This window comes from Macaca mulatta, chromosome 1, assembly GCF_049350105.2.
Source record: "Macaca mulatta isolate MMU2019108-1 chromosome 1, T2T-MMU8v2.0, whole genome shotgun sequence".
In the NCBI taxonomy this organism is placed as follows: domain Eukaryota; kingdom Metazoa; phylum Chordata; class Mammalia; order Primates; family Cercopithecidae; genus Macaca; species Macaca mulatta.
This window is the reverse complement of record NC_133406.1, coordinates 14,053,644-14,197,822: the sequence shown is the minus strand read 5'-3', so window position 1 is coordinate 14,197,822 and position 144,179 is coordinate 14,053,644. Positions and strand designations below refer to the sequence as shown.

At 46.9% G+C, this 144,179-nt stretch overlaps 1 protein-coding gene and 4 long non-coding RNA genes across 9 annotated transcripts; 3 read left to right on the top strand and 2 right to left on the bottom strand.

Moving 5' to 3' along the window:
• Positions 1 to 6,984: 6,984 nt before the first annotated feature.
• LOC144340228 (uncharacterized) lies at positions 6,985 to 33,712 on the top strand. Its single transcript, XR_013416034.1, has 3 exons — positions 6,985 to 7,096; positions 29,974 to 30,119; positions 31,101 to 33,712. It is a non-coding gene; the product is annotated as an uncharacterized LOC144340228 (long non-coding RNA).
• Positions 33,713 to 67,581: 33,869 nt separating this feature from the next.
• Positions 67,582 to 92,521, bottom strand: LOC106995129 (uncharacterized). Of its 5 annotated transcripts, none has more exons than XM_077998539.1 (4): positions 91,649 to 92,512; positions 89,209 to 89,248; positions 87,734 to 87,809; positions 67,582 to 86,718 (listed from the first exon to the last, which is right to left on the bottom strand). In XM_077998539.1, exons 1-4 carry the CDS (start codon positions 91,800 to 91,802, stop codon positions 86,677 to 86,679), a joined length of 312 nt encoding a protein of 103 aa, XP_077854665.1. In that variant the 5' UTR covers positions 91,803 to 92,512; the 3' UTR covers positions 67,582 to 86,676. The 5 variants fall into 5 exon arrangements, 2 of the variants coding, with proteins under 2 accessions (XP_077854665.1, XP_077854662.1); XM_077998536.1 differs by having other exon boundaries at positions 67,582 to 85,494; positions 91,649 to 92,509; XR_013416023.1 differs by lacking the exon at positions 89,209 to 89,248 and having other exon boundaries at positions 91,649 to 92,513.
• LOC144340227 (uncharacterized) lies at positions 83,654 to 87,710 on the top strand. The gene is made up of 3 exons (XR_013416033.1): positions 83,654 to 83,790; positions 85,202 to 85,331; positions 87,590 to 87,710. It is a non-coding gene; the product is annotated as an uncharacterized LOC144340227 (long non-coding RNA).
• Positions 92,522 to 102,859: 10,338 nt separating the features above from the next.
• On the top strand, positions 102,860 to 130,343 carry LOC144340225 (uncharacterized). Its single transcript, XR_013416020.1, has 3 exons — positions 102,860 to 105,305; positions 123,063 to 125,770; positions 127,097 to 130,343. It is a non-coding gene; the product is annotated as an uncharacterized LOC144340225 (long non-coding RNA).
• On the bottom strand, positions 118,496 to 128,736 carry LOC144340226 (uncharacterized). Its single transcript, XR_013416021.1, has 3 exons — positions 128,599 to 128,736; positions 122,999 to 126,380; positions 118,496 to 118,971 (listed from the first exon to the last, which is right to left on the bottom strand). It is a non-coding gene; the product is annotated as an uncharacterized LOC144340226 (long non-coding RNA).
• Positions 130,344 to 144,179: the final 13,836 nt, after the last annotated feature.

Here is a 144,179-nt window from a genome sequence, read left to right as displayed (position 1 = left end):
GAGATTGGGAAGGGTTGGGGGAAGGGTTGGGGGAAGGGGAGGCTAGGGAGAGATTGTTAAAGAATACAAAAACCACAGCTAGAGAGGAGGAGTGAGTTCCTGTGTTCTATCCCACTGCAGGATGACTGTAGGCCACAGTAATATGTTCTATAGGCTCCAGTGGCTAAAACGATGAATCAAATATTCCCAATACAAAGAAATGGTAACTGTTTGAGATGAGGGATATGCTTATTACCCTAATCTGATCACTGTACATTATATAAGTCAAAACATCACTAGGTACCCCATGAATATGTACAATGATTATATGTCACTTAAATAATAAAATTTAAAAATGTAACTTGCCACAGTAAGTCACGACTGCAGCCCAGATTCAAACCCAGACAGTCTGGTCTGAGAACTCGGTCTTAGGCACCACCTCTCATGTGTGAAATGTTATCATGGTGCAGAGGGAAGAACAGGCTTTAGGGTCAGAATTCTAGTGTTGCTCCTTATTCTGTGACACTGAGAAGACTGAACCTCTCAGAAGATTGGTTCCCTCACATGTAAAATCTGGGCTAATTATGGATCTATTTGGGAGGATCCATGAGAATTGAGCACAAGAGTGGGTAGAAGCGTCTACAACTGTCTGACATGCAGCAGGTACTGGGCAGCCTTAATTTCCTCATTTCCTCTAATTAAGAAAGTCTTCAAAGAGAAGTTCCTGGTGCTGTGGTGGTCGCTTTAGTGTCAAATGCTCCAGTGTTAAGGGGTTTTATTTATTTATTTATTTATGTATTTATTTATTATTGAGACAGGGTCTCACTCTGTCACCCAGGCTGGAGTACAGTGGCACGATCTCCGCTCACTGCAACCTCTGTCTCCCAGGTTCAGGTGATTCTTCCGCCTCAGCCTCTTGAGTAGCTGGGATTACAGGTACACGCCACCATGCCTGGTGAATTTTTTTGTATTTTAGTAGAGACAGGGAGTCACCACGTTGACCAGGCTCGTCTTGAACTCCTGACCTCAGGTGATCCACCTGCCTCAGTCTCCCAAAGTGCTGGGATTATAGGCATGAGCCACCATGCCCGGCCCAGTGTCAAGGGGTTTTAACAGAGCTCATGGAATTGCTCTAGAAGAAATACTTCTAATCTTCTTTCTTTTTAAAAAATTTTTTCCAACATGCAGAAGAGAAGAAAAATCTTGTTCTTTAAGACTGTGGTTGAATTTAACTATATTTACTAATAACTATATACATATAACTATATATGTAATAAGAAATAACTATATATAAATTAAGCTATAATGATTTTTGTATGATATATTAACTACCAAATAAGCCCATTTGGTCAATAGTGTGGTATTTCTACCATGTCAGTAAGCCAACATCAAACAACATATATTTGCATCAGGAGAGAAACTGTCCTGTTCTCTGAGACAGGGTTTCTTGTTCTTGGTCCCCAGCACCCAGGTGACCATGGGATGCCGTGAAGGCGCCCCAGGTGTTTCTGCCCATCTGGGCCTAAACTGCTGAATGCAGCAACCCCATCTACCCTGAACCCTCCAGGCCGGCCCAGCACCTTCTGTGACTGACACAAATGAGGGTTTTGGTGGATGTTACACAGCATGGCGTAAGGTCAGGGTGATGAACTGCTGCCGAGAGAGTCTATGGCCTTCATTCTAATTCTTCTTCCTCCCCTTGGAAAAGTCAGTTAACCTCCCTGAGGCCTATTTTTTATTAAAAATTATTCGTGAGGTGTGAATTACATTATATGTGTTTCTGAAAGCACAGAGTAAATGCAGTCTGCCTTCCCACATGCTATTCCTTCTCCTTGGAATGTATCTGCAATGTTCTTTCCGCTTCCACTTCCCCTCCTTCTAGCAAACTTCTATGCATACCTTTAAGACTCAACTTAGGCCGGGCACGGTGGCTCAAGCCTATAATCCCAGCACTTTGGGAGGCTGAGACGGGCAGATCACGAGGTCAGGAGATCGAGACCATCCTGGCTAACCCAGTGAAACTCCGTCTCTATTAAAAAAACACAAAAAACTAGCCGGGTGAGGTGGCGGGGGCCTGTAGTCCCAGCTACTCGGGAGGCTGAGGCAGGAGAATGGCGTGAACCCAGGAGGCGGAGCTTGCAGTGAGCTGAGATCCAGCCACTGCACTCCAGTCTGGGCGACAGAGCGAGACTCCGTCTCAAAATAAAATAAAATAAAATAAAATAAAATAAAATAAAAAAGACTCAACTTAGAAGCTGCCTCCTCCAGGAAGCCTTCCTGTACCCCAGGAGTCTGAGATGGGTCTGTCTCTCACAGCATTCAGGCTTGCTCCTCTTATGCCACTCTTGGTCTGTCTCTGTCATCAGACAGTGAACTTCTTGCTAGCAAGGTGGGTCTTGGCCTTTTTTTTTTTTTTCAGACGGAGTCTCGCACTGTCATCCAGGCTACGGTGCAGTGGCGAGATCTTGCCTCACTGCACCCTCTGCCTCCTGGGTTCAAGCGATTCTCCTGCCTCAGCCTCCCAAGCAGCTGGCATTACAGGCACCCCCTACCATGCCTAGCTAATTTTTTTTGTATTTTTAGTAGAGACGGGTTTTCACAATGTTGGCCAGGCTGGTCTCGAACTCCTGACCTCATGATTTGCCCACCTCAGCCTCCCAAATGCTGGGATTAGCGGCATGAGCCACCATGCCTGGGTCTTGGCCATTTTTAAACCCCCGGAACCTAGGGCCTGGCACAGATCCTTGAGACAGATTCTCAAAAAGAGCTTGCTGAACAAATGAATCATAAAGCTGAATTCCATAATCCAAGCCACATTTTCTCATTTACTCGCAATATGGCATACATATTATGCCTCCAGAAATAAACAAGGTCAGAAGTTGTGAGATGAAAGTTGGGTAAGAAAGCAGGGCAGGGGCAAGAGCTTCCACCACCCTGACACCTCAGGCCCCAGCTCCATCAACCCCACAGAATGACACAGCAACCACAGAAGGGGACAGTGGCCTCCTGCCCCTTGCCAAGCTGTAAAACGTAATGGCAAGAAACCGTGTCCTAATTTCCCTCCTCAGACCATGCCAGCTTGTGGAATTTAACCACGAGAATATTGATAAGTCCCGGAACAAGGTTGGAGGACAAAGTCGATGTCTGTCATCAGCCAGGTTCCGCATGCCTGAATTGCAGAGTCATGATGGGTCTTAAGGGTCATCTAGTCTACCCTCTGCTCTGTGTACAAACCTCTCCGAGCCAACGGTCACTCCCAGTCATGGGGTGTTTCAAAATCTCCAGACAAAGTTGTCAGTGGAGTGGCAAAGACAAAACTCACTCCATGATCCCTCCAATGCAGGGATGTTTCCGAGACTCAGTGGAACACGTCAGCTACACCATGCATTGCCTTGGGAACCACGAAGAACACAGAGATGAGACGTCGTGCCTGCCTCCAAGGCTCAAGCTTCAGACGTGGCAGAAAGGCCGTTTCCATAGCGGGCATAACTGAGGGCACCTGGAGTCAGGGCCACAAGCTGGATATACATGGTGGATGGAGACAGAAGCCATGTGGGGACATTCTGCAGAACAATGGACGCCCTGCCTTCAGAAAGTCAACCAAATCCGATGGTAGACTTGATTCCAAAAATTAGTTGTCAGAGGGGAAATTTCAATATGGACTGGGTATTGAATGAAAGATAGCAAGAAAGTGTTGGCAAGTTTTAGGCCTGATGACCGTAACATCATTACGTCTAAAAATGCCCCTATTTTAGAGATGCAAAATCTAGTATATAGAAATAAAGTGACGTGAAGCATTAAAGCAACTCAGAAAGAAATAAGTAGAGGCAGAGATCCATGAAGCAACGGTGGTAAGGTCTTGATAGCCATGGATTCCGGGGGACACATGGTTCGGGTGCATCGTGCACTCTCTCTCCTTTGGGAATGTTTGAAATGTTCGTAATTTAGAAAAGTTGAGAATGAAAGGAAGGTGGCCCAGGGAGGAAGAAGCACTTTCAGCTGGGCCTTAGATCGAGAGTAGGAGCTCACAGATGGAAACAGACAGGAACGTCACTTGCAGGGGACCCAGCTCATCAGAGGCCCCGGGCGGGAGGGGTTGGCTGTGGCCCAGTAGCTCGGGTTGCCCCTGTGTGGGTCAGAGTTCCAAACAGAGGGCCCATGGCTCCCGAGGGCCACCTGTATTGACCTGTTTCTCCAGGATGTGGTAAGTACTGCGGATCAACAAGCAAGGCAAAGGACTCCCCAAACACCACTTCCGGCAGCAGGCCGCGGGGAGGCCGCCAGACGATTTTCCAGAACAACCTGTTCGTTCTTACTGCACCGGCCCTGGCCTCGAGGACAGTGGCACACTCACTTCGTCACTTGCATAACTGGTGGATCCAGGCTCCCAAGACCAGCGCCCTTCATGGGCTCCATCGTTTCCCTGTGCGGGGGGTCCATAGTCTTCTTGGGAATATACTTCCTGTTGCCCCTACCTCTGGATTCTCCCCATCTCCAGAGGGAGCAGATCAGAGGAGGCAACACAGCAGTGGTGGATGAGGTCACCTGCCCAGGGGGGCATCCGCCTGCCACTCCCCCTGGCCCACCCTGCCCCCAGTCTGGATCCTTCCTCCCCTGGCACTGTCTCTGGAAGGAAGCGGGCTTCTGCAGGGCCTAATCTGCTGCTGCTGCTCTCTCACACAGACCTCCACCACCGCCCACCTCCCCAGAGGCCATGCAGGCCTCTGCTGGGGTGCTCTGGGGTTTCAGGGCCTGCCATAATGTCCTACCATCTCATCTCTGGGCCCGATTTGCCTCGGGCTTATCCAGTTTCTCTAAGATGATGGAAAAAGTGAGCCCTGGTCATATCTGCAGAGCAGCCTTGGCGTTGACCTCTTGGGGCAATTGCCTTGGACAGCCTGAGAGTCATTCAGAAATTGCCTATGGTTCACTCGGGTGAGGTGGGTGGTTCCTCTCTTGCAAGCTTATCTTCACTTTGCAGCCCTGGTAAGTAACTGCTGAGCGTTGCAAAATCAGAGAGAAAATATTTACAATGAAAGTTGATCCAGAAAGACTTAGACTAGGGTCAGTGTACCTTCAGTTTAGCCTGACCTCTTCCAGATGAAGTGACTTTGGACAAGGTTTGTAATCTCTCGATGCCTTAGGGAGAGACAGAGACACATGGTACAAAGAGCAGGAGCTTCAGAGTCAGAGAAATGAATTTGAATCCTCCCTCCCCACTCACTAACCTGGGAGTTTAGGCAACAGGGATCATCTCAGATTATATTTCCTATCTCAGAGTATTTTGAAAATTAAATGAGATAAACTCGAGATGGTCTGCAAGGTGTAGGCACATGCCACCTCCTCCTCCTCCCACATCAATACAAAGTTCCTCATCTTTTCTTTTTTTTTTTTTTTTCTTTTATGAGATGGAGTCTCACTCTGTCATCTAGGCTGGAGTGCAGTGGTGCGATCGCAGCTCACTGCAACCTCCGCCTCCCAGGTTCAAGCGATTCTCCTGCCTCAACCTCCCAAGTAGCTGGGGTTATAGGCACCACCGTGCCCTGTATGGTGGGATTACAGGCCGCCACCATGGCCAGTTAATTTTGTGTTTTTAGTAGAGATGGGGTTTTCCCATATTGGCCTCAGGTGATCCTCCTGCCTCAGCCTCCCAAAGTGCTGGGATTATAGGCATGAGCCACCATGCCTGGCCCCTCATCTTTTTGATAAGGAAGTTGGAGGGGATGACCAGCAAGGCCACTTTTGACTCGAACCCAATGCAGTCAAATGAAACCACAGGAGCAGTAAGTTATTCTCTTTCCTGTGTCCAGCCCCAGGCCCCGTCTCAGCCGGTATTCTAAAACCATCAGGACTCCAAGAGGTCCAGGCGAAGTCTGAGCCCCACATCCACTCAGCCCCCAGTACCACTGCTCTATCCTCCGCGGGCTTCTCTCTTCCATGGCCCAGTGGGGCTCTTCCTTCCTAACTTTCTGCACTTTCTTGAGGGTTGCCAATTAGGTAGGAATGAATTCTAAGATATTCAGACCTTAGTCACTGTTCTGGTGGGTAGCAGAATGGATAGAATCTTCCTTGAGCCAGACACTGGAAATGAATTCACTCCTTGAAGGTTGATGGCTTTGGACACATCTGCTCTTCAATGTCCTTGCCTCTCAAAGGATAGTGTGGCCCAGTCACCCTGGGATGGTTAGGTGGGATTTTCTGCTGGAATTGTGCATCTTGGGAAAGTGTTTTGAAAAGCCTGAAACTCTGGAAAGATGGGAGTAGGATGGAGACCCCAGTTTGGGTCTCTAAGCCAGGTCTGCAGGATAGGCCCCTCCAACTGAGTAGGTGCCTGCTGTCCTTTTCCCGGCACCCCCACTGGCCAACTCCTCCTCAGCCAGATGTTGAGGCTCTTTCCATCTGTGTGCTAAACTCTCATGGAGGGGTGTGGCCGCTTTCCAGGGGAAACCACCGGGTGGTAAGTCCTTTATCACCCTCTCGTGACCTCTAGGTAGGTGGTCAGATGTTGCCTTACCCAGTTTATTCCAGTTAACCAGAGTAATTATTAATAGTGCCTCTTTTCATTCTCAAACAAGTGTCCCAGCTGGCACAAGAAAACACAGGGTCACGGCACCTCTAGGCCAAGTGACACCTCTACAGACCCCGCGTCTGGGCAAGCTGGGCCACCTCTGCACGGAGGTCGTTTCAGCGTGGGTCAGCCCCTTTGGACATCATGTAACGTGGGCATTATCCTCTATGTTACTGTTATAAAAGGGAATGTGCCTTCAAGGTAACAGAAGAAAGATCAGAGGGCGCCGGCCTTCCTCCATGAGGATGCAGCCCCATTTGCAGACTGAACACCTTCTTTTGTCTGCTTCTCTCCCGTTTTGTTCTTCAGCCTAAGGTTTAGCTCTGCCAACATCAGCATGAGGAGGCGCCACAGCACCCTGCACCCAGAGCTGTCCTGGCAGTGGCTCCCAAGGCCATGGAGCAGCCCCCGGCTGAGGAGAGGCACGTGACAGCCAAGGACATTCTGCGCTCAACAGACCGAAGCTCCTTATCCCAGGCTGATTGTTCTCGGCTGTGATCGCACCGCGGCAAGAGAAACTTGAACGAAGGCTTAGGATGACACAGATAGGTGAGCTGCTGATGTTTTCACGTTTCTTTTCCCTCTTCAGCCATTCCGTGGTTTTTTTTATGGGTTGGAGAGGGAACACATTGCCTGCCAGAGTACTGCATCTGTGCAAAGTTTTATAATAATGCTACTCCCACGACGGTGTGTCTTAGAGGCACATCAAGGACAGGAGCCCTTGTCCCATTTTACGGATGAGGAAACCAAAGATGGAAAGAAATTCTGCTCTTCAGCCGGGCATGGTGGCTCATGCCTGTAATCCCAGCACTTTGGGAGGCCAAGGCAGGCAGATCACTTAAGGTCAGGAGTTCAAGACCAGCCTGGTCTCGAACCTGTCTCTACTAAAAATAAAACCCTGTCTCTACTAAAAATACAAAAATTAGCTGGGTGTGTTGGCGTCTTCCTGTAATCCCAGCTACTCGGGAGGCTGAGGCAGGAGAATTGCTTGAATCTGGGAGGCGGAGTTTTCAGTGAACTGAGATCGCACCACTGCACTCCAGCCTGCGTGACAGAGCGAGATTCTGTCTCAAAAAAAAAAAAAGGAATTCTGCTCCTTAACTTGACCTAATGAATTAGGCTTCCTTCTAGAAATAATTAAGGCTTTGATCAAATTGTATCCGAAACAGAATGTGAAATAGGACATGTTCTCACTCAGAAGTGGGAGCTAAACGCTGGGTAGAGAGGGTCATTCAGAGTGGATAATGAAACTTCAAAACGTGGAAGGCAGGGCAGTGAGGGCTGAAAAACCTCCTGTTGGGTACAATGTTCACTCTTCAGGTACGGGCACACCAAACGCCTAGACTCCCCCACTTCCTAATATGTTCATGTAACCAAACTGCACCTGTACCCCCTAAATCTATAAAAATACACAATTTTTAAAATATTCTTCACAGGCACGCACACTCACACAAACTCTGCTGCTCCCCCGGGGCCCTTACCTGGCTTCCCTCATGATGCTTTCCTATCTCCCAGCTATGAATACACCACACTCAAACATGTCTCTTGGTTTCACTTCATTGGCCAAAGAAATGGTTACCCAGAAACAACCAGTGAGGGGAGAGGCAACACATTTGCTCAGTCCAGGACAAAGGTGGCCCACAAAAACAAATTTTTTTGTTGTTTTCTTGCCTTTTAATGCATCCAACAGAGTGCTATTGAGGGAGGCCTGGGCCTGTCCCATACTCTCCGGGTCTACAAAGACTTCTCAGTGTCCCCCAGGACTGGGGGTTGCTCACACAAGAATACAAAAGCTTCTCAGCCTGATGCGGTGGCTCACACCTGTAATCTCAGCACTTTGGAAGGCCAAGGCAGATGGGTCACTTGCGGTCACAAGTTCAAGACCAGCCTGGCCAACATGGTAAAACCTGGTCTCTACTAAAAATACAAAAAATCATCCAGGTGTGGTGGCACATGCCTGTACTCCCAGCTACTAGGGAGGCTAAGGCAGGAGAATCACCTGAACCTGGGAGGTAGAGGTTGCAGTGACCCGAGATTGGGCCACTGCACTCTAGCCTGGGAGACAAAGAGAGACTCTGTCTCAAAAAAAAAAAAAAAATCTCATTTTAGATCTTGCCAAAGTCACAGATTAATGTGAGGCCCCCTCATTACCAACCACTGGTTCAGCTGTGGGAAAGCCACTCCAGCTCTTTTGTGGGAGAATCAAGGTCAGACCCCAGGGCGGCCCTCTCTTCTAACTACCATGGTCTTCCTGACTTCCATTCAGAGTCAATCCTTCCTCTGTTTCTCATAGACTTTTATTATTGTTATTATTTTTAATGAAGATATACCTAGAGTCATATATCATTTTATTACTGTTGCGAATATTATTAGTAGTAGTACTTATTGGGTGCTAGTTTGTATTGAGTGCTTTTCATTCATCATCACACGTGATCTTCTTAACAAACCTAGAGTGTAGGTAACATTAATACTATACTATTGCCACCATCACACCGATGAGGAAACTGTGACTCAGAAGGTTAAATAAAGTTCCCGAAGTCACACAGCTACTAAATGACGGAGCCACAGTTTCAACTCAGGGTTGACTGACTCCACCAAAGATCATCTATTGCAATGCTTCCCGTATGGAACACTATGCCAAGAGATGCTAATAATTGCTATCTGACCTAAAATGGGTGGATAGGGAAGTTCTGGATCAAATAAGTTTAAGAAATACTACATTACTCAGTGGTCCCCAAACTTTTTGGTTTCAGGAACTCTTTGCACCCTTAAAAATTATCAAGAGTAGGCCAGATGCAGTGACTCATGCCTGCAGTAGTCCCAGCACCCTGGGAGGTCAAGGCAGGAGGATTGCTTGAGTCCAGGAGTTTGAGACCAGCCTGGGAAATTTAGTGAGACCCTATCTCTACAAAAAATTTACAAATTAGCTGGGTGTCATGGTATGCACCTATAGTCCCAGCTACTCAGGAGGCTGAGGCAGGAGGATCATTTGAGTCTAGGAAGTCAAGACTGCAATGAGCCACGATTATGCCACTGCATTTCAGCCTGGGCAGCAGAGCAAGACCCTGTCTCAAAAAAAAAAAAAAATCAAAATCTTCAGAGCTTTTGTTTATGTGGGTTATGCCTATCAATATTTACTATCATCAAAATTAAACTGGGAATTTTTTAAAATATGCAATTGTTCATTCAAAAATAACAATAATAAATTTGCTCCCTGCTAACACCGTATTTTTGTGAAAAATTATTCTATTTCCCAAAACAAAAATAACCAGTGAAAAGAGTGGCATTGTCCCACATTTTGGTCCAACTCCTCAACATTCAGCTTAAGAGCTGGATTTTCACTTCTGCTTCTGAATTCAACCTGTTGCACTATCATGTAGGTTCTAGAAAATTCTGGTGTGTGCTTGTGACAGAGTAAGGGTAAAATGATGCCTTTGTCTTGTTCTGAAGGTAGTCTCGACTTCACTGACCCTCCTGAAAGGGTCTCAAGGACCCTTAAAACTTCTGGCCCACACACTGGAAACCACCATTCTACTTTGAATTCTCTCTCTCTTTTTTTTTTTTTTTTTTTTTTTTTGAGACGGAGTCTCACTCTGTCGCCCACGCTGGAGTGCAGTGGTGCGATCTCAGCTCACTGAAACCTCCGCCTCCCAGGTTCAAGCAATTCTGCTGCCTCAGCCTCCTGAGTAGCTGGGATTACAGGCCCCCGCCACCACACCCGGCTAATTTTTGTATTTTTAGTAGGGATGGAGCTACCCTGCATTCTTTTAGAAACCCACAGTGCATATCAGTGAGGCGCAGACTCTGCGAAGTCCTGCAGGAAGGGATCATCTTTAAGGTCTAACTGAATGTTTCCCAGACTTACTGAGTGGAACATGTTTGTTAATCGACGTACCCCATGACATCATGTGGAACGGCCTTCCCGTGCTAACCGTATGAAAGTCTCACTAATCTGCCTGCCTCCCGCCCTCAGGCAGGGTAATCCTAGAGCCACTCAGGAAACACATTTTGCGTTTCACTACACTAAATCTTGCCTTGTCAAGCCGTCAACCTTCAGTGTTTCTTCCAGGGAAGCCGCACGGCTCAGTGGAAAGACCACAGATTTAAGACTTGAAATCTGCATCCACCACTTAACTAATTGTGTGACATCAGGAAAGCCAGTGAAATGCCCTTAGTCCTTCTCATCTGTAAAATGAGAGTAACACCTAATAGTGAAAGTTCCATAATCACTTTTTGTTTCATGAGTCTAGACAGAGACCTGATCGCTACAATGTAACCAAACCACGCTTCATGCATTTCAAATCACTGGGTCTCTCTTGGCTCCTATCGTTCTTGATCATGTTTTGTCACAATTTTGTTCATTTGCTTCATGTTGTTCTTTTGTCTGAGATGCACTCCCCATCCTTCTGCCTGGAAAACTTCTACGCATCCTTCAAAACCCTGAACAAAGTCCAACTCCTTTAGGAAGCCTTTTCTGACACTCCTGTCGCATTTCTTAGCCTTCAGCCCTCAGCACAGACCTCCTCAAACCTCAGAGGCAGTGCCTTCCTCGTAGTCACTTCACTGTCTTTCCCCAAGTCTCTCTCTCCCCACCCCAGGCCCTGAGCCCCTCAGAGTCACTCTGCCTCCTTCTGCTCCATGCATGCACAAGATAAACCTCAAACAGCACTCATTCAGTAGAGGTTATCTTCCTGCGAGGCTAAGCCCACCAAGAAATCCTTTAGCCTTTCCTTGTGTGCTAATCGTTCTGCATCCTCCCTCCCCATCCGCCCTGCTCCTTGCAGGTGCAGGCAGGTCTTGGTCTGACAGAGGCTCAGAGGCTGACCGTGCAGCTCCTCTCAGCTCTGCCCATCTGAATGCTGTCCTCAGGCCTCTCTGGCCTACAGTCTCAAACTAGGAACAGAGGTGCATGGAAGGCAGGGGTCTGATGAGATGACAGCCAGGGGACATCAATCACCAGGGCCTAGCGGCGGTGGCATCCTGGGTGCTCTTCCTCAGGAACTGCCGCCTGACTCTCAGTTCTGCCCAACATTTACCAAGGGCCTGTCTGGGACAACCCCCACCAATGGGTGCCTGTCCCACCCACATCTCACCACTAGCAAAACCCAGGGCTGAGGGCTGTGCAAGGGTCAGATTATCTAGAGGACTTACTGCTGCCCTTCAGGGCAGCCATGAAGCTGGACTTACAAATTCTCTTGTAGAGAAGGCTTTGTGGTCCTGGCTCTCTCCATGGGCTTTGCACAGTTGTTCCTATTAAGTTTTTTCCACAGCAGGCTGTGGACATCACAGGGAGGCAGCCATGTTTGCTGGGAGCTCAAGGGTCATTGTGCCTGGGGTCCAGGTGCTGAGCAGAACAGTGAGGAAAGACAGAACATACAGGAGGGCACCAGATGTGCTTTGATCATGTGGGGAAGAACATCACGAGGTTAAAATAACTTTTCTTACTCCCTATGTCATCTTTGTAGGTTCTAATGCAACTTTAGGATCTGTTTGCCTTTAAGTTCCTTACTGGACAAAGTCAAAGGGACAGGAGTAATTTGGAGTTCTTATATGCTTTCTGACCAGGTACATATGATTGATTATTAAGTATTTCAGAGAGAAGTGCAAAAGGACAAAACCCTCAAGGGTTGCCCCAGTTAAATGTGAACAGAATCAAGTCATAGCTTCCACCCCATACAATGTTAAGGCATTCCTCCATCCAGCATTTACTGAGCACCTAGTATGTGCTCTGTACTAGGTTCTGAGAGCATGGTGGTGAGGAGGACCTACATGGCTCCCATCCTCCATAGGAGGAGAGAGACAGAAACCAGATAACCACACACACACACACACACGCACGCACGCACACACGCACATCACACATCACACATATATTAACAAGGGAATTAGTGCTTTAAAGTTCAGGAATTATAAACACAAAGAAATGTGGTTCTAGACATGGTTCATGGAAGGCTGGAGGGCTGTGGACTTTTCTCCAGAGGAGTAATATTTCAACTGCATCAAGCAAGATGAGATGGTGGCAGGTGAAGGGGACCCAGAACAGGTGGGAGGAGAAGCCCTCTAGGCAAAGGGAACAGGTGCTAAGGTCCCAAGAAAGGGTGGCATTCTGAGTTATATTTTAGGAAGTCACTTGGGCAGGAGGGGCAAGGGTAGAATCAGAGAGACCCATCAGGAGGGCACAGGTGCTGGTGGCCTGAATGAAGGGACTGGCGGAGAAACTGCTGTGTTCTGGAGAATGCTGGATATGTCGCTCCAGGGCCCCAAAGGGAAGACCTCATACTCACCTCCACTTGGCACGTGCAGAGGAGAGGGGAGCCTCTGGTGCCATACTCAGAGAGGCAGATGCTGACAAAAGAAATCAAAGAAAAATGCCTCTCTGGGCGCATGGACCGCCGAGTCCTGCCGCACCTGGGCTTTGTCCGAGGCTGAGGGAGCGGGCTGACCTGGGTAGGAGGAGCAGGAGCAGAACAAGCCAGGGTCTTCCCCTCCTTCCATACAGCCAGCCATGGTCCTGAGGCAGCCAGGGACCAGCACTTACACAGACCCTGCCTGGAGGTTCTGGTTTCCCCAGTCCCAGAAGCCAATGTCATTCATGCCTTTGCTGACCTGTGGCCTCCCCACGACCCTGTCCTAGTGCCCCAAGGCACTAGCCTCCAGCTTCCCAGGCCACATGTCCCAGGCTCCTTCATGCCTCACTGCAGTCTGTACCTGGCCTCCAGGGGCACCCATGCCTGCAGAGACTGCCCAAGTGGTGGATTATCAGCCTGTTCTTCCGTCCTGCACCCTCAGCGTTGCAACAGAGGAGAGCTCTTCCCCACCCTTGGCTGCAGGGTTGGTTGCATAATTTGCATTGGGCACAGGTATGTGGTTAGAGGGCCAGTGTGTTCGCTGCAAGCATAGGCCTGACAAGCCTTGCATGTTTCCACTGCTCTTTTGTGTCTCTGCCATCATCAAAAGAAGAGTCTCCTGCCTGGGACCCAGGGTGAACAACCATGGAGTAAAATCAGCCCCGCCAACCCTGCAGACCTACAGCCTGAACGTGCAGATCCACAAAACGAATGTCTACGACTGCTCCTGAGATTTTTATAGTTGTTCATTGCTGACATACCTCTCTCCTTGCCTGCCATGTCTTTAAGATGGTGAGATGTCCGAGGGTCAGGACCACACTTATTTTTCATCTTGTTTCCCAAGAGCCTAGCACAGAGCAGTTATTTAATGAACATCTCTCAAATGTAGAAAGGAATGCACAGGTGCACAACTAAACTATCCAAGTAACCGGATCAGCCTTCTGGGGATCCCCTGGCCCAAGGGTGATCATGGGACAGACTGAAGACTACCCAGCAGGCCTCACGAGGACAGACACACAGGCCCAGGGTTGGGCCAGCCCTCAAAATAGGCAAGTGAGCCAGGCAACACCCCTGGGATTGTATTTCACTATCCCTCGACTGAGCTGGTGTCCTCAGCTTGCCTTTCATGTTTCAGAGACCAACAGCCCCTCTTACAGGCAATCCCTGACAACCAGCCGGTTTTCTGTGCCCCAAACTGCTCACGCCCTCTGTGGCCGGGGCTCTGGGGGAGGAGCTCCAGATGCGCGTGCCGGTCTGGTGGGGTGGCAGCTATTCCAAGAGGGTCGCATAGGTCAAAAGCAAAAGGAGACCAGAAAACCAGGCCACACTCTGCCAAGAAACAGAGGGAGGCTGGATGTCCCAGGCCACCCAGACTCGGTATCCTCAGGGAGAGCAGAGAGGGTGTCAGCACTGCCCAGGAGGCTGACAGCTCCCCAGCTACGGTCCCCCATGGCCCAGGGGTCTGTGGTGCAGAACATGGAACCCCTGAAAGGAGCAGGCTAAGTGGGACATAGGTGGGAAGGTGGAGCCTGCAGATGGCCGGCCATCCTCACCAGCTTCCTGGCACAGGGGACCCAAGGCCATACATCCAAGGAGGGCAGGGAGCCCTCGGCTAAGGTCAGCAGCCAGCCCCAGCTCAGGGTGAGTGGGCACCGACTGGGTAAGGGACAGCAGGGGCTCCTTTTTCCTTCCTGTGGCTTCTTGGATGTCCTTTTACAAAGAGAAGTACATCAGGATCTCAACGGCCCTGCGTGTCCCTGGTCCCAGGCAGCCTGGGGGTCCCCAGGGAGCCACAGGGGTTTTCTCTCCTGAGTTGCCTGGTGCCCTGGGCCTCTGCGGGGAGAGCACCGTGTTCTGAAATTCAAGTGGACCTTGGCAATGAGGCAATCTTGACTGTGAGATAGCCCCACTATTTTTGGAAACTAGATTAAAGGGAAGGCTTATAAATTACTTCTCTATCCACTGAAGGGCAACTCCAGATCTTTTAAAGAAGGTTGCGAAATAAACCTTGACAGTTTCCTCCTGGTCTGGGACTCATATCTTTTTTAAGCAAATGAACAGCACCTTGTCTAAATCAGGATCCATAAAGACGCAGTTGGCTGGTCTTAGGAATCAGTCAGGTGGTTTTGTGCAATACGCTTGCCCAGTCACGCTGGGACCCAGCGTGCCCCAAACACTGTCTTCTTAGCAGACATAGAAAGCTGTTGCACTCAGCTGACGACCTCACACAGACCCAACTGAGAAACACATACACGATCGCACACTGGAAATAGAAACGGTCCCTTTGCATTCAGTCTTGCCATAAAGGTAACATTTACCCGTAGCCCTCGCCCCTCTGCAGAAATGCATTTAGCTGTCAGCATCCATGGGCATCCAGTTCTATCCATTCACCAGAACCTTGAGGTTATGCTGAACTCAGAAAAATATTTTCCTTTTTGTTTTGGTTGAGTTTTGAGGCTGAGGTTCAGAAGCAGGGAACCAAATGACATAACGAAAGAGTGAGATCCAAGCTCTTATTCCCCAGGAGCCCTTGGTCCACATGGCAGATGTTCCAGGGATTAAGTCATCCACAGAAGAGTTATGAGAAAGGATACCACCCACTTTAAAAGCAGTACAATCCCACGGGGGCAAGCGTGGTAAGTGGAAATGAAGAGAGGGTTGACATTTCGATTTAAAGCTCCAGTAACTTGCAGGTAGTGTTTCAAGGGTGTCTGGTGCACAGGAAACAAAGAGACGACTGAGGATGGAGATTAACCCCTTAGCCTCCACCACTCTTTTGGCCTTGACCTTCTTGGTTACAAAGAATGGCAGAAGGCACTACCAAAAAAGTGGGAGAGCGGTGTTTCCATGTCCTGTGGCCAAAGGCTGGGCCCCGTAACAAATAACTTACATGCAAGAACATCTCGCATGATGTATCTGTTCTTAATGTCTTCCATATAATGAAACAAATATGCATTGAGCATTTAATCTGATCAAAAATAAATATTGAGTTCCCACATGAGGCTTAGTCCAGGTCATCACAGGCTTATGAGTGCGACAAGGTACACCCAGATAAACTAAGTGCAGAGTAATCACAGGCAGCAGACTGGAAAAGCAAAGGGAAATTGGAGACAAATTGTCCAGGGGGTCTGGCACAGGTGGCTCAGCCTCTTGCCCTGAGTTTGTTCATTTCTCAATTAAGAAATCAAAATTGGGGTGGGCATGGCGACTCATGCCTGTAATCCCCGTACTTTGGGAAGCCGAGGTGGGAAGATCACTTGAAGCCAGAATTCAGGACCAGCCTGGGCAACGTTGCAAGACCTCGCCTGTACAAAAAATAAAAATTACCCAGGTGTGGCAGCATGCACCTAGAGTCCCAGCTACTCAGGAGGCTGAGCTGGGAGGAACACTTGAGCCCAGGAGTTCAAGGTTGCAGTGAGCCATGATTGCCCTACTGTACTCTAGCTTAGGCAACAGAGGAAGACCTTGGCTTTAGAAAAAACAGAAATCTAAGTCACATCTAGCCATGGAATCCCATGGTTCTAAATACCCCAAGTTGGCTGGTAGTAATAAAAGCTTACGTGCACAGGTTGTGATGCCCCTGGCACACTCGTGCCTCCTGGGAGGCCGGAGAGGCGGTGCTGAAGAGGGTCAGCTTCAGGTCAGAGTCTTGGGAGGATTTCCTAGAAGGGATCAGTGGGTTTAAGACAGCAAAGAAGGAGGAAAGCATATGATATGGTTTGGCTGTGTCCCCACCCAAATCTTGAATTGTAGCTCCCGTAATTCCCAAGTGTTGTGAGAGGAACCCAGTGGGAGGTAATTGAATCATGAGGGCAGGTCTTTCCCACGCTGTTCTCATAATAGTGAATAAGTCTCATGAGATCTGATGGTTTTATAAAGGGGAATTTCCCTGCACAAGCTCCCTCTTGTCTGCCGCCATGTAAGATGTGCCTTTCTCCTCCTTTGCCTTCCACCATGATTGTGAGGCCTTCCCAGCCATGTGGAACTTTGAGTCCATTGAACATCTTTTTCTTTATAAATTACCCAATCTCAGGTATGTCTTCATTAGCAGTATGAGAACAGAATACAGCATACGAGTCGCAAAGCACTCCTGGGTGGCACAGGGGTGAGAAGAAGGGGATATGCTGGGGAGAAAAGAACTGAAGGAGGAGAGGGAAGATACCTAAGAAGAGGAACTACAAGAACCCTCTGAAAGTCCTGGGCTCTGACCAAACCAGGCAACACAAACCAGAATAAGTCACTACCTAGCCGACACTTAAGCAAACCCAAGTTTACCCAACTCTGCCGAAGATGAATTGGAACAATGCCTTTTCCATGGGCCTTATTTCATTTGATGCTCATAACAATGTGGCAAGGTGAAGCAGGGATTATTCACCCATCTTACAGATGGGCAGCTCTGACCCATGGCAGCCAGGGGCTGGCCCACAGTTGGCAGCTGATGGCAACATGGCCCTTATACCACCTGCTTCCCGCCACATGACCCCAGAGCCCCATTTTGAACTGAATCCAAAAATATAGATTTCTCTGAGTCTTCGTATTTTCTGAAACTACTGAACCAAGACATCAAAATACTCTCCAAACAAAACTGTCCTTTCATCCATTTCTGAGACCTTCTATAGAGAAGACCACCAGATAGCCCTTTGCCTGTGGGTAGTGGCAAGCACCCGAGGTCAGCTGGAAAAAAAAAAATCAATCCAAGGAGGTCAGCTCTCCACCAGTCTAGAATTCCCGCTGTTTAAATGTCTTTTTTCTAACCCAGGGTATAAAATAAATTAGGACTGCCGGAATGTTAAACTTCAAGGTGGAATTTAATATATATATATATATACACACACCTACAGCTGAAACTTTTTGCTTGAGAACTACATACACACGGTGGATGTATCGATGAACCGGCACAGGGAAGACTCAGAATCATGCTGTAGATCAAAAGGGACATTGAAGAGCATCTCATCCAAATGACCCCTGCATTTTGGGAAGGAGAAAGCCGAGGCTCAGGAAAGTCAAATGACTCCTCCAAGGTCACAGAGAAGCCAGCCAGTGAATCTGTCACTGGCCTATTCCAAACTCCAGACAACGCCTTCCCCTTGTGAGGGGTGAGAAGAGTCGACTCTTTTGGCTCTGTGGCACTTCCTCTGAGGATAACAGGCGTACACATTCATCAGGAGAGTCACTGCTCCCGTCAGCATCCTGAATAGTGAAATGCCTCGGGCTGTGGCACAGCACAAGGGCTGCTGGCATATTCACACTGTCGGGCAGGACAAGCGAGGACTGGAGGGATGAGGTGGGAAGAGGGCAGAGGAGAGGTGGCCCATGCAGGAGGCTCCCCATGAAAAGATCGAAGATGGGTGCGAGCAAAGGCACACCGGCCAGAGGAGGCTTAGTATGATCAGAGCTATTCCATTGGAATACACAGAACTGGCTGAGCACAAATGCAGGACTGCTGTATGATTCCATTCCTGCAGCTTTCAAGAATAGGTAAAACCAATGCAAGGTGATCAACGTCAGAAAACTGTCAGCCTTAGGGTGGGGAGGGTGCTATTACTGGGAAAGCATAGAGAGACTTTCCTTTTTTTTTTTTAATGGAGTCTCGCTCTGTCACCTAGGCTGGAGTGCAATGGCGTGATCTCGGCTCACTGCAACCTCTGCCTCCCAGCTTCAAGTGATTCTCCTGCCTCAGCCTCCTGAGTAGCTGGGATTACAGACACCTGCCACCACGCCCGGCCAATTTTTGTATTTTTAGTAGAGACGGGGTTTCACCATGTTGGTCAGGCTGGTCTTGAACTCTTGACCTCATGATCCACCCTCCCGGTCTCCCAAAGACTGGCCTCAGGCTGGTCTTGAACTCCTGACCTCATGATCCACCCACCTCGATCATGTGATGTGATTACAGGCGTAAGCCACCACACCCGGCCTGCATGGAGAGACTTTCTGGGGTGATGGAAATGTTCTCTACCTGGATCTGGGAAATGATTGCACAGGTGGATGCAAATGTGAAAGGTTATTGAACCGTACATTTCAGATCTGCACATTTCATTGCATGAGTTGTGCCTCAAAAAAATCTGGTGGGAAAAAAATCAAGAATGGATCAAACAGGCTATGTGTGGAGGTAATGACTCCTCTGCTCCTAGAAACATTCAGACCTAGGCTCTGTGACTGTTCAGCGCTGCCACAATTTGAGCATCAGGGGATGGGGCTGCAGGCTGCACTGCTTTCAAGGGACCTCAGTAGTCCTGGGAGTCCGAGGGCTGGCAAGGAAGCCACATCCTCATACAGCTCCTGCTGACATCTGCCCAGGCTGGTTCTCTCCCTGTGGTTTCCTGGGGGCTGTAAGCGCTGCCCCTGTCCTGTATAGAGGGCTTCTTCCGTGCCATCCTCCAATCACACACACCATGGAGCCAGGCAGTGCCTCCAGACCTACTCCTATATCTTGCCCAGTCTCTTGCCTGACCCTTCCCTAGACCCGCGATGTGTCCCAGGCCTCCTCTCAGTGTTGTAGACCTTCCCTTGCTCTGTGGCCGTCCTTTGCCCAGGAGAGGGATGGTGGTTCCCAGTTCTGGACCCCATAACCCAGGCCAGCCCAGGCTTGCCCAAACTCAGTGCTTGGCAACCCCCTTCCCTTACACATCCTTGGAGTGTAAGGGAAAGCTCAGTCAAGCTTCAACTAAAGCTCAGTCCCTGTGTTTGAAGGCCTTGTGTGTCTGAAATGAGCCCTGAGCTGAGCTGGCCTGACACCTTCCCACAGGAGTCCCTATGTGTGTCCTGACAGGAGCTCACACACCCAGTCCCATATCTGCAGGACAGAATTCTCTCGACAGCCTAAGACCCCTCATGTAGACATGCTTACTTAAACATGGCATTATATGCCACTCACCCGTATCATTTCTGCATCAGAACCAGTTGGTTCAATGTCCTTGTCCCAAAACAGAAAGCTATAAACTCCTTCGCTCAATCTGATGACATAAGTAAACATGAATTCAAAGAGTTTAGCTCCAAGGTTGCTCAGTGTGAGGAATTGACTGTGACTAAGGATTTATCCATCATGAAGCTGAAGTGGAAGGACTCTCAAAGAACAAACATGGCAACAGCAATAAATCAGGAATTACAGAAATAACAGCAGACACATAAGTGCTTCCAGGAGGCTGCCTCCAAGAACTGGGTGAGACTAGACCCCAGGACTCCCGTCCTGAGCACCTCCCAGCAGGCATGCCCATGTCAATCTGCTCTGTCAGTCCTCACCTGAAGAGGGAGACTTCAATTCCCACTCATCAAATGGGAAGACTGAGGTCACACAGGCTAGTGTTTGGCTGATCTGGGGTGCCAGAGAAAAAAATCAATCGAGCCTGCCCAAAAAGGTTTCAGGATGCTGCTGGAGAAACAACCAAGAACAGCTAACAGTGCGCTTAACACTTCCTGAATGGCTATTTTGACTAGGCAGTTTTCTATGGCCCTTTGTAAGTATCATCCCACACTATGTGTATTAATACATTCAATGCTCACAGCAAACTTCTCAGGATAATACTATTGTTGTCTGGCATTTTAAAAATCCAAAAAATCAGGCCCCCAAGAAGTTATGCAAGCACAGGGTCATATAGCTGATGAAAAAAAATGCTATTTTTTTTTTTTTTTTTTACTTATTTGTTGTGTATTGCCAGTGTCTACCATTAGAATGAGGGCAAAGGTTGATAGCTGTTTCTTCAGTGCCTAGATGAGTGTATAGCACATCATAGATGTTCAATAAATATCTATTGAATAAATGTCTGACTGGGCCAGGACTTGAACCCAGTAGACTGGTTCAGAGCTAAGCTCATAAACAGTCAAAGAACAGTGCAAAGTCAAATACTGATCCGGGAAAATAATGCAAGCATTGTCACAAGGTATTGAGAATAACTTTCAGTTAGGTACAAGGAAGACCAAGAGGGCTGTGATACCAGGGTGAGTTGGTAAGGAAGATCTGAAATCTTCTTATCTAGAACTTGTTAAACTAATCAAAATCAAAGTGACCTCTTCGTATCCTTCCCTACATAGAGGACACAAAAAAACCCTGTCAGGGAAGAGCAAAAGGGGTCAAAGTAGTAGCCGGCCAGAGTTCCTACAGGGCGAGATGAGCCCTAGTTTTCTAAGAGCCCCACGGCAGCTGGCTTACTCCCTTGCTCTGGCTCCTGCTCCCTGGGCTGCTGACTTAAACCCTCTCAGGTGTGAAGGGGCATCCCATGGCCACCCCTAAGCTGTGCATCAGTTCCTCTGCCTGGATCCCTTAAAGAAACTCATCCCTTTGGCTGCAACCCCACCCCAGAGCTGGGAAATTCCAGGTGAGAAGCCTTGAGCTCTCCGGCTCCAAGATCCAGAAGGAGGGCGGGGCACGGTGGCTCACGCCTGTAATCCCAGCACTTTGGGAGGCCGAGGCAGGCGGATCACGAGGTCAGGAGATCGAGACCATCCTGGCTAACACGGTGAAACCCCGTATCTACTAAAAATACAAAAAATAAGCCGGGCGAGGTGGCGGGCGCCTGTAGTCCCAGCTACTCTGGAGGCCGAGGCAGGAGAATGGCGTAAACCTGGGAGGCGGAGCTTGCAGTGAGCCGAGATCACACCACTGCACTCCAGGCTAGGCGACAGAGCAAGACTCCGTCTCAAAAAAAAAAAAAAAAAGAGAGATCTAAAAGGAGAAGCTTGGGCAGGACTTCCCTTCCCTCATCTGCAAGGCCCAGGAGATGCCTGAAACCAGCCTCCCTGCAGTGAGGTTGCAGTGAGCAGACACATCTCCTGGTCTTTTGCCAAAAAGTGGATTCTGACTCAGTCCATATGAGACGGGCCTGAAATTGGACATTTATCACAAACTTCCAGGGGATGCCCCTGCTGCTGGTTCCTGGGCCACACTTTGAGAAAACAGACTGTAAATAATCCCACTTTTATTTGCTTGTTTTCCGCCAAAACTTATTCTTCAACTAATCTTAAGAAAGGACATTGTTATAAATCTGTACAAAGACTGCATACCCACAAGGGTGCTTATTAGGGTGTCCACCCTTTCATTTAAGGGCCTCCTGTGTGCCAGGAACAGGGATTAAAGTGGACAACTGTCCTCATCCTCATGGAATCCACAGTCTACACAGGAGACAGTTAAAGGAGCAAGCTCAATGCAAGATGGGCAGTGTGGAGGCCAGGTGCCCTGGGGACTGACGGAAGACTTCCTGGAGGAAGTGATATTTGAGCTGGACGACTGGAAAGAGTGCGTTGTGGGATCCCTGGCCCAGGACTCTCCAGCTGTTCCTACCAATGCCCGCCAGCCCTTCTCCGTCAGGCTTCCTGACTATTTTTGTCGTTTGTCATGGCCCACTTGGAAATAATATTTGTAGGAGATAAATGGGGGAGACAGCTCACAGCCAGAGGTCTAAGCAGATCACTACCCCAACACACACTGCTAAACCACTGGGGCACCCAATTGGGAGCCTCCACCCCAAGCCCACTCAGACATGCCTGCCCTAAGGAGCATACTGCAAGGGCCCCCACAGTACGTGTGGAAAGAGCTTGATGATTTTCAAATCACTTTCACATCGGTTTCTCACTGGAGTCTCACAACCAGGGCAGGTGTTACTGACCCCGTGTTATTGGTTAGTGGGGGGAAAAAAAATGAGCTGTGAAATGACTCAGCAGGGCCCACGGTGAGTCAGCACCAGGGCTAGGTGGGCAGGTCTACAGAGGGATGTTCAGGTCTCAAAACAGGCTAAGCTGCATTGCCACAAATTTTTAAAAGAAGAAAAATGATGATGTGGAGGTACCACCCTTCCTGGGGGTTGGGGCGGGGAGACACTGTCTGTTTCTCTTAAATGCTCTAGATTCCTCCCACCTTCACATTTCAATGGTTGTCCATTGAAATCTATACGTTGGCTGCTACTGCCCCTAAGATTCTGAGAACACCTGGCGAATCTCCTCCATGATGAAAAGCTTGCTTTTCCTCAATACAGCAAAAGCCCTGTAAATGGAGCAGTCCACAGTTCGGGAAGATTCGGTGACATAACTTAGAAATAGTTGACTCTAAGCAAGTGGAAGCAATTGCCGATTCAGGATACACACCAGACTTTTCCACAGCTGCGTCAACAATAGCTATAGGAAAGAAATCAAGACAGTACAGGAGGCTTTGGCCACAGATCCCAGGTACCTAAATTAGCCAAGCTTTGGAAGGAAGCCACTTCAAATGTTCATGTTCAAACAATGCTGCAATATTTCTTTGTTTCCACTGAGGTTTCCACTGAAGAACAGCTGTCAACAACTCAGGAAGACGGTGGTTTGGTCCAAGTCTTTCTTCTTTGTAAATGTTCTTTTATAAACATTATATTGCTCTTTTCAGCAAGGGGAATATAAAGGCATGTACAATTATTCCAGAGGGGCCACATATGTCTACATGTGTTCATGGCTTTATTTAGTGTCTGCATCTGAGAGGTGAAACAAAAGTCCTATATATTTTTAAAAAGTGTTCTGAAATATATTGTTGAAGGAGGAGGTCATGAAAACGCTTTCTCCTATCTGCTAGAAGGGTCCTCTGGTCTTAACAAAAGTTTCAGTAGAAGAAATGCTGGTCAGCACGGGCTGTAGGAAGTAGGGAAGGGAAGTTGGCGTTTAGTGGGTTAGCTTTCAGTTTGGGAAAATGAGAATATTCTGGAGATGGATGGTGGTGATGGCTGCAGAATAACATGGATGTACTCAATGTTCCAGAACTATACACTTAAAAATGGTGAAAATGGGCTGGGAGTAGTGGCTCATACCTATAATCCTAGCACTTTGGAAGGCCCAGGCGGGCAGATCACGAGGTCAGGAGATGGAGACCATCCTGGCTAACACGGTGAAATCCTGTCTCTACTAAAAATATAAAAAACTAGCCGGGCGTGGTGGCGGGCGCCTGTAGTCCCAGCTACTCGGGAGGCTGAGGCAGGAGAATGGCGTGAACCCGGGAGGTGGAGCTTGCAGTGAGCCGAGATCACGCTACTGCACTCCAGCCTGGGCGACAGAGCAAGATTCTGTTTCAAAAAAGAAAAGAAAGAAAGAAAGAAAAAAGAAAGAAAACGGTCAATTTAATGCTATGTATTTTTCACCATAATAAAGAACATGCTCAAAACAAGTTTTGACAAAATTTTTAAAAACTATCATCATGCTGAAAAGAATCTAGGAGATTTTAAAAGTTTATTATACTATTCTGCTTCACGTTTACCAGTAGCCCATGTGGGCTGGGCATGGTGGCTCATGCCTGTAATCCCAACAGTTTGGTAGGCTAAGATGGGAGGATCACTTGAGCCCAGAAATTTGAGACCAGCCTGGGCAACATCGTGAGACCTCATCTCTACAAAAAAAATGGTAAGAAAATTAGCCAAGCACAGGGGCCCATGCCTGCAGTCTTAGCTACTTGGAGGCTGAGGCAGGAGGATCAAGGCTGCAGTGAGCTATGATTGCGCCACTGCACTTCAACCTGGGAGAGAGTATGAGATCCTGTCTCTAAGAGGAAAAAACAAAGAAAAGGAATAGCCCATGTGACTTCCCCTAATCACAAACTCTGCATTCAGAGTACCTGATCTGCTATGCACACTCAGGAATCATGGACATCCGGGACTCCCATGCCCGTCCCCAGCCAGGCCTGCGTCTCAGCCATGCCCTGCAGCAGCAGTGCTCTGCGCCCTGGACTGCCCACAGGGGCTGTAGGCATGTTCTCACCTGGCCCTCTCATCTGGACAGCTACATCTATCACAAAGGGTTCAAGTGACCGAGCCTATGAGATCGCAGGAAAAAGTCAAGAACCTGTTCTTCTAACTCTTTGCTCAGCTAGCCAAAGCTTTTGATGTTGTCAGTCAACCGATTCCAGGCAAACGTTTCCTAGGTTACAACGTGCAGCCCAGCTCACCAGCATCTTGAGACAGCTCCACGGTTGGCTGTCAGGCTGGACAGTGGCTCAAGGGCACAGTTGCGGGGTACATTGTCTCTCACCTGCTGTCCAGAAGGAGTCCCCTGTGGGACTCACCAGAAGATACACCTTGTGATGAATGTTGAAACAAGAAACCCAAACATTGCTGGAAGGACCTCTGCTTTCTAGTTCTGAAATCGTTTTTAATCTTTCCTCCAGCAAAACAGTTCCGTCAAAGTTATTTTTTTCCATGGATAGTATGTGTTGTCTTCCCAATGCCTTGCCCAGAGGCAAACCCCAAAACAAGAATACTTATAGCTTATGGATTGCCTACCAAGGGCCAGAGGCCCCACTATAGCATCTCTTGTAATTTTCCTAAGAGCGCTGCAGGAGTTTTTATCCCACTTGAGGGATAAGGGGAATGAGGCTCAGAGATGTCAAGTAACTTTCCCCAGCTCACACAGCCAGGGAGTGGCAGAATCAGACTCAACCCCAGATCTGCCTCCCTCCAAAACCACGCTACCTTTGAAAAGAAACACAAAACTTTGAGAGCACCACACAACTCACATCGATCCTGAGTTCAGCTGTGATGTCCGGATATTTGCAGAACTCTGGGTCAGTGACTGGAACGATCTGTTTTCAGAACAGAGGCCGCCCCAGATGCTGAACACCTCGCAGCCCCCTGTGGAATGGCTACCACCTAGGAAGCCCTCAGGAATGATGTCTAGTCACAGAATTCAACGCTGAATGCTATTTGTATTAGTTGCCTGGATGTAGCCCATTCAATAATTCAGCATCAGAATAACAAACCACATGAAAGAGATCAGCATGTGCTGTGGAAGGCTGCGTGACAGAGCACGGCAACACCATGGTGACAGGTTTTCCCCTAAAATTAGAGTCCCCAAATGTGCTAATAACGCTGTCTGGGCGTCAGGCAAAGAACTGGCCAGTCGGCAGCATCCGTTTACAGAATACATTCCCACAACGTACCTGGAAAATAGTATTCATATCTATCACCGAGGATCCGGCCAGCACTTCCGTGGGAAACGAAACGAGGGTGAGAGAAAGTATGTCTGACGGGGTGGAGGAGAACAGATTGGCACAGGGTCTGCACACACCCCAGTGAGTGGGGAAGGGCAGTCCTTCCAGAGGGCAGGTGAAAAGCAATACCTAGAACATTGATCGAGGCCCTTGTCTGTTCCAGGAGGATGGGGCTCAAGGGGTCCTGGACCCCTTTCTCTCGAATTCGGGCAAACCAGTGCTCCCCAACCCCAGCTGACAAGTATCGGCTCTGACCTCGTTGCCTTGTTTGTAAGCCCTCCCCCAGCATCTGCAGGGGCGAGGGTGCATAATCAGGCAAAAGAAAAGACCTTGGAACATGTGGTTCTGAAAAATGTTTCTAGTTAATTCAGAGGTTCTCCAACTTCATCATGCATCGGAACCCCCTGGCAGGCTTGTGAAAACACACAGCGTCTCTGATTCAGTAGGTATTGGGTGGAGAATTTGCTTCTCGAAGTTCCCAGGTGATGCTGATGATGCTGGCCCAAGGACCACACTTTGAGAACCACCGGTCTAATTATTTAATGTAAGTGATCTAAGGGCATGAGAACATTGCTCTGAATAACAAGGATATTATTGTCGAATGCCTCCCATGTGCCAGACACTTTACTGCCTTGGCTATTTACTACCCCCTTGCCAAGTGGGAATTACTATCTCTGCTTCACAGACTAGAACACTAGGGCTCAGGAGCTGACTGACCTGCCTAACATTGCACAGCTCATGATCGAAGGAGCAGAGATTTTAACTGAGGTCAGGATGACTAGGAGCTTCCTTCTTTCCACCTCCTTTCCCATCTCATCTGGTGACCCTGGGACAGGGGAAGGATTCACGAAAACCCTGTGTTCTGACAATGCCAAGTGCCATGCAAGCTGACTGAAAACCCAGCTCACGGACAGGCTGGCCACCCTTGGGGGTATGATGTTCATAGGCACTTCAGGTCCCTAAGCACCGACAGAGGCCACAGACTCTGAGCTGGCCTGGCAGAGAATCAGGTAACAGGTGGACTCTTGAGTTACACCTATCCTCAACGAGCAACAGTGCCTTCCATTTGAATGGCATTACAGCTGACAGTCCTCACCTCCCAGTGTGGGGAGGAAAGTCGAGTCTGTGATAGACAAGGAATGCACTTCAGAGGCGAAGTATTGTGTTGCCTGTGGGCCCTGCCAACTCGAAGGAGAGGAAGGAAAAGCAACCACTACTCACTCAGTACCTACTGTGAGCCAGATTACTCCTCATACCAACCATCTGTTTTAGGAATCGGGAAGCTGTGATCAGAGAGGTTAAGTAACTTGCCCCAGGAGGCAGAGCAAGCAAGAAGCTGGGAGATGGGATTTGAACTCAGGTCTCCCGGAAGACTGCATCTGTGCCCACCCTCTGACAGGCCTAACAAAATCTCGGATTCAGAGCAGATCCTTAAAGCCTTCCAGTCCAGCTCCCTGGTTAGACTCACGAAACGGCCACGATGTGTCTGCCCAGTGACAACCAGCACAAACAGGAAGGTCCACCCCTCTCTGCCGTATCACCTGCTGAAATTCCCCTTCTGCCTTAACATTCCCTCTGAACAGGAAAGAACATTTTCAACACCCCAACACCTTCCCAATAAGGAGTTTAGCAAAGGCAGGGCTGCTCCCCAAACCACGTGATTTTGAGGTTGATTTTACCAAGACACAGTCACGAACCTCTCGTCCTTTCTCACCAGCTCCACTTGCTATGGCAGGAGCAGCTGCCTTCAGCCTGGCGGGAGGGCTTTCCGAGACACCTGTACCACAGGTAACCTGAGCTGGAACCTCAGTTCTACATAACTCGTACCTGGGGAGTTTGTGCCTCCCAGAGCCACAAAACACAGATTCAGGCAGAGCCACAGTGTAAACAGTCACGCCTGCACCCCAGAGCCCAGCATGACTGCAGGATGACCACCTACCTCACCTGGGAAAGCAGGCACCAGCCCTGCACAGACACCGCCTGGCCTCCAGGTCGGCCTCTGTGTTGCACTGTCTCAGCCACATCTTTTCACAGACAGACCTCTGAAGTCCTCCCTCCCCCGTCCATGCCCAGAAAAGCCCCTGAGGGTAAATTGGGTTCACATTGGGCTTAGCCTGAGGGCCTCAAACAGTTCCCAGAGGAAAAATTCAGCCAGGTAGCAGAATCCTGAATCTTTTTCTACTTTGGGGTGCAGAGAAATCCTCCTCTTACATTCCAAAGCCGTCCATCAGCCCAGGACACATGGCATTGTCCTGGACACATGGCAGCCCAGGACACATGGCATTGTCACAGCAATGACCTTCTGATCTAAATTTCTGCCAGCCTAAACATCCCGGAACCAGCGCACAATGGAGAAGCCGCTGTCGTTCACTGAGGCTGCTATCTCCTACCATTTAGTGTTGCCTCTTGCCTTGTTTGATAACAAGATGTTGTATGTCTCAATGTAAATACAATCAGAGGCAGCATATGGCTCGCAAAGCACCATTTACAACTATTAGCGTGCACCAGCTTTCTGCTCAGCTACGCTCCACGCTGCCATGGCGCAGAATCATGGGGGTCCGCCTTCTCCTTGGCCTCAATCTGTCTGCCGAGGCTCCCTCTGATGCTAATGAGAAGGAAGCATGTGGGTCCCGGGGAGACCGAGTCCCAGCATGCGGTTCTCAACAAAGTCAAGCAATTGTCCAAAGTGAAATATTGAATTGAAATGAACCTGCTGTTTCTGCAAGAAGATGTTTTTGGGCTAAGGCAGTTTCAAAATGCAATCCAACCAAAACATCTGTGAAACCAGAGAAACGGGGATCCTTGAGAACAGCCTCATTACAGCACAATTTAAACACATTCTGAATGTGTTTTTAGACATACCGAATTTCACCGGGCTCAAAGCTCAACTTGTGGAGGCGACTGATGAATCGTGGGTGTCGTTACAGTCATGGGTTTTCCTTGTGAGAGCCTTCCAACATTTTCAAAATGTGCGATTTTGCCAGGGTGATCTGGGCCAGCCCTCATCTTGCCACACTGGTCATAGAAATCTTACCGGTGACTCTTCTGTTACACGGACACCATGAAAATGCTGCATGGCCATATCAACTCACGCATTGGCTTTTTGAACATTTTTGTTTGTATGCTCATTCTGTATGGGAATGCCGATCTCATTCTGGGTCTCATTTTCAGACCCTCAGGGACAAGAAACTCAAACCCCTTCCCCATATATTTTGCCCTATGTCTTTGGGGAAGGGGAAAAATACTACTGGGGCAGCCACAGTCAGCCAGAAGAGAATCAGGGGTCCAGGTGAAGTTAGCAGGTTGAGGGGAACTGATGGAGCGCAGGGAGTGGGGGAAGACACAGCAAATAAGAAGTGAGGTCAGGAACACGGCGGGAGCAAAGACAAGGTCAGACACGGCTCGGACCCAATCAGGACAGAGCCCACAGAGTGCAATCCGGCCTGAGACAGTGCCTGGGCAGAGGCTTCCCAGAGAGATGACTACAGCTGTTCAGGCCTGCACATACTATAACCTTATGCCAACTTCAAAAGGTTACTCTTAGTCTGGGCCAACTGACCACACAACCTTCACTCCAACTCTGCACCACTTCAGGAACCAACTGGAACAGAAGTGACCCAAGGAGCCGCCCATGCCTCTTAAAAGCACCCTTCTGTCTAGGAAGGATGCCTCACCCAAAACCCCTGGAGCAAGGATAAGTCGCTACCACGAGGTAAAAAGAGACAGCCTCGAGTGGGAACCCTGAGTGGGAATTCTTCACCAGGGTCTTGCTCTGTATGAGGAGTCAGCACTATCAGGAGATGCAGGCAAAAGGGACTCCTCCCCTGAGATGGTTTAGACAGTGCCACAGTCACGAATGCAAAAAAAAAAAGTAATTTCATTAATGCTCACAGAGGTCCCTCAGTCGCTTGGAATCCAGCGCTCATAATCCCAAACATCCAGTCTTGTAACTAACCAGGAAAACCCTTCTCTGTGGCTTCCCCATATTTTTTGCCTTGTGTCTTTGTGGGGAGGGGTAAGGAAAGCCGCTCCCTCCAGGTGCCATGAAGGTCTGTGGACTGCGCTGTGGCTGCTGATGTCAGAGAGGACAGTGTTTTGGAGTGGGAGATGATTTGAGTTGCTAACTAATGTAAGTCCTTTTCCCTCAGATGCCGTGAATGAACAGATTCTTGCATAACGAATGATCGAATGATCGTTTCCTAGTGGCGCGGTTCACCCATTTCCCCGCCTCCCTTCCTGCTCAGATTCCTGTTCCTGGAGATACTGAAGAAGTAACATGGTATTTGCAACAATGGTGCGTGGTAGCTGAGGAATATCGTGCAACGTTTGACAATTAACGTAGATACTGTTATTCTTAAGCCATGCACCTACGCATGATGTAAAACGGAGCTTCTTTAGGTTGGCAACTGGATGGAAATTGAAAGCTAGAAATGTGAAGTATGACTTACAAAAGTATTTAATAAGATTATATTTCATTTATAGAAAATCAAATTTAAGATTCAGTTCGATTTAAAGAATTTTTATTTACCATTTTGACACTTATTAATTATAATTTGTAATTTTGCCTTTGACTTTTCATGTTAATGTTACAAGAAAAAAATAACTTCTTTGAAAATAGATGAGAAAATGCCTCTTTGATGTTTTCACATGTATTTTCTCATTTTTGATGAAAATATATTCAAATTTTGCATACTTTAAATACATTTGCATTTTTGAAATCCTTTAGCTCATTGCTATCAATAGAACAAAATTATGTAAAAATGTTCATTGTAATGACAGAATCTGTGATCACGATGAAATTAAGGCAAAAAAATTAAGGAAGTAAATACATGATCATTATAAATTATGAGTCTTTATTTTGTTAGTCATTCAAACAAAACAAAAGAATATTTAAACATGTATGGCAATAATTGATTCAGTCTTTTTTTATATCTGCTAACTTTGGATCATGTAAAAACTATAGCTTTACCTATTTTTCAATTTTGTCTTTATGCCTATATTTTTTAAAGTATGAGAACAAACTGTATTTTTTCTAACTCTTTGTAAGCTTGATTGATATTTCTGAATATTTGGGCAAACAAGGGACTTTCTTTGCCCTCCTGCCCCGGGCTCTGCTTATGTTGGAGGCAGGCCCTTCGGTATGAAGAGGATGAGACCACACACATTTACAAACATGGAGGGCAGGCAGTATCCATTTTCCTTTAAATAACCACCTTTAGATGACTTCAAAACACCTTCAGCTTTTGTTTACAGAAATTTCTTTTGGCCTTTGTAGGAACTTTTCTCACAAGTCTCGTGTACACATAGCTCAGTGCCTGACACATGAGCCATTCAATCAGCATTTGTTGACCGGCTACACCTGACAAGCCACCCCGGGTGCTGTAGCTTCCGCTCTTCCATTCATGACACATGGGAAGAGAATATGAAACCTCAACAGATTGTGGCTGAAGTCTAGATGGTTTCATCAACAGCTGTACATCCCCCAAAAGGAGTGACTGAATTGGATTTCACTCACGGGTCACAATTTGACACAACGGTAAACTGTCGCCATCACCCTCAAACACGGGGAGTGATCGCTCCAGAAACAGGGGCCTGAAAAATCTTATTATTATATCTCTTAGATGGCATGCATCACAAGGCACCAAAGCCCCTCCTTCCTTTGTTTCTGGGAGAAAAAGGACCGCAATGGGAACTGAGCTGCTGCATCTGTGAGCACTTCACAGCAAGAGAAAGTGAAGAGGTGTGTGGGGTAGCAGAAGCAATATGACAACCCAGGCTGGGGAACAACAGCTGAGCTTCATGTCACAAGGGGATGCATTTTCAGCCAGCCACACACACACACCAGGATGCCAGGTTGCAAAACACTCAAATTCATCTGGAAGCAATAGCACCACCAAAGATCATTTTCACCAAGTAATGAGACAGGTCAGACCACCTTTTTCTTATCTGCACATAACAGATTCATTTCTCCCAAACAGTAGGTATAGTATTGTCTTTGCCCCTCGGGGTAGTTCTTCTCAACCTTTTACACAAAATGGCACAGGTATAAAATAATATTTCTGTGGCACGCAGGGGTAAATGGGAGGCTGCTGCTCAAAGCAGGCGATTGGCCCAGGACTCCTGGCTGCTGCTGGCCCCAAGGAGGTGGGTCACAGAATTTTGGCATAGCTGAAATGCGTTTGGCACAGGCCTCATTCCAACCGTGGGGAAGCCTTGCTACAAGACAATGCCTTTCCTAATACAGTTCCAGAAAGTAGAGGGGAGAGGTCCTTTATAATCCCGGATGCCCCACTCACCGAGGGAAGGGGATGAAGAAAGACCTGCCATACATTGTGTGAAGTGGCTCTGCCTTCAATGTCATGGCCAAAGCACAGCCCTGCCCACTTGAAGAAATAGGATCTACCTTAGGAAGATGAGAGAGGTCCTTGGAGGCTTTACTGCTGATTTTCTCTTCTCGTACCTGCTTTCCCACCAGGGAAGAGCTCCCTGCCTTACTTCGGGACCTTGAGTTCCCTGGTGGGCTCCTCAAATTCTCCCCTCACCCAAACAGAGAGGTCCCCCAGCAGTGATGCTCCCTGCTCCTTTGGCAGAGCTTCCAGCCGCCTAAGATGCTGCCTCAACAGCACTTACGTGTTTAGTCTTTCATCTCTAAGGATTTTTTCCGGGCATGGGGGCACATGCCTGTAGTCCCAGCTATTCTGGAGGTTGAAGCAAGAAGGTCGCTTGAGCCCGGGAGTTCTGGGCTGCCGTGTGCTGTGCTGATCAGGTGTCCACACTGAGTTCGGCATCATTAAGGTGACCTCCTGGGAGCCAGGGACCACCAGTTTGCCTAAGGTGGGTGAACAGGCCCTGCCCAGGTCAGAAATGGAGCAGGTCAAAACTCCCACGTCCATCAATAAGGGGATCGTGCCTGTGAATAGTCACTGTACTCCAGGTGGGCAACATAGCGAGGCCCCATGTCTAAAAAACAGAATAAAATATTTTCCAAGGAATCACAGTATCAGTAAGTAGGAAGCTCCTTGCTGCTGTTGGAAACGGGATTGAGTATGACATTGGTAGGATTAATAAGGTGGGTGCTCCTGAAATCACTCAAAGCCTTCTAGCGTGAACCCAAAGGTGACTGATTTGCAAACGTTGATTAAATTGTTCCTCCAAGCAAATCTGGTGAGGGTAAAATTAAAAGAATGTCTGAAAAGCATTTTTAAAATTTTGATTAAAAGTCCGTGGCACACAGCGTATCGGACACCCAGAGCAGAACATTTAACAACCCCTGCATGCCACAAAATTATTCACATAAAGATCACATAATAATCAGTAATGGCCATTACTTTCTTGATGTTTTCTTTATCTTTAAAATCAACAACTAAAAATTTGGAAAGAAAAATAAATGCCAGTGTTGAAAATACTATTCAGACACAGAAAAATATTTTATGTATGAACTAAAATTTGTACTCACCAAACAAAAATATTACACCTTGCAATTCACACTCTGCTTCACTGTGTTAAATTTTTAACATAAACAAAATCTTCAAGCAGTGATATAAACTGACAGAATTGAAGTAGTTCAGGATTATGTTTCTGTCTTCACAATTACAAGCTATCACTCTTCCTTCTGAATCCACAGAAATTTTTATCTGTCTTTTGAAAAATATTCTGTTCATGTACAAAGCGTATGTGTGTATGTATGTCTACACACATATACATGCACACACATCACCCTTTAAAATATTGTTAAATGTTCGGCAGGTTGCTTACTTCATTTAACACTATATCTTGGAGATTGTACCATAGGTACTCTATCATACTGTGTATCAGTTTGTATAAATCTACCTTATTTTTGTTGGCAGTTGAATCGTATTCTATTAAATTGACATGCCATTTTATAAACGAATGTTTTGTGCCCAGGGACTGAAGATATAAACTACACCCACAGTCAGAATGAATGCCGCCAGTTCATTATAAATCCACTCCCAAAATGAAACGTAGTTCTGAATACACGTGTTGGGGGAACCAACCCGCATACCTGAATGTTCTCCAAATTACTTTCCGTGACTTTCCGCAGAGAATACAATTCCTTATTAAAGAAGACATTTAGAAACTGCTAAGACACCTACCTATTTTATTACAACTCAACAGTAACTGTGTCAATTGTTCAGAACTTAGAGCATAATTTTTTGCACAAGATGACTTTTGTCACAGATATTACCTAACACTGCCTGTGCTTGGTGATAATAAAAAGTAGACTCAATATTTGGTTAATTTTACTCTTGTTTTAAAATTCTCTGCAGAAAATGCATCCCGTTATTGCGGGCTCCGGGGAAGACCACTCCCCCGGCTCTGGCTTAGTGCATCCCTGCTAAATATTGTATCACTGGAATGCATTCTCCTTGTTGTCTAAAACACAAGCTCTAACTCTGCCTTCAATCAGCTCCCTGTTTTGAAGTGAGGTAACCAAACGGTGAAGAGCTTTTTTCTGTAACAAATCCTAATCTTTTTCTCTACTCTAGCACCAGCCAATTGGCATAAAGGTTATAGACTATGGAAGGCAAAAGAGAAAATCATGTCAATAACTTTCTTTTTTTTTTTTTAATGGAGTCTCACTCTGTTGCCCAAGCTGGAGTACAGTGGCGTGATCTCAGCTCACTGCAACCTCTGCCTCCAGGTTCAAGCGACTCTCCTGCCTCAGCCTCCTGAGTAGCTGGGACTACAGGCCTGTGCCACCATGCCTAGCTAAATTTGTTTTGTATTTTTAGTAGAGACAGGGTTTCACCATGTTAGCCAAGATGGTCTCAATCTCCTGACCTCGTGATCCACCCGCCTCAGCCTCCCAAAGTGCTAGGACTACAGGCCTGAGCCACCGCGCCTGACCAGTAACTTCCAAGCTCTTACCCCCAGTGTCCAGCACGGGGACAGTGGCTGCATGCCCCTTACCAGGCCAAGAGCTTTGTGTTAATCATTTCATTTAATCCTGTGAACCCTGGGAAGGAGATGGAAAAGTATTAGCATGCCCAATTTTCAGGTGAGAAAATGAAGGTTCAGAGAGATGAAGTGAATTACCCACAGCCTCACGGCTAGCGAGGGACAGAATCCTGACTTATACCCAGCCCACTTAGCTCTGAACCGGTAGCCCAGACCACTCAGGAAAGTAGGTGAAGCATTCAATCCCTAACATTCTAGAATGAATACGGTGATAAGTTTCTTAGATGTTCTCCCTTCCTTGAAAGATAAGAGCAGAAAAATGGTACTAAGACCCTGGCAAGAAAGGTGGTTTTTGCTTTTCTCTTCATGCCGCCCAGCATGAAGAATGAATGCAGAAAGAGGAAGAGGACCATGACAAGGACCACTTTACGGCAGTCACTCAAGGGTGAGCATTTCGCCTGCATGCTTCTCACAAACATTGTCTAGCACCTTGTGTGCACCAAGTGCCACTCCAGGTCCCACAGCAGAAACCTTCTCCTCCTATTCTGCATCCTTCTCTTCTGTATGGGACCAGTCAAGGAAAATGTCACTATAAGGAAATATTGTCACTCTAAGGAAAACATGTCACCCAGCCTGTGTCTTAAAGAACCAGCTTTCTGTGTGGAAAAATGTCTGGTTGATTCTACAAGCTGGGAAGACAAGAAGGAACTTCATCCAACCACATGCTTCCTCCCTGAGAATTCATTTTCCAGCAAGGATACACTTGGCCTTGGGGTTGGCCAGCCTGGCGGCCTGGGTGTGGGTCCTGACTTAACCTTTATATTTCTTCAGCTGTTTTCTCCCAGAATCACAGCCACCTCCAGAAAGGCTGGCCGCTTCCTAAGTGCAGAACCATACGTTTCCAAAGTCCTCTGGTGGGATCAGGCACTCACATTTCCTAGACCAGCACTGTGACCACTGTTTCCATTGCTCCCTGGACACTCATCTATTCCAGTGTTTGAAACTTTGAGCTTTGGAACATCAGACCTGTTTCTCTTCCTAAAGAAAAAGTTACATAGGAAAAAATGACACCATTGCCCTGATAAATACAGGAAAAAAACACACACACACATCTTGAGTCTGAGAAGGTAGGAAGAAACAGAGCTAAGATTCAAACCGAGCTTTTCCAGCTCCACAACTCCTGTTTTTTCTACCTGTTTCTTTTCCTGCATATCATCTTCTTGATCAATTTCTCTACTACTGATAAACCCATGTCACAGGCTTCAATGGCACTGTCCCAGCTGATGTGAAAATCTGTTAGTCTGGTATTTCATGGCCTTCCTTTAAAAAAAAAAAAAAAGACAGGGAGAGCCGGTCTTGACTGAGACCTCGGTAGATGCCAGACGCTGTACTGGGTGCTTTCTACACCTTGTCTCCTTTAATTTTCCTGATAGCCTCAAGAGGTCAGGACTATTATTTGGTTCTGTTTGGGGGGTTGCTAGAATTCGGAAATTGCCTTTGCTTTTCTCTGGGTGCCAAAATGCTGAACCGCCGAATAGGACTCTAGTAATGTTAGTATCTGGAGCTAATGAGTAACTTTATCACAGAATGCCTGAGCAGCTGGAATAAATGCTAGGAGGAGACACAGGTCCCAGCCCAGGAAAAACTCTTGTGGTTGGCAAATAATGCAGGATCTTTATGGTGGGAGATTTAATTTCCCTGTATGCATTTTTCTTACTTTAAAAAAAAACAAAAACAAAAACAAAAAACTTTCAACACTGAATACCCCATCACAGCAGCACAGTATGCACGTTGTGCCAACATCTGGCAATACTTAGTGGTATTACAAACAAATAGTTAAGGAGTTCACCCAGATAATCACATACAAATTTGACTCTAACTCAGATTCATAGTAGTGCATATCAAGAATGAACGAGCATTAAGTGCTTGACTGCATTCTTCTCCTCTAGAGCTGAAACGGACAGCGTTAGTTAAGCTTCCTGAGCCTGAAACAGGCTTGGAGGTCCTGGCTCTGTTTCCTGCTGGCAGACTCAATGGAACCCAGCAGAAATGAGGCCACAGGAGCCCAGGCTAGGCAGGGCCTTGGATGAGACAAGGTGTGACCCAGACAGACTGGAGGAACCTCGGTCTAGGGTATGAGAGCAAATGTGGGTCAATGGGCAGGGGATAGAGGGGAAGCAACAGGTCAGAACCGATGGACAGCACCAAGTACTAGGGCTCAGGGCCAGTCCATCAGCAATAGCTCAGTGGCTGAATCATCAGAAGCACAGCAAGCCACAGTCAGGACACAGGCCGGGAACATGATGCTAAGGTTAAGGCCCTTCCTGGCAGGTGCTTATGGAGTGAGGCTGTTAAACCCACCGAATGCAGACCCAAGTGGGGCTGGATATGTATACACAGTCCCCTGCCACTTGCCACTACCTGCTGGGCCTTCCTCACTGTGGCTGTTACGTGTCTCCTCCCAGCACCCTCCGAGGCTGCCTTCTCCTCTATTTCTAAAGCCAGTCTGTGTGTACGGACCCCTTGCCTCCAGAGGCTCCAGTTTCATTTCAAGAATCATTTGTTCTCTGTTCCAGTTCACCCCAATGCACCTCGCCTGCCATTACTATTGTGAACAGAGCTCTCAGAGCCTTTCAGGGACTCCTGTTGCCATCATCAAACTGTTGGCCAAAGAACACAAAGGCAAACGAAGTACGAAGCCCCCTCCTCTTCCAGCCCTCTCGGCCCCCCACCCCACCCTAACTTGACAGTTGCTCTCTAGTGTCACAGAGACCTCTGTTTGCAGAAAGAATGCTAGGAGGACATCCTGGGCTACTGGATATATACCCATGCAGTCCCTTAACTACAAAACTAACCTCCTGTTCTTCCACAAACCTCCTTATAGGTTTATTCCAGACTTAGCAATTAACACTACTGTCCACTCAAAGCTAGAAACCCAAGAGCTACCCGAGACTCCTCCTCCCTCGCTTCTCCCCATATCCAGACAAATACCAAGTCCAGTGATTTTTTTTAAATTCTAAAAACTTCTCACAGTTGTGCCCTCCTGTCTGCCTGGGCTCCACCATGTCTCACATACCTATGACAGAAGCCTCTAAGTTGGACTTCTGGCCTCTAAGTGCTTTCAGGACAATCTTCCTAAAATATGAATTTTATGGTTAGCTTCCCTTCCTTGGAAGCCTTCGTTGATCTCCTATGGGAGATGGATGGCGTTTGCTCTTCATCAGAAATCCAAGGCCCTGGGAGGTATCAGTCCTTTATGTCCTCCAGCCTCCTCTTTATCCCTGGTTCAGATCAGAGGGATTTAACCAGGACTGTGAATAGGCTGCAAAGTCCATCAGTATCTACCAAGATCATGCGGGCATATGTGTGCCACAAACGGAGAGACTCCCAGTAGCTTTCAAACGGCTCTCAAGAGTCCATGGCCCAAACACAAGGTAAGAATCCTTCATGTGGCGTTTCTTCATCTGCTAGGCCCTGCTGTCAGAGGTTTTCAAACATTTCACCATGAGCCACAGTAAGAACTAGATTATCCTGGTTTTGTTTTTGTTTTTGTTTTTGTTTTTTGGAGACAGGGTCTCACTCTGTCACCCAAGCTGGAGTACAGTGATGCAATCATAGTTCACTGCAGCTTCAAACCCCTGGGCTCAGGAGATCCTTTCACCTCAGCCTCCCGAACAGCTAGGGCTACAGGCAGCCATCACCATGCCCAGCTAATTTTTTAATTTTTGGTAGAGATGGGGTCTTGTTATGTAATCCAAGCTGGTCTTGAACTCCTGGCCTCAAGCAATCCTCTTGCCTCAACCTCCCAAAATGTTGGGATTACAGGTGTGAACCGCCACACTTGGCCAGAAACAGATTATCTTTACATGTTAAGACAGAACCAAATTTTCACAAAAGAGTTGTTATTCTTACTACATTGATTGACTCTGACCTTTACTATTCTAGTTATTTTTTTAATGCTGACCGTGACCCATTAAACTGATTTTACAACCCACCCACTAATGATTTCGAACCTGCAGTTTTCAGCGGAGGTCTTGATATTGTATTGTCTTTATGATTCTCAGTTATTTTGTGTGCTCTTGATTATTTCTGGCCTCACAACTGGATTATAAGTTGCAACTGGATTGTAAGTTCCTTAAGGGCAGGGACCATGATTTATACATTTTCGATATTGCTTGCAGCACATAGTAGCCACATTAGAAATATTTTGATTCACTGAAACAAGAAAACATCTGGAAGAAAATGTGGGAAAGCCCTGAAACAAAGGCTTCTTGGGGCAGAACTTGCCAGCTATTTCATGCATGGAGATGTAAAGATAATTATTTGATGAATGAGAAATCACTGGTTTGCACCTGGGGATGCAACAGGGTAGAGTCTGTGTGGTGGTGGCTCAGTGCAACCACAGCTTACATGAATCTAGTTCCTAGGACAGGATATAGATGGGCCAGTGTAGTAGGAAATACCTTGGTCTATGAATAGCTCAGCAAAAGCAAAGGATGGACTGTTTCATGTATGTTTTAGCTACAGGAGAAAAAACAAATTATTATAGAAATAAAGATGCCACTTTAAGAGCAAGATCCAGAAATACCATTTGTCCCAGTAATCCCATTGCTGGGTATATACCCAAGGGAATAGAAATAATTCTGTTACAAAGATGCATGCACATGTATGTTCATTGCAGCACTATTCACAGTAGCAACGACACGGAATCAACTCAAATGCCCATCGATAATAGACCGGATAAAGAAAATGTGGTACATACACACCATGGAGTATTATGCAGCCATAAAAAAGAATGAGAGCATATTCTTTACAGGGACATGGATGAAGCTGGAAGCCATTAACCTCAGCAAACCAATGCAGGGACAGAAAAACCAAACACCACATGTTCTCACTCATAAGTGAGAGCTGAACAATGGGATCACGTGGACATGGGGAGGGAAACAGCACACACTGGGGCCTGTCGGGGGGTAGGGTGGTGTGGAGGGAAGTATTGGAAAGGATGTCTAATGCATGCTGAGCTGAATACCTAGGTGACAAGTTGACGGGTGCAGCAAACCACCATGGCACATGTTTACCTATGTAACAAACCTGCACTTCCTGCACATGTATCTTGGAAACTAAAATTCTAAAAAAGAAAAAACAAACAAACAGATTCTGCTTTGTAGATGACACCACAAGGTAAGGAAGTAACTTTTTTTATTATTAAACCTATCAATCAGTCTATAAGAATTTGTTGCTCTCTGCTGTTGGTGCTGTACTGGGCAGAGGATTTGGGGACTGTGTGCCTCGTCCTCTCCAGAGCATAAGAAACCAGTAGACATGAAAACAGTAGCAGATCCAAATGATGACGGGTTAAACTGGTGGTGTGAACTCAAAGGGAAACGTTCAGGAAAGGAGACCTCACACTCTACAGTGAATTCTTTATTCCAACTCCAAGCTAAAGTGCTAATATTATCTTGGCATAAACAATACCACAGGAAACCAGGGGCTGGGTCAGCTAGAGGGCCTTTGTCAAGCACTGTGGCTGCTTCTAAGTGTAGAGAGGCTGCCCCAGGCTGGCTGTGTGTGGAAGGTAGTGGCGATACTGTGTGGGATGTTGCTCTGCCCTCCATGCATCACATCACAGCCCTCAAAGCCCCCACCTTTGAGGGGGAGCACCTTCCCTTTCCTGCACAAATGCCCACTGACAGTGTGAATGGGCTGGGCTGCTCCTCCTCTTGACTGTCCCACCCCAACCCCCCAATCCCATCACACACAGACCAGAAGGCAAGTTCCATCCACACCCTCATTCTCCTCATCTCCGAAGTGAGAAAACAATTTCTGCCTTTGGTGGTTGTTGTCAGAGGATGAATTGAGACCTGTGTATTCAGGACCTAGAGCACAGTATGCACGAAATTTATGGACGTTGCTAATGCTTTATATTTTATTCCCTTCATTGATGGACTTATATAACATTCCTGTGTTTGCCTCTCTGACTTGCCAAAGAACATAATGGCTCAGAGGGAAGGAGATACAGCTAAATAAATAAATAAATAAATAAATAAATAAGCAAGCCCTTCTATGGTTTGAGCGTTTGTCCCCTGCAAAACTCATGTTGAAATGGAAGCGCAGTGTGGCAGTACTGAGAAGTGAGGCCTTTAAGTGGTGAATGGGTCATGAAGGCTCTGCCCTCATGAATGAATTGATCTACTCATGGATTAATGGCTTAGTGGGTTATTGGGTTATTACGGGAGTAGAACTGGCAGCTTTTTAAGAAGAGGAAGAGAGACCTGAGCTCGCAAGTTCAGCCTCTTACTGTGTGATGCCCTGCATACCTCATCCTCTGCAGAGAGTCCCCAACAGCAAGAAGGCCCTCACCAGATGCGGCCCCTCGGCCTGGGACTTCCCAGCCTCCATAACTATAAGAAACAAATTCCTTTTTTTAAAAAAAGGAATGTATTACCCAATTTCAGGTATTCTGATATAGGCAACAGAAAATGGACTAAGACAAGCCCCAACCCTTCCAGTGCCCAGCACAATGGCACACAGTTGTGCATGCCAGCTCCCAGGCAACAGTGGCAGTGACAGGAATAAAAATAGCCCAGGCCCCCAGGATGTGAGTAAACAGCAGCATTTCATTTTTCAAGTGGAATTTGGCTGAGGCAACGGCACATTGCACCTCCTTTACCAAACAGCATTCGCCTCTCCCACACCTCACCTCACCCAACCCCTCACTGACCACTTGGAATTTAGGGTGATTCACCTGGACCCCAAAGCTGTTACCCCCCCGCAGAGGGCAGCAAAGGGACAAGTCACAGAGAGGATCCTTTGTTCACATCCCCCTGGACGTGCTCTTCAGAGGCAAACTCACTCTCTACGTTCTCGAGTCCAAAAGTATGAGAAAAGGAGGAAATGTTCGGCTGGGCATTTCTTAATCAGGCAAAATAAACTCGGCTACAAGTAGCTTCGAATCTGCCCTCTGGGAGCAGTTCTCTGCCTTTGACACACTCCCTGGAGACCCATGCTTTGGAAAGGAGATTTAAGATTCCCACCCTCCAGTAAACGCTCTCCTCAATTGCAATGCAGCAAAAATAGCCACATACAGGCCATGATAAACCCATGGCCCTGCCATATAAACACAGGCTTCTCTCTCTTCTCACCATGGCCTTTGAATCATAATAAACTTCCCCTGGGTTTTGGGTAGTCGTGTTTTTGTTGCATTTTGTTCTGTCTCCAATGCGTTTAAGTGCCAACCACTCCCTCCTTGTCCACATTTGCATTATGGACAACCTCGTGCCTTTCGATACAAATGATCCAATGGCAACACACGGCTACCAACCTGTCCCATTTCTAGGAAAAGCTGAAGTTGACCATCCCCAGCGCCTTGGTGTGAGAACACAGGGCGGGGGGCTTCCGATCTCCTGCCCATTCTGCATATGAAAGAGTGAGAAGGAAACCACAGGGCCTTCTCCAAAACACAGCGGGGCGCTGTCTGCGGGTGACCCGCCAAAGCCGTTCTGTTGTTCCTCCATGGCAGCAGCATCTCTCCCTGGGCATATGGCCTCCCAGAATAAACACCACCTTCTCAGCCTCCTTTGCCGCCACATGTGGCCATGTAGTAAGGGCTAGGGAGCGGCAAGTAAGCTGAAGTGTCCTGTGGCTGCACTTGGCATTTCTTCTTTGTCCCCTTTTCCTTCCTGCTGCCTGAAATGGTGTCACCATCTCCGACCGCGAGGATGAGGAATGGCTTTGCAGACAGGTACTTTAACAAGGACAGAGCTGTGGATCTAGAGAATCTGGGCCCCTGATGTCTTAGTGGACCACTTCCCTCTGGACTTGGTTTATGTGAAAGAAACTCCCATCTTGTTTAAGCCATACTTACATTGGCCCTTTTGTACGCTGGAATTGAGGACACTCCCCACCTCCCCCACTTTGCCTCCTGTAGGGGTTTCCAGGCCAGACTGTCCCCAAGTAGGGATCGGCCTATGGAGTTGAGGGCCCCCAACCCCCCTTACCTTGCCTCCTTACAACAATTCTATCCCAAAACAAAGTCGCCACTGAAGATGGTTAGATTTGGGCAGGTCTAATCCACTAGATCCCGTCTACAAAGACATTCCTCATCGTGAGAACCAAAAAGTACCAGTCATTGCCCAAACAGCCTAAGGATGGTGTTCAGAACAGCAGAGCCAGGGGGCCATCCTTTCATTTCTCAATTATTTTATGAGTGGAGACTCTGCACCAGGCACTGGACTAGATCCTGGAGCTACAGCTGTAAGCAGGACAGATGGGGCCCTGGCCTCCCGGGGAAAGCTCACAATCCCAGAGAACCAGCAGGTGCAATAAGATGAAGGATGCATGGTCAGGGCAGCGTGAAGTACCGTGTATGGCTGGGGCTCTGCCTGGTCAGGGAGCATGTCCTTTGACATGTGAGCTGAGACTTGAAGGGAACTTACAAGGATGTCCACTCATCCTGCATTTATCAGACTCATTGTCACTGGAGGACAAATGGCTAGGGCCGGTTGAGGGAGAAATATGTACAAGAGCTGGGAGGCAGAGGTGGAGGGGCTCACGGGAGGGGCTTGCTAAGGCTTACACACTGCCACTGTCCACTGGGTCACCATGCCATCAACCACAGCCAGCCTGGCATCACCTCTGGCTTCCACGCATCCTCGTCTTCAGCTTCAGGTGCACCTGCACCTGGTTCAAAACAAGTGCTGGATCAGCTGCGGGTACAGCTCCATGGTGGAGGGCACCAACGTGGTGGGGACAGAGAAGGCCACTGTGTCCCCGTAGGCTCCACTTTCCCTCTTCTCTCCTCCACGCAACTCGCTGTGCTGACTTGCAGAGACCGCAGGCCAAACACCTGGATCAAAGGCAACAGCTCTCCACAGGTGTCTTCACATGCTCCCCTGGGTGTTCCCAAGCGAACCCTTGCCTCTGATCCCCACACAGAGACCTCCCAGATTTGACTTCCCAGCTCCTCCCACGATGGGGCAAGCCTGCATCCCTCTAATCAATCTCTCATTCCTTTAGCTTCATAACCCTTCTGCTTTTCTCTGTCAGAGTCTAACTGATCCAAATATCAATGCCGCGACATTTCAAGAAAGCCTATAGAGTTGCTCCAGATTACAGGACATGTAAATATAATGAATAACATTGGGACATTTGGTGAAATGTGAATCTGGACTTTATGTTAGATAACAATATTGGATGTGGTAAACATATTGTGGTTATGTAAGAGAAAGTCCTTATTCCTAGGGGTTGCTAAAGTATTTAAAGGTGAAGAGCCATAATGTCTACATCTTAATCTCCAATTATTCAGCAAAAAATTGGAATAATATCTATACCTAGAGAGACAGAAAGCAAAATGTTCATTTATAAATTCACAGGAAAGATACACAGGTGGGCCTTTTACTATGCTTGCAACTTTTCCAAGGTGTGAATTTTTTTCCAAAATAAAAAAGCAAAGAAAACAAGGGAAAGATTAAAAAGCGTAAGGAGAATACGAGGCAGACAGAGGCAGGCTGGGAGGAGGTGCTGAAGGAAGAACTTGGAACTCCTGAGTCACCGAGACTGATCACTCTAGGGGTACAGTCAAGCCCGGACACCCCTAAAGGCTGGGGGAAAGAGCCACACGGTGTCCTCTGGCTCTGCGCCTCAGCCTCCCCACATGTCAACAGCCACCTTCCTAACTTTGTTTGCCCTGCTATTTATAGAGCGATCACTTTTCTACATAAAGCCCTGAAATAGAAGTGTTGAAAGAGCAGCTGGTGCCTCACGGGAACCTAATAAAACGTCTGTTTCCAAACAGGCCTGCTTCTCTCCGTCATAAATATTCTGTAGCTCTTGCACTCTCCTTCTGTAATAGCAGGCGCATTTGCATAAAAACAGGATTCGGTTTATTAAGAATGTATCCCTTCCCTGCTGCTTACTGCCTGCCAGAAGATTCCCAGGGTCACACATGACATGACCCGGGGTGGGATCACACCTGACTTTAGCCCACAGGTGAGCGGTACCCCACAAAAAGACAGAGTGGCCAGGCCGGGCGCGGTGGCTCGCACTTATAATTCCAGCCAGTTTGGGAGGCCAAGACGGGTGGATCACCTGAGGTCAGGAGTTCGAGACCAGCCTGGTCAACCTGGTGAAACCCCATCTCTACTAAAGATACAAAAATGAGCTGGGCATAGTGGTGGCGAGCGCCTGTAATCTCAACTATTCAGGAGGCTGTCAGGAGAATCACTTGAAGCTGGGAGGTGGGGGTTGCAGTGAGCCGAGAAGCACCACTGCATCCCAGCCTGAGCAACAGAATGAGACTCTGTCTCAAAAAAAAGACAGTGAAGGCTTAAAGAAGGGTGTGGATGTCCTTGGGCTTCTATTCCTCTATTACAGCAAAACACACACACACACATACACACAAAAGTTGACACACATACACACACGCCAAGCGAATTCACTGGCCAGGTCCCTAGGGGGACGTTTGGTGGAGCCCTGGGAGGGCAGCCATCACCAGATGGAGAGGCAGACGCCTGAGATGGCCTTTAGGGTCCTCTTGTCCCCTGAGACTTCCTGTCTTTTTTTGGCTTTCAGATTTGTCATTGGATGATGTATTAGTGTTCTAAGACCGTGCTGTTGTTTGAATGCACATATCCTCCAAAACTCATGTTGAAACCGAATCCCCAATATGACGGTATTGAGAGGTGGGGCCTTTAAGAGGTGACTGGGTCATGAGAGCACTGCCCTCATAAATGGATTAATCCATTTGTGGATTAATGGGTTCATGGGTTATCGTGGAAGGGGAACCGGTGGCTTTATGACAAGTGGAAGAGAGACCTGAGTTAGCCCTCTCGGCCCCTCACTGTGTGAAGCCCTGCTCTGCCGTGGGACGCTGCAGAGAAGGCGCTCACCAGATGTGCCCCATTGACTGTGGACCCCCCAGCCTTCTGAACTGTAAAAAATAAATCCTTTACTTTACAAATTACCCAGTTTCAGGTAATTCTATATAAGCAACAGAAAACGGAATAAGACAGGCTGCTGTAACAACTCTATCCCAAGCCGGGTGGCTTAAACAACAGGAATTTCTTTCTCGGAGTCTGGAAGCTGGGGGACCCAAGATCAAGGTGCCAGCTGATTGGGCCCCTGGTGAGGGCGCCCCTGGCCTGCAGCCAATCGCCTTCTCCCCGTGTCCTCACGTGGTGGAGAGAGAGAGGAGCGTGGAAGGGCACCAACTCTATCGGATCGGGGCTCACCCTAACGACCTCACTTAACCTCAGCCACCTCCATAAAGCTGCAATCTCCAAACACAGTCACATGGAGGGCTGGAGCCTCAACATATGAACTGGGGTTGCTGCCCGGACACAGTCAGTCAGTCAGTCCGTACAAATGACAGCACTGCTGTCACTGAGGGCCCCAAAGCCCTCCTTCCGGTCAGAACTGAAGAATGCGCCCTCCTCTCAGCTGCCCTGGGCCCTGTGACCATCATTCTTGCCAAATGAAGTCCTTGATGCCACCAATTGCAGTGGGTAAAGGGCCTGCCTCCCGCTGAGGGGGCCAAGGGGCTCCAGAGGAAGGTAAGATGGAAAATGCCCAGGTTGCTGCCTGCAGAGCAGGTGAGGACCTGTGGGTGATGAGCACACCTCTCCTAGAGACAGACCGTGGGAGAACCACCCGGTGACGCCCTGGAGGACCGGCACTCAAGGGTTCTGCAGGGCCTGCCCTGAGCGCTGCGCCTCTCCCGTGCGAATGCCATTAAGCTTTTTTGTTCATTGTTGCATGCCTAACAATTGGGAATGTTTTACTTGGAAGCGGTGTGTGATTCCCATCATGCTGTACTTCCTTTGTACCGAACAAGTGTTATTTAATGGGGCAGTTTTGATTGTTTTGGAGATAGGCGTCTATTTGGGAAGAGGCGGGGTTTGTGTGAGTTTGATTGTATTGGCCAGCTTCCTCTATTTTTTCTGGGAAATCCTTCTTCCCGTGTGTGTAGATGGCAAGTGTTACAGAACCGCATAACCACGCAGCCTGTGAGACCCTTGCCCTGGACGGCTTTGAGGCGTCCGACCCGGCCTGCAGTTCCAGAGTCCTGGAGGAGGCCACAGAGGGTGGGGGCAGAGGTTAAGTTCGTGGCGCCTGGGAAAGTCACACTCCGGTAAAGCCATCAGTGCGAGCTCGCCTGTCCCCTTCACAGGCTGGAGACGGGTGTATCCAGTTCCAAATGCAATTCCAGAGGCCTCTTGCTTTCTTCTGGGTCAGGCAGGCTTGGGGCCCCTTCCTTCCGGTCCCTGGGCCCCCTCCCCCACACTGGGAGGCCTTTCCTCTCTCAACCAATGTCAGCTTTCAATTAAAGAATGACCATTGTTCCTTCTGGGGGAAAAGAGGCCCCGTCCCCTCCATCCTATCTCATATCCTCTTCCTGGTTTCTAAGACCCTCTACCTTGGGGCCAAGGCTTTTGCACCCACCTGAGACTCTGCGTTTCCTGCTCCTGCCCCCCCTTACTCTCGCCCCCCAGCTTCTGGCCTTTCCCTTGCAGGCCTTTCTGGCCACCAAGGCCCCCCACCATCCACCCCTGGTGCCCTCCATCTTGCACGGCCCTGGCCTCTGATTTACCTAGGCAGCTCTGCCTCCTCTTTCCTCACCTTCATGCTCCATTGTTCTTGGGCACATTTACCCAGGACCTAGCCTGAGAGACACACAGCGAGAGACACACAGCGAATTCCCCGACCAGAGTCCTTCGTCCTTCCGGGCAGGCATCACTCAGGACGCAGACTGCAGAGAGCTTGCGACCACCGGGGAGGGAGGTGACTCTCCCCATGTCTTAATGCCCACGTAAGCTCCAGGCAGTGTCCAGCCTCACAGATGCATGTGGCCACCGAGCTGCATGCTAGCTGCCCCTCCCTGGAGGAGCCATTTCTTTGGGCTGCTAGGGCCAGGCCTGGGTCCTGCCCTCCCGCTGAGGCCCAGGAGCAGTGCTGGCTGGCTTAGAAGCCCAAAGCCAGAACATCCTTCCTATCTTTTGCAGCCAAAAGCTATTTTCTGTTTACCTCTGGAAGTTCAGTTCCTTCTGAATACTGAAAAAATTCTACTGGGATCATTGCCCTACACAGAAAAGCAGACAGAGTTGGAAGTTTAACTCAAGAACCTAGAACCCCCCAAATTCTAGGTAACCTGAGGGCACATCCCTCACTCCTCGTGCCTCTCTCTTTCTCTGTGGTCTTGCTGTGAAGGAGTGGTGTAGAAATGTAGAAGAAGAAAGCTCTGGGCATAGACACACTCCTGTTCTGCCTGTCTTATCCCCACTGCTATGGCCAGGAAGAGAGAGAGAAACATGCTTCGAGGATTTTGCAATTTCATCCTCCTGGGTTTATAAAACGCCTTTTTTTTTTTTTTTTTGAGACCGAGTTTCTCTCCTGTTGCCCTGGCTGGAGTATAATGGCATGATCTCGGCTCTCTGCAACCTCTGCCTCCTGGGTTCAAGTGATTCTCCTGCCTCAGCTCCCCGAGTAGCTAGGATTACAGGAGCCTGCCACCACACTCAGCTACTTTTGTATTCTTAGTAGAAACAGGGTTTTACTGTGTTGGTCAGGCTGGTCTCGAACTCCTGACCTCAAGTGATCCACCCACCTTGGCCTCCCAAAGTGCTGGGATTACAGGCGTGAGCCACCACTCCTGGCCTAAAATGTCTTAAACCCACATTTGACCCAATTTCACAGAACAATTAGTAGTTTTTCTGATACACAGGCATACTTCTTGGAGGAGGGGGTTGTTCCCTGCTTCGTGTCCCCAGAGACTAAAGCTGCCACCACTCTCTGGGCCTGACCAGGCTGGGCTCACCACCCCCCACCCAGCTGTTCTGCTTTCTGCTGGACCCCCCTCCAGCTGGCACCACTGGATCTTCTAGCACCCCACGGCACTTTCCTGCTCAGCCCTCATCACTGCCACTTGCTACTGCCACAGCCACGCCTCCTCCCAGCCCCTCCCATTCATGCCGAGCTCACACAGAGCCTCAGTTTCCTCCAGCTTCCCAAAAGGGACAGCCGGTCCAGGCGCAGTGGTCCATGCCTGTAATCCCAGCACTATGGGTGGCAGAAGTGGGAGATTGTTTGAGCCCAGGACTTTGAAACCTGCCAGGGCAACATATAAGACTTAGTCCCTATTAAAAAATAATAATAATAAAATAATCAAAATAAAAGAGGCAGCCGGTGTGGGTCAGGCTACCTCCTTCTGTCCTGGGGCCTTGTGCAGAAATAGCCCCCTTCAGCTGAGTGGCTTGATGGGTGATACTCACTTCTGAATTCTTTGGGGGTCTCTTTACAGATTGGAACCTCGGTAGGTGACGGCATCTCCTCAGGACAGAGCAACACTGGGCAGGTTAGGGAAGCAAGGCAGTGGCCACACGGGCCATCCAAGGCTGTCTTTCATCTTTTTTACCTTCAGAGACTAGATCAGTTTGTATCCAGGGGCCACGGGTCCCTTCCAGCACTAGGGAGGACACTCATAAGGGTATCAGCACACGCACAGCCCGGGACCCTGCACCTGTGCTCACCCAGGAGTCAGCCGCCTGTATGTCTTTGCCTTCTTTGTTCCAGTTCCTGGGAAAGAAAGTGGGTCCATGAAACCTGCGCTCCATCCAGGTCCCAGGGCCTGCTGAGACAACACAGGTTGGGGCTTACACCAGAACCTGTCTTGTAGTGAGTCTGCACCAAAAATTAAATGCCCACCACAGTTTTTATCTGGTTTCAGGTGAAAGAAGAGCATGTACCTCTCTGGGTTGTCGTGAGGATTAAATGAGATGAGGCATTGAACATGCTTAGAGCGTGACATGGTGCAAGGCACACAGTGAGTGACTATGAGGAAGCATTTAACTAGAATCACGGTTGCACATCCTCAAGGCTGCTGACGATACACACAGATTTCAGGGCTCAAAGCGATAATTCATGTAAAGCCTTCGTTGTTATCATTACTAGGCTGTGACTAGCCACCAGGCTATGAGAGGTGACCCCGAGTGGTTCCGCGGGACCTCAGCCTCTGAACGAATGTCATCATCCTGCTGAGTTCCTAAATCCACCGTTATTAAGTTAGGACATTCTTTTCATGGGCAAATTCCAAAGTAGAATTGTCAGGCGTTGCATAATTAGTGAGATTTACTGGCAAGAATTATTTGTCTTTTGAGTGTTGACCCTTGGGTCTCTGGAAGACTTAAGAGCTGAAAGTTCAACTCTTCCTCCAGATTCAGGTCCCCAGGATCCCCCACCTGCCCAACCTGTTTCTGCCCTCCTTCCCTTCCACCCAAGGAAGCATGTGAATGTGGTGCCCAGAGTTCCCGGGGCACCTGGCCAAGGCCACTGTTGACACCCACATACCCAAAGAGAGTGCACGCGTCTCTGGAGTTCTTTCCTCTCAAAGCCCAGAGCCGTGACTGTCCCCTGCAGACACAGGATTTCAGGTCAACTCAAGCCAGAGGTCAGTCAAGTCCCAGGCCAGAAAATGCATTGGCTGGAATGTTCCTTAGAAACAAATGAGTTTCTCTGTGATGCAAGGGTTAGACGGAAGCAGGCAGGTCAGCGTGCCATGTGTCAGAAGATTTCATTTAGATTGACAGATGTGAATAAATGGCCTGGAGATGATGCTCACTGGGAATTTGGGAAAGCCAGCAGGACAGACATAAACTTCTACCAAGGACAGGGTGCAAAGGCCCACGGGTAGCTCCTGAGGGGAGGTGGCAGGTGAGATGGGGAAGGGAGACCTCCCCATCCAGGGAAAGGCTCTCTCAGTACTTACCTGTTTTAGCTATTGGTCTTTTCAGTGAAATTTATTTAAACACACAAAGGCTGCCCCTGCATCATGTTTTTCCAAAATTGTCTGGTCCAGTTCCTTTCCCTCAGCTTTGTATTGTCAATTTAGCTTAGTTTTCTCCTCCCTTAATGAGGACTTACCAACTTTTTTTGCTTGCAAATGTCTATAACCAATTACATAGACTTTTATGAGAAAGCTTTATCAAAACAGTAGACACGTGTTACTGTCTTGCTCCTATAAGCAGAAAACCACCCAGGACCGTGCATTTGCAGAATGGTTTTCAAACTTAATCTATGGCTTAAAGGCTGAGACAATTATCAAAGGCTGTTAAGTTCACTCCTTAGTTTAAAAAAGCAGAACTAAAGTGGAGACACCCCTGTGTGTCCAGAGCTGCACCCTCCCCAAGGCAGGGCAAGGCACTCAGGGGTTCCTCCATCCCTGTAGGGCTGATGACCCAAAACACACACTTTGGTTCAACATCAGGAAAATGACAGCCCTATTCCTTTATTGCTTAAGGAACAAAGAGGCGTGTACAGAGGCCCACTGCTAACCCAGACCAGGAACCATTGCTGGAAGGAAGAAACACCTGGAATGTACGGACGAGGACTTCTGTTTTCCTTCTGTCCATGGGTTCCCCAATCCAGGGGCTCGCCTCCTGCAGGAGGCCCTCCTCAGCCAAGTCGATTAATTTCTGTGCCAGCAACGTGCAGACAACCTCAGAAAAGGGCCTGTGCTCTCCTTCCACGGTGCTGCCTGCACTTTCCTTCCAGTAGGAACTTTCCCATCATGCCCATGCTGTTGAGGTGATGGTGCTGTGCTTTCCCTCCAGTAGGAGGCTTCCCATCATGGCCCATGGTTGTTGGAGGTGATGATGCTGCCCGTGCTTTCCTTCCAGTAGGAACTTTTCCATCATGTCCCGTGGTTGTTGGAGGTGATGATGCTGCCTGCGCTTTCCTTTGAGTAGGAACTTTCCCATCATGGCCCATGGCTGTTGGAAGTGGTGATGCTGCCCAGAGGTTTCTCTCGCCACCCGCCCTTTCCCTGAGAGGGTGCCTCCATCCTGCAACTCCAACCACCTGCTGCTTTTGACAGCCAATATCTTCTGCACGAATGTCTCCTGTGAGCACCAAATCCAAAATGCCCAGCATCCTGCTGGACAATAGATTTTTCAAACTCAACATGCCCCAACTCAACGCCTCATCTTCCCCCTACTTCCTTCCCAAATGTATGGTTCTTATTTTCCTTTTCTCCCCAACCCCCTGCACATATTCAACTTACCTTCTTCTTTGCTTCAAAATGTCTACTACCCATTATGTAGATTCCAAGTCCTCTAGATTCAACCTTAGTAAGGTCTTTGCTCCCACCCACTCCTCCATATCCCCACAGCAACAGCACCATTTCCTGACCTCAGCACCTCTCATCTGGCCTTGCACTGCTCTCCAACCGTTCCTGCAGGCTTGCCTTTCTCCGTCCATCCTCAGCAAACCACCAGGGCATCCGTCTAAGGCAGGAAGCTCTGATCACCTTATTTTCCAGCTGAAACCCCTCAGTGGCTCTCCCTGACTGGCCTCCCTCTCATCCTGCCTCCTGCTGGCCCAGGCCCACCTCATTCCTTATATCCAGCTACACCAATGCCTGACTTTTTCCAAACACACTGCATGGTCTTGCACAGAGTGTCTCTGCCCGCCCTCCCCACCAGCAACTATTTTCTGTCTCTCATGTTTCCACTAAGCAGCACCACCCCCATGACCACGTTTCCCCAGCATAGCACAATGCACCCCTGGTGCACGCTGCTCCCTGGGCAAGAATTTTTTTCTCCTTGCCTGCTCAGCTACTGGACTGTAAGCTCCTTGCAGACAGATGTTAGGTCTTGATTCTCTTCCTCACATCCCTAGTGCCTAGCATAGTACCTGGTACACAGAGAGTACATAATGAATATTTAGGGAAAGAGGCAAGAGAAGGGAGAAGAGGAGAAAAGAAAGAGAGAAAGAAAAAAGAGAAAAGAGAAGAACGGAGAAAGAGAAGGAAAGGAGTCAAAAGACCAACAGAATTGGGTTATACACTGCCCACATACCTGGGGAGTTAAGACGTGTGTGCACATTGTGTGTGTGTGTGTGTGTGTGTGTGTACACGCACACACGATGCTACGGTCCTTTAAACAATTTAGCATAACTCCAAGTACAGCTTAAGTTGCAAATTGTAAATACACCTAGAGAGCCACAGCATTCTCCCTGGAAGACATTCACGGAGTATTACTCAGCACATGTCACCAAAGGCCCACCATGGGTCAGGCCTCGTGCTAGGCACTAGGAAGACAAAAAACAGATGACAATTTGTTTTTATCATTGAGAAGCTCAGAGGAAAAATCTGGGCAGCAAACAAATGGTCCAAATCTGGCCGGCAGCTGTTTTTGTAAATAAAGTTTTATTACAACACAGCCACGCCATTTACTATCGGGCCCTTTGCAGAAGACGTCTGCTGGCCTTGCCCTAGATAGTAGAGGCCTCCAGGCCCTTGGCCTTGTCCACTGCCAACAGCACAGTGCCTAGCCCCTTGCTAAGTGCTCAGCAAACCCATCCTCAAGGCTCCAGAAACTCTCTGGAGTCGGGCTCACTGGTAGAGAAGAATTACTCCTCCTTATCTAATATGAAAATAAGAGTGCATTTTCCTCCAAGCAAAGGCATGCCACTAGAAGAGGCAGCATGATATCCAGCAGCTGTTGGTGACCTCTCTACAGACATGACAGACTCATCTCCGGGACCAGCCCTTTATACAGAGACTTCCATCCAGCATCCTCACGACATCTGGCCCGGGCTGTACAAATCCAGAGACCTAGAAACAGAAACTGTGATTCCTCTTGAGAAGTGAGGCTGCTATGTGGCTGGCGTCCACACCACACTGCCAGCTTCAGGCTCTATTGCCTTATCTTAAATTACAAACTCTACCAGAAGAAAATGTCAGCCTTCCGCTGCGGTTCGGAAGGCTTTGTGTGTGTTAACAATTGTCTTGGAACCTGCACTCAAGACGACCTCAAGCATGCTTTGTTCTTCTGCTCATGTCGTGGCCATCAGGGTGAAGAGAGATGAGAACAGAGGCTTGGACAAGACAGCCCTGGCTGACCAGTCAAGTGTAGAAGACACATACACACATTGCCTTTTTTTCTTTTCTTCTTCAACTTTTATTTTAGAGTCAGGGAGTACCTGTGCAGGTTTGTTACAAAGGCATATAGCATGATTCTGAGCTTTGGTGTACGATTGGCACCCAGGTAATGAGCATAGCACCCAACAGGTAGTTTTTCAGCCCTTGCCCCTGCTCCCCTCTCCTTGGTCTAGTAGTCCCCAGTGACTATTGTTCCCATCTTTATTCATAATAGCAAAAACACAGAATCAACCCAGGGTCCCATCAATGGTGGATTGGATAAAGATGTGGCTTATATACACCATGGAGTACTATGCAGCCATAAAAAAGAATGAAATCAGGTATTTTGCAGCAACGTGGATGTGGCTGGAGGCCATTGTCCTAAGCGAATTAATGCAGGAACAGAAAACCAAATACATCATGTTCTCACTTATCAGTGGGAGCTAACCACATACCTTTCGGAAAGCACCAGAACACTGGTTTGTTCCTGCTTTGTCTTGGCACCAACCCACTTGACCCCTGACTCATCCTTCTCTGCAACACTCCTGTTTGCTTTTCTCTAACATGGAGAAGGTAATTCTCAGGGGAAGAACTAAGCCCAAACATCCTCTAAGACAGTAAAGCGTTAACAGCTTAGAAAGAGCTGCAGACTATTAAAATGTGAGCTGCATTAGTCAGCTGAACCGAGAATTCTCATCCTGGCCCTTGCTCTTGGAGGGAATGCATGCCTTAGTGCTTACTCAGCTCTTAAGCAGGCTTTGTTGTTTTGTGTGTGTTTGTTTCCCGTGACTGTGTTTAACTTTTTTTAAACTGTGGTTTAAGAAAAAAAAAAAAAGTTGATCAGTAAGTCAAAGTGTCAGAACTGTCTGGGTCAAAGCAGGCACTCATAGGGAAGCAGGAAGGCCAGTCTGTAGGTTTAGGGGAAGGGAGGGGAGGAAACCAAATTTTCATTCCACACCAAGCCTGCAAAATCATACAGACAGGAGAGCCCAGACAAAGCTAAATGTCATTTTCTTTATCCTAATTTATTGATTTCTGCTGGCTGTCGGCAGCGCTCAGGGGAGGAAGTGTGCTGAGTCCATAGCTAATGCTTTTCGTTGATCTCACAATTAGTGGGCCCGGGAGCTTGGGGAAGGGGGTGCCATGGAGTGCAGGGAAATGGTGACGAGATGCAAAAGAATCATGGTGGCCAGAGCAAAAAAATCTGTGCTCACATTTCTCTCTCTGCAGTGTTTCCGAAAACGCCTCTTCGTTTACTTGAAAGAGACCTCATGCCAAAAAACGCGTGGCATCATCTCCCACCTGCTCAGTCATGCCTTGAATCTCAAGCCCAGAAACGCAACTGCTGCCGGTGGGGGGTACACCCGAAAAATCATCATCCCGAGAACACCTGTTAAAAGTTCACAATAGCAGAAATCCCCGGTGCTGCATGGAGAATCTTCACTCAGGTGTGTCACCCCCTAGATGGTAGAAAGGTCCAGGGGCAGGTGTCCAGTGGGGCCAGGGAGACACGCAGGTTCGAGGTTGTTCTACAAGCCCGAGAAAAATATCTGGGCCTCAGAATGTCAAGAGAGCTAGTTCTTCAGAGTTCTATTTTCCATTCTGCTACTTTGAGAGGGATGTGGGCTTTCACTATGCTCATTATTTTCATGAAAACTCATTACAAAACTGAAACCAACATCACAGAACAATGAGGAATCACCAGCCCATTGCACAAGTTCAGAGAGGCACATATGGCCACTGCAATGCTTCCTTTCCAAAGCTCTTTGGTTCTTGGGTGGAGTGGCCTCCGCCACGGGCTTTCCCAGGTCACATCTGCTCCGCACTTTTTTCCAGGTGCCTCTGTCCCCCGAGGCCTCACCCCCGGCCCGGGTGGGCCCCTGGACAGGCATGCGGCACTGACCCCGCTGCAGTCTCCAGGTTCTCAAAGCCAGCTGCCTACTGGATATTGCACCCCTAAAGTCCCACCAATGTGTCCTCAACAGGATCTCCTCACAGCCCCCCTTTCTGGTGAAGGCTGATCAGCTTCCAGCCATACAGATGTGAAGCCTCGCTGTCTCCAAGGAACCCTGGAGTCCTGTTGATTCCCCTTCTGAATATCTCCTCATTCTGACCTCCTCTTCCTCACACCCACTGCCCTCCACCCGGCCCAGCCTCAGCCCAGAAGGGCCTCCTCTCCAGACTCTGTCCAGGTATCTGCTGCCTCGCCTCTACCCTGCCCTCCGCCTGGCCTCTACCCTGCCCTCCGCCTGGCCTCTACCCTGCCCTCTGCCTCGCCTCTACCCTGCCCTCTGCCTCGCCTCTACCCTGCCCTCTTCCTCACCTCTACCCTGCCCTCCGCCTCCCCCTGGAAGGCTGCTCTCCTTCTCCGGGGTCCTTCACTGCCCACTGAACCACCTCTCAGTCTGGCCTTCAAGGACCCAAATCCACCAACCCACTCTTCTCTTATTCTCCAACACCAAGCCTCAACACCATCACACTGTCCCCTGCCACTGCATGAACGTCCATCCCTCATACCTGTGTCCCCGCCATCATCTTATTTAAAATGCCTCTCCCTCTGATCTGCCCATTCAACACCTCGTCGAAGCCAAATTCCAGTCCCTCCCTCCCTGTGGCAACCTTGCCTGACTCTGCAGCAACTGCAACCCCGTCCTTGTCCTTGCCTGTGTGTCCACCATGTTGCTTCATTATAGTGGGATGTCAGTCGGCATTAAAAGCTGCTGTCTCCTCTACTTCCTTGTACCCATTATCAAAGACCCCCGTGGGCTCATTCGCAAATTCAGAAAAACGTTCCCCTTCCTCAGAACACTACCGCTCAGATGATTGTCACATTTACTGAGTCTGTTCACATTTATGAACACATTTATGAAGCCTGAGATGAATGGTGGCCCTAGGATGGCTGGTGACAAGCCTGCCTGAGCCCAGCCCCCACGGTTCGGGGGGCAGGATCACTTTCTACCCACTGTGCACACCAACTTCAGGTTCTTCATTTCCCGGCTTTCAAGTAGGCTTTGTCTATCTCTAGCAGAAACAATAAATAGTCTGAAAACCAAAGCACTTTTGATTTGCAAAAGCCAGGCTGCACTGAGAAAAGATTTCCCTTAGAATTCTGAAGGATGACTTCACACATCAAGAACGAAGCTACGGCTTGGGAGTGCAGGTTTACGCCATGACTATGGGGAGCAGAAATGGACAGAAAATGTGGGTTGGTGTCAGAGAATAGCTATTTATCTACCGTAAGAAAATGATGGATTACCAATAGGCAGGAAGAAGGGAATCCACAGAGAATATAGCTTAGATGCTTGGGACGAAGCTGAGAGTATTTCCCCCAGCTCTCCCCCTCCACACTGTGCCCCTCCCTCAGTGAAAATGCCAGCAGCGGGGGCAACCAGAAGTTTCAGAAACCCCAGGTGGGCTTGGGAGGAACTAATTAGCTTGGGAGAGTTAATATCTCAAAACAGTAGTTATCATCTGATGGATTTTCCCTTCATGGGGATACATCTCCTCACCGACACTGTAATCAGCTCCCGGGGCAGGCCCGTGGCACAGGTGTGCACACACCTGGCAGCCTTGGCTCTATTCTCTGCCCACCAGAGTCCAGCAGCCAGCACATAATCCCCTTGTTACTACACTGCTCCACTCCTAATAAGGGCAGGGCAGCGTCCCAGAGACTGAGGGGTTACAGAGACTGCTGACCCTGTCCTGAAGAAGGGGCAGTTGGCTCCTTCACTCTTTGGTAGGCAAAGCGGGATAAAAGTGGCTGCTGAAATGCATGGCGGTGTGGAGGGCTGAGCAGTTATTCGGAACTAGGGGATCAGGGATGGCTTCATGGAAGAGGTGGACCTTGGCTTGAGCCTGGAAGGGTGAAGAGCGTGTGCTATTATTTCTTCATCGTCCACCTTCTTCAGACCAAGGAGAAAAGGGGATTTGGCCCCGTCAGAGGAGGTCACTGCCTGCTCTCTGCAGGGACAGCTGGGCCTGGCATCTACCCGCCAGGTTGGGCCCCCAACTCTACTTTGGTTAACTCTCTAACCCTGAGACTCCCGCCTTCACCTCTTGAACCCATTTTGTTCCTCTGTAAAATAGGAAGAGTCACGTTGCCTCCCTTGCCGGTTTGCTGTGAGAATTAAGTGAAAGAGCAGTTACATTTCATCCGTGCTGACTTCCTTTCTGTTATGGACTGAATGTTTATGCTCCTTACAGCCCGACCAAAATTCCTATGTTGAAAAAAACTCAACTCCCAAGGCAACGAATGGCATTAGGAGGTGGGGCCCTTGGGAGGTGATTGGGTCCTGAGGTTGGAGCCCCTGTGAGTGGGATTAGTGCCCTTATCAAAGGGACCCCAGAGAAGAGTCTCACTCTCTTCCCACCATGCGGGGACACAGCTAGAATGTGCCATCTGCAGTCCGGAAGAGGCCCTCACCGGAACTCAACCATGCTGGCACCCAGATCTCAGACCCCCAGTCTCCAGAACCGTGAGGAAGAACTGTGTGTTGTTTATAAGCCACCAGGCTCTGGTACTTTGTTACAACAGCTCAAGCTAAGACATTTTCCCTCCTTCTTTACTGGGGATGATGGGAGGTAAAAAAAACTTAGAGGAAGTCAGCTGGGCGCGGTGGCTCAGACCTGTAATCCCAGCACTTTGGGAGACCGAGGCGGGTGGATCACGAGGTCAGGAGATGGAGACCATCCTGGCTAACACGGTGAAACCCCATCTCTACTAAAAATACAAAAAAATTAGCTGGGCATGGTGGCAGGCACCGTAGTCCCAGCTACTCGGGAGGCTGAGGCAGGAGAATGGCGTGAACCCGGGAGGCGGAGCTTGCAGTGAGCCGAGATCGCGCCACTGCACTCCAGCCTGGGTGACAGAGCCAGACTCAGTCAAAAAAAAAAAGCTTATAGGAATTCAGTCTTTGACAGACTTTGCATTCTAGGGTGCTGGGTCAGGAGGTCCCTGCAGCCCCTCAGGTCCCCAGTAGGTGACTCCTGACCAGTGTCTTGCCAGGCTGGCTGATGGCTCATATGCCCACAGAGCCTGACCCACCCACTCGGGTTTGGGGTAGGGCTGCCACACCTCTCCTGGCTGTCCTGGCCGGGCTGGTATCTGGGTCAGTGCCCACCTGGCTCCCCGATGCACAGCTCGAGGTAGAAGCAAGGACCAGTAGTCTGGATGCCAGCCCTGAAACCTCCCAGCTCACATCCTCCTTGTCCATGGGGTTGGGGCCAACAGAGCAGCTGCCTTGGCCTGGAAGCAATATGTTCACAGACACACCTACAACGTCCCTTTAAGTTTGATGAACGAAAGTTCTGCTGACTGGGTTTCCTTTCAGGCTGGGAGCTGTCCGGTGTTACCTGTCCTCTGTTACAATGTTTCCAATGGCCGGAGCTGGGATTCAGCATCCTGTCCCACTTGTGCCTGTTTGGGATGACTTCACATCAGTAGGGGACAAGGCTATGAGATGAAAGGACCCCTTGCTGAGTCCCTCAGCTGGGCTTCTACTGAACATTCCTGCCAAAGGGGAGCAAGGGGAAACTTCCTCCACAGAGACTGTCAGTCCTCCCTAACAGCACTATAGCCTTTTCAAGGTTGCTAACAGCTGGCTACCATTCCAACAAACCGGAAAGGAATATTACAGGAAAGGAAAGGAGAAGTGGTGTGATTGCAATTGTTGGTTTAGGTGCCTGTCTTTCTAGGAGTCTGTTTGCAATTGGAGGGAAGGAGATCTGTCTTCCTCTCTATCATATCCCCAACACCCACACACCTAGGGAAAAGAGTTGGGGCCCCCTCACATGTCGAGTGCCTACCAGCCTGCATGACAGCTCTGTGGAGCTATGCCCTTGTGTGAAGAAAAAGTCACCTCTTTCCTAGTGGAGGCAACCCTCAGAGCACATCCAACAGAGGAGCACAATCTGTATTTCAGCACCCATGCACCTTCCACTCCCCCCACACACTCCACACTCCTGGCTAAGCCAAGCACCTTTGTGCAGTGCACAACCTGCACATCTGTTCATGGCATCCCTGAATGTAGAATGTGTTCAAAACATGTAGTTAGGTTGAATTCATCAATAGGGAGAGGCTGCAAATGCCAAGTATGCAGCCTGGTCCAAGTGGGATTTTGCTGATTTGACTTTATACAAGGAATCGGGCTTTTTGGAAAAAAGCAGTTTCAGACTAAATAGTGTGACCACTGTCATTTGGAAAGGTTCTTGGTCTGCTCATGGACAGAGCCCTAGGGGAATAAACCTGTTCTGCATCCTAGAGATCCTGAGACTCCTGCCTACCTTTGTCCAGGAACTGCTACAACAGCCCTGCTCCCATCAGCATTATGGTAGAAAATAGCAGAAACATGGCTAGAGCACTCCAGCTGCCCTGTCCCCTCCCCAGTCTACACCAGGGCTCCCAGCATAGGAGCCAGCACCCAACTCAGCACAGCAGGAGAGCTGAAACCCACAGCGCCCAGCATGTGATGCCCAAGCTCTGCTTCTCCGTGAGGGAGACAATTCGCCTGAGAAATATTAACCCCACCTACTTTACAACAGAATGAAGATTTAAGTACTGCATAGGTCCAAGGCACAGGGCCATTATTCTAGATCTCCATCCCTCTCCCTCCAGGGCTCGCATGCTAGAAACCCAAAAGGTACACTGCCAGCGACACCATATACTGTCTGTCCTGTATCGGGCCTAGTCCACCGACCTGGCTGCAGCTAGCTCCTCCCATGCTGCCCCGGGTGTGTCTTCATTATTGGGGGAGAATCGTTCCAAGTCAAGGGTAGACATGGAGCTGTAGTCTCTAAATATGGGAGCCTAGAGGAATAGAGGGACTCACCTTTAGATCCATGAGAATGCAAGGACAACAGCAGGTCTAGCTTCATTCTTCAGCATTCACCTAACATTCGATTTAATTCAACAGATATTTATCATGTGCTTAGGACGTGTCAGGCACTGTTCCTGGGCATTGGGGTATGGGAATGAACACGCTCTGAATATCTGCCTCTGCAGAGCTTCTAATGTAGTCACATTTCTCTTTCATGGGCATTGATCCCCCAGAGCACGCCACGTCAGCAGGCTCTCACTTGCTATGCCACTCACATTCTGCCTGATCTTCACTGTGCAAAACAGAGAGTCCAGTCTGGGAGTGACAGCGCCCAATGAGAGAGGCACTGCCACCAGCACAGGACTCATCCCACGAGGCACGTTGATTTTCCTTTCATCTTTCTACACATTTCCCCTCACTCAATTTTCTTTTCTCTTTCCACACTGTTTCCTCTTTGTCTTTCTTCCATCCTCTTTTCTTTCCTGCTCGCCCTTGGGTTCATGGCTCAGTACTGTTATTGGAACTGCTGACCCAGCAAAGCACATCCACCTCTGCGATGTTTTCCAAGAGCAGGGGATTAGAGGGATGGCCTTCTGCTGGGGCCAGTGGCTGGGGAAGACCCTGTTGGCCATGGATGGGAACTGATCCTGGGCTTACACCACAGCTCCAAAGGAAAGGGGCCGGGGATGTGTCTATGCAGGCCTGACTGACCAGGCAACAAAGTGACACGTGCGCCGACTGGCCCAGAGGAACTCTGATAAGAGGAGATGCCAGAGCTGAAGCTCCTCCCTAATGCTTTCTCCAGGCTCTGTGTGACAACGACTGCCCCTGAGGCTCCCTCCACCTCTCATCCACTGTCAGCAGCTCAGGGCCCCAGAGGCTACCATACCCACAGGGGACACTCCTCCAAGATCCTGGGGATGAGGATGAAAATGTCAGCCTCCCCACCCACAGCCAGTGAGGGTCAACATCAAATCAGAACTCTAACCCTGCAGTAGCAGTCATTGGGAGCAATTTTCTAGAAATGTGCTGCTGACCACATTAGCATATCCCAAACTAAATGTAAATGCACATACCCTGAGTTACAGTCTTGGGAACTGAAATCTGTTTTGAGCTATAGAAAATGAAAAAGTGATGTGTGCAAGGAATCTATGCAAAGGAGCCTCAAAGAGGAAGAATGAGTCAGGCTTGCCCCACATAACCAGAGACCACGGCCAGTACCGAGGTCCCTCAGCCGGTGACACTCCAAAATCTCTCAAAAGTGATCCAGAAGCCAGGTATGGTGGTACACACTATAAGCCCAGCTACTCAGGAGGCTGGGGTGGGAATTGGAGGCCATAGTGTACCATGGTCACACCTGTGAATAACCTCTTCACTCCAGCCTGGGCAACATACCGAGACCCCATCTCTAACAAAAACAACAAAGTGACCCAAGGCTTTTAATCACTAAAAAAACTAAGAGTATTTTGTGTCCATTTCTCTCCTTTTTTTTTTTTTTTTTTTAAAGGCTGGAGTGCAGTGGTGTGATCACAGCTCACTGCGGTCTCAACCTCCCAGGCTCTCAAGCAATCCTTCCACTCAGTCTCCTTAGTAGCTAGGACTACAGGCACGGGCCACCACACATAGTTAATTTTTTTTTATTTTTTTATTTTTATTTTTGAGACTGAATCTCTCTCTGTTGCCCAGGCTGGAGTACAGTGGCATGATCTCGGTTCACTGCGACCTCCATCTCCTGGGTTCAAGCAATTCGCCTGCCTCAGCCTCCTGAGTAGCTGGGACTACAGGCGCCTGACACCACGCCTGGCTAATTTTTTGTATTTTTAGTAGAGACGGGGTTTCACCGTGTTAGCCAGGATGGTCTCGATCTCCTGACCTCATGTTCCACCTGCCTCGGCCTCCCAAAGTGCTGGGATTACAGGCGTGAGCCGCTTCACCCAGCCAATTTTTTTATTTTTATATTTTGTAGAGATGGAGTCTCACTATGTTGCCCAGGCTGATCTTGAACTCCTGGGCTCAAGCAATCGCCCTACCCCAGTCTCCCAAAGTGCTGAGATCTCAGGCATGAGCCACCATGCCCAACCCTATTTCTATTTTTTAACTCAAACAAAATTATTATTTAAAGTATCCGCCTCTGAAACAGAACTGTTTAAGAATGTCCCCGTTGTGTGACTGTTTGCAGAAACGAGTGAGCATACTGGTGACTCAGCCACTCACTCCCTGTGACCCTCAGTGGATCTGACCTTATACAGTCTTTCATTGAGTTAGTCTTTGTCATATATTGCTTATTTTACATCCACGGTGGAGCACCGGCTGAAGACAAGAAGGATAAGAACCCTGATGATGAAATACAGGAACTTCACAACAAGCATAAAATGAGCTGCACACTGTGCCTTATGCCTGTAATTTCAGCACTTTGAAAGGCTGAAGTGGGAGGATCACTTGAGGCCAGGAGTTCGAGACCAGCCTAGGCAACATATTGAGACCCCATTGCTACAAAAAATTAAAAATAAACTAGCCAGACTGGGCAGCAGAGTGAGACCCTGTTTCTAAAAAAATAAAAACAAAAAACAAAATGGTAATCATTCAGCACATTTATCTGAAGATTATTTTCACCAGACCCAGAGTTTTGGTACTTCAAAAATGTAAGTTGAAAGAAAAAAAATGTATATATTGGTGATTCTATCTAATTTGGCTTTTTATTTATGGGTGAAAAAAATCCATATACTATAATGTATTATTTGAAAAGAACAGCTGAAATCTCCTGTTGGATTATGTTCATTAGAAATAAAATGTCAGATGGCTCACACCTGTAATCCCAACACTTTGGGAGGCTGAAGTGCGCGGATCATGAGGTCAGGAGTTGATCGAAACCCCATCTCAACCAACATTACAAAAATTAGCCCAGCATGAGGGCGCATGCCTGTAACCCCAGCTACTCGGGAGGCTGAGGCAGGAGAATTGCTTGAACCCAGGAAGGGGAGTTCAAGTGATTTCTTGAAGTGAGCTAGGATTGCACCACTGCACTCCAGCCTGGGTGACAGAGTGAGACTTGGTCTCAAAAAAAAGAAATAAAATGTCAGAAATTATAAAAATAGACATATTTAAGTCTCAAATATAAGCATTCCAAATGTCAGGAAAATAAAAACAGTTGCTGATTTTCATGTGTTATAACATATATATGTTACATGTTTTTATATGCTATAACATTATAAAATATGTATATTTGGTTAAAAAAATCAAACTTTTTTGCTTTTTTTTACTTTATTTTTACTTTTTGCCTTTTTTACTTTATCTCTATGAATCACACTTTTCTTACATATCTCAAATCCACTTAGTGACATGTGTCACTTAAGAGGGAAAAAAGACAAATATCGTGAATATTTTAAAGACTGTCCAAAAATACACTTTCAATACATGAATTAAGAATACACCATTCTAGGCCAGGCACAGTGGCTTATGCCTGTAATCCCAGCACTTTGAGAGGCCGAGGTGGGAGAATTGCTTGAGCCCAGGAATTCAAGACCAGTCTGAGCAATGTAGTGAGACCCTGTCTCTACAAAAAATTTAAAAATTAGCCGGGCATGGTGGCACGTGTGTATAGTCCCAGCTACTCAGGAGGCTGAAGTGGGAGGATCGCTTGAGCCCGGGAGTTTGAGGCTGCAGTAAGCCGTGATTGCACCACTGCACTCCAGCCTGGGCAACAGAGTAAGGCCCTGTCTCAAAAGAAACCTTTTTTTTTTTTTTTTTTTTTTGGTAGATCAGACGGGGTCTTGCTATATTGCTCAGGCTGCCTCAAAAAAAAAAAAAAAAAAACTCTATAAAATGTTCTACTTAAAATCACTTCTTTATCATATATCACTCAAAAGGGAAAAGCATGTTTCCATTTACAGAAAGGTTTAAAAAATTATACATGAGTCAAAATATGGGAGAAAACCAACTCTCATTGGGATATGTTGGATCTAATTTCAATTTATGAGGTTTTTTTTTTTGAGAAGTTGTATTCATAAGGATTCATATTACTTGATTTTCATTATTTTTAAAGGGTTTCCACAGGAAAAAAAGTAATTACTTATTTTTCCTAAAAAAATAAGACTCACTCTAATTGCAATTACCGTATGCACCCACCGGACCCTCATATACATCTAAGTTACATCTGAGGGGTTTAGGGTTCTTATTTTTTCTGTATCTTGAAACATTTTTGCTATTTCATCATTACTCATGAATTATTTCAAACTATACTTTTAGAAAAAGAATGGCAGAATGACCTAGATTAGAAGAATGATGCGATCGTGAGATTAATCGTTATACTGCCATCATTGTCAGTTTCCCTATGGCCTTGGCAGAAGTATGGCATCACCTTCGAGACGGTATAAAGAGGACTAGAGACACCATCTCTATAGCCTGCTTTTTGCTTGCATTGAATGCAGTTGAAAATTCAGAATTTTTTACTGTCAGTCTATAATGGCAAAGAGAAAAAATATGTAGGAAGACGTTTCACAACCGTTAGATGAATTTGAAGGAGAAAGCAAAGAGATAGCTGGTGTCTAGATACTAATGACGATGATGAAATTGACCATGTAAATGAGATCTCAGACTGTACATCTACAGATGACAATATCATCAACACATTTCTCAGACTCAAAATTTGATGGATAAATGATATATTTCCACAGACCTAAAGGGAATACGGTGTTCTCATCCAGTTAGCCATTCCACCAGAAGGACTTTATTACATAATATTCTGTCAACAGGACCTGGACTATGTCATTTGCTAAAAAGATGCCTGGCAGTGTTTTTTCAACTTTTATGATGTTTGTACACTGAGATTTACTTGAGTTTTTTGTTTGTCTAATTGTTTGCTTGCTTGCTTTTATGTTTGTGTGTTGGAGACAGAGTCTCGCTCTGTCACCCAGGCTGGAGTGCAGTGGTGCAATCATGGCTCACTGAGGCCTCAAACTCCTGGGCCCAAGAGATCCTCCTGACTCATCCTCCTGTGTAGCTGGAACTTACAGGCATGAGCCATCACACCCAGCTAATTTCTTTTTCCTTTCTTTCTTTCTTTTTTTTTTTTTTTTTTTTTGTAGTTTTTTTGTAGAGACAGGGTCTCTCTATGGTGCCCAGGCTGGTCTTGAACTCCTGGCCTCAAGTGATCCTCCCGCTTCAGCCTCCCAATGTGCTATGACTACAGGCGTGAGCCACTGCACCCAGCCTGAAATTTACTTGAATGTTTTGTTACGTGAACAGATGTTGAAGGCAAGTGTGTATACAAAGGTCACTGGAAGGAAATAAAAAGCCTGGTGGTTTGATCATCTTAAATGGTGTTTACAAATCTAAAAACGAAAATGCTCTGCAATTATGAAGCAAAGAAGATGGTCATCCTCTCTTTAACAAAACTGTTTTTGAAGGCTTCAAATTTGTTTTATGTATTTTGACAGTGCAAGTACAAGAAGAGGCAGAAGCAATGGTAAGTGTGAACTTTATAATTAGAGATGGATTTGAAATCTGAATCACTATATCTAAGATGGATGTTCCAGATTCATGCATGGCAGCTGATGAGCAGCTGGTTGCCTTTGGAGAGTATTGTTCACTGTGAGTTATACACACCTTCAAAATCAAGAAAACATAGAATTTTAAAAACACTGGACTTGGTGTGTTTAAATTCTGGTGTCTGAATTTCTAGCAGAGGTTTTTTCACTCTCCTTTTATTTTTATTTCTACAAACTATATGTAAAATGACTGAAAAATATTTATAGGGCCCATTGCATCTAGATGGTAAATGGAAATGACTGTTTTCTTTCTGATAAACTGAGGGTTATATAAGCAGAAATTTCCCAAAATGTGTTCTGCAGAACACTGTGGTCAAATATGTTTGAGAAATGTTGACTAAAACAGAACAAAAATTTTTTTAACTACAGGACTTCTCTAAACCTTTAACATACAAGATGTCCAAAATTTGTTTGAACATAGAATCTTTGGGGGCAGGTTATTACACAGGACTGGAGACTTCTATAGAACGCTTTAAACATGTCTGGAAGGTAAAAAGACAGAAAGCCAAACCATATTACTAGTTAGCTAAGATTAAATTTATAGAGGCTTTTCCCCTTTTTTAGGAAAAAGTTAAAGCATTAAAAAGCCTGCCCCTTGAGAGAAGCCCTACCAGAGGACTGGGGTGAGAGGGAAGAGAACGGGCTATGATCCCTAAGGGCTGTGATCCCCGAGGTGGCTCTACTTTAAAAGATAGGTGCAGAGTGATAATCCTTTACTCTCTAAGAGGACTCGAAGAGGAGTTACTTTATTAGCTTTCTTTTTTTTTTTTTTTTTTTTTGAGACAGAGTCTTGCTCTGTCACCCAGGCTGGAGTACAATGGCACGATCTCAGCTCACCACAACCTCCGCCTCCCGGGTTCAAGCAATCGAGAGATTATCCTGCCTCAGCCTCCCAAGTAGCTGGGACTACAGGTGCACACCACCATGCCCGGCTAATTGTTGTATTTTTAGTAGAGACAGGGTTTCACTATGTTGGCCAAGCTGGTCTTGAACTCCTGACCTCGTAATCCACTTGCCTTGGCCTCCCAAAATGCTGGGATTATAGGTGTGAGCCACCACACTGGGCCACCTTCTTTCTAAGAGAAGGAACAAGAAGTAGCCCATTCTCCTAGGCACAGGGGATGTAATCAGACCCTCAATATGTAAAGGGTTTAGTAGGGCAGGTTGCTACTCACGCCTATAATCCCAACACTTTGGGAGGTGGCAGTGGGCGGATCACTTGAGTCAAGGAGTTTGAAACCAGCCTGGGCAACATGCTGAAATCCTGTCTCTACAAAAAATATAAAAACTAACCAGGCATGGTGGCACACACACCTATAGTCCCAGCTACCCAGGAGGCTGAGGTGAGAGGATCGCTGGACCCTAGGGGTCAGAGGTTACAGTGAGCCCAGATTGCACCACTGCACTCAAGCCTGCATGACAGAGCAGTAGCCTGTCTCTAAATAAATAAATCGGATTTAATAGAAAAACTCACTGAGGCCTACCAAATCCCCAAGGGTGAAAGGTGGGAGACAGTGGGTGGTGAGAAGAAAGGAAAGCAGTGGTTCTAAATCCTGGACAGAGAAATGACTTTAAAAATTATTTTTTAATTTTTTTAATTGACAAATAATAACTGCACATATTTGTAGTGATGGGGTACATAGTGATGTTTCCATACATACAAGGTATAGTGATCAAGTCAGTGTAATTAGCATATCCATCATCTCAAACATTCATCATTTCCTTGTGTTGGGAACATTCAATATCCTCCTATTAACTGCCGGAAAGCAGATAATATTTTATTGTTAACTATAGTCATTCTACACTGGTCTAGAGTGCTAGAGCTTAGTCCTGGGCTCCTGCCACCTGGATATTGCTGAGATGATTGAACAGACCACATTTGAGACTAAGAATGCCTTCCCACAGGGTTCTGAAACAGGGACCCAGCCCTTGTTACTGGGTCGTAGCTTGACCTCCCTCACCTCTTCCAGCCACCAGCTCCATCCACCAGCCCTGGCGGCAGCTGGTGCACCTGCTCTGCCTTCTCCTAGGTCCCAAGAGAAGAACTGCACCTGGCCTGTCGAGGGCCGACAACTCCACTCATTTCCAGAATCACATCACCACGCTCCTTGTGGACACCTCTCCTGCTGCTGTCCTCTCTCACACCCCTCTCCAGCACCCGGGCCCTTTCCATGCTTCCTTCCAGAGGTAAACGTCTCCAAAGAGTTGTGCAGACACCATCACCACCTCCTTGCCAACCATTCTCTCTTCCAATGGCCCCAGTCTAGCTTTTCCTCCACCTCTTCCTAAAATAGATTCCCGAAGACCTACGTTGAGCCAACAATGATGCTCACACCAATGTCTTCATCTAGCTCAAGCCCTCAACAGCATCAGGGTTGATCATCTCATCTCACAAATACTTCCTTCGGGTGACTTGCCACCCACCTCTGTCTGGTTTTTCTCCTCCCTCCTCCCCATGCATTCTCAGTTTCCTTTGTCTCTTCCGGACCTCTACCTATCACTCAAACGCCCCAGAGTTCTGACATTAGCTCTTCTCTCTTCCACACCTACTCTCTCATCTAGTCCCGAGACTTTAAATGTCACCTATATGTAGATGGCTTTCAAATGTTATCCCTGTGTCTATTTATCCCTGAAGCCCTACACTGGTCTAGCCCAACTGCCCAGCTCAGCATCTCCATTTAGATTTCAAATACACATCTCCAACTTCACATGACCAAAAAATGTCTCAATCCCAACTTAGCTCCCTAAGCTTCCTCATCTCAATAAATCATGCCAGCAGCATAGGCCAGAAATCCAACTAAAGAGTCGGATTTAACTCCTCTTTCTCATCTCTCAGTCTTCCGCCAACATCCAATCCAAGAGTAAAACCCACAGGGCTACCTTCCTAGCACATCCTGAAACTGAAAGCTTTTCACCATCTACCCAGACACTCCTCCAGTCTAAGCAGCAGCATCTCTGACTTGGACCCCTGCCACACCCAGTCCTAACAGGTCTCCCCGCCACCATCGGTCTTGGCTCCTAGAGTTCACCTCCGGACCACAGCCAGAGTGAGTTTTCTATAGCACTGATAAGATCACATCACTCTTGTATTTATTTCTTGTGGTGTCATAACAAAGTATCACAAACTAGGAAGTGTGAAACAACTGAAATGTATTCTCAGCATTCGGGAGGCCAGAAGTTCAAAATCAAGATGGCAGCAGGATCTGTTTCTTCTGGAGGCTCCGAGGGAGAACCCATTCCCTGCCTCTCTCCTAGCTTTTGGTGGTTGCTGGGAATCCTTGCCACTCCTTGGTTTGCATCACCCCAATCCCCTACCTCCATCTCCACATTACGCTCTTCTTTGCGTGACTCATTTTCTGTTTCTTACAAAGACATTCTTATTGGATTCAGAGCCCACCTTGATCCAGGATGGATCTCTCTATCCTTGCCTTCATTACATCTGCAAATAACCTATTTGCAAATAAGGTCACATTCAGAGTTTCCCAGTGGACATGAATTTTGGAGGGTACTATTCAACCCACTCTAACTCCCCCACTTAAAACTTCCCAGTGATTTCCCGTTGTCACAAGAATCAAATCCAAATCCCCATCAGGTCCTTGGGATCTAGCATCTGCCTAGTCCTTAGACCTCATTTCCTTACACTCTGCTTTCATTCACCACACTCCAGCTACACTGGCTTCTTTCTCTCCCTTGAGCATGCCAAGGTATTCCCACCTCCAGCCCTTTGCACTTGCTGTTCCTTCTTCTTGGAACACCATTTCCCCAGACTTGCACATGGCTGCCTCTTCATCATTCAGATCAAAACAAAGAACATCAGGTCAAGAGAACTTTTCCGACTGTTCTGTTAGCGAAATCTATATATAAATCTACATAACTCAAGCAACCCCTATTCTTAGTCACTACCTCATTACACTACTTTATCTCCTTTGTGGCAAATAACAGTATCTTAAATTACTGGGTTTATTTGTTGATGAACTTACTAGCTACAGCCATAAGAAAGTAAGTGCCTTGCGTGCAGGGCTTTCTAACTGGCTTACAGCCCTGCTATGCACACAGTAGGTGTTTGTGTAAGAAATTCTGGACTGGCCCACTCAACATACATGGCATCTGGAGTGCAACAACCGCCACAACGGGAAGTTGCCTTCCTGAAATGCAGAAGCTGGAATGCTAAAAACCACATTTCCCAGGCACCCCTGCAACCAAAGTCCCAGTTGTAATTTAGATTCCTCAAATAACAGGCAGTCATGCAAGACTTGAATTTCAAACTGGGTTCAGAGGGGACAGAAGCCTTCAGTGTGAGGCATGTGTTTGGGGGGCACAGATTGTAGCAGCTGTAGGGCAGCTTTGCAGTGGGTGGCCAGCCTCCTGGTGGTAGCGGGAGCAGCAGCTCTTAGTGGATTCACCCATGAACATTCAGTCTAGAACTAGATACCTATGATGTCATTTAGGGACCACCGAAATAATCCAGAAGAATCTCCCCATCTTAAGATTCTTAATCACATCTGCAAAATCCTTTTTTTTTAATTTTTTTTTTATTTTTTTGACATAGAGCCTCACTCTGTTGCCCAGGCTGGAGTGCAATGGCATCATGTCAGCTCACGGCAATCTCTACCTCCTGGGCTCAAGTGATCCTCCTGCCTCAGCCTCTCAAGTAGCTGGGATTACAGGCATTCATCACCAAGCCCATCTAACTTTTTTGCATTATTAGTAGAGACGGGGTTTCACCATGTTGGCCACATTGGTCTCAAACTCCTGGCCTCATGCGATCCACCCTCCTCAGCCTCCCAAAGTGCTGGGATTTCAGGCATAAGTTACCTCACCCAGCCCCGCAAAATTCTTTTTATCCAAATAAGGTAAATGTTTTAGTTTTTCCAGGCTGCTGAAACAAACTACTATAAACTGAGTGGCTTACAAACAACAGAAATTCATTTATCACGGTTCTGGAGGCTGGGAAGTCCAAGGTCAAGACACTGGCAGAGTTGATATTTGGGTGAGACAGGAGAATAGGGAATAAGGGTAACCAAGGGTTAAGGCATAAGCAAAAGAACAGCAGGTGCAGCCAGTTCTAGGCAAGATGAGGCAGCATACAGGCCACATTTTTACTCCTGTGATAACAAGACAGAAGTTTCCATTTCAGCCTCTGATTGATGGCAGGCCAAGCTTCCACTTCAGCCTCTGATTGGTCACAGGCCAATCCTTCATAAGATGGAACCAATTGGAGACCTCTAAATGGCATCTAGGGGTGTTACTAAATTATTTTAGCTTAATAAAAACCTGAATTGGGGGGTTCCTGAGTTGCTGGCTCGAGCCTGTTCCCACTCTGTGGAGTGTACTTTCACTTCAATAAATCTTTACTTGTGTTTCTTCATTCTTTTGTTGCTTCATTTGTCTTTCATTGCTTCATTCTTTTGTTGCTTTGTTTGTGTGTTTTGTTCAACTCTTTGTTCAACACCCCAAGAACTTAGACAACTCACAGTCAAGACCTTCCATCCAGTAACATGGGGAGGGCTTGCTTCCTGGTTCATACATGTGGTGATGGACTTCCTTGCTGTGTCCTTGCATGGTGGGAGGGACTAGCTCTGCACTCTCTTTTACAAGGGCACCTCCCAAAGGCCCCATCTCCTATTACCATCACCTTGGGCATTAGGATTTCAGCAGATGAATTTGGGAGAGGACACAAATATTCAGCTATAATATTTTTAGGTTACAGGAATTAGGACCTGATATTTTGGGGGAGGCAATAATTCAGCTTACTATGCTGGCCTTGACCAGAAAACTTTGTTCTAAGATCTTTTCCAGCTATTCAAAGGGAATGCCACTGTGTGTGCCCATCTCCTACCTCACCTCCATTTATTCCTCCCTTGAAGGATTTACCTAATGAGGGAAAGTGAGGATAAAGGGAAAGAGCCAATATGCAATGGTTGCAGACATTCAGCCAAGGGAACTAGGAAGTGTGTGAGCCAAGCTCTGACCAGGTGTAGACACTCAGCCGAGAGCCGAAAATGAATAACCAAATTGCTGGAGAAGCAGCCAAGTGTATTCAGCTGCATCTGATAGGCCAAGAGAGGGACAAGTGCTTGGCATGTTCACCCTAGCAGACAGGTGCATTAGGCCTGGTATGCCCTTGGAAAAAGATCCCTTCCCAGGTGAGGGCTGGCTTTGCAGGACAGCTCCAGCCAGTCTCACCCATTTTTAAGGACAAGTAGGAGGAAGGAGGCTAGAGAGAGAATGAGAATAGGGAAGTAGGAACAGATGGCTTCCTGGACCCAAGAGGCTATTCACCAAAGATCAAAAGAAGTGAAGAGATGAAGGAATTATCCAGATAAATTAAGCAAAAATAAAAAGAGGCAATGGGACTTGAGGACCTTTCCAGCCAGGGCCGGTTGTCTACACTATTAAGCTCACTAGACAATTATTCCAACTTTTCTGCATGTGGGAGGGCAACAAAAAACTGACCCCAGGGTAGGTCTAAAAGCCTCCGATTCCTTCTCCCATCTTAGCACTCATTTGACATTAAGTCAAGTCATTCAACCTGAGTAGAAATAAAACAAGGCTATCAAAGTAGTGCCTGCATATAATTAGGCAATATTGACCAAAATAAAGTAGGTTTGATCTCTTTAGTGGGTGAATAAAATGCTGACATCAGCACCATGTTGTTTGGCAAAATGTGCAATATTAATTCATTCATGTGATAACTAATAAGTACCTGGGGATATATTGATTAATCAGACATGAATCTTGCTCTCAAGGAGCTTACAGTCTAACAAAAGACACAGAGCATGCTCATAAATAATGCATTTAATCTTATCAATAAACCCTGTGAGCTAGTCACCCTGACTCCCACGTTATGGATGAGAAAAAAACTCAAGTTTGCAGTAAACACCTTGTACAGAGTCATACAGTTAGTGACAGAGCCTGGATTTGAGCCACGTCTCTCACTGCTGAAGCCCATACTTTTTTCACATGACTCTAAGGTTTTCTGAAGGAGAAACCTTTGAATTTTCAAAGCTATATGGGATTTGAACAAGTGGAGATGAAAGAAAGGGCATTTAATGTAGAGAAAAAAGAAGGAGTATAGAGATGCCGTTGTGATATTAATCGACTTGGGAAATAAGAAATAGGAAGTTTGTGGATGGAAATTATGAGCTCAACTTTTAAAAATATCCTTGAAGGACTTCTAGGACACGCAGCTAGAAAAAACAGCAGTCATTCAGAAATGCAAAACTGGAACCCACAGAGAAACCTAGGCCGGATATTTAGATCTGGGTGTCCTTACCCAAAAAAGAATGGTGGAAGCCATGAATCTACTAAGGCAAAAACTCTATGATGAGAAGATGAGAGAAAGGGCCAAGAACCTTTGGAAGTTCTACCTTTAGGAAGTAGAAGAAAGGAATGGAAGGTGGAAAAGAATGAGTAGGCAGGAGAGCTGAGAAAGTCAAGCATTCCAGAATGTAGGGGAGGAGAAACGAGGGATGAAAGCCCTGACAAATTCTACAAGGAGAACAAGGAGAATGAGTTTTGATTGGGAAAAGGCCACTGGATGGGCAACTAGGAGGTTTTTGGTGATGTTTAAATAAGAGTGTGTGTTTGAGTAATGGAAATAACAAAGATAAATTGCCCCTTCAAAAACTCTGATAACAAAAGGGAGGAAAAAGAGAAAATAAGAACAAGGCACAGATAATTTTTATGGAAAAACCCCAGGCTTGTCTGCATAATTTAAAACATTATGGGCTGGGCGCGGTGGCTCATGCCTGCAATCCCAGAACTTGGGGAGGACAAGGCGAGCACATCACGAGGTCAGGAGATCAAGACCATCCTGGCCAACATGGTGAAACCCCGTCTCTACTAAAAAATACAAAAATTAGCCGGGTGTGGCAGTGCGTGCCTGTAGTCCCAGCTACTCAGGAGGCTGAGGCAGGAGAATTACTTGTACCCAGGAGGCAGAAGCAGCAGTGAGCCGAGATTGCGCCACTGCACTCCAGCCTGGGTGACACAGCAAGACTCCGTCCCAAAAAAAAAAAAAATTATGGCCAGGCACGGTGGCTCGTACCTGTAATTCCTGCACTTTGGGAGGCTGAGGTAGATGGATCACTTGAGGTCAGGAGTTCGAGATCAGCCTGGCCAATATGGGGGAACCCCATCTCTACTAAAACTACAAAAAATTAGCTGGGTGTGGTGGCGGGCACCTGTAATCCCAGCTACTCAGGAGGCTGAGGCAGGAGTATTGCTTGAACCCAGAAGGTGGAGGCTGCAGTGAGCCACAATCATGCCACCACACTCCAGCCTGGGTGACAGAGCAAGACACCGTCACAAAAATAAAACATAAATTTCCTCTTGCATCTCTTCATTTTTTTTTATCTTCCCCCTTCACTCTTCTCTATGTAAACTCGTTCTGGCCAAGTCAATCAAGTTGGGAATACTGATTTGAGCAGATTTGTCGACATTACTCTGGGAAAAAAAGGAGTTGATAAACTGTTCTGGCAAGAGTCGTCACCAAAAATAGTACCACATAGGCTTGTGATTGGGAAGAATAGCAAGGTTTAGGAAACCGTGTTTGTTGGTTGTATTTGTTTGTGTAGGGGATAGCTGAACATGTTGGTAGGGGAAGGCTCTAGTGTTAAAGGAGAGATTGAAGATGCTTTATGATTCTAGACAAGCATGGAGAGAAAGGAGGCCAAGTCGCACCTGTAAGGGCTGGCTTTAGAGAGAAGAAGGGACATTTCTTTACCTGAAATGTCCATGAAATACAAAAGAAAGAAGGCTGAGAAACAATGATGAGAAATTAGAGGCGGGCAACCATAGCAGCTAGGTAATTCATACCAATCTTTCCAATGAGAACAAACATATGAGCTGCATTAAATACAGGGATTATCTTTCCGGAAGCATCAGATGGCTAACACAAGAGTGATAAATTAGCAAGCCAGGGACCAGGAAAAATGGAGGCCCAGAAGGTAAACCCAGAGTCTGAAGTCACTCTTCCTCCTCACTGTTAGCCAACTTCAGTTCACACAGCAGAGAAGATGAGAATCTGAGCAACACTTTACACAGCATCATATGGTTAGAGGATCTGATACTGGAGTCCAGGGCCCACCAAGGTGAGTCTCCCAGGAAAATCCTTATCTTTGGGTTGTGACCCTAAAGGACTATACTGTAGGAGTAAATATTATCCAGAAATAGCCCGGCCTTTGCAGACACTGCAGCTCACCTTCAAATCATTTCAATCCATTAAATTGGATTAAGTTAATCTCAGGGTACTCTTGGCCCCAGACTTCTGACGAAAGCAAAGTAAGTCCTCTCTGGAGGAAGATAACATCATCCTAGGTCTCAAATAATTTCCGCAATTAATGTTATAACTATGCCCACTATAACAGCAAAAATAACTAAATAAGAAGAAAAGATAATAAACATAAAAACCAGCAAAACAATGGAAAATAGAACAATGGACACTCAGAGAGTCTCCAGATATTGGTGTTAACAGATATTCTAGAAATGAAAAAATATTATTATATTATATCATATATTATATATTGTTATATTATTATGTTATATTATATTGTTATATATTATATATTGTATTTATTATATTATATTATATTAAATTTAATAAGTCATGAGTATGTTTTATAAGTGATTAGACAAAGCTGAAGTAAATTGGATGTTGGATCAGAAGAAAATATTTGGAATGAAGCATGAAGGAATAAAAGAATGAAAAAACAAAAGAGAAGTTAAGAGTGGTAAATAATAGAGTAAGAATACCTAGTATACATGTTATTGGAATTCTGGAAAGATAGAAGAGAAAATGAGAAAGAAGCAATATTTGAAAAGATAACAATTGAGATTTTTTCCAAAGCAAATTAAACACATAAAGCTACAGATTCAAGAAGTCCATAAAAACTCCAAGAATGATAAGGAAATACACCTAGGTACATTATAGTAAAATTGCTGAAAGCCAGAGGAAAAGGAAATATCTTAAAAGAAGCCATAGAATAAAAGACAGATCACCATCAAAGAAGCAACAATTAGATAGACAGCTGATTTCTCAAGAGAAACAAGGAAATCCAGAAAATAATGGAATACCCTTAACATACTAAAAATAAATAACTGCCAACCTAGAATTTTATGCCCTCCAAAAATATCTTTCAAGTATAAAGATGAATTAAAGATAACAAACCAAAACAGAATTATTTGTCACTCACAATAAAGGAAATATTAAAGAATATTCTTCAGCCCAAGGAAAATAGTCCCAGATGGAAAGTCAGAGATGCAAGAAGGAAAGCAATACATTAAACAATAGCAAGTATTAAAATATAGGTAAATACAAATTGAGAGTGACTATATAAAAAATTTAAAATGTTGTTGAATTTAAAATATGTATTCCTTGGCCAGGCACAGTGGCTCACGCCTGTAATCCCAGCACTTTGGGAGGCCGAGGCAGGCAGATCTCCTGAGGTCAGGAGTTCGAGACCAGCCTAACCAACATGGAGAAACCCCATCTATACTAAAAATGCAAAATTAGCCGGGCATGGTGGCGCATGCCTGTAATTCCAGCTACTCGGGAGGCTGAGGCAGGAGAATCGCTTGAACCCGGGAGTCAGAGGTTGTGGTGAGCCGAGACTGCGCCATTGCACTCCTGTCTGGGCAACAAGAATGAACTCCATCTCAAAAAAAAAAAAAAAAAAAAAAAATAGGCCAGGTGCGGTGGCTCACGCCTGTAATCCTAGCACTTTGGGAGGCCAAGACAGGGGGATCACGAGGTCAGGAGATCAAGACCATCCTGGCATGGTGAAACCCTGTCTCTACTAAAAACACACAAAAAAATTAGCCGGGCATAGTGGCAGGCGTCTGTAGTCCCAGCTACTCAGGAGGCTGAGGCAGGAGAATGGCGTGAACCCAGGAGGCGAAGCTTGCAGTGAGCCGAGATCGCGCCACCGCACTCCAGCCTGGGCGATTGAACGAGACTCCACCTCAAAAAAAAAAAATAAAAATAAATAAATAAATAAATAAATAAATAAATAAAATTTAAATATATATATATATATAGCTTAAAATACATGACAACAATAATACAAAATTGGGGACAGGAGTAGAGTTAGGGTGTTTCAGAGTTCTTGAAATGCCTGAAAAGAGCATGAAACACCAATTAATATAAGACAAGAAGGAATACTGTGATCTTGCAGCTTATCACCAAAAGAAGAGTAAAAAGGATATATAATTTCCAAGATAATAGAGGAAGGAAACGGAATATTAAAAAAATAGTCATCCAAAATAAGCAATAAAATGAGAGAAAGATGAACATAGAGTATAAGTAGGACAAGTAGAAAGCACACAACATGGGAGATCTAAATCCAAATATATTAGGGATTAGGCCAGGCACAGTGGCTCACACCTGTAATCTCAGTACTTGGAAGGCCAAGGCCAGCAGATTGCCTGAGCTCAGGAATTCAAGACCAGCCTAGGCAAGAGGGTGAAACCCCATCTCTACAATAAATACAAAATTAGCCAGGCACGGTAGTAGTCCCAGCTGCTTGAGAGGTTGAAGCAGGATGATCTCTTGGGCCTAAGAGGTCGAGGCTTCAGTGAGTCATGTTCACACCACTACACTTGAGCCTGGATGACAAAGCTAAACCCTGTCTCCCCACCAAAAAGAGAAATCAGGAATTACATTAAATATAAATGGACTAAATGGTCCAATTAAAAGATGAAGATTGCCAGATGATTAATGTTTTCAGTTGTATAGTGTTTACAGAAGATTACATTAAGGATATAAAATGGGCTGGGTATAGGTTCATGGCTGTAATCCTAGCGCTTTGGGAGGCTGAGACAGGTGGATCACTTGAGGCCAGGAGTTCAAGACTAGCCTGGCCAACATGGTGAAACCCCGTCTCTACCAAAAATACAAAAATTAGCCAGGCATGGTGGCAGGCGCCTGTAATCCCAGCTACTCAGGAGTCTGAGGCAGGAGAATTGCTTGAACCCTGGAGGTGGAGGTTACAGTGAGCCAAAACTGAGGTGAGCCAAAGAAAAAGGCGCAGGGAGGCGGGGATACAAAATGGATAAAAGTAAAGGTATGGAAAATATATACCATACTAATCCAAAAAAATTGGACTATCTATATTACTAATTATCAAACAAAATAGAATTTAAAGCAGAAAGCATTACTAGAGATAAAGAAGGGCCTGTCTTAATAAGATTTCCAATTTCCCAGAAAGTTATAATGTTATGAAATTATTATCATTATTATTATTATTATTTGAGATGGAGTCTCACTCTGTTGCCCAGGCTGGAGTGCAGTGGCACAATCACGGCTCCCTGCAACCTCCACTTCCCAGGTTCAAGCGATTCTCCTGCCCCAGCCTCCCGAGTAGCTGGGATTACAGGTGTGCACCACCAAGCCTGGAACATTTTTGTATTTTTAGTAGACAAAGTTTTACCATGTTAGCCAGGCTGGTCTTGAACTCCTGACCTCAGAGAATCCACCCACCTCAGCCTCCCAAAGCGTTGGGATTACAGGAGTGAGCCACCATGCCCAGCCAATATTATAAAATTATATACACTTAATACCTCAAAATACATGAAGCAAAAAGCAACATATCTACATATGGACAAATCCACAATCGTGGTAGAATTTAACACACTTCTGTCAATATTTAACAGGACAAGCAGACAAGTCAGTAAGGATATAAAAGATTCAAACAACAGAATCAGGAACTATAACCTAATGGACATATATAGAATACTGAACTCACAACTACAAGTGTACATTATTTTCAAACACACAAGAAACAATTTCAAAAATCAACCATATGCTGAGTCATAAAGCATGTCTTGGCAAATCTCAAATGACTGAAATTATACAAAATACACTTTTTAAATACATTGCAAGTAAGCTAAAAAACCAGTAACAAAAATGATGATTAGAAAACTCCCATGAATTTTTTTTTCTTTTTTTTTTAGATGGAGTCTTGCTCTGTTGCCCGGGCTGGAGTGCAGTGGCATAACCTCAGCTCACTGCAATCTCCATCTCCCTGGTTTAAGCAATTCTCCTGCCTCAACCTCCCAAGTAGCTATGATTACAGACATGTGCCACCATGACCAGCTAATCTTTGTATTTTTAGTAGAGATGCAGTTTCACCATGTTGGCCAGGCCAGTCTTGAACTCCTGACCTCAGGTGATCCACCTGCCTTGGCCTCCCAAAGTGCTGGGATTATAGGCGTGAGCCACTGTGCCTGGCCCCATGTATTTGAAAATGCAGATATACATCTAAATAACCCATGAAAACAATCAAAATAACATTTTAACATATCTTAATAGAATGATAATAAACATATTACATACTGAAGGTCATGGGATAAGGTTAAAGCTATGCTTAGATGAATATTTATAACTATAATTGCATATATTGATTATAGGAAAGGCTTAAAATTAATGAACTAAGCAGCCATCTCAAGAAATTAGAAAAAGTACAGAAAATTAAACCCAAAGAAAAAGAAGAATTTAATGCACTAAAAAACAAATATAAAATATGAAATATAGATGGTCCCCAACTTACAGTGGTTCAACTTATGATTTTATCACTCCAATAATATGAAAGCAATATGCATGCAGTATGCTCCTCAACTTACATTGGAATTATGTCCAGATAAACGCATTATAAGTTGAAAATATCTTAAGTTAAAAACACACTTTAAGTGGGACACAACTTCACTGTAAATGAAGGAGCATCTGTATCAACAAAACCAAAATCTGGATTTTTTGGAAAGAGTAAAAAAATTGATTTAAAACCCTAGCAAAACCAGGCATGGTGGCTCATGCCTGTAATCCCAGCACTTTGGGAGGCCAAGGCAGGAGGACTGCTTGAGGCCACGAGTTCAAGACCAGCCTGGGCAACAGAGTGAGACCCTGTGTCTACAAACAAAAAACAAACAAACAAACAAAAATTAGCAAGATTTATCAAGGGGGCAAAAGAAAGAAAGAGAAGATTAAAATAATCAATGTCAGGCATGATAAAGAGACAGCACAACAGAACCACGTTTATTGAAGATCATAAGAAGGTATTATGAACAGTTTTATGCCAAAAGATTTTGCAAATTTAGATAAATTGGTGAATCCCTTAAAAAGAAAATTTATCAAAAACGGACACAAGAAAATATGTAAATCTTAACTAGCCCAATAACTATTCAATAAACTGAATTGATAATTTAAACCCTTCCACAAAGAAGACTCCAGACTCCTCGGAAACACACATATGCCTCCACCAGCACACAACAGCAAGGATGATCACAGCAGCATCATTTATAATAGCCCTAGACTGGAAACAACCTAAATTTCCACCAAGAGCAGAACAGACCAACAAATTATGCCATTTTTTAAAATGTAATACTATCCACCGATAAAAACTGCAAACTACACCTACACATGACAACCTGGATGATTTTCACAAGTATAATGTTGAGTAAAAAGTGCGGCACATGAAAGAATACATACCGTTTAGTTACATTTATATAAAGTTAAAAAAACAAAAACAATAAAAAAAAAAACAGGCTTTAGCATTGAAATGCTAAAGTTCAGTTTAGCCAAAAACTAAATTATAGCATTTAAAGAGACCTTTTTCCCTCTTTTTAAGATTTTACTTTTTTAGAGCAGTTTTAGGTCCACAGCAAAACTGAATGGAAGGTACAGCGATATCTCAAATACCCTCTGCCCGCCACATAGCACAGCCTTCCCCGCTATCAACATCCCCTACCCAAGCGGTGTGATTGTTACAATCCATGAGCCTACACTGACTCATCGGTATCGCCCAGGATCCATAGTTCACATTAGGGTTCTCTCTTGGTCTTGTACATTCTACAAGTTTTGACAATTGTATAATGACAGGTGCCCATCATGACAGTATCATACAGAGCAGTTCACTGCCCTAAAAACCCTCTGTGCTGCACTGTTTGATCCCTCCCTGCCCCTAATCCCTGGCAATTACTGATCCTTTTTGTGTGTGTGTGAGACGGAGTCTTGCTCTGTCACCCAGGCTGGAGTGCAGTGGCGCCGTCTTGACTCACTGAAACCTCTGCCTCTCGGGTTCAAGCGATTCTCCTGCTTCAGCCTCCCGAGTAGACGGGATTACAGGCACGTGCCACCATGCCTGGCTAATTTTTTTAATTTTTAGTAGAGATGGGGTTTCACCATGTTAGCCAGGATGGCCTGGACCTCCTGACCTCATGATCCGCCCACCTGGGCCTCCCAAAGTGCTGGGATTACAGGTGTGAGCCACTGCGCCTGGCCAATTACTGATCCTTTTACTGCCTCTACAGTTTTGCCTTTTCCGGAATGACGTATAGTTGGAATCATAAGGCGTATAGTCTTTTCAGACTGTCTTCTTTCACTTAGTAATATGCATTTAAGATTCTTCCATATCATGTCATGGCTTGATAGTTCATTTCTTTTGAGGACTGAATAATGGTGCATTGCCTGAATGTATCACAGTTTATTATCTATTCACCTATTAAAGGACATCTTGGTTGCTTCCAGGTTTTTGCAGTTATGGATAAAGCTGCTATGAACATCTGTTTATATATATATATTTTTGGCGGTAAAGATAATCAAAGACGCTTTACATAAAAAGTCAGGATAATGGTCACCTCTGATAGGGAGGGAGGGTAGAGGTGGATGGGGGAATGAGGAGTACGTCCAGGGTGAAGGAGGGCAGAGTTCTAGTTCTCGATCAGGCTGATAATGACACTGGCTTTGACTTTGTGATAAATCACTGAACTGTGTATCTTTGTTTTTGTTTTTTTGGTTCTTTTTTGTTTTGGTTTTTTTGTTGAGACAGAGTTTCACTCTTGTTGCCCAGGCTGGAGTGCAATGGCATGACCTCGCCTCACTGCAACCTCTGCCTCCCAGGTTCAAGCAATTCTCCTGCCTCGGCCTCCTTTTTCTGTAGGTAGACTCTACTTTACAATTTTTTAAAGTGATGAAAAAGAGAGTTAGAAAGGAGGGAAAGAGGAAGGAATGGAGAGAGAGACCTTAGAAGCAGAAAGGCAGAAAGCTGAGGCGTTAAGAGTACCTGTTGTGTGGCCTCAATCTTTTCAATAATGTATGAGGCACAATCTCCCGGAAAGATCAAGGGTCTGAAAGGTCTGGACAAGACTTGCAACAACTGCATTAGAAATGTGATGGGCTAGGAATCTGCTATAGGTCAGGAAAAGGATTGCTGAATAAACTCTACTGAGCATGGGCTGCAAACTCAGATACCCACGGGGAACAGGCAGGCATCTCATGAATCAGGTCGTCTGGGGAGTGGGAGGAAGCAAGCCCATTTGTCAAAGGCATCTAATTCTCAGTTTGGGGGTCCAGGAAGACACTCCCTGTTGTTGCAGAGATGGTAGTAAAATGGAGTGTGTGCCCCATGTCAGAGAAGCCGCTGCCTCTCAGCTTCAGCCAGTGGTCATCCCAGCATGGGTCAAGACCGGGTACCGCCAGCTCTCCAGCTCTGCTTGTGGAGCTAAAACTCTGGATTTTCTGGTGATCTCCTGTTTCTTAAATGCTCATAACTAAATCAAATTGTTTTAAATATCATTCCTGCCAAAGAAACCTCACTGGATGTTCCCAATGAGGTCTGTGAGGTCCAAGACCCCTGGGTGAACCAGTCAGATCACCGTGGAACAAGTCGCCCTGGGGCATGGCTGTCTCCAGCCGCTCTGAGTAGCCAGCCGTGCAGCCAGCCGGTCTCCGATTTGAGCTGTGATGAGTCTGGATGGCAGAAGAACAAGAGGGATGGGAAATTGAGGGAGGGCCTCATTGAAAGGGCTCACTCCAGCAGCCAGAAAGCCAGAGGAGCCTAAGGGACCCAGAGCTAGAGTGAGATCAGAGACGCACAGTCCCCGTGAGGACAAAGAGCCCAGTGAGGAGAATGGGAGAGGTAAAAGGATAAAAGAGTCAGAAGGAGTTTCAGAATCTAAGAGCTCCAAAAATAAACCTTTCCCTTTGTATCACTTTTCTCTTTTTACTTTAGTTGCTCTCAACTTGCTGCTTCCTTTTTTAAAAAATTCTAACAATTCTGCAGGAAACCAGAAGTGTGAACCAAACACAGTCACTCTAGGTGTTATGGCGCTGTCCTGCTCACCCTTCTTTTGGCCTACTGGCTTCAAAGGTGGGCACACACACCGTTCCTTTTCTAATGATCCGGTTGTGGATTCAGGCTCAGTAAGCCAAGGCCACAAGCAACAGGGCTTGGGCTCCATCTGCTTCGGCCGCTTGCAGCTGCCTTCCAGGAAGTGCTGGAACAGCAGAAGCAGCTAGCAGTGTGCTCAAGAAGTGGTCAGCAGCTGGGAGCAGCTGGAGGAGGGGAGGCCAGTGAGCAAATAGCAGCTTGGGAAATAGGGTTTTGGCTACACAAAGTTCACTGTTGTTTTCCAAGAAAGCAGAACCTAGTGGAGCCACCCTAGAGAACAAGGAGAGGAGCAACTTGAACTGAGTGTTGGCTCCAAACTTCTACGGCATGATACGCTTGGCCACCCAATTGTGATCAGAGCCATTGTTGTTCCCCGGGGGCAGGGGGGCAGAGGGCAGGCGGCCGCTCGGAGTAAAAGGGGAAGACAGACAGGCAGTCCAAACACCACCAAATGACAGAGATGGAGACCAAGACCAAAGGAAAAAACAACAGAAGGGATTTTTGTCCTTGAGATGTGCTATGCAAATTCTTTTCAATTAGTTTACTATTAATTATTCCATCTTGAACATTTAGAGCTGTTCAACCCGGGCAGTATCTACGTTTTGAAGTGGTAAGTTCTCCATTTCTAGCAGTCTGAGCAGAAGCTCAGCTGTTATCTACCAGAAATTCTATTAAAAGGATGAAAGGTTGAACTAGATGACTTCTAATTCCGAAGACTGTAATTCAGCAGAACTGGCTAATCCCCGGCAAATGATACCCTTTCTAAATATGCATGTGTCACCGAAAGTCACTCAGACAAACCAGACTATTTGTAAACAGGTCTGATTATCTGCAAATTAGCTGATTGAAGCTTCCTGGGTATGAAGCAGGGCTTATTTTAAGAAATTAAGTTAATTTAGGTAATAGTTGTGTTGAAAAGCAACAAGTTCAGAAACAATTAAAAAGAATGCAGCTTCCTTCTTATTTTTTTCAACTCTACATTTTCTTTTCAAATTGTTTCTAATAGACCATCTGTCAAGAAAGGCTCTTTCGATTGGGCACAGTGGCTCATGCCTGTAATCCCAGCACTTTGGGAGGCCGAGGCTGGTGGATCACCTGAGGTCAGGAGTTCAAGATCAGCCTGGGCAACATGGTGAAACCCTGTTTCTACTAAAAACACAAAAATTTGCTGGGCGTGGTGGCACACCTATAATCCCAACTACTCCAGAGGCTGAGGCACAAGAATTGCTTGAACCCAGAAGGCAGAGGTTGCAGTAAGCTGAGATAGCACCATTACACTCCAGCCTGAGAGACAGAGCAAGATTCCATCTCAAAAATAGAAAAAAAAAAAAAAAAAAAAAAGAAAGGCTCTTTTGTTAATTACTTAAATATGATTGGAAGTCATTATTACTTTTTAAGTCAATAGAAGTCTTTTTAGTTTATCTAATAGCATATTAATTCCTATGCTTTACGTGTTTGTACCCAAACAGCACCCAGCCCTGCACCTAACATATAACAGGTGCTCAATAGATGCTCATTGAATTAATTGGTTGCAAAAACCGAGTGTATACATTGAACATTTCTGCATATTTGTGATAATAATAGTATTTTGAACACTTGTTCTATGCCAGTGACTGGGTCAAATAAACACTCAACCTCATAGTAATCCCTACTAAGTGATTGCTATATTAGCCCCATTTTACAGATGATGCAACTGAGGCCAGTGAGTGGCAGAGCCAGGATTCAAGGCCAGGCCTGTCCAACTCCTGAGCCGAAGTTCTCAGCAAGGGTATTTAACTGAATCTGAATCCTCTGCTTAGTTTATCTGTTTTGAAGTGCTACATGTGGTATGTTCAGCAGATGAAAACTCTCTGATGAGGCACATGTGGATGGGATGGCAGGGCTGAGAAGACCGGCTCCCCCACGGGGTGTGCACAACCTACCTCCCCAGCTGTTTCTGCTACCGGCTGGGGCCTTCAACTCCACCACCTCCCTTCCCCCAGGCCCTAAATCACTCTCAGGCCCTTTGTTCTTCCCCACAGCTGCTCAGCAAATTCCTTGATTTGAAATTACGATCACAGGTTGGAGTGCTACTTAAAATAATTTTGCCAAATGTTCCATCTCTCTGTGTTGATGAATATAATGGATGACAATTTAAAGAGCAAAAAAAAAGTAAGTATTCACTTTGTGGAAGACCAAAAAAAAAAAAATCATAGGCTGCATGTATAGCATTAGTTTGGCTCGGAAAGATTCATTCCCCCAGGAAGCTAGCCAAATGCTGGACTTCTGTTGAGCCGCAGCATGGCCAGGAGAGCGGGCTGCTGGCAGGTACGGCCTGCAATAGAGGGAGAGAGCAAAGGTCAGGGCATGTGTTGGGTTTGTTTAAGCATGAGTCAGAGGAGTGGGGGTAGACCTGGGATCCAATTTCCAATTTCCTGTGCAAGTCACTGAGCGGCACTTCTCCCCTTCCCCAAAAGCCTTTTAGGCGCACCGCTCTGCGGAACAAAGGGAGATATGGTACACATAAATAACCGGGACAGGCGGGTCTTCTCAAAGGTGGAGCCTCTCTTGAATTCGGAAAAATGCAAGCTCTGAGGGAAGCAGGGATGAAGGCAGACCACGTGCATCTAGCACTTTGGCCAACTGAGGCTTCCGGGGCTTGAAGGTCCTCACCCTGGGCTCTTAGCACAGCCTGAGCACAATGAACATGTGGGCCAGCCCTTCCTGCAGGCGGCCCTGTGGCCAGGCTCAGCTCAGGCGAGGGGTGGCTAGGCCATGAGGAATCAGAAGAAGGCTTCTTCCTTCACACCGGGTCCTGCTCAGCAGGTGGACATTTCCCCTATGTCCTGAGGCTTCTTCCAGCCTTGAGCCCCAAAAAGCAGGTGGGGAGAGATGAGCAAATCCTGAGCAAACAAGAGATGGCGGTGACGCCTCTCTGAGGTTTTCCATACCAAAAAAGCCCCGGCACAAGGCAGGCACTGCTGGCAGCCCGACCCCACAAGCTCACTTCCAGTGCAGGAATCCGACAGGAACATGTGCCCCCAGGGCCACCGGAAATGCAAACTGTTCTCTGAAAACCAGGTTGGCCTCTCTGTAGGAGTCTTGCCATGCAGAAAACACCAGGCCCTCTGGAAACGCCCCTGTTCATTGAGGGTCTCTGGCTGGCTGGCACTATGCCCATCAAGGCCACCTCCCATTGGTGACACGCCAGGGTTGTGCTGAATCACAGCAAGCTGGGAGCTCTGTGCACCCCCAAAAGGATCTTCCACACAATGAGAAGCACTCAAAAGAAATGGTTACAGCTGCTGGGGACCCCGTCAGCCTTTGAGGGCAGTGAGGTGTCCAGGTGGCAGCGTCTGGGGCAAACAAGCTTCCCCAGCTGGGGAAGATTCCTGCCCCTTTCTGGGCCTCATTTCCTCGTCTATGAAATGGGCATAACCGTGTCACTTCGCCAGGGGTTGTAATGGGTAAATGCCCCTGCTCGGTGGAGAAGCAGGAGTCTTTCGAGCTATTTCCATCAGAAATGGCAGAAGCACGGCAGGGCAGGAGAAGTGCCCATCTGTGGGTCAGGACAGAAGGCAAAGGTGTCGTTAGACACAGAGGATACTTGTCTGCTTGCCTGTATGGTCTGCTTACCACATTCCCTCCAAAGCAGGGCCCCAGGCCCGCCCAGCCCCTCATGGACTCCACTCCAGACCCTCCTCCTAGACGGGTGGGGAAGCGAGGCAGAGCCTGCGGGGCTCCCCTCGCTGAGGTGTGGCAGTTCCCCTCTCTTCCTTTCTCTCAGGTGACTCCTTTGACCCCCAAGGATCCCTGAGCACTCATTTGCTGTCTCCAGCCTCTCTTGCTTGGAAGAGGAAAGAAATATCTCAGGTTCCTTTGTCTTTGGGCCACACTAGCTCGTCCCTACCCCACTCACTCAGGACACATCAGGAGGGAGCAGAAGGACTGGCTGCCCAACGGAAGGAGATTTTATCACTGATATTGTTTGAACTTACTGGTGTGTGGCAATTAAAATGGTTTAAAAGCAGTCTGACTTGGAGCTGGATTGTCTTTAAACTCTCTAGGGACAATGCCGTCCTCACTGCCAGCCCCCCGAGGCACACCCATCCCCGTACCCTCCTTGCTACTGCTCATCCAGGACCCCATCTTTATGGGCCTCCCAAGTCATAAGGGGTCACTCTCTTCTCTCCTTGGATGCCCATAACACAGAAGATGGTCTGCACCCTAGTTACTACCTCTCCTACAGGGGCCCTCGGGACACAGGCCTGTTGGGAATCCCCTAAAAGGGTGTTCTCCCTCTCCCAAGCTCTTCTTGGGCCCTTTGGGAAGGTAAAGAAATAGCACGTCCTCCACATCCCCATGGGCATAAGAGGAGGGTCTTTGATGCCTCGTTTTTCTTCTTGTGTTTTTGTTTTCCCTTTTTGCAGATCTCTGCATTTAATGAGGAAGTGCTGTCAGCAGAAAGGAGAGGAAGCTTCACCCCGACCACCCGCAGGACCCACGTCCCTCTCAGCAAGGAGGCAGAATCATTCTTCTATTCCCTTCCTCGAAGGGCAGCTCCAGACACTCACGCGGACCCAAGTAGGAAAAGCACAGAGCGTGTCCTCACACTGTGTACCTCCTCCAGGTAACGTCCTGGAGAAATCTCTGGAAAGAGAAAACAGAAATTTTATGGCCCACAATTAAAATGATTTGAGTCATAAGTAACTCTGATACTTGCCCCACCAAACACATGCTACGTTCCACACCCCCTGCCCGCCCTTCTCATCCATCTCCACGCCGAGCCCTCTAACAACCTTACAAGGCAGACTTTTTACTCTCATTTCCCAGAGGAGGACATTGAGGCCAAAGAAGAGAAGGGATTCCTCAGGTGACACCGTAAGTGACAGAGTCGAGACCCACATCGGGCCTGTCTGAAGTCAAGGTCACTCTAATTCCTCACACAGCCCCGCCAGAGGTTCCCACAGTGCTGGGTGCTAGCTGGGTGATAAGGCCTTTCCACAAAGGCCATCGAAGTACCTCATCAGGCCAGACGCGGTGGCTTACATCTGTAATCCCAATACTTTGGGAGGCCAAGGATCACCTGAGGTCAGGAGTTCAAGGCCAGCCTGGCCAACATGGCAAAACCCCATCTCTACTAAAAATACAAAAAATTAGCCAGGTATGGTGGTGGATGCCTGTAATCCCAGCTACTTGGGAGGGTGAGGCAGGAGAATCGCTTGAACCCGCGAGGCAGAGGTTGCAGTGAGCCAGGATCGTGCCAATACACTCCAGCCTGGGTGACAGAACGAGACTCTGTCTAAAAAAACCTCATCATCAGTAGAGAACTGTCACCTTCCTAAACGAGGAAACTGACACTTTTAAAAGCAAACAGATTTCTGAACTTGGGGTTAATGATAAAACTGGAAAAACGTAAAAGACTCCCTGTTCCTCTCCTCCATTATCAATATGTGACTTAGATTTGGATGCCAAGTCAAATCTCACCAGAACTATATCCTCCATGGTAACTTATTAAAAAGTCAATCAAAGTTTGCTTTAAGAGAAAAGTAAATACACCCAACTTTCCATACAATGCCGGACCCTGAGTTCACTTCCTGGTTTCACTGTTGACTCAGGTTGCAATCCTAGATAAGTAACTACACATGCTCACTGCCCCGGGCCCAAAGCTGGGGTAAGAGCCTGGAGTCAGCGCACCCCCAAGAATTCCGGAACATGGGAAGGTGCCCATCTTTCGTGGAGGGGGCCTGCCTCAGAGAGGAAAATCAGGCAAAAGGCCATGTGCAAAGCTCCACGTGCAGGTGCAAGCTGCTTGTCCCTGTGTCTCTGATTGCGAGGAAAGGGGTCACCGTTTGTCACACCACCAACAAAACCCTGCCATCCTTTGGCTCTATGCTCACCCATAATTACTGGCATGAGGTGGGAAGCGCTGCCCTCTGGGACTCAGGTGGTGGGAAGGATACAGAACAGAGTCGGCAAGTCAACTCCAATCACAGTGAGCATTTTCAAAGAAACAAATAAAAATAGCCAGAAGTGGGTCAGCACTTACAGTGAGGTTAGAGACAGGAAATTGGGACAGACTCCGGGTCCTGTGTAGAGGGACAGAAGTTTTATTTCATAAGTACAAACTCATACTGTCTTTCCAATCTGATTCCTTGTTTCTTTTCTTTTGCTTGTTCATCTCCTCTGTCTTTTGGATACATAGTAAACACACACACATAGGCAGCTAATAAAAACAGTGTGATGTTGGATCCTTGCTCCTTCAGTTCTAAGGTCCTCTTTTTCCTGAGGCTGAAGAAAAAGATACTTAAAGAAAACTTACTTAAGAGTCAGGCAGGAAGGGGAGGTGGGATACACACTTTGCCTCTCTTTCAGGTTTCTGCAATCTCAGCGCATGCTGCTTAAGAGGAAAAGAGCAGCAAAGCAGATGAAAAGCACTGTGTCCTTAAGTGATTTACCTGTTCCCAAGCAGGCCTGCCTCACACCTGCATCCCCCCAACTCTCTGTCACTGACCCTGCCACCACCATATCTGTGGCATCCGGTGTGCTGCACACACAGCATATGTGTGCAAGTGCATGGTATATACACATAGCACACATGCATGCATGCTATAAACATGTGCCCATACATAAATAACACATGCAGGCATGCATGTGTTATTTATGTATGTTATTTGGTTCAGCCTTGGGGCTCCTTTTATTTTTCAGTGAACTGAAAGAAGGCAACCTTTGGAAGTATGTGTTTTAGTGCTCTAGCAGATTACCAGTGAAACCTGCTGACTCTCACCAAATGACCCCATGTTGCCAAATCTTCTCTCCTGGCCCTGATGATCTGCACCTTAAAACCAAGGCCCAGGTTGACTGCACAGCAGAGTTTACTATTCGCTTGCTCACTCTCTCTCTCCTCTCTCTTTTTTTCTGTAAGCCCAATAAATCTGCCCTATCACGTCATTGAGGCCGCAAGGAAATGTAATCCTGCCAAGTGTGGGAGTTAACAAAAACTGCCAAAGTCTTAAGGTTACAGAGAGAGCAAGAACCACTTTCTGGGTTATGCATGTCTACTGTGTATGTGCAGGGGTGCCATGTGTATGTACCGCGTGTGTGTGGGTACTGTGTGTGTGCATGGATGCTATGTGGATTCATCATGTACTACCATGTGTGCACGAGCACTGTGTGTGCACTGAGAGTGTATGTGGCTAGCAAGTGTGTGCACTGCGTGTACCTGAGCACTGTGCGTACCTGAGCTCTGGGCTTATGTAGATGCAAACATACATACCTAAGAGGTGTAGCAAACAAAACAGGCACAGTGCTTTCAGGAGAAACAGGTGTGGAAGTAAGTTCTACCTTTTTGCTCTATTTTCCTCCTGGACGGAGGGAGGAAAAGCAGCTGCCTAAATGCACGATCAGCCCACAAGCTGTCATGCATGACTACCTCCAGGACAGACAGGAGAGCAGGAACCCCTTTATGAGGCTGAGTTCTGATGCAGAATGTTTTCAGGGCTTAAGACAGCCCCCACACAGCTAGCCAACTGAACTTTCTGGGCTGCGGTCAGTTAGCTGTGTCGCACAGGAACGGCATCTGCTTTCACTTATTTCAGAACTCTAGCATAAGTCCTGGGAGTATTTGACCAAAAGAGCCTCCCACTTGGCGTGCGAGGGTTAGGTTTCCAGAAGATGTAGCACGTACCTGTGCTTTCAACTCCCAGAAGCCAAAGTTATGGAAAGATCTCAGCGTGTTTTTTAAATTTTATTTTAAAATCATACCGTTTTAAAAGATCTGCTTGTTATAAATCCAGCCTAAAAGCAGATGAATGAAACATAGGCCCACACAAAAAAAATCTACAAGAATAGATCTTTTTTTTTTAACTTGGGGTTTTTGGGGAGGGATTTTAGAGGAGTGGTGGGGAAGCTACTCAGTCGAGATAAACTCCTTAAAAGCATGGGCAAAATTCCCTTTTCTGTGACCAGTTTTTAAAAAAATGACAAAGTCACACAAGAGAGGAAATGAAAAGGGAAATTTTTAGACTTCTCATCTGTGCTGAAAGCCCCGGGCTGTTTCAGAACCCAGTCAGGATAACCGTCAGGCCTGCGGTCACCACGCTGCAATCCCAGGAGGCCTTGCATCAGCGGCCATTATATCAATAAGGAAGTACAATCACCAAACCACAAGCCGGCTTCTTTTCTAAGCCCACATGTTGCTTTAGAGGGTTTTCAAACAAGAGACTTTCCTGTTTTTGAAACCTGTGAATCCACAGGTCTTACAGGTTACTCAAATTATCTTATCACTTGCAGCATGAATTTCAAAACTGCTTACTCCAGCCTTCCCCTCCCCTGGAGGAACAGACGTCCATTTACAAACCAGAATCCTTATTTACAGTGTCCCATTGCCAATTGCTGACACAGAAGGGGAAAAAATACCAGTTATACATTAAGCTTTAAGGTTAAAGTATCTGTGCCAGACACTGTTCAAACACCATCTATTCACTGACCTGAAGGCAGGATGACCACACCGGAGAAAATTCCACAGAAACAGTTTTGCGGTCGCAGCAGTATTCCTTCACAGAGCCAGGCTATGTTTCCTGCAGATGCATACACATGCTTGCAAATGTAGTGTAAGAAATCATCACAATTCACAGGAAACATATTTATCCTAAGATGTGCAGCAAATCTGTCGGAAATTTTTAAGCACAGCCAAAAGACATCCCAAACCACCTATGAGGTTACTTCCCAGGTTGCTGGAAAAATCAATGTAGGACAGCATCAGTAGAGGACGCTACGGGGGCGCAGGTGAAAGATGTAAACTGTCCAATCTAAATCTTCAATGGGATGCAAGTCAGACTTGTTTTTCTCTTGAGCAAATAGAAAGATTCAGATTAAAGAGTGCCTTATAGAACTGATGCAGAGTTCTACATAGAACTGATACAGAGTTCATCTATCAGAGTGTCTTATAGATGAGATAAATCCACAAACAAACGTCTCTCTTTCCTGCTCAGCTCAGCAGTTTGAGAAAGATGTGCCAAACCTAACAACTGCATTTGACAGCCATCTCCTGGTTTAACTTCTACCCTGGCCAGTGGCCACTTGGCGTTGCCCAAGCAATGCCTGCAGACTTCATCACTTCATCACGCGCTCGCTCGCTGGAAGCGTCCCTCCTAAGGCAGACCTGAAGTTCACAGAGGGCTTCTGGACAGTAGTTCACACTCTGTTTTCAATGGTGGCCCAATCAGACTGAGAATAAACAACTGAACTTTATCCTGCAGCTACAACCAGTGACCTCTAAGCCCATTTCACAGAATGCACATGGCAATAATGAATCTAGCAGACACTTATCTAATCTCACACTTTTCCTTCTTTTTGGGTTACAATCAACACTTAGCTCATCAAAACACAGACACACACACACATCTTCCAAAAAAGAACTTGCTCTCAGTTTAAGCACACTGGGATTTTGTTTATCTTATTTGTCTGCATTCCAAAAAACCTTCTAGCACTGAAATGTTGAGATAGACACTCTAAAGTCAGGATGCTGTGATGTTTATGTTTGAGGGAGGGTTCTTTCAAAGTAGTCAAAATTGTCTCTCTTATGAAATGTGAAGTGTGAATGAAGCCACACCAAAAAGTCTCAGAAGTAAATCTCTCAAAGATTGTGACCAGCCTGTTGTGGAATAACGCAATATATCCTTAGAGGAAAATACAGTAAAGTAAAAGAATTCCAGGCTTCCCACACAGGCTCAGTAGGTATTTTTTATCATAATAACTCGTCGGTAAATGGCCTACCATGTCCATAGGAAAAGCATCCTCTTCTTCAACCGTGTTTTAAAAAGAATAACGTTTTCTTTCCTCCTTTGGGAAAGCAATTGCTACAAAATTCACATAAAACAAATACGGACTGGTTTTCTGTTCCTTTCACTTTCTGTTCCTATCACTTTAGGCTGTGGTAACCAGGACTCCTAGGCCTAAATATGCTTGCCTGACCTTGCCTGAGTTTGCTGGAGAATTGCTCAACCACCCTCTCACTTTGGCTGTGTAGACCATGGGTCTTGCCCTCCCTCCAGGGGAGAGGCATTAACGAATGAAGAAAACAGTACTCTCCCCTCTTCTGCCACCACTGACACTCCATACCCAGGCCCTTGCCACCAGGCCTGCTTCCAGAACTGTGCGCTGCCTGTTCCCTGCTATCCTGAGCCTTCCAGCTCCAGTGCCAACAAGGGCACTAGGTAATGGGTACTTCTGATGAAGGACACCGCATGAGATCCTCCCATCACTTAGAGAAGTGTTCCATTTGGGGTCATTACCAACCTTGTCTACTCAGATCAGCAAAGCATGGAGAAAAATAGGATGGATGGGCAAGCATAAGGCATCACCTTATACTTGTGTCTATAAAAAGCTCTTTATATTACAGAATTTCTTTATTTGGAACAACAAAATATTCTGAAGGGAATCTCACCAATTTTAGTTTGGAATGCTTATAGAGGTTGTCTGGAAGAATAGTTTTTGTTGATTTGGTTTTTTATTACAAAAAAAAATAAAAGCTTTTGTAGTTATTCTTGAAGGTATGACCTCCAACTACAATTACAAGTATGAGAGATATTGTAAGCAAGTCCTTTTCTTTTTTTTTTTTTTTTAAAGAGACAGGGTCTCACCATGTTGCCCAGGCTGGTCTCGAACTCCTGTACTCAAGCAATCTGCCCACTTCAGCCTCGCAAAGAGATGGGATTACAGGTGTGAGACACTACACCCAGACTGTAAGCCAGACTTTTAAAGCCCATTTTAAACTTTTTTTTTTCTTTTTTGAGACAGGGTCTTTCTTTGTCGTCTAGGCTGGAGTGCAGTGGCACAACCTCAGCTCACTGCAACCTCCATCATCTCCTGGTTTCAAGCAATTCTCCTGCCTCAGCCTCCCGAGTAGCTGGGATTACACGCGCCTACCACCACAAGTGGCTAATGTTTGTATTTTCAGTAGAGACAGGGTTTCACCATGTTGGCCAGGATGGTCTCGAACTCCTGACCTCAAGTGATCCACCTGCCTCAGCCTCCCAAAGTGCTGGGATTACAGGCGTGAGTCACCAGGCCCGGCCCATTTTAAATTTTATCGTGACAATTTTTATTTTTATATTTCAAAATTTTATTATGACAAAAAGAGCATATAGCACAGTGACTCTCCATATAATTATGGAGATTAACAATTACCCAGATTTTTTTTTTTTTAAGAAAGGGTAGACTACAGGCAATATCATTGAATGTTCTTTTTGTTTGTTTTTTTGTTTTTTATCTTTTTTTATTATTATTATTATACTTTAAGTTCTAGGGTACATGTGCACAATACCCAGATTTTTTGACATTTGCTTCATTTATTGTGTTTTACTTTTTTTTCTCTTTGCCAAAATCTTTTAAAGAGCATTGCAGGCCTCATACCATTTCACTCCTTCCTACTTTAGTATGCATCTCTAAAATGCATGAACATTTCCTTGCATAGACCCATGAAGATCCCTTTTAAAAGCAATAAAAGAAGTCGGTTTTGTGGAGATGGCAAATAGCACATGGCCATGAAGGCTTGAGATAACATTTCCAGTGAGCACAGCATACAGCCTCAAAAAGTCCTAAATCTCAAAGGCAGTTGGACAGAAGCAAGATGAAGTGTTCTGGAAGACTGAGTCAGATCATTCAAAAAGGGACACAAGGCCGGGCATGGTGGCTCACACCTGTAATTCCAGCACTTTAGGAGACCGTGGCAGGCAGATCGCCTGAGATCAGGAGCTGAAGACTCAGCCTGGCCAACCTGGTGAAACCCTGTCTCCACTAAAAATACAAAAATAAGCTGGGTGTGGTGGCGCATGCCCGTAATCCCAGCTACTTGGGAGGCTGAGGCAGGAGAATCACTTGAACCTGGGAGGCAGAAGTTGTAGTGAGCCGAGGTTGTGCCACTGCACTCCAGCCAGGGCAACAGAGCGAAACTCTGTTTCAAAAAAAAAAAAAAAAAGATGGGGAGCACAAGTGATGACAAAGACAGCTGATAACAAAGAGTCTGAATAATGAGTAACAAAAAGGAAAAAGGCAAGATTCCTAAATAAGAATATTTATGCATGTGATTCTAAATATAACTGGCCAGCCGTGGTGGCTCACTCCTGTAATCCCAGCACTTTGGGATACCCACGCAAGGCAAATCACTTGAGGTCAGGAGTTCCAGACCAGCCTGGCCAATATGGTGACCTGTCTCTACTAAAAATACAAAAATTAGTCAGGCATGGTGGCACGTGCCTGTAGTCCCAGCGCTGAGGCAGGAGAATCGCTTGAACCCGGAAATGGAGGTTGCAACGAGCCAAGATCGCACCACTGCACTCCAGCTTCAGTGACAGAGCAAGATTCTGTCTCAAACAAATAAATAAATAAATAAACAAACAAGTAACTAAGTCAATAAATTAAATTCTTAACTAGAAATGTAACTATGTCATTTGCATCATTAAAAGTATATATTCAAGCCACCGGGCATGGTGGCTCACGTCTGTAATCCCAGCACTTAGGGAGGCTGAGGTGGGCAGATCACGAGGTCAAGAGTTCAAGACCAGCCTGGCCAACATGTGAAACTTTGTCTCTACTAAAAATACAAAAATTAGCCAGGCATGGTGCCACACGCCTGTAATTCCAGTTACTCGGGAGGCTGAGGCAGGAGAATTGCTTGAACCTGCGAGGCAGAGATTGCACTGAGCCAAGATCACACCACTGCACTCCAGCCTGGGCAACAGAGTGAGACGCCATCTCAAAGAAAAAAAAAAAAAATTCAAGCCGGGCGTGGTGGCTCACACCTATAATCCCAGCTCTTTGGGAGGCCAAGGTGGGGAGATCACCTGAGGTCAGGAGTTCAAGACCAGCCTGGCCAACACAGCGAAACTCTGTCTCAACTAAAAAATAGAAAAATTAGCCAGGCATGATGTAATCCCAGTTACTCAGGAGGCTGAGGCAGGGAGAATTGCTTGAACCAAAAAGGTGGAGGTTGCAGTGAGCCGAGATCGCACCACTGCACTCCAGCCTAGGTGACAGAGCGAGACGCCGTCTGAAAGAAAAAAAAAAAAAAAATATATATATATATATATATATATATATATATATATATATGATGGCAAAAAAAAAAAGGACACAAAATGTGTGTAACCTACCCATTGGGAAATGGGGCATTGCCTCATATTTGGGCTTGCATACATGGTATCTTCAACCCATCACCTGCCCGCATCCACCAAGCCTACTCTTCCTGGCAACAGTGCTTCTTCAGTGTCTACCAGGTGCCAGGCACCATGCCAGGCCCTGAGTATATATGTCCCTGATGTGCATACCTGCCCTGTGAGGGACATCCTACTATCCCCTCACTTTTTCAAGGGAGAAAAACTTAGACTTCAAGAAAGAGTTATTTTGCCACAGAGCTAATAAAGTTGGAACGTAGATCCGACTTATTCTGCCTTCTGCCCTGAAGACTCTTTTACTCTCGTCTTCCCCAAAGTAGCAGCTTTAGATCTGCCCTAAACCAAGCGGCAATATCAAGGTTTCTACTCATACCGGGAGACGGGGAGGGTTTATCATCTGCACGATCCCAGGACAGCCATCGCTTCATTTTGTCTTAGCCAAATCACTGTTTCTGGCTATGAAAGTCTAGTAATAAACCGTGGATGACACTACCCAATGGTGGCTCTAATGCCGCTAAGATAACAAAAATAGCCAAAGCATTTGCAGAAGGGCTTAGCTGTAGGGCAGCTGAAGGTACTTGAGTTTCCATCACACTCTCAACATGCTACCATTGCTTATGTGCATCCACGCTTCTTTTTTCCATTCAGGGTTGCTAACTCCATTAGATAGTTCTTCTCTGCCACTTCCTCTAATATTATCTTCCCATAAGATGAGGAAAAGAAACACAACAAACTCGGCCCTGCTCAGCCACGTGGTCCAGCCCATACAGGTCTGTGCTGCATATAAACTTGTGGCTCCTTGCTTAGCCTCACCCCTGAAGTGCAGGATGATTCCCCAGCAACTCATTTAATCTTTCTTTACTGCAGTTTCTTTATCATTAAAATGCAATGTTTGAAGGCCATGGCTGAAGTAGCCAAATAATATTATCCAATTAAAGTGAAAAGCACCATATAAATGCTACAGAGGCTAAGACTTAAATAGCCACATATGGTTTGAGGAAAAGCACTCCAGTGCATCAGCTAGCAGTAAAAACATGCAGGAGCGAAATGATCTGGCTGGAAATGAACTGCAAACTGATAAACATTTAGTTGCTAATGCAGTGTTTATTATTTTTTACTAGGATAAAAATTAACTTGTGCGGCCTTAGCCAGCAAACACATTGAACTCTACCATCTGGGTAGTGGAATCGGTATTTCTGTAGCCTCAGGTTACAGGTGACTGTTGCCAGATTTGAGTTTATTAGCAAATAGGTCCTGGTGTGTCCGGACAACGGAACCGCGGGATGCTTCTGGAAGCACAAACACGCCAGCGAACCAAAATGTAACATTCGAGAGGCAGCTTAGGGCCGCCCCCAACCAGACTCAGAATCCTGTATTTCCCAAAAAGAGGTTGCTACTTGTGTAAAGAATCGCCTTCAGCCTGCGAAATCAGCCAGGCATGCAAGGCGACAACCTCTCGAAGAACCAGAGGTTCGGGCAGCGCGGGAACCGAGGGCGCCTGGAGCTGGGAGTGGGACGCAGGGGGCGCGCAGGGCGCGGGGGCGAGCCCGGACCAGCCGGGCGGACGCCGGCGGGACCACGTGACAACGCCAGCAGCGGCCGCAGCGGCCCCAGCTGCAGACGCCGCCGTCCTCTCCCCGGGGCCCTTTTCCATGAGCTTTGCAAGCAGCTGGATCAATTTTCTCGAGCCACAGCGCCCTACACAAGCACGGTCTGAATTATTACTCATGGAAATCCCCTCTGTTTCATGGAATCAGGTAGCTTTCAGACTCCCAACAATTAATGGCCGTTTTGGTCAAAGGAAAATAGCAAAAAAACAAAACAACCCCCACCCCAACCCACCCCCCAGAAAAACCCAACCCAGACTGCCAGGCTGAGGGCTTCTAAACAGTCCGTTTGGTTTCTAGTAAATTAGAGGGAGTGGGTGGTTGAGGTACAAGTAATGCTATCCTGTAGAGTGTGGTCTTCTTTGACGTCAGCAAAATGTTTCTCTCGTGTTTCTGCTTCTTTCCCTCTCTCCCTCCTTTTCCCTCTCCACCCTCCTCCTTCCCTCTTTATGTCAAAGAGACAGATGACATAGGGTAGCTGTGGAAAAGTGCTCATAGTTTTGCAACATAGCTCACAGGCTCAGAAAAATTCCCACATTTTAAAAAATGAAGGGTATTGTGGGAGGTGGGTAAATTGGCAACACAAAAATACATGCTACCCAGGGAAGGAAGGGGGAAAGGCTGCTGGGAAGTGCAGTCACCACCACTGGCGGTACAGTCCTCCCTCCATCCTGCCCGGTTAGCAGCTCCGTCTGAGGGAACATTCTTCCTGTGGGGAAGAACACAGCCTAGCTCCAGCTGGCCTGAAATCGGATCCTGGAGAGCATGCGCCCTCCTCCCTGGCTACTGTATTGGTGGGACCTATCCCGGGCTGCTGAGCCAGGATTTCTCCTGGCTCTGCTCCCCCTCACCCCGCTTCCGCTACAGTTGTTTTTCTCTACTCATCAAAGGTAGCAACAGCTGCCCCCATGGGTTAGCATAGAACTTTCTAGAATAAGGATTCCAAGTCCAGGCAAACATTTGTAACCTGATCCTGCAGTATTTTTGTTTCCCTTCAAATTGCTTTTGTCAGCCCCACTGTTTCAACAGGGGCAGCCGTGAACACCCTAGGGGTCTGGCCCGACAGCCACAGGGTGAGGATTGGTGGAGTGGGCCACTCCCTTTGTGGCTGTGAATTGCCATTTGGTCTGTAGAGTAATGTGGCTCTGACATTCTTTGCCCAGGCAGCTCTTCTTTTTTTTTTTTTTTTTTTTTTTTTTTTTTTTTTTTTTTTGAGACGGAGTCTCGCGCTGTCCCCCAGGCTGGAGTGCAGTGGCCGGATCTCAGCTCACTGCAAGCTCCGCCTCCCGGGTTCACGCCATTCTCCTGCCTCCGCCTCCCGAGTAGCTGGGACTACAGGCGTCCGCCACCTCGGCCGGCTAGTTTTTTGTATTTTTTAGTAGAGACGGGGTTTCACCGTGTTAACCAGGATGGTCTCGATCTCCTGACCTCGTGATCCGCCCGTCTCGGCCTCCCAAAGTGCTGGGATTACAGGCTTGAGCCACCGCGCCCGGCCGGCCCAGGCAGCTCTTCAAAAGCGAGAATCTGTCCTGACCTCGCAGGTTCTGACGTGCTGACTGCCAGTGTGGTTTCAGGCAGGCGGAGAAAGGAGCGGGGCCCAGGGTACACATAGGCCTGGTTTTCTCCGTGTGGGGTGTACTGGCTCCCCCTCACCCCTTCCCTGATCTAGACAGCAAGGGCATCAGAGGACCTTGGAACAGGGAGCACTTTGTAAACCAAAGCCTCTAAATGCTGCAGACACCAGGTTCATGTGAAAAGCAGATCTGCCATGGAAAAAATACATGCATGAGAAAATGGAGCAAGGTCACATGAATCTACTCAGAAATGAGACCTGGAACCTGAAAAAGAACCTGTGTGTGTGTGTGTGTGTGTGTGTGTGTGTGTGTGTGTGTGTGTGTGTGTATGTGTGTATTGGGAGAGGGATGGGTGCATAGCAGCGTCACAAGCAGATAACGTAAGAGCACAGCACACAGTAGATATTTATTAGGTTGTGCAAAAGTAATTGCGGTTTTTGCCACTAAAAGTAATGGTGAAAACCGCGATTACTTTCACACCAATGTAATAAGAATTGGGCAGATGAACAAATGAGCAAGTGAATGAACTACAGGAATAAATAGGTTTAGAAAACAAAGCACAAAAGAGCTGAAACTTTCTCAGGGGTGGATGGGGGTAGAGCTGCTGGATCCGTTTGGAAGAGAACAGATTTCTAAAGTGTAAATTTTAGAGCACTTTGTCAACCAAAGCCTCTAAATGCTCTAAATGCTGCAGACACCAGGTTCATGTGAAAAGCAGATCTGCCATGGAAAAAATATATGCATGAGAAAATGGAGCAAGGTCACATGAATCTACTCAGAAATTAGACCTGGAACCTGAAAAAGAGTGTGTGTGTGTGTGTGTGTGTGTGTGTGTGTGTGTGTGTGTGTGTGTGTATTGGGGGAGGGATGGGCACATAGCAGCATCATAAGCAGATAAGAGCACAGCACACATATTTATTAAGTTGTGCAAAAGTAATTGCGGTTTTTGCCACTAAAAGTAATGGTGAAAACCGTGATTACTTTCATACCAATGTAATAAGGATTGGGCAGATGAACAAATGAGCAAGTGAATGAACTACAGGAATGAATTGGTTTAGAAAACAAAGCACAAAAGAGCTGAAACTGTCTCGGGGGTGGATGGGGTTGGTGCTGGATCAGTTTGGAAGAGAACAGGCTTCTAAAGTGTAAACCCAAACCAGGAGTCTGCCATGATGACTGATGATAATGACACTCGGTAACAAGCTTGAACACTTGCCACATGCTAGACACGGTGAGTGTCTGACACACGTCATCTCAGCTGGTTCTCATAGCAACCCCAGGAAGTAGGAACTAGGTTAAGGGTATGCCAACTCTTTGGGGCACCAGAGAAGAAAATCCTGGACCCGAAGGGTTTAGGAAGACTTGAGGCAGATGTCTCCGACCAAACGCAACCCATGTGTAACTCCAAGTTGGCAAAGTGGGCCTTTTAGTGGCCCTGCCTGCCTAAGTCTGACCTCCACTGTAGTTTCTGCCTGCCTTGGTCACTCTTGAGAGGAGACAATTGCTCTCCTGCTGACTTACTGTGCAGAGACCCTGAGGGGGCCAAGGGTGGAATGGCTCTGATCCCAGGCAGCAAAAGTTGGCCTAACCGCCTCCTCCCCATTGCTCCTTCCTTCCCGCAGAAACTGTGGGAGGGGAGGGAAGAACTGGCATCCCTAGGCTTCAAGGGTGGTTCCTTTGTGCTTCCGGCCCCAGCCTTACTGGGCAACCACTGGGCTCTTGAGGAAGCACACTCCAGTTTTCCAGGACATTAAGGGGACTCAGATTGCCAGAGTGATGCCAACGGGCCTGTCCTTGGTGGCCTCCACGGACCTTCTCTCATCTTTAAGAGTGCAGGAAACTTTGGTTTGACCCAACTGAAGCGTTGGTGCCTCGCAGCTCTAGTTCATTAAGGCTGAGCGGGCTCTCTTTTCAACATCATCGCAGGGATCATTTTCTTCCACCTCACGTTTCCTCTCCTGGAAACGCACCTTAGTTATTTTTTGGTCACTTCAGGGGAATTGTCTCTCCTTCATGGTCTACACCATTACTCTACTGAATTATTCTTTCTTGCAAACATGCTGTTACAGCCGTGACATCACAGATGTGCATTTAATATAAACACTCCTCCCGGGGCATGATTTGAAATATCCCCCTCTCATGTAAGATGCTTCCCTGAGAGGCGGAGTGGGGTGAGGTGGGAGGGACTTTGGAGGAGAAGCTTCTGCTTGAACCCAGCTGGTTACCCTCTGAACACCAGGACAGAGCGGAGTTGGCTGTCAGCTTGAACTTCTTTCCCACTCCTCACTCACCCTGGACCCCCATGCCCATACGTCCCAACAGATTGGATTCCTATTACCCACCCATGGACATGCCATTAAAAATATGGAATATGAATAAGCTCCAGAACACACTGGACTCTGCAACTCAGCGCATGTGTGATCAACTGGAACAAAAGACAGAGCCCTTAGCCACTGCCAAGTGGTTTAACAAGGGCGTTGAGAAGCTGTTTGGCTAACAGCACACAGACCAGTCTGTGCTCCCGTGATGGGAGCAAAGATGAAGCAGATGCCCTCGTGGGCACCTGACACAATAAGTTGCCAGCCCCCCCAAACACACACACACACAATCATGACCTCCAGTGTCCCTGGAAGGTGGCACGGGTAACAGCCAGTGCATGCTCTCTAGTCCTGGCCAGCTGGAGTCCAAGCCTTGGATAATAATACCTCCTTGATGGGCTAATACAATGTTTATAGCACTTCTGGCTTCTGGTAGGCCGCTTTTTATTGTTGGCAGCAACAGTGTTTACAGTGGCTTGGTGCTGAAGAAGATCACTGCAATTTACTGAGCAATTTTTATGAGCCATGTGTGTTAAATACATTACCTCTACTCACATTAGCCAGCAAGGTAGGTATCATTATTCCTATTTTACAAATAAGGAACCTGAGCTTAGAGCAGTTAAGTAATTTGCCCAAAGTCACATAGATAGTGGCAAAGAGATGGTTCCCATTAAGGTAATCCATGCCTCCTTCACAGCGCTGTGCTGGCCTGCATGGAAAGACAGGTCCACACAAGCAGAGCTCCTACTGCAGGGCAACACAGAGTAAATCCAAGTGATTATGCAAAAGGGCAATGGCCATGTGTGTGTGTGTGTACACCCTCAGCTCAGGACAGTGCTTTTCAGCGGCACACAGTCCGCCAAAGGCCCATGTTCAAAACCCACCTACTGAAAAGCTTGATTCTGACCCTCAGCCCACAGCAAATGTAGGAAATAAACAAAGGGCATTCATAAAGACTAGGGTTCACATGCAAAGTTCCTGTACATAATAAAACACAATAAACCAAGCGGTCAAAACCACTGGAAAGCATCAGTAGACATTCAGGTAATGATACATTTATTTTAAGCAATCAGAAAGGGAGAGCAAAAGGTAAAATCACCTTCTGCATGGGTAGAGGTTTATCCTTGCCCCTTCTTTGAGGTAGAGTTAACAAGCCCAACGTGACTTGAACAAGGAGGAGGAGGCTCTTGCAGGTCACTGGCATCCACAGATAAACAGTAATGGAAGTATGCCTATGGGGATAAGTGGGTTTTAACACATCGGCTTTGACTGGTGACAAACACCCTTTTGCTCTGTATCCCTCCACGCCCCCTTTAGCTTTTCCAGGCCACTCTTGTTGAGAAGCCAGTATTCTAGAAGTTGAAGTGGCCTTGGATGTTGTTCTCTGCTGCAGCAAACTTTCCTTGCTGAATCAGACCCCATAAAATATCAACTATGAATCACACACAAGTAAATGAGCCGCTATTGGGAAGAGAGATAATGGGATGATATTTATCAGTGGCTGAATCTCAGCAAATAATCTCAGCATTGCCTAATCACTGGTCATGTTCGTGTACGTTACCTTCCAGATCACTGCATGGTAGCTCTTGGGATGGTTTCTGACTGTCAATATTTACAGGAACCAGGCACTTAACACAGACCAAGTGGGCTGGATGTCTCCACGGATGACTCATGCCAAATGAAGCCTTTTATCGAAGGGTCACTGCTCTGAATCCTCATTGGCTGGAGCAGATTGGAAGTGATCAGGTCACTGAAAAGCATGTACATGGCTATGGGCTCAGTTCAGTTCTCTGGATGTACCAACATTTATGAAATGAAAGCATAGAAGAGCGCAAGGATTTGAGCGCGTGTAGAGCTGTAGTATTTGTTTGTTTTTATTGGCTAGCTAGTAAATACAGCTCTGGGGCTAAGGGAAGGTGGCAGTGAGATGGCACTAAGAGCCCACATCAGTCTCCACTTGCAGCGAGATTCATAATAAATACCCTTGAGTGATAGGAGCCTGCATCACCCCAGACCTACCTGAGAAGGCGTCTGCACATCAGCCAAACATACAGACAGACACACACCGAGGAAGGGGTGCTGCTTAGAACCCGGCAGATCACCTGGCCTGGTTATGTGAGTAAGCAGAGTAGACCTGTCTGCCCAACCAGTCCAGGTAGAAAACCTTGGCTCCATTCAAGCATTGGGAGAGAATTTCTTTGGATTTTGAAAGCTTAGGATATTCAGAAGCCACTCATCTAAAACGCAGCTAACCTCAGGAGTAGGGCACACCCAAGGTGCCAACAAGTAAGAGGAGTCTGCTTGGGAATAAGCAGGGAGCAAGAGGAAGAAGGCAGGGCCGAGGGGCCAAAATGGAGGCCAGGAAAGGAAGGCACTGCAGGAGGAGGTGGGGCAGGAGAAGCTGAGCATATGGGGGCTTTGGGACGCTGTTACTGGGCTGGCTTTCAGAACATCACTGGAATAGACATAGAAAAGAAAAGGAAGCTTGTTTTAACATCAACATTAAATGAAGAAATGCCACGAGACTTCAGAAACACCACTATGGATATGAGGGAAAAGTGACCGTGACGTGCAAATTTCACTCCCTAGCACGCACAAAGAAGCTGATTGCAGCCACATTGGCAGTCACATCTTGTCCAAAGTCCTCTGGGGACCCAGTACTACGCAACATGGGACCAGTTGGTCAAGATTGAGCTCCTGGAATCCCAGTTCCCTTTAAAATCCGTGAACTAAGCCAGGATTGCAAAAGGACCAATGGGACAGGATTATTATTGTGTTGTGTGGTGAAAAATGTCTTTGATCCAAAATGGTAGATACTGTAGAAGAACGAGGAATATTGAGTCTTCCATACTAAGCCTGTTTTAAACGGGCCTGGCTTGTTAATAGGCACAGCAGGTTTGAAGACTGGGAGGTGTTTCCAGAGATCCCAAGATGATTCCGCAATGAAATGAGCTCGTGATTCCTGCAGATAAAGAGATCAGAGCACACAGTCATCCGCCAGGGCCATAAATCAAAGGACAGTCCTCCTGTAGCAATTGTGTGGAAACACAACATTGCCATCATTTTTACGCACAAAGGGCAAGAAGTGACATAATTCGTGCCCTAGAGAGTCATTTTATTGCAGCCTTTTCAAGCCACCATGCCCCATGAAGCTGGGACTGGCAAACACTGGCACACACACTGCCAGCCACACAGTCACAGCATGTCCACAACAGCTGGGGTCCCTGTTCCCAGGCTTCCTGAGATGCACACATGTGGCTGCTTCGTCAGGCCACGTGTGTTCTGGCCATGTGTGTGCATACACGTGAGCTAAAAACAAACTTGGAGAGTCGGGGACAGCCAAAAGAAAATGATGCTTCTGATTCTGTACTGAAGGGTCTCCGTTCTATTCCAGAGCTTCCGTAAGGTGGCATCTGCTGGAGAGCCTCTGTTTCATTTCCCCCTAAGTTTCTGCTTTCTGCTGAGGATAGAGGTAAGGAGAGGCTGAGTAGGGAGGGCTTGGGAGGAGAAAATGAAGAAGAAAAGATGAGCTCGTTCCTGTTCCTCTTTTCCTGTACTTCTCTACTTTTGTGTGTAGATCGTCTAGAATAACTTGCAGATGGCTATGTGCTCAGCGAACATGTTGAAAGGCTGTATTCGTTTTCCCGGGCTGTCATAACAAAGTGCCACAGACTGGCTTAAACAACAGAACTTTCTTTCTTCACGGTCTGGAGGCTAGAAGTCTGAGGTGTAGGTGCCAGCAGGGTTGGTTTCTTCTGATGCCTCTCTTTGGCTTGGAAATGGCCATCTTCACCCCGTGTCCTCAGATAGGCTTCCCTCGGTGTGTGTCTGTGTCCTCATCTCCTCTTCTTAGAAGAACACCAGTCGTGTTGGATTAGGGCCCATCCTTGTGACCTCATTCTGACTTAATCACCTCTTCAAGGACCCTCTCACTTGGCCGGGCACAGTGGCTCACACCTGTAATCCCAGCAGTTTGGGATCACCGAAGTGATTACCTGAGATCAGGAGTTCGAGACCAGCCTGACCAACATGATGAAACCCAGTCTCTACTAAAAATACAAAAATTAGCCCAGTGTGGTGGTATGCGCCTGTAATCCCAGATACTCAGGAGGCTGAGGCAGGAGAATCGCTTGAACCCAGGAAGCGGAGGTTGCAGTGAGCTGAGATCGTGCCACTGCACTCCAGCCTGGGTGACAGAGCGAGGCTCCATATCAAAAATTAAGTAAATAAATAAATAAATAAATAAAGACCTTATCACCAAATAAGGTCCCATTCTGAGGTCCTGGGGGTTAGCCATTCAACCATAACAAAGGCAGAGCAGGAAGAGATGTCAACAAATGTGCAGGGCCCTGGCAGAAGCTTGGCATCGTGCCAGGCAGGAGAGAGAAAAGGTGGAGGAGATATCATCTCGATGTGACTGAACGATGAAATGATAGCCCCGGTGAGTAAGTGAATAGGTGGATGGATCAATCATGAATGAATTGAATGAACATCAAAACTGCTCCCCGAATCCAGAGGACTCAACAAACTCCAGGCATACTGAGTCCAGAAGCCGAGTCCAGAGCTGACAGCCTATTCCCATCTCTATCTCCCATGGAGCTGCAGAGATCATTAGGGAACTAATGTGGCCACTGCTTCATGCCCACAGAAGCCCAGCAGCTCTTGCCTGGAGCAGAACCACCGTGCAGAGAGGTGAGGCACTCCCAGATGAAATCCAGGCCTTCCCCATCTGTGAGACCTTTCCCAAAGTGGGCTCACAGCAGCCCACAGACACAAAGCAGAACTGAAACCCCCTATAGGCAGCATCTCAGGTCAGCTGTGCGGACAGCGCTACCTGCCACAGGCCACACCAGCTGCAGTGCGGTGACGGGTGGTGTTCTGTGCCCGGGATAGTGTCACCCTGCCAAATGAGAGTGAAAGTTTCCACATCCTCCCCGCCATCCCCTCAAAACACTCCCAGTGCCCAAAACTGCACCCTTAAGTAAGGAAGCCAAATTAGAGGAACAGAGAGGGAACATGCCCCTGAGCTTTGTCATCAGTGCATTCTTCCACGCACTGCAGATAATTCAGCTACGTCACTCAGTTATGATTATCTGTGCTGTGAGTGTTTACTTAATCAATCTCCAAAGAGCTTTCCAGATGGGTGTTTTGGTGACTAAATCGAGGTCAGAGTTCCTCCTGCAATGGAGCAGAGGCAGCAGGGGGCAGGCCCAGCTGACAGTCATCTGATCTCCACAGCTGTGCACAAACTTTGTACCAGTTCCTGTCCAGAGTCTCTTTCAGGCTCCCCATGATCCCCGGTCCTTAGTCCGCTCCTGAATTGCAACAACACACCACACAAATGCACACAGCGATGCCTCCCTTTCTTGGATGACTCTTTTATATCGTTTTCCTGCACATTCTCCCTCCAGTCCAAACATAAGCAAGTTGCACAGCGTATCCGTGAGTCTTTCCTTTATTACAGAATCTGCAGTCCAAAAGCACTGGCTTGGTATTTCCTCTGCCCCGGTAGGGATTTTTATGGGGTTTTTATTTGGTTTCATTTTTGCCATGCTTCTGAGAATGGTTCTTTTGTTCTTCCTTCACTCACCGCTTAGATCCTCCAAGGCATTCCGTTCAGAAAATCACACAACTGCTGCCCTCACTCCAAAAAAAAGGAGTTGAGAAAAAAAAAACCCATTTTCCTATGGATTTTCAAGCCAAAAAACAATGGGCTCTGTGGACAGATGTGACCGCTCCCCCAGGCCATGCCCCTCACTGCCAGGCAGGAGAAGCAGAGACGAGTGGGGAGGGCCCACTGTGCCTTGGGACTTGGGAATAGCTCTCAGCCCCAGGGTGGTAGGCTCCATTGTACGTCTCCCAGGACAGGGCCCCCTTCTTCTGGAAAGTACTCCCTGCCTAGCACAAATCAGAGTCCAGATGTGAGCAGCCATCAGTTCAGCTCTTCCCGGGCCGCAGTGATTGAGCCAATGATGGTCACCTGGCCCCAGTGAAGGCCATGAAGTCCTCTCTCTGTCCCTTTCTGGCAGTGAAGTCATGAGGTGCAATAAGCAAAAGCTGCCATCATGTGCATTACCTGCCATGGAGAGGAAGCTTAGCAAAGAGATTTAGATCAGCACTTGGAGGAAGTTGAGGTGTGAGAAAAGAGAGAGCACATGGCAGTGTTGGCTCCGAGTTGCAGGTATCCGGGGTCACACAAAGCCCCCTTTTAAAAGCCCTGGCTGGTTTGACTTGCATTTCTCTCTCGAGAAGCTCTCAAGTCCTTGTTGAATGGGGCGGTGATCAGATGCCGGCCATCCTACCGGAACTAGACCAGCCGAGCCTCTGCTCTGGCCAAGGAAATGGGAGGAGATGGAGGGAGAAAAGAGGAAATGGGAGAGAATGGGCTGGAAGAAGAGACCACTGTGCAAGGTGATGGAGGGCATCGGAACACAGAACACCTGTAGCAGTTTTCCAGAGGGCTTCCAACTCTTTATCAAGCCTGCACTCCACTCTTAGGGTTATACAGTCTTAGGCACAAGCAATTATCTGAATAATTGGAGTGTTTCTTAGAACAGGTTTTAGGTGTCAGCAGCGATGGCTGTTCAGACGGCACACTAGCGACAGATCCTTGGAAAACTCCATGCTCTGGAATAAAAAACCAATCCTGACTTTTCACTTCGGAATGTCTCAGCTCCCCACCTGACCCTCTCCTATCGTATCACTGGCTAAATGGACAAATGGACCACAAGAAAACTACCTCCTCCTTCAACTACCTCCTCCATCAGTCTAGCACCTGCCTAGGTGGAGCCCCTCAGAACCATGCTGCTCACCCAAATGCAACTCCCAAAAAGGTGGGAGCCCTTGAGGCAGGCACAGATCCAGCAGTTGCCTCAGCTCTCTATGTCACTAGCCTCTCTCAGCGGAAACCACAGGAAGGCCTCGGGTCAGAAGGGCTTACTCAATGTGGAGCAAGGTCATAGGGCCCAGCTGAGCCCCCTCACTCATCCAAAGGGGTCAAGGGAGGGCCAGTGGCTACAAGGGGTCAGAGCCTCAGGTTTGATTCCAAGTTCAAAGAATCTAGCTAAAGCCACACTGTGCCCCCTGGCACCACCCTCAGAAACAGATCCAATCCTGAGTCAGAGAGGAAGCAGACACTCACTGAATCACTGATCCACTTCCTTCTACCCACAGCCACTCAGCCAAGACCAGCAGCCGCTTCCAAGGGACAAATTAGTGACTGACACTCGGAAAAGTTGATGCTCTAAAGGAGAGCAAGCAGGGCCCCACGCACACGGCGTGAACCGCCAGGACCGGGTTGACTGTGGCTGTGGCTCCCCACCCCCTGCATTTTTCAGAGTAAAACTGCACATTTTGTAACAGCCCCTATCCTGTCCTGCACTGACCTTGGCTGTGTTATTTTTCACTTCCCTGTTCAGAACACAGCCACACTTTCCAAATGCCATGAATCATCACCACCGAGCAACGGCCATTTAGCAAGGCAGGAAACCACTGCGCGCCAGCCCTGGAAGGAGCAGCTCCCTGCAGCGGGCCTCTCCCACCCTGGCTGGTCATCATAGCAAGAGTCCACCACGGAGGCCAGCAGGGCAGAGTTGCCGCCCCATGTTCTCAGTTTCCACACCATCGTCCCCGGGGGCTTCCAGTTCCCCCTTGCACTGGGTCGCAGGCAGCATTAGGCATCTTCTGACTTTTCCAAAGGCTCTTTTGGTTGCATTGGCTGAAATGAAGCTGTCACCTTCCAATCCCGAAGGGAGAGAAATTCTTGATGACACTGGCTGAAGTGAAGCTGTCATCTTCCTATCCCAGGAGGGAAAGAAATGGGGAGACCTGTTCAAGACCAAGGGAGGCCAGGCGCCATGGCTCACGCCTGTGATCCCAGCACCTTGGGAGGCCGAGGCAGACAGATCGCTTGAGTCCAGGAGTTCGAGACCAACATGGGCAACATGGTGAAACTCCGTCTCTACTAAAAATACAAAAATTAGCCGGGCGTGGTGGTGCATGCCTGTAGTCCCAGCTACTTGAGGGGCTGAAGCAAGAAGGTCCCTTGCGCCAGGGAGGTCAGGTAGATTAGATCAGGTGGATCTTGCACAGACATCAACAAGACACAGGAAGTGCATTCTGCCTGCAAGTGGCCTTGCAGTTACAGGCAAATGTCATCCTGTCATCCTTTATAACCAGAGCCATGTAGGCTTCTAGATGTCATTCAATCAGTTCCTGAAAGTAGTTACCAGTGAGTCCATAAATCAATCAACAAAATATTATTACCCTCAAATAGTCATCAAACTCTTCGGTGCTGGGCACCTGGCTCCATGGCTCTCTGAATAACATACGTCTGCCTTCATGCCAGTCTTAGTTCCTCATGTAGTAATGATACGCTCATATGAAGTCATTATTTTTGCCTCTATTGAACCATAAACAGTACCATTCAAAAGTAAAATGATCTAGGAAAGGCAAATCAATACAACAATAAAACATCAGTTTTAACCTATCAGATTGGCCAAAACTTTAAATATTGTCAACGGCTAGTGTTGACCAGAGTGTGTGGAAACGGGAACTCTCCTTATTATTGGTAGATGTTTAGTGTTATACATTTTCTAGGAGAAATTTGACCCTGTACATTAAAATTATTCGTGAGTACCCTTTGTCTTATTAATTTTAAAACTAGGAATTTATTCTCAGTTGAGCCACTAGAAAAAAATGCACAGATAGTCATCACAGTGTGGCAAATAAATCTAAAAAATAAATAAAGCTGAAACAACCTAGATGTGATTGAGTCAGTGACTTATAATATGTTTAATCATACACTACACAACCATTAAACATAGTGTTGGAAATCTACATCCAAAGCCATAGGAAGATATTCACATGGATCATTCTGATAGATGAAAAATAGGAGCTGATAGAATATGTGCAGCCCATTTATGTACAAATGTTGTTGTGAATGCATATTCATAGAAGAGACACCTGGAGGCTTATCAAATCGTTGACAGTGGTCACCTCTGCAGAGTGGGATTTGGGGATGATTTTTACTTTCCTCACATTTTCTGTATTTCTTAAAATTGCCTACAATACATATGAAGCATACTTATGATCAGAAAATATACACACATTGGCCAGGCGTGGTGACTCACACCTGTAATCCCAGCACTTTGGGAGGCCGAGGTGGATGGATCACCTGAGGTCAGGAGTTCGAGACCAGCCTGACCAATATGGTAATATCCCGTCTCTACTAAAAATACAAACCTTAGTCAGGCGTGGTGGCATGCACCTGTAATCCCAGCTACTCAGGAGGCTGAGGCAGGAAAATCGCTTGAACTAGGGAGGCAAGGTTGCAGTGGGTAGAGATCACGCCACCGTACTCCAGTCTGGGCAACAGAGCAAGACTCTGTCTCAAAAAAAAATTATAAAAAAGAGAAAATATGCACACATTTCTTTTCATTTTAAAGCCAAACGCAACACTAATACAAAAGCCGTTTGCCTAACAGATCGTATCTGTGCAAGGCAAGTTTTACATGTTCTCTTTCTAATGGAAGATGTTACCGCGAACATTCCACCAGAAGGTGGTGGGCTCTAAGCTGTTTTTCCAGAGCTCTGATGGGCTGAACTGGATTATGTTCACACTGTCTTACGCAGTCCCTGTGTGGCAACCTGATGGATCAGGATGGCTGACCAGGGGTGGAGGGGCGGAGACAGGGACATGACAGAGTTTTCTCCAACAGATGCCAAGTATCCAGTGTGGTAATCAAATCCCAGCTTGGAATTAACTAAATTAACTACCACAGATCTCTCTGGGTGACCAAGCAAATTCAGACGTTTTGAAAATATATAACTTACAACCCCTCTCTCCTCAGCTCCAGAAATAAATTCCAGACCCTTGGAGATCACAGAAACCTAAAGCCAGAAAGATCCTTAAGAAGCCCCCATTTGACGCTTGACGGAACCAAGGCTCAGAGAAGTGAAGTGACTTACTCAAGGTCACACAGCATAAGGGTGGCAGACACAAGAGAACTTGTGTCTCTTCATCTGTAATCCAAGGTTGCTTTTGCTGTAATGCATCTAGCACCAGTACAGGGCAGGGGTGGGTGTTAGTGTGGAAGATGTCCTTCATACCATCAGAAACAGTTCCTGTGAGGGGTCCAGAATATACTGTGATGGCCTCTGGCCCTGTAGAAGAGTCTAGTTAGAGTTACATGTGAGCATTCTTAACCAGGAAGTCATGCATTTTTCTGAAAGGGGATATAGAGAGAGCTTTCACTATATTTCAAAGGGGTCCCATCACACAAGGAAAACTAAAACTGGATGAACTAAAGCATGAGTTAGCAGACTTTTTCTATAAAGCTCCATGGAGTAAATATTTTGGGCTTTGCAGTACACATGGTCTCTCTCCCAGCTACTCAACTCTGCCCTTGTACTGTGAAAGCAGCCATTGATCAAATGTGAACAAATGGGCATGGCTGTGTTCCAATAAAACTTTATTTACAAAAACAAGCTGTGGGTCAGATTTGGCCCAGGCAATAGGTTGCCAGCCCCAAAACCTGAGGATCTGATCAACTTCCTTTCCATTACATTAGATTCTGCTCGCCCCTGCTCTTGGGTGAACTGAATGACATCCATATTCCTGGCAATGGATCCAGCCCTTACTCAGGGACCACCAAGGAAGTGGAGAGGCACATAAAAGCCATTCGTTTCACTTTTTCATTAAACAGCAACTTCTTTGAATTCCTAATTGGAAACTTTCACAGAAGAATCGAGGTTGCTGCAACTCATTTCCTGCTGCCCTGCTTGCAGTGTATTTTCAGCAAAATAATTGTTGAGTGTGGAGGCTGACATTTGACCTCTGGTGGCTGCCGGCAACATACTTTGCTGACTCATTTGCATATATGGCGTTCGAAACATGCTGGCACATTCTTCCCTTTTCGCATGAAGTCCTGACTTCCTTAGTTAACCAGAGACTAAAATAAGATCTCAAGGTGGAGCAAGGCTAGGAGGGAACTGGAGATTTTTTTCTCCTGTTGTGGCCAAGGAGCACACTTTTTTATTTATTTATTTATTTTATTTATTTATTTTTTTTTTTTTTTGAGACTGAGTCCGTCGCCCAGGCTGGAGTGCAGTGGCGTGATCTCAGCTCACTGCAGCCTCCGCCTCCCGGGTTCAAGCGATTCTCCTGCCTCAAGCTCCGAAGTAGCGGGTACTACAGGGATGTTCCACCACACCCAGCTAATTTTTCATTTTTAGTAGAGACAGGGTTTCACCATGTTGGCCAGGCTGGTCCCAAACTCCTGACCTAGGGTGATCCACCTGCCTCGGCCTTCCAAAGTGCTGGGATTACAGGTGTGAGCCACCGCGCTTGGCCCAGGGAGCACTTTAATGCAAGTTGAGAAGTACTCAGCACCTCCTCTGTCGCCCTGAGTCAGGCCTTACACTGTGTGCAAAGCACCAGGGCTGGGATCCAGGACATGGATCCTCTGCATTTGTCCCATCCCATTTGTCCTGGGGTCTCCCGAGAGACATGCCCCACAGACCCTGACCCACCTACAACTCTTGGGCCTTGCCCCTTCCAAATTCTGGTGCCAAAAGGACTGAGTCGGCCGGGCGCGGTGGCTCAAGCCTGTAATCCCAGCACTTTGGGAGGCCGAGACGGGTGGATCATGAGGTCAGGAGATCGAGACCATCCTGGCTAACACGGTGAAAGCCCGTCTCTACTAAAAAAAATACAAAAAAACTAGCCGGGCGAGGTGGCGGGTGCCTGTAGTCCCAGCTACTCGGGAGGCTGAGGCAGGAGAATGGCGTAAACCTGGGAGGCGGAACTTGCAGTGAGCTGTGATCCGTCCACTGCACTCCAGCCCGGGCGACAGAGCGAGACTCCGTCTCAAAAAAAAAAAAAAAAAAAAAAAAAAAAGGACTGAGTCAGTTGGTTCTAAAAGTGAGAGGCTGGTGAAAAAAATGTTTTTCCATTTGTGCAATGATAGTTGTGAATACTCTCTGACCTTATACAGCAGAAATCCCATCTGTGGATAATAACTTCGAGGTGGGAATGCTTTCTCTGGGCTGTTTTATACCTTTCCATGCTTTGGCATTAAGACATACACAAACACACTTCTCTAAGGGACGCGAGAGGTAACAAAGCCCTCCTTCCAAGAGGACAGTGGAGGAGGGAGAGACCAGGCTGGCGTCAGGCCAGCAAGGAGCTGGTGTTGAGTCCTCCACTCTGTCTCCCCATTGGGTGTCCTGGTACCTGAACAAGCTGGCTCCCGCGGGAGGCCCCCATTTCACATTTCAAGCGGCTTCTGGAGGATTCAAAGAGCTCTTTTTTTTTCTCTTTCTCTTGTTATATAAAAATTATAGGAGGCCATTGTTTTGAACCAAGCTCCGGCACTAGGGTCCAACAGACCAGACCAAAAATCAACATGGGCCAGGCACGGTGGCTCACACCTGTCATCCCAGCACTTTGGGAGTCTGAGGGAGGCGAATCATGGAGCCCAGGAGTTTGAGACCAGCGTGGCCAACATGGTGAAACCCCGTATCTACAAAAAAAAAAAAAACAAAAATTGGCCGGGCATGGTGGCTCACACCTGTAATCCCAGCACTTTGGGAGGCCGAGGTGGGCGGATCACGAGGTCAGGAGATCAAGACCCTCCGGGCTGACACGGTGAAACCCCATCTCTAATAAAAAAAAATACAGAAAAAAAAAAAAAAATTAACCGGGCGTGGTGGCAGGCACTTGTAGTCCCAGCTACTCTGGAGGCTGAGGCAGGAGAATGGTGTGAACCCGGGAGGTGGAGCTTGCAGTGAGCCGAGATCGCGCCACCGCACTCCAGCCTGGGCGACAGAGCGAGACTCCATCTCAATAAATAAATAAATAAATAAATAAAAATAAATAACAAAAATTAGCAAGGTGTGGTGGTATGCACCTGTAGTCTCAGCTACTCGGGAGGCTGAGGCAGGAGGATCACCTGAGCCTGGAAGTGGAGGTTGCAGTGAGCAGAGATCACACCACTGCACCCCAGCCAAGGCAACAGACTGAAAGCCTGTCTCAAAAAAAAAAAAAAAAAAAATCAAACTGGAGTCACCCACGCTAAAGTTCCATACCACCAAACCAAAACAAGGTTGTTATCTGACCTTCTGAGAATCAAGAGAGAGCGAGAACAGCCAATCTCCCAAAAGACCAGTTTAAATCTTCAATCAGAATGATAATGAAATTCTTTCTGCTTTAATCCTACCACAGAAAAGGTAGCATGAAGTCACCCAAGGTTAACTAATGAGTTATTTTCCTATTGTTCTATCTCTCTGTCCCTTCCTTACAAGAACAAGGAACTTTGAAAAGTAACTAATACACTCTTTGTTCCCTGTTGCTGCTTTCTTCAGTCCTTCTCTGTCTACAAAGCCAACCTCTTCAGCTCAGCTCATGGAACACTTATTCCATTGTGTGGAATGAAGTGTTGTTCGATGCCAGATTCACAAATCAAGCCAATCACGGTCTTTAAACTAAATTTGTTGTCATTCTGGTTTTTGACACTCTTTTCTACCAGGACCTGTTTCCCAGCTTTCTCATGGAAAATCCCTGAGCCGGCCACTTCCTGTTTTTGTTTTGCTTTTCTCCCCTACTGGTGTACCCTTTGACCTTTTGTCCCTTGTCATGATCCTCCATCTCAAACTAGGAAACCACGCACAGACCAAATCCCCAGCCCCAAGCAGCTCGCTCCGGTGCTCGTGGTACGAGCTCCGTCTCGCTCCGTACCAAACAAATCCTTTATCCGAGGGTTCCTCTGAGTTGCTTCCTCACCTAAACATGGGATGCTGAAAAGACTAAGACATTTGGTTTGGGCTCTGCTAGGCTCGCTACCCTGTGTCGTGATGCCCCCAGCAAAGCCCTGGGCAGGGGTGGATGACAGGGTGCAGGATCTCTAGATGCAAACTTTAGTAACAGTTGTTACTGAGTTCTGAAACTTCTTGATCCACTTTTATTTGGAGCTAGGAGTTCTCTTCTGCTTTGTTTTGACAAGTAGACTGGCTAGACTATGGCCTGGTGACGCCTGTTCTTTTTCCTTCTTTCTCCTGTTTTGTCCCCTGCCTCTGGGCCCGGCATTCCTGGCATATTTGGAAAGAGTAGGAGCTGGCCTGAGGCCACTTTTCTGAGTATCTTCTCAGCCCTGCAGTCGCGCGTTTCCAACACAGTCTCTTTATTTTTGTTTATTCTGCGCTTCACACTCCCAGTCAGGAGCCAGTCCCACGGCAGGCCCAGAGATCAGGCTGCACGGGAGAGAGAGCTGGAAACTCCAGGGTCCTCACCGCCTCTGCAGGTGTAATGGGCAAACCGGTCAGACAAAGGAGGGGTTAACCGTGTGCCCATCTTATGGGGAATTTCCCCAAATACATCAGGCACCTATGAAGTAAAAGGGAAAAGAGAACCCCACACAGTAAGCCCCGCTGCCTTTGAGGATTTACTGCCTGGAGCACGGTCCACTGCAACCTCATTAAGGGCCCGAAGTTAAGCACCATTTTCCCTTGGTCTTTGTCTCCCCGGCTGACCTTCGCCAGCACACTTTACCTCTCCGGCCTCAACTTTCCTGTCTGTGGAAGCGCCCAAAGAGGCTTACAGAGCAAGGCACTTCCAGCCAGGGCTCAGTCTAGCGGTACCTGGGGTGACCTCATTTTCTGTCAAGCCCAGCTGGGTCTGTCTTACATCTTACCTGCAGGAAAGGTCAACCCAATTCATAGCAGAGGAAAATCTGAAGTTTATTCTCGTCTCTAAATTGTTTTCAAGTTCCCATGGGGGAAAGAGATTGATTCATTTTGTTAATAAGCAAAGGTCTTATTTTTCCACCTTCAGTCATATAAACGTCAAAGGGAAAAAAAAAGCTTTGTATTCAATCAAAAGACAGTTCCAGCATTTTTAAAAAGTCAAGTGGAGATGAAACAGATGATCCTCCAGGAAAAAAAAAAAAAAGTAGTCTTAACTCACGAATTATAATACCTTAAATTATCTCGTGTTTAACTCCAGCAACAAAGCCCTCTACGTTTGCCTGTGTTAAAGAATAGTTAAAAGCATAGACTGTGTAGGGGCAACAGCCACGATTCTTCCAGGTTTCTTGTGCCCTTCAATGAATCAAACAACTGGACCAAGAAAGGCATGTAAATGGAGCCATGATAACAAATTCAGAGTGCTGGCTGTACACCCATGTCATAGCAGTGTGACTCAGTAATAGCCAGAAGATCAGGAGATGCATGGATAAACCAAATGAGGTAAATCCACACAATGGAATATTATTCAGCCTTAAAAAGGAAGAACATTCTGGCACTTGCCATAACATGGATGAACTTGAAGGCACGATGCTAAGTGAAATAAGCTGGTCGCAGAAGGATAAATACTGCATGATCACAATTATATGAGGTTCATAGAGTTATTTCTGTTTTGCAAAATGAAAAAGTTCTAGAGACGGGGGTAGTAATGGTTGTACAACAACATGAATGTACGTGTACATACCTCTACCGAGCTGTACACTTAGAAATGGTTAAGGTGGTACATTTTATGTTTTGCATATTTTATCACAGCTTTTTAAACATTTGATTAAATGTCTTAAAGTTTCAGAGTTGTGAATAAAGAACCCTGAGTGGCTAAGCCTTCCCCTTCTCTGTACATACAGAGCTGTGTATATACAGCTCTTTTCTGGGAGCCATTGATTGTGCCTTTAATTTAGAGCCTATGCAGAGTCACGAATGCGCCCGCCCACTTTTCTGCTTCAGAACTTAGCCGGAGCTACCACATCCTCCATCGTGAGGGAGAGAAAGGGCAGCTCTTTGCCCTGTTTGACTAATGGAAAAACCAAAGGTCATGGAGGTTAAGTAACTTGCTCAAGCTTAGGCAGTTCACAGGGGCTGCCCCCAGTTGAAAGTTCCTGGTGGAGCTGTCTCCAGATTTATAGCCCCCCAAAGCATTGAATAAACCTGGGTCAAAACCAACATGTGTCGGTGGGGAGCATGGAATGACATTCCAGCACCAATTTTCCAAAATGAGCTCTAAAATGAGTGCCACATGGACAAAAGCAACCCAGAGGGACATCACATTTGTTCATTCAAACAGTGTTCATGGCAAGGCACAGTGGCTCATGCCTGTAACACCAGCGTTTTGGAAGGCCCAGGTGGAAGGATCACTTGAGCTCAGGAGACCAGCCTGGGCAACATAGGGAGATCCTGTCTCTACACAAAACAAAAAAGCATTAGCTGGGTGTGGTGACTCCTGCCTGTAGTCCCAGCTACTGGGGAGGCTGAGGTGAAAGGATCGCTTGAGCCCAGGAGGTTGAGGCTACAGGGAACCATGATCCCACCAGCTTGAGCAACAGAGTGAGATCCTGTCTCAAAAACGAAACAAAACATAGTGTTCACGGAGCTCCTACTGTGGGCTGGGCTCTCTGCAAGACACAGCATCCGTGCCTGAGTCCCTACCAAGCTCGGGGCAGGGGAGGAGACAGGATGTAGGCATGCAACAACCAATTGCAAGACAGCGAGGCAGTGCAGAAATGGAGAAGGTAGCGAGTGTGGTCAGAGCACCGAGGAGAGTTCCAGACCTACCTGGAGAGGCGGAGCCATTAGCTGAGGCCTGGACAGGTGGGCACTAGGGGAGGTGGTGCATGTGCAAAAACCCAGGACACAGAGAGCCTGGTGCCTTGCAGAGAACCCTCCCTCTGCTCTCCCACATGCCCTGTTTTTCCTCAACACTGATCATTCTTGTTTTCCTATAAACATGCTATTCTGTCTTCCCTATTTAAAAAAAAAAAAAAAACATGAATTCCACATCTATGTCAGCTATCTCCTTTTATTAGCTTCCTGGGGCTGCTGTTACAAAGTACTGCAGACTCAGTGGCTTAAACAACAGACACTGTCTCCCAGTTCTGGAGCCTGGGAGTCCCAGATGAAGGTGTCAGCAGGGTCGATTTCTTTGGAGAGTGCGAAGGAGACTCTGAGCCCTGACTCCTCGCCTGGCTTCTGGTAGCCTCGGGCATTCCTTGGCTTGGAGATGACTGTCAACCTGTGTGTCTTCACATCGCCTTCCCTCTGCGTGTGTCTGTGTCCAAATTTCCTTCAGTCATATTGGATGAGGGCCCTCTCTAATGACCTCAGCTTCATCATCTTCAGAGACCCTGTTTCCAAATAAGCTCACATTCACAGGTGCTGGGGGTCAGGCCTTCAGCATCCTTTGAGATGGACACAATTTATCCCATAACGCTCTCCATTGCTCTGTTCTCCTTTGTAGCAAAAAGCCCTCCAAAGAGTCTTCTAGACTCAGGGGATCAACCACGGGACCCACTGAGCTCACTCTGTGGTCTTCAGGCCATCTCTCTCCAGCACCCCTCAAATTTGAATCTCCAGCCTCATCCTCACCCCAGAGCTTCAGACTCACATACCCTCATCCCTTGATTCAGTAAACTCAGAGCAAAGCCCACTAGACATCCTGACTCTGCTCTTGCCCCTCCCTACCCCCCTTACCCCTTCACTCAGAGAGGTTGGCTTAACCTTCGACACCTGCAGCCAGGACTGTGCTTTCTTGCCACCTCCTCACCATTGTCTCTCCCCTGGAGCATGAAAGGAAACTTGTCACTGCTCTCTGTACTACCACCCACGTACTCAGTCCCAACACAGCAGCCAGAAGGTTATTACACCTCCCAGTGTGCACTTAAACCCTCCCGTCACATCCCAAATAAGACCCAGATTCCTTACTGTGGCCAGCCAGGGCCACCTGGCTACCAATCAGCCCCTCTGCCTATCACTCTCCGTGCTTCTCACACAGCTCTCGCCACCCAGGGCTTCTTGTTATTTCTCAATTACTCCAAGCTCATTCCTACCACAGGGCCTTTGCACAGGCTTTTTGCTTTCAGCTATAATGCTCCTTCCCCTTACTGCAGGGGCTAACTTCATTCCATCTCAGTTTCACTGTCATCTCCCCTGGGAGGCCCTCTTAGACCATCTCTCGTAATACTCACCTCCGCCCAGGTCACTCTCCATCCCTTACCTTGCCTTATTTTCTTCAGTATCACCTATCACTCTCTGCAATTAAGTTGTCCATTTATTCAGTTATTACCTGTCATCAGTCTAGGATGTAAGTTCCATGAGGGCAGGAACATGTCTCGTTCACCACAGTGTCTTCAATGCCTGTAATTAATGCTTGTTGAAAAATAAGGACTTTGGGCCTGGCACTGTGGCTCGTGCCTGTAATCCCAGGACTTTGGGACTCCAAGGTGGGTGGATCCCCTGAGGTCAGGAGTTTGAGACCAGCCTGACCAATATGATGAAACCCTACTGAAAATACAAAAATTAGCCAAGTGTGGTAGCACATGCCTGTAATCCAAGCTACGCAGGAGGCTGAGGCAGGAGAGTCACTTGAACCCAGAAGGCAGAGGTTGCAGTGAGCCAAAATCGTGCCGTTGCACTCCAGCCTGGGCAACAAGCGTGAAACTCCATCTCAAAAAAAAAAAAAAAAGAAAAGAAAAAAAAAAAGAAAAATAAGGACTTCATTTCAGGAGCAATGGGGAGACTGTAAGGGTTTAGGGAGAGGAGTGACAACATCAGGGTTTCATTTTGAGAGTTCCTTCTGGCTACTGCATGCAGAAGAGGCGAGGCAGGGCCAATACCCAGGCAAGAGGCAGTGCACCAGCCCCCATGGAGGTTCAGGGGTATCTGGTAACCTGGAGAGTCTGGGGATCCCATGGTCTTGAGTTAAATCTCTCTGGGACTTCAGGCAAGTCAGGAAGCCCCTGCACACCTCAGATTCTTCATATACTAAATAATGTTATATGAATTCCTGCTAGTCGGCCCTCAGTATACGAGGGGGATTGGTTTCAGCAACCCCATATATACTCACACCTGCACATACTCAAATTTGCAGTCAGCCCTGCTCTATATGCAGGTTTCACATTCTGTGAAGACTATATTTTCCATCCGCGTTTGGTTGGAAAAACTCTGCATATAAGTAGACCCACATAGTTCAAGCCCAGATTGTTCATGGGCCAACTGTATAGAGAGTTGAGGGGCAGGGATTAAAGGAGACTATGCTTATGAAGCTCTGTGCACATGGCCAGTGTTCAGCCAACATCAGCTATTGTCTTTTTTTTCGAGACAGAGTCTCGCTCTGTCACCAGCCTGGAGGGCAGTGGCATGATCTCGGCTCACTGCAACCTTCACCTCCTGGGTTCAAGCGATTCTCGTGCCTCAACCTCCCAAGGAGCTGGGATTATAGGCATGCACCACCACACCCAGCTAATTTTTTTTTTCTTTTTTTTTTTGAGATGGAGTCTCACTCTGTTACCCAGGCTGTAGTACAGTGGCATGATCTCGGCTCAGTGCAACCTCTGCCTCCTGGGTTCAAATAATTCTCCCGCCTCAGCCTCCCAAGTAGCTGGGACTACAGGCATGTGCTACCATGCCCAACTAGTTTTTTGCATTTTTAGTAGAGACAGGGTTTCACCGTGTTAGCCGGGATGGTCTCGATCTCCTAACCTTGTGAGTCGCCTGCCTCGGCCTCCCAAAGTGCTGGGATTACAGGCATGAGCCACCATGCCCAGCCAGCTATTATCTTTATTGGGATTGACCAGAGGTGGAATTTACTGGAGGTGAGGCGTGGGAGGAAGTAGGATGTGGAGGAAGAAGCCCAAGTTACCAGCCTGAGAACCAGGGTGAAGGGTGCTGCTGTTTATGAAGCTGGGGTGCTGGAGGGGAGGAACAGGTTTGGGAAGGGAGGTGGTGCGTTTGGGGTATGTGGAGGTGGGTGCACCTGTGAGATCTCAGGTTCGGAGCTGAGAAGGCTGGGCAGAAGATGGTGATTTGAAAGTCATATGGGCATAGAAATGGCATTGGAAGCCACAGAGATGATTTGAGGGGAGAATGCAAGATTAAATGACAAATGTGCCAGGGATAGAGTGCTAAGAACACCCACAATGGCCGGGCACGGTGTCTCGCGCCTGTAATCCCAGCACTTTGGAAGGCGGAGGTGGGCAGAACATAAGGTCAGGAGATGGAGACTAGCCTGGCCAACATGGTGAAACCCGATCTCTACTAAAAATACAAAAATTAGCCGGGCGTGGTAGCAGGTGCCTGTAATCCCAGCTACTTGGGAGGCTGAGGCAGGAGAATCGCTTGAACCCGGAGGCAGAGGTTGCAGTGAGCCGAGATCACACCACTGCACTCCAGCCTGGGCAACAGATCGAGACTCCGTTTCAAAAAAAAAAAAAAAAGAACACCCACAATTAAAGGAACAAGGTCCCCAACAAAGGATTTTCAGAAGTTGTGGCCTGAGGGGAACAGGATAAAAAGCAACAGGGTGTCATGGAACTCAAGGAAAAGGGGCCTTCATGAAGGTGAAGGGAGAAGTCAGCAGTACCTGGTGTTGGTTTTTCCTTTCTGGAACTAAAAGTCAGAATGATTGACAAGGCCCCCCAGTGATGGGGACCATGATCCCTTCACTCCCAGCAAACCGGGGGAGGAAGACACAGCGTGGAGGTGGCCTGTGGAGGAGGGCGGAATCCTGCCTCCTGCCAGGGCCGGTTCCCAGCCACACTGTGGTGGTTTCATTGCAAATCACCAGGTCCTGGATCTGACACTTTACTCTCCCAGTTCCCGAAGAGCAACTGTCACACAAGCTGATCTGAACCTCCACTGGCTTCTCAGACTCAAACCAAGTACTCTTTCTCCTCCTAGGACCATGAGTTCTATTCCGAGTGGGCCCTGGAGGCCTTCAAAGCAGGGCCCCAGGGTTCTCAGGGTGAACTAAACATTCTCCACAGATCCCATTGGCCCCACACCTGGCTTATATGGCTCCAGCCCCGAGCCACCCAGCCCTGTCCTGATGTAACACATGTGTTCAGCAGAGATGCACAAGGACTGGCCAGGATGCCTCCTACTAATTGATCCTAAATCTAAAAGACTATGTGTTTGTTACATTCACACACATGCATCACACACCTGTAGGCACACATGAACACATACGTGCACACATGTACATATTTTCTTCCAGTTTAACTCATGCTACTTAGAGAACCAGCTAGAAGGTGAGCTTTCTCCTAGGCCCTCTCATTACGGAGGAGGACACCCAGGCCCCAAGAAGCTCGGCGTTCCACCAACAACCCTTGGCAGTGACAGTGAGTGTCACCCTGAACCCCTTTCCCTCTCTCTTACCTCAGTGCTCCTTTTAACTTCCTCTTCTTATTTCTTGCCAATTCATGCCCTGCCTTCTCTCCAGAACTCAACCCTGAACCTTCTCCCACTGGCACCGCCGTCTGTAACCAGCCCCTGCTAACTCCGCAGAATGAGTGGATGCCAGAGAATGTTGACTTCCTCCCAAGAAGAAAGTGAAGGAAGCAGCACCCTCCTGTCGACCAGATCCCACCAGGACCCTTCCCACAGACCCGCTTGATGCTGCCTCTCACAGCAGCGGGGAATGCTTGGTGGGGGTGGCTCTGCTTCTCACAGCAAAGAGAAAATTCTTGGAGGGCAGAGGCTGTCCTCAATACATTTTCCACCTGGTCCCCTCCCTGTAACGGGTGTTCTATTAAAAACGCATGCACCACACATGTCTCTCAGAGGCTAGGCGGGCTTCAGGGCTACCAGGGCCCTGATGGGCTCCAGCCTACGCCCAGAACCCCAAAAGCTCTCTGTCCTGGAGGGAGTCCACTTCCTCCGAACTTCCCAGGAAGCCACCCAGCCTGCTGACATCCATCAAAAACAAGCTCCCTGGGCAGCCTGTGCTTGGAGGAAGGATCCTCTAACGCAGCATCATCCCTACGGGGGAGACCTGAAGCAGACTGTTTTCAAAGTAGTTTTTCTATCAAGGCCTGGGCAAAATGCATTCATTAGAAAAATCAGAGATGGAAGGAAGCTCATGAACTCATCGGGGTAAACAGAATCCGCGGTTGGTTTACAACTGTCTCTCTGATATCCCGGGAAAAATATATCTTACAGTTTATCCTAGGGATGCCATTAGAGAAAGATATATATATAGGTGTGTGTATATATATATACACACACACACACATGCATAGATATACACCATATATCTGTGTGTATGAATCTTGTTTATATATAAATCACATATAAACAGTATATATGTATATACTATGTGTGTATGTCTGTATATGCATATATACAAACATACACCTGCTCATATACATACACATACAAAGGCATATTTAGGTGCTGGTTTTTTTGTTTTTTGTTTTTTGTTGTTTTCACACAGAGTCTGGCTTTATCGCCCAGGCTGGAGTGCAATGGTGCCATCTCGGCTCAGTTTTTAATAGCAAAACATTGGAAACTTCTTAAATGTCCATCAGTAGGTGACAGGTTAAATCACAGGTCTGCAAGTGGGCCAGTGGGCCAAAACCAAGTCTAGGACCTATGTTGTGAATAAAGTTTTATTGGAACATAGCCACACCTGGTCATTTACGTCTTTGACCAGTTTGGAGCTAGAATAACGGAGTTGAGTATTTGCAGCAACGACCGTCTGACCCACAAAGCCAAAAATATTTACTATCTGGCCATTTACAGAAAAAGTTTGTCGACGCCTAGATTGAATTATGCTTCCCCTAAATGAAGCTATTAAATGATCCTGTAAGTCTGTAATTACGGTTACCAAAAGTCCGTGATCTCTTACAAAGTAAGAAAATCAGTTGGAAAATGTTGACACAATCCCATTCTCATCAAAGCAAAATGTATTCACCTGAATGTGTGTACAAAAATGTGCGTTGAAAACTATGTATCTTTCCTCTAGAAAGTTATGGGAGAAGGAAGATAATAGATGGTATTTTTTCTTCCTTGTATTTTCTTTTTGTGTTTGATTTTTAAACAATGAGTATACCTTAAAGTTCTTTTTATGGGGGGAAACAGTTGCTCACTTCCTCCACTCCCTTAGAGCTGGTGAAAGTGTTCAGCTTTAGGAAGGGCTGTGTCAGGGAAACATCTTGGCTTCTGGGGTGTTGGGGCAGCAAAGGGCCAGGAAAGACAGACCCTCAGAGGAGAGGACCCCAGTGACATCCTTGGGTGAGCTCCTGCCTGAGCAGCAACTTCTTCCCGCTCTGTCTCCCACTACGGCCTCTGCCCTTGGCATGGCCCAGAGCTGCGATGGCGGAAACTCATCACCAAGCATTGCCTCCGCTGCACCCAACCCGGCAGAAAAAGAGTCCAGAGAACATCCCGGTCCTGAGTCAGCCCCTGGCTTCGACCCACAGGACACCACAGGGCGCCACGGGACATGGCACAACGCCAAGTGCCAGGGCTCCGAGGAGACAGAGCGTGATGTCCAAACATGAATGGCTTATTTTTAGCAAAGTCCAGCCCTCGCGTCCTGGCCGTGCTCCAGGGTGAGCAACAGCACTGCCTCTGACTCAGCTCCGCAGGCTGACTCGCTTTCAGAGGACAAGGTAGTCTCTCCTTGCTGACATGAGCCGCGGGCAGTCCTCCCCTTCAGGAAAAGTCTACAGCAGTTCTGAGTCCTTCTGGGACTGTGTGCTGGCTGCTTCCAGAAGAAACACAGCCATTCCCTTCACAGTCTGGGCTTCGGTACTGGCTGCAGAAACTTCCACACTCCATCTCCTGGACTTCCATTTTCCAACCTTCCCATGTGATTTTCAAGGAAACCAGAGGGCCGTCTTCTCCCTCCTCTTCCTCTTCCTCCTGCACAGTGAGCCGAGAGCCCCAACCCTGCAGCCCTGGCCTGAAACTGGGGCCTGTTTCTCGGGGGTTTCTCAGTCTTTTTGATCCGTCCCCACACTGTGTCCAGCAGACTAGAGCAACGAAGGGAGGAATCGTTTTCTTCCAGTAAAGACACTAGAACCTATGTTCCGCTGTAATGGATAATACAGGTTTGCCAGGAAGACGTGTCATCAATGCCAGTAAAACAAGGCTGAGTACAGATACCTCGAGAGATCTCGCCAGAGAGGCTCACGGCCGCAATAGGTTTGTGTATGTTTTAGGGTGGGGGGGGGTGGGTACATGACAGAATGAGAGATTATTTTCCTTCCCGACTTTCTCAACATGCCTGAAATAGCAAGGACACAGCTGTCCCTCCCCAGCTGTCCCTGTGTGACCGGAGTTGCAGGTGTCAGTTGTCTCAAAGCAAAGAAAGCGCAGAGCCTGCACGTATCCAGATCTTCCGACAAGATGAAGCCCTGTTCTCCTGGCCTGGTGCCTGGGTTTCTCATTTGCTCCTAGGTCTCTGGTATCGTGCTGCGTGCATCCCGGACAACGCCAGCATCCCAAGCCTCACTGAACAAGTCAAGACCTCTCTGGATGAGGTCAGGAGCCGCAGCTTCCCCTTATTTTGTTAGGAAGCACCATGCATCAGCCTTTATTCACGTCCTATAAAGTTGTAGCCTTTAAGGTTCGTCTCTTCCACACCTATAATTCTCCACCAGAGCAATTTGCTGCAGTGAAACAGCTCTCCAGCAGGCAGTACCTGTGAGTCACGGCTTCCTCCTGGCTCCTGCCTGCCTGAGAGGAGTGGCTACTAACAGGCAGCTTTGATCCCCAGGCTGCTCTGGGAGTTGGAAGAGTCGCCGCGGCTCACCTGTAGTCATAAGGTCAAGAGACTTGCCATGAGAAATAGTAACAGTAGCACCGCCTGGATCCCATCCCGGGTCTTCTCCCTTGGGCCTCTGTTCTTCCTGTAGGGGTTGGATCTTTCAGCTCTGCCATCTGCCTTTCATATCATCAGTTCTATTTTTGTTTTTTTGTTTTTGTTTATGAGACAAAGTCTTGCTCTGTTGCCCAGGCTGGAGTGCAGTGGCACGATCTCGGCTCACTGCAACCTCCACCTCCCAGGTTCAAACAATTCTCCTGCCTCAGCCTCTCAAGTAGCTGGGACTACAGGCGCTGCTAATTTTTGTATTTTTGGTAGAGATCGGGTTTCACCATGTTGTCCAGGCTGGTCTTGAACTCCTGACCTCAAGTGATCCACCGCTGCAGCCTCCCAAAGTGCTGGGGTTACAGGCATGAGCTACCACGCCTGGCTTAGTTGTATTTTTGAGTGAACAACACTCTCCATTGGCAGGGCAAGGTCTCCCTGGTATGTGGCCTCACTTAAGGAGTAGAGTTTCCCCAGGGCCTCTCCCAGGGCCGTTCAAATGACCGAGCACAACCTTTCAAGTGACTTCCCTTCTCTAAGACTCTAAGACTCAGTTTCCTTATCTGTCCAATGGTGGAATTGGAGTAAATATTTGCTAAGTTTCCATCCAGCTCTAATGTACTAAAAATCTATGAAAATCTGGATTTTCCCATTTCCAGACAAGCCCTGGTCCTACTCAACCTTAATCTATAGCCGCCAGAAGAAAACCCCGCAAAGCCAATCCTGACACCAGCGCCGCGGCTCTTCAGTTCACAAGCACCATTCTCACTGGAGCCCCACCAGACCTCGATGACGTGGACAGCGCCAGTTACATGGACAGGCTGAGGCGGGTGGATCACTTGAGGTCAGGAATCCGAGACCAGCCTGGCCAAAGTGGTGAAACCCTGTCTCTGGAGATGAGAAACACTTTGCCAAATGCCAAATAGCAGCACTAATAATGTAGCCGCCCTGGGGCCTGAGCCTGGCCTCCTGACTCCGAGCCTGGTGCCCCACTTAGCAGCCTCACCTCTCCCCATGGGTGTCTACCTGGCTGGAGACAACACTGGCCAAAGGCAAAACCTCAACCTGCAGCCGTCGGTGGGCATTCAAGTGGACCTGCTGGGCTGGACAGAGAGAACAGGAAAGGCAGGAACGCCTGTTTCTTCCTCCATTTTGGCTGACACAGGCTCCTTAGCACCTGGCCATGTGACCACCCTCAGATGAAGCTCTGTTCTCTCCATCCCCTTCCTCCTCCTCAGTCTCAGGAATCAGATGGGTGCAGGGCCCTGTTCTGGGGATACTGAGAGCTGTGCATTCAGGTCAGACATGCACAGTTTAAAATTCACATAGAAGGCCAAGGGCAGTGGCTCACACCTGTAATATCAGCCCTTTGGGAGGCCGAGGCAGGCAGATCACCTGAGGTCAGGAGTTCAAGACCAGCCTGGCCAACATGGTGAAACCCCATCTCTACTAAAAATACAAAAATTAGCTGGGCGTGGTGGCACATGCCTGAAATCCCAGCTATTCGGGAGGCTGAGGAGGGAGAGTTGCTTGAACCTGGGAGGTGGACGGAGGTTGCAGTGAGCCGAGATCGTGCCACTGCACTCCAGCCTGGGCAACAAGAGTGAAACTCCGTCTCAAAAAAAACAAACAAATAAATAAATAAAATTCACAGAGTGTCCCTTTCCCACACTCTCACCCCACACAGAAAGGGATAAAGGAATCGTCATGGTGTAAACTATAGGTTGGGCTTCAACTGGGGGCCTCCTCCAGCCCCTCAGCCATGACAAAGTGGCCAGAACAGGGAAAAGGGAGCATTCTCTCCACGGCCCCCATGAGCCTGCGGTCTACTGAAGGTGACAGGAGATGTTTGGGGAGGGGGAAGAGAGGGAGGTATCTGTGTCTTGTCAGAGTTAGAAATTGCCCAGAACATTAGCAGGCCCCACCCAGCCTTCATCTACAGGCCCTCCTGCTTCTGCTGTGGCTCAAACTTGAAAAGACAACAGCCTTCTTAAAACATTTACATTCCTGCCAGGCAAAGATTCATGTGACTCTCAGTCCCGAAGTACACAGGTTTTCATGGGAAGATTAAAAGACAATTCCGATATTTCATGATAAATTAGCCAGTCTTGCCAAACATTATTTAAAGAAAAAAAAAACAAAGAAGAAGAAGAATCCTTACTTTGCTTGCTTGTATTTTCTTTTCTTTCTGGAATCCTGCATGTATCAGTTTTATAACTTCATTGACAACTTTCAATTGGAATTTAATGAAAAGAAAATAGAGGCCGGGCACAGTGGCTCATGCCTGTAATCCCAGCACTTTGGGAGGCTGAGGCGGGTGGATCACCTGAGGTCAGGAATTTGAGACTAGCCTGGCCAACATGGTGAAACCCCATCTCTACTAAAAAATACAAAAATTAGCCGGGCGTGGTGGCGGGCACCTGTAATCTCAGCTACTCAGGAGGCTGAGGCAAGAGAATCGCTTGAACTTGGGAGGCGGAGGTTGCAGCGAGCTGAGATCACGCCATTGCACTCCAGTCTGGGCGACAGAGTGAGACTCCACCTCAAAAAAAAAAAAAAAAGAAAGAAAGAAAAGAAAAGTAAATAGAGAGCAAGATCAGCCTTGGTCTCCAATTTCTGCAGAAAGTACAAAAAGAGATCATCACGGCTTGAAACAGACTTCCAAAACTTGACAAGGGCCCCAAGATTCGTGCAAGGATATTGTGAGGCCAAACCCACTCAAAGACCTCCGGAAGTACTGACAAAGGTGTTCTCTCACGTGAGCTGAGCTTTGGAAACATTTTGTCATACTCCAGTGTCTCACATACACACACACACACACACCAGTGTCCTGCCCCGAGTAAAATTATTCTGTCCTTCACTTGCCAACTGGACAACCTTCAATGTTTCTACCCATGAAATGCTTTTGCCGGAAGCCTGAATTCATGCAACGCATATTCATCTAGACTGAATTTTTAAATATGGTGTATACACACACACACACACACACACACAGTGAGATATTATTCAGCCATAAAAAAGGATGAAATCTTTCATTTGCAGCAACATGGGTGGAACTGCAGCTCATTTTATGAAATAATCCAAGCACAGAAAGACAAATATTACATGACCTCACTTCTACATGGGAGCTAAAAAAAGTTTGTCTCGTAGAGGGAGAGAGTAGAATGATAGAGACCGGAGGCTAGGAAGGGTGGGAGAAAGGATGAAGAGAGCCTGGTTAGTGGATACAAACATATAGTTAGATAGAAGGAATAAGTTTCAGTATTTGATAGCACAGTAGGGTGACTATAGTTAACAATAATATATTGTACATTTCAAAATAGCTAGAAGATTTGAAATGTTCCCAACACAAATAAATGATAAATGTTCAAGGTGACGGGTATCCTACATATGATAATTTGATCACTACAATTGTATGCTTGTATCCAAATATCACATTTACCCCATAAATATGTATAAATATTCTGTATCCATAAAAAATGCAAAACAAGGCTGTGCGCGGTGGCTCATGCCTATAATCCCAGCACTTTGGGAAGCCTAGGCAGGTGGATATTGGAATATTATTAGAATGTTTTTTAAGCCTAGGTCAGGAGTTCAAGACCAGCCTGACCAACATGGTGAAACCCCGTCTCTACTAAAAATACAAAATTAGTCGGACGTGGTGGCGCACACCTGTCATCTCAGCTACTCAGGAGGCCGAGGCAGGAGGATCACTTGAACCTGGGAGGCAGAGGTTGCAGTGAGCCAAGATCATGCCATTGCACTCCAGCCTGGGTAACAAGAGCGAACTCTATCTCAAAAAAAAAAAAAGAAAAAAGTGCAAAACTAAAAAAAAAGGTATCTTCAGCTATTCACAGTTAGACCCATGTTGGAAAATTTGAGTCAAAATAAAGCATGTACATTCAATACATGTGTGCACATTAATGAGAACAATGTTTTTATACTACTGGCCCTGACCTTGGAATATTATTAGAATGTTTTTTAAGCAGAGGGGAGATCTCTATTTGGGTTTTGATTACTGTTCAACACTGATGTTACAATGATAGCGTGTGGTGAGTCTCCCTGACTGATGGGACAATGAGGCACAGAGAAAGCCGGGGCAGATGGTGGGAGTGGGATGGGGAGAGTGAGATGCCCACAGCAGCCACAGCACACAGCAGCACACAGACTCCACCACCCTAGAGCTGGAGTCAGGATTCAGTGGACTGGAGTACAGTGGCGTGATCGTGGCTCACTGCAACCTCTGCCTCCTGGGTTCAAGCAATTCTCCTGCCTCCGTCTCCTAGGTAGCTGGGATTACGGGCGCCCACCACCACACTTGGCTAATGATATGTGAGAAAATGTAAATCCAGAGTCCTGAGTCATCAATCTTGAATTAGAATACACCACCTGTACTTCTCAAGACCTACCAGGAATCTGCATTCCTTCCATCTACTAGCATCAATTACAAATAGCTGAGGGGTCCTTGTGAAGGAGAAGGAGTGTCTGAGTCCATTTTCTGTTGCTTATGACAGAATATCTAAAACTGGGTAACTTATAAAGAAAAGGAATTTTAGCCAATCACAGTGGTTCATGCCTATAATCCCAACAATTTAGGAGGCCAAGGCGGGAGGAACACTTGAGGCCAGTAATTCAAGACCAGCCTTGGCAACATAGGGAGACCCCATCTCTGCCAAAAAAGTAAAAAATTTAAAAATTAGCTGGGTGAGGTAGTGCACACCTGTCATTCCAGCTACTCAGGAGGCTAAGGTGGGGATAACACCTTTAGCCCAAGGCGTTGAGGCTGCAGTGAGACATTACCATACCACTGCAGCCCAGCCTGGGTGACAGAGCAAAACCTGAAAGGAAAAAAAAAAGAGAGAGAAGAAAGAAAGAAAGAAAGAAAGAAAGAAAGAAAGAAAGAAAGAAAGAAAGAAAGAAAGAAAGAAAGAAAGAAAGAAAGAAAGAAAGAGAGAGAGAGAGAGAGAGGAGAGAGAGGAAGGAAGGAAGGAAGGAAGGAAGGAAGGAAGGAAGGAAGGAAGGAAGGAAGGAAGGAAGGAAGGAAGGAAGGAAATGTATTTCTTACAGTTATGGAGGCTGAGAAGTCCAAGGTCAAGGCTGTACATCTAATGAGAACCTTCTTGCTGGTGGTGACTCTGCAGAGTCCCAGGGCAGTGCACGGCATCACATGGACTGAGTATGCTAGTGTACTCAGGTCTCTCTTCCTCTTCTTATAAAGCCACCAGTTCCACTCCCATGATCATCCATTAATCCACTAATCCACAAATGGATGAATCCATTCATGAGGACAGAGATATCATGGCCCAATCACCTCTTCAAGGCCCCCCTCTCCATACTGCCACTTCAAGGATTAAATTTCAACATGAAAGAGGAAACACATTCAAATCATAGCAGGGAGGTATCTCTAAATAAATCAAAGAGGACTCAAAACACAGGGATGAAGAGCTTTGAAAGCCATAGTCTTATTCCACTAATGGTGCTATCATCCTGAGATTGCCCATGGGGACAGTTTATTGACTATCCTTGGTGATTAAATAAATAATAACTACTTATTTTATGGTGGATATGATTTGTGGAGGCAACCAAGAGAAAACAGTAGAGTATAAAGGTGAAGAACTTGGATTCTTTTGGACCAGCGGTTGGTGTCACTGGAATAAAGTCTCCCAAGGGACTGCTCTAGTCTACACATGGCAATATCACTGTTATGGCTTGAATATTTGTCCCCTCCAAAATTCATGTGGAAATTTAACTACCATTGTAACAGTATTAAGAGGTAGGCTCTTTAAGAAGGGATTAGGCTGTGAAGGCTCTATTCCCACAGGTAGGATTAATGCCATTATAAAGGATAAGTCCATCCCCCTTTTCTCTCTTTGCCCTTCTGCCTTGGGCCATGTGAGGACAAGGCATTGCTTCCCTCTGGAGGATGCAGTGTTCAAGGCACCATCCCAAAATCTGCCACTCCTTGACATTGGACTTCCCAGCCTTCAGAACTGTGAGTAAATAAACTTCTGTTTTTTATAAATTACCAGTCTGTGATATTCTAACAACAAAAAATCAGCTGAGATGATTACTTCCTCTCATGTTCCTTTGGTGAAAACCAGCCCATGGTTCCACTAGATAGAGGGACTAGCCATGTACCAGAAAAGATGAAAGCAGTATTGAGATGCACAACCCAAGGAATGGATCACCTGAGAGGAAGTAATCATCTCAGTTGATTTTTTGCTGTTAGAATATCACAGACTGGTAATTTATAAAAAACAGAAGTTTATTTACTCACAGTTCTGAAGGCTGGGAAGTCCAATGTCAAGGAGTGGCAGATTTCGGGATGGTGCCTTGAACACTGCATCCTCCAGAGGGGAGCAATGCCTTGTCCTCACATGTGATCCATTCCCTGCCCAGGCCTCATCCTCCCAACGCAATCAATGGCAGGGAAGCATGGTGACCCTTCTAAAATGAATATGTCTACATTGGTAACCTATCAAATCAGTGAGAAAACAGGTCTGCGGTATCCCAGATGTCTCAAATGTGCATGCTTGGATTTAGATATTTATCCAAACACCAAACCCCCAAACACCAAACCCTCTGTTGAGTCTGCCCAGAATTCCACTCAGGATACTCAAAAATTCTGCTCATGTCGTCCTAGGCCGCTGCCCCCTCATCCACCCCAGCTTGTCCCATGGTCCTGCTTTGGTCATTGCCATAATGCAATCTGCCTTTCTTCCAGGTGTGTGCAACCTATGTTATGTGTCTGTGATGCAAATCATGCAAAGAACCAGGTGGCTACTTTCCATTTTATCTCATGCTCTCAGCTGGTATTAAACAGACCTATCTGATTTTCCTTGTCTGTATACTTTCAGTTCTGTTTTTGGTGCTTACCTATTATTATTTTTATATTTCATGGTTCATGTTACCACTCATCAATTTGTCTCCTATCTTATGTCTATAAAGTATCTCCAGATATGTAATAAGGAAGCAATACACGAGTGGCTTCTGGGGAATGGAACTCGGTGGATATAGGACTGTCTAGAAGGGAGATTTTTAGGACATTTTAAATGTTGGACCACATGAGCAAATACTTAATCAAAAATACTTTTTTTTTTTTTTTTTTTTTGAGATGGAGTCTCACTCTGTTGCCCAGGCTGGAGTGCAGTGGCGCGATCTCAGCTCGCTGCAACCTCTGCCTCCTGGGTTCAAGTGATTCTCCTGCCTCAGCCTTCCAAGTAGCTGGGATTACAGGCACCTGCCACTACACTTGGCTAATTTTTGTATTTTTAGCAGAGACGGCGTTTTACCACATTGGCCAGGCTGGTTTCGAACTCCTGATCTCAGGTGAGCTGCCTGCCTCAGTTTCCCAAAGTGCTGGGATTACAAGCATGAGCCACTGTGCCTGTCCTCAAAAATACATTAATTGAAATAAAATACATTAATAAAATAAAAATAAATTAACTGAAACAATAATTAAATTAATGATGTTCTTTGTTGTGATGAGGCTAGCAAGGAGATCTTACTGGTGAGTAGAATGGAAAAGAGGAACCATCTGTGTCCTGAAATAGAATCCCAGGGGAAAAGAGAGCTGCTTAAAGAACATATTTAAAAACATTTTTGATATGATATGGAATGTGACCACCTTCCTCCCACCTCCACCAAGAAATATTCAGGAGAAGCTACAAAACCCATCAACGCTTTGGGAGTCAAGGATGTGGAGAAATTGGAAACTTCATGCACTGTGGGTGGAAATGGAAGATGGTGCAGCTGCTATGAAAAACAGCATGAAGCTTCCTTAAAAAAATTAAATATAGAATTCTCATTATCCTAAAATTTCACTTCTGGGTATATACCCAAAAGAACTGAAAGCAGGGTCTCAAAGAGGTATTTGTGCACCCGTGTGTACCATGGCAGCATTATTCACAAGAGTCAAAAGGTAGAAGCAACTCAAGTGTCTATTGTCAGAGGAATGAATAAACAAGATGTGGCCTATCCGTACAATGGAATATTATTCAACCTTGAAAAGGAAGGAAATTTCCACACATGCTACAATGTGAATGAACCTTGAGGACATTATGCTGAGTGAAATAAGCCAGTCACGAAAGAACAAATGCTGTGTGATCCCACTTACATGAGGCATCGAGAATAGTCAAATGCATAGAAACAGAAAGTAGAAGAGTGGTTGAGGGGGCGGCTGGTGTGAGGGTGGGGAAAGAATGGGGAGTTAGTGTTTCCTGGGTATAGGGTTTCAGTTTTGCAAGATGAAAAGAGTTTTGGGGATGGATGGGTGGTGATGGTTGCAGAACGATGTGAATGCACTTAACCCTACTGAGCTGCACACTTAGAAATGGTTGCAGTGGTAAATTTTATGTTATGTGTGTTGACTACAGTTTAATTTTTTAATTTAAAAAATACTTTATATGTTGTGTGGTGTGTGTGTGTGTGTGTGTGAGAGAGAGAGAGAGAGATGTCAGGTTGTTTGGGGGTGGGAGCAATGGTGGGTGATAATGTACTAAGCGTAGATGCAAAGCAAGGGCAAGATGACCTGTAACATCTGTGTGACAACTCTAGGGCAATCCTTTGGCAAACAATGAGCAGTGCTCAGGTGGTTTCTTTGGCTCCAAAAGTATCCTGAACCTCCTCCAGCTGTGCTACCAACTCCTGGCACCCAGCATGGTGTCGCATGCTTCTTCGTTGATAGAAAAAATCGCCTGCCTTGGAGGATATATAGTGTGGCTTCTGACATCTTCCTTGTTTGTCTTGGAGTGAGATTTCCCTTCCTTCCCTTCCCACATCTGCTCAGTCATTTAGCCTGTAACTTTTGGTCCATGCACACCATGGGCCAGGCTCTGTACTAGACACAGGGGATTGAGAGGTGAACACGGCAGTCGCTGCCTGCAGGAGGCTCCCAGTCCAGCAGAAAAGACAGACAAGTAGACAAGCACCTGCCACAAAGCAGGAGGCACATGATGATGGGTGGCACCAGGAGCTATGGGGACATGGGGCATTGCAATGCCCCATGTCCAGAGTCATCTGGAGGGCATGGAGGGCGTCCCCAGAAGGGGGACACTCACAGTCCAGCTGAGATCTGAGCTCCTATGGAAAATTTGGAGTTATTCCTGAAAAACAAAAAAAAAGCCAAACCTTAGAGGGGATTAGGGAATAAGAATACAGAGGTGTAGCTACTCATAGAACAGCACTGTGGGGTCTGGAAGAGACCCAAGAGAGGACACGGTGTCTTTAAGGAACAAAGAGAAAATAGTAGCACTAAAGCATGGAGCACCAGGGGAGCTGTGCTGAGGCAGGCAGGCAGGCCTCAGGCACTAAGGGTCTTAGCACCTGTTTAGGAGCAGCTGGTCACCATGCCAGGGGCAGTGGGAAACGTTTGAAAGTACTCAAACAAAAGAGCACCCTAATCCCATTTGCAATTCTAAATGAACAATGGAACTGCACCTTCAGTTGGAGGAGTGTGAGGCTGGTGTGGATGTTGGGGGATCTGTGTATTAGTTCCTGTGGCTGCTGTCACAAATTACTACAAACTCAGTAGCTTAAAACAACAGAAATTTATTACTTCACAGTCCAGGAGGACAGAAGTTGGAAATTTGTTTCACTGGGTTCAAATCAAGCTGTTGGCAGGGCCAAGCTCCCTCCAGAGGTTCTAGCGGAGCTCTCTGTGACTTCTGGTAGCTGCAGGCATTCATTGGCTTGTGGCTGCATCCCTCCAATCTCCACCTGTATCTTCATTATCACCTTTACTGTGTGTCCCATCTCCTGCTGGCTCTTCCTTGTAAGGACACTTGTGATGGTATTTAGGACCCACCTGAATAATCCAGGATAATCTTCTCATCTCAAAATCTTCATTTAAACTCTTGTACACTCTTGGTGGGAATGTGAGAAGGTACAGTCACTACGTAAAACAGGATGATAGTTTCCAAAAACTTTAAACATAGAGTTACCATATGGTCCAGCAATTCCTCTCCTGGGTATAGTCCCCAAAGAACTGAAAGCAGAGTCTAAAGAAATATGTGTACACCAATGTTCACAGCAGCATTATTTACAATAGCTACAAGGTGAAAGTAATGCAATGTCCATCAACGGCTGAATAAACAAATGTGGTATATACACACAATGGCATACGATTCAGCCTTTAAAAGGAAGGAAATTCTCTCATATGCTACAGAAATAAGCCAGTCACAAAAGGGCAAGGACTGTATGAGTCCACCTTTTTATTTCATTTTATTTTTGAGACGGTCTCGTTCTGTCACCCAGGCTGGAGTGCAGTGGTGTGATCCTAGCTCATTGTAGCCTCTGACTCCTGGGCTCAAGTGATTCTTCCACATTAGCCTCCTCAGTAACTGGGACCACAAGTATGCACCACCACATCTGGTATATTAGTCCATTTTCACACTGCTGATAAAGATATACCTGAGACTGGGCAATTTACAAAAGAAAGAGGTTTAATGGGCTCTCGGTTCCACAAGGCTGGAGAGGCTTCACAATCATGGCAGAAGGCAAGAAGGAGCAAGTCACATCTTACGTGGATGGCGGCAGGCAAAAAGAGAGCTCGTGCAGGGAAACTCCCATTTTTAAAACCATCAGATCTCGTGAGACTTTTTCACTGTCACAAGAACAGCACGGGGAAAGACCTGCCTCCATGATTCAATTACCTCCCACCGAGTTCCTCCCACGACACTTAAGAATTGTGGAAGTTACAATTCAAGATGAGATTAGGGTGGGGACAGCCAAACCATATCACCTGGCTAATTTTTAAATCTTTGGTAGAGACAAAGTCTGACTAGTTGCCCAAGCTGGTCTCAAACTCCAGGGCTCAAATGATCCTCCCGCCTCAGCCTCCCAAAGTACTGAGATTGCAGGTGTGAGCCACTGTGCGTGGCCTCATTCCAGCTAATATGAGGCATCTAGTGTAGTCAAATGCATAGAGACAGAAAGTGGAAGAGTCATTGCCAGGGGCTGAGGAGAAAGAGAAATGGAAGTTGTTGTTTAATGGGTACAAAGTTTCAGTTCTGCAAGACAAAAATGGTCACACAACATAGGCATATACTTAACGCCACTGAACTCTGCACTTAGATGATTAAACTGTTCAAGTCTATGTTATATATTTTACCACAATTTTAGAATTGTTTAAAATTTCTTAATCACATTGGCAAAAACTTTCCCACGTAAGGTAACGTTCACTGTTTTCCGGGGATTGGCACTTGATATCTTTGGGGCCACTATTCAGACTGCTACAGTCACTTAGGAGACTCCTGCAGTGGTCCAGAGAAGAAGTGATGGAGGCATGAACTAGACCACAGGCAGTGGGGATTCTAGAGCTGCCAGAGAGGCACTGCTGGCGGCAGCTGGGAACCGGACAGGAAGAGTAATGCCTGGCACCCTGGTTTCTGGCTGGGGCAACTCACAGAAACTCTCAGGAATGCTGAGAGAAGAGCAGATTGGGGGTGGGATCAAAGAGGGGACTGGTGTTGGGGAAGAGGTTGAGATGAGTTTTAGACACATTTGCAGGTGTCAACCAAAAGTTGGGCCACTGAGCAGACACCCGCCTACATCTTGAGGCCCCACACGAGGGTCTTGTCCCAAATGGGTGAGCCATGGCAGAGCGGGGATGCTATGGAGGGAGGAGGTAGCCACAGGCAGGGCTTGGGGGTAGTCTGGAAAACAGAGAATGAGAGGAGTCAGGGCAAAGTGGCGAGGTCTGTGGAGGTGCTGCAGGAAGGCATTGGGCATTGACTCCAACAGAGAGCCAGGAGCTCAGGAAGGCTCAAGGTGGCTGGACCATGGCATGGGGCAGACACAGAATAATAATGGCCTTCCATGAAGGCAAGGCCATCTCTAGCAAAATGTCCACCCTCCATGCCAACCCTCCCTCCCAAACATCCCTTCTGATTTCCCATGCTATGAGGGCCTGGGCACCAGAGCCCTTGGAGAGAAGATCCATCGGAGGAGGGAAGGTGGGAGGACCCACATGGCTCAGGTTAAACTTACACCTGGCCTTTCATGGAGAAGTCTCGGTGAACTTCTGAACAACAAATCAAGTTACAGATGGCTGAAACAAAGGGTAGTTTCCCAGGAGCTGCTCAGAACATCAGTAGGGGGCCTGTAGACTCATCCAAGTCAGACTCAACTGTATCTTTTTTTTTTCCAATTTTTTAAAATTGTAGTAAAATATACATAACAGAAAATGTACCATCTTAACCTTTTTTTTCTTTTTTTGAGACAGCATCTCACTCTGTCACCCAGGCTGGAGGTCAGTGCTGTGATCTCAGCTCACTGCAACCTCCATGTCTGGGGTTCAAGTGATTCTGCTGCCTCAGCCTCCCGAGTAGCTGGGATTACAGGCATGTGCCACCATGCCTGGCTAATTTTTGTATTTTTAGTAGAGACGGGGTTTCACCATGTTGGCCAGACTGGTCTCATAACTCCTGACCTCGAGTGATCAGCCTGCCTCCGCCACCCAAAGTGCTGGGATTACACGTGTGAGCCACCATGCCCGGCTTCCATCTTAACCATTTTTAAGCACGTTGTTCAGTGGTGTGACATACATTCCCACTGCTATACAGCCATCACGACTAACCATCTCCAGGCACTTTCAACTTGTAAAACTGAAAGTCTGCACCATTCAACAATAACCCCCCACGTCCCATCCCCTCAACTCTATCTTTTTAAAGTGCTTTTCCCAGTGAAGTTTCTAACATTGCTGAAGAGCATAAAATACAAAGATCCGGCCACGCAGCAGGGGCTTTTTACCCTGCAGAATGCCCACTAGACTGTTTTGTATGTTTAATTTTTTTAACCAAGGAAATAGGGGATGCCCAAGATTTGGTCCCCAAACCAGAAAGACTGTGGGTTCTTTGCATCAAGCCGGGGGTTTTAGGTTTTAGTGCACTCCCCATGGGCACTCTGTCGGCCCACTCCTCGGGTGTTCCCCCGCCCCTGCCTTTTCCTCTCTCATCTCCTCCATCCACCCCTCTCAGCCTTGCAGTCGTCCTGCCTCTCCTCTGGCTGCTCCATTTGTAGGGAGGGTCTGCTTGAGGGGAGTTCCCATTCTCTCTCACCCAGCGTCAAGACTCTTGACTCTATTGCACCTAAAAAGTTCCTGGGGAATTTGACCATGCCCCACCCTCAGAGACAAAGGGTGAAGCCCAGGAATCTGTATTTTTAACAAACATCCCAGGTGATCCCGATACTTCAAGGACAGACACATGCACACACCCCCACACACACCCACACTGACTACCCGCACACTCCCACAGCTCAGAAGGCTGCAGGACCCACAGTAGGTATTCAGGACTATTTGTTCAATCCACACCTGAGTCGTTGCACAATTAAGTCCCTCGGAACACCTCGCTTGCCATCTGACAGCTTCCCATCCAGAAACCACACAGTACAGTAAAAAACAGAAAAAAGAAAGCCGTTAGACCCCAGTGAATGTTATTTTTAATGAAAGTGGTGCATTTTGACTCACAATGTTGAAACTAGATTATAAATGAGTCATCAGTGAATCGACCACAAAGAGCCTTTGCGGAGGTGATTTACAGGAGAGCTCTGATGTCTGCTGTCCCCTGCACATGCTTCACAGAGATGCTGTCAGACGCAGAGCTGGTCTGGGGCATCTGTTGCCGCGTCAGCTCAAAAGGACGCTGTGTTGTCACCAACGGGATTCCCCAGCCCAGGCGGTGTTGCGGTCCCACCCACACAAGGAAGGCAGCCATCACTGAACAATGCTTGTGGTTACATCATCATTGCTGGTTTCCAGGTAGTGACTAGCAGATACTGGAGACAGACAGGCCATCTGCTCTTCCTGTGCACCCCAGCTCCTCCCTCATGCCCACATCCTCTCGCCTGGTCTTCTAGAAGCAGCCCCTGTGCAGACAGACCAGCAGGACTGAAAGCTGGACAGACTAGAGCCAGAGAGCCAGGTGGAACAACCTGGCCAGAAAAAGTCTGGCCACAAAGCGTCTGGCCACAGCCCTGCTTTCCTCATCTCTGAAATGTCCACATGGCTGCCCTGCCCGGCTCAAGGGAATGTTGCAAGGCTCTCATGGAAGCCATGCTTGTGAGTGTTTTGAGGACTATCATAACCCGTCCCAAGGTCAGAGGACAGTAGAAAACAAAAATCTTGCTTTCAGAGGGTGCTTTCACCAGTTGGCAGCCTCTCCCCCCGGGCAAAGCCAGACAACTAAAACAGCATGAACCAGCAGAGTGGGGTGGGGGTGAAATGCTCCACTTCCAACCCAGAAAGGAGAAGCCAATGTTCATGTTTCCCCTTAGAGAAACAGGCAATGTTTGAACAGGAACAACAATGCCAGAGGGTCAGTCCACACACAGAACACCCCATCTCCATGCCGATGGAAGACTGACTGTCCTGCTGCTGGACTGTACCCCTGGGGCTCTCCAGGACACTCCACTGGTGGCCACACTCAGGAAAATGAAGAAAAGCCTTCAAAAGGACCCTTCTGGCCATTTAGGGAATGCACCGGCCTGCTAGCTCCTGCTGGCCTGCTAGCTCCTGCTTGCCTGTTCAGAGCTGCCTCCACTGGGGCAAGAATTTGCAGCCAAGAAAATCCCTGACAACCCCAGGGACAGAAGGGTCAGTCTGGTGGGATGGGAGACCATCGACCAACCCAGCAACCCAGATTAGCCTGCTCCACCAGGAACTCTGTGTCCAGAGAGCAGGATCTGCCACGAGCAAAACTAGGCCTCATGTACTATTCCACAATAGCAACTAGAAAGCATGTGACCCAGAAAACCTTCAAAGAAGGCCAGAAATTCATTAAATCTGAAAAGGAGGGAAGAAGGGCGGGGGAGAGGAAAACACTGTTTAGCAAAGCCAACTGAATCCCTCTTTCATGCGTCACAGATGCTGGACCAGTCTCAGCATTCAAGAGGAAGAGAAAAATGAAAACAAAAACCAATCTGGAGTTGAATGTCAGCCTTCCCCTCACTGATTCTTGGTCCTTTGCAAGGCCATATTGTCCCCGGACCTCTCTTGCTTCACTGGCCTTTCTCCCAGGATTGCCATGAGGATTAAATGGACTCATATATGTGTTGTACCTACATAGTACCTGGAACATAGTAAACATCCAATAATGTTGGTTTCTTGCTACAAGAAATTGTAAAATATGGCCACAAATTCCTCCTATCTTGGTAAGCACATCCCTTGGCAATTACTTAGCTGCTACTACCATCAAGAGTTGAAGTCTGTGTCCCTATCCCTTGAATCCGGGCTAGCCTGGGACTTGCCTCAACCAGTAGAATTTAACAGAAGTAACATTGTGTGACTTCCAAGGCTAGCCCTTGACACTTCCACTTTTGCCCTCTTGGAATGTGGCCCAGAGACAGCCATCTAAGGAAGCTGATCTAGCCCACTGGAAGACGGGTGGGCGGATGGAGAAGTGAGGTCCCCCAACCAGCTGCCAGTCACATGAGAGAGGCCATCTCAGGTCTTCCGGCCCAGCTGAGCACTCAACTAAATGCAGTCACATGAGTAAGTGAACCCAAGCAAAACCAGCAGAACTGTCCAGAGAACTCTTACAATCAGGAAAATAATCAATTCTTGTTTGTTTGTTTGTTTTTTGAGACAGAGTCTCTGTTTTCAGGCTGGAGTACAGTGCCACATTCTTGGCTCACTGCAACCTCCGCCTCCTGGGTTCAAGCGATTCTCCTGCCTCAGCCTCCTGAGTAGCTGGGACTACAGGAGCCTGCCACCACATCCAGCTAATTTTTGTATTTTTAGTAGAGATGGGGTTTCATCATGTTGGCCAGGATGGTCTTGATCTCTTGACCTTGTGATCCGCCCACCTCGGCCTCCCAAAGTGCTGGGATTACATTGTTGTTTTAAGTCACTAAGCCTTGGGATGATTTAGTACGCAGAAAATTCTTACTGAAATACCTTTCTTATTTCCACCTCTAAAACATCTTCTCCCTTGGACATTCTTGGGTTTCCCTTAGGCACACCACATCTGGTAGATTATTCGATGAAAAACTAAGAGTTTATGGGGACCAGGAACTATGGTTCTTACAGTCATCAAGTCATTTTTATGCCCACATGTTATGATAATTAATCAATCAAACAATGAAGAAGCATCTGCCAACTAAGGTTGATAATTAGCAAGTCTGCTTATTCTACCTTTAAAATAGATGACAAATTCAACAACTTATCTCCAATTCCACCACAATCTCTTACCTGGATTATTGTGTTACCCTCCTAATTGGTCTCCCCCTTCTATTTATGTCTCTCTACACGTTGCTCTTCTCCATAATGAAACCAAAAAGATTTTTGAAATATATTCACTCATGCATTCACTTCTTCAACAAAAATTTAATTTTTGGCCAAAAATATCTTCCTCTGTGGAATTTACATTCTAGTTGACATTTGAGAAATTAATAAGTAAGTTAATGAATAAAATACATGATGTGATACACTCAGCAAAGAATGAAGCAGGAAATGAGGAGGCATGGATAGATGGTGTTGGGAGGGGTACCAGTCGTGAATAAGGCAACCAGGAAAGGTTTCGACGGGAAGGTGACACTTAACGACCAATGGAATGGCAAGTGTAAGCACCCTGAGACAGAACCGTTCCTGGCGTACTGCAGAAATGGCAAGGAGGCTAGTGTGGCTACACAGCATAAGGAAGGGAGGCCCGCCACTGCACTCTAGCCTGGGCGACAGATTGAGAACCTGTCTCAATAAATAAATAAATTAGCATAGGGGAGAGTTAGGAAGAAATGAGTTCAGAGAAGTAATGGGGAAGGGAGGTGGAGAAAGTCAGATTACACACCACGTTGCAAACCAATGTAAAGACTTAAGCTTTTGCTCTAGTGGTATGGAGAGCCATTAAAGCATTTTCCCCAGAGGAGTTACATGACCTGATGATGTATATTTTAATAGTGCCACTCTAGATAACATATTGAATACAGACTGAAGAATATTCTGAGATGATGCCTATCGCATAATTTTTTAATGTCCCCAAATACTAACATCAAAAATAGGTAGTACAGCCGGGTGTGGTGGCTCAGGCCTGTAAGCCCAGCACTCTGGAGGGCCAAGGTAGGTCAGGAGTTTGAGACCAGCCTGGCCAAGATGGTGAGACTCTGTCTCTACTAAAAATACAAAAATTAGCCAGGCGTGGTGGTGCGTGCCTGTAATCCCAGCCACTCAGTAAGCTGAGACAGGAGAATCGCTTGAACCTGCGAGGTCAAGGTTGCAGTGAGCTGAGATTGCACTACTGCACTCCAGCCTGGGCAACAAAATGAGACTGTGTCTCAAAAAAAAAACACAAAAAAACAAAAAGTTGGCACAAGTACTAAAGAAGAGCAAAACCAAAAATCCATTTGCCATATTTGTCACAAAACTACCTAACAAAGTATCCCCATGCTTTCCAAAATACAAGTGGATGGGGCGAAACCACCAACAGATCCCAGCTCTGCGTAGAATTAACATCTGTACAGAAGGAAGCAAAGGCGGAGCTGGCACATGTGACAGACCTGAGAATCCCCAAATACCCAAGAGGACTCAATGGAAAGCTGAGAGTCAATTTGAGAATAAGAGCTAAAACAGGAAGGGTTTTGCCCACTCATATACTGGGTGAGTTCAAGGAGTCAGCAGTAAAGGTCTGAAAAGGCTGGAACTGTCTGAGAAAGTCCCATAAATTCTAAAAACTAACCAACCAAAACTCCTTCTGTGACAACACCTCACACTGAGAAGAAACTTCTAGGAATAGGACCCAATTTGAGCAA

What these genes read in the sequence shown, in the direction of transcription:
- LOC106995129 (XM_077998536.1), bottom strand. Translation starts at nt 91,802, where the DNA reads ATGTTTCCTGTGAATTGTGATGATTTCTTACACTACATTTGCAAGCAT. An exon ending in TTCCTGTCTCTAACCTCACT is followed by an intron (nt 87,810 to 89,208) that starts GTAAGTGCTGAC and finishes TTCTCTTTCCAG; the next exon opens with AGATTTCTCCAGGACGTTAC. An exon ending in CTTTTCCTACTTGGGTCCGC is followed by an intron (nt 85,495 to 87,733) that starts GTGAGTGTCTGG and finishes CCTCTATTGCAG; the next exon opens with GCCGTACCTGCCAGCAGCCC.